Source organism: Sebastes fasciatus, chromosome 4 (assembly GCF_043250625.1).
Source record: "Sebastes fasciatus isolate fSebFas1 chromosome 4, fSebFas1.pri, whole genome shotgun sequence".
Lineage (NCBI taxonomy): Eukaryota > Metazoa > Chordata > Actinopteri > Perciformes > Sebastidae > Sebastes > Sebastes fasciatus.
Window position 1 is genome coordinate 23196186 of NC_133798.1, and position 113321 is coordinate 23309506.

A 113321-nucleotide genomic window follows, 5' to 3' on the forward strand; every position below is an offset into this window, starting at 1 on the left:
ACGGTTGTCTGTGGCCAGCTGATTCTGCAGCCACATTAACACACCAAAAGGCTGTAAATCATCATATTAACATGTTTGTATTTGTTTATAAGCAATTAGAAGGTGGGGATTCAAGCATTGAATTCTGAAAGTGCATATGGAGGAGAAACTCTTTTTATAGACACAGTTTATGATATGAAACTAGTCTTATTTTGAAATGTATTAAAGACAAACAACCTCAGTGTTTTTCCATAATTTAATCATTATAAAATTATACAATACAAAAATGAAAATAAATAATTCGATACTTAAATAAACAGTTAAGGAAGTACTTAGGTTTATGATGTCACAATGCTAGAAAGAGGCAAATCACAGTCGCCAAGGAGATAGTCTCTTTTCAGGGTCGACATTTTGTTCACCACTTTAAAGCGCAGGGACCGCTGGCTGATGTCTTCCTCTGAGATGCTATCAAAGAAGAAATCCTCATTAAAGATGGGATTACGGCTCTTTCTGATGACCGTGCTGCGCTGCTTCTGGACTTTTCCGGGCACCAGAGAGAGGCTGACGCTGCAGTTGATAATCTTGGGGTCTACAGAGAGCGGATAGAGGCCCTCGGCGCTGATTAGTCGAACCCGTAGTCTTTGGTTATCCGGGCAGTACTCTGCTGACAGTCTCAGGCTGCCATCTTTCCCTATGGGTGCCATTCTCTCCTTCATTACCCTCTCTCTGTGCAGAGTCAGGTCCATGGGGAAGATGTTGGGTGGCGCCAGGCTGTAGCTGCTCGGCAGGCCTTCGGCTAACCCGTCTGACGCCCTCCTCATGACATTGGGGCTGTTGTCTGTGGAGCTGCCTTCATCTGTGGACAGGGAATTGTTCCTGGACACCATTGCTTTCCTCATGTTCCTTGACAACAGCAGTTCATGGCTCAGTGCTTTGAAGAGGGAAGACTTGGCAGGGCACCTGGTCAGCAGTGGCGAGCTGAAAGGAGAGGATTCAGTAGAGGAAGTGGTATCGCTGTCCAGAGTGGCCTGCCAGCTCAGGGCGTATCCTCTCGGGGAAAGCCTGGAGGTCAGGGCGTTGAGGCTGAATGAGGATGGAGAGGAGGAGGGCGAGGTGGAGGGGGAGACTTTGGAGCACACGCTGGATCGACTCCTGGGCAGCAGCAGGGGAGAGGAGCCAGGGTCGGAGTGGAAGAGAGACTCCTTTCTTCTGGTGTGGGGGCTCTCCAATAAGGTGCAAAAGCCATAGCAGGTTTGAGCTTTGGCCATGTGTGGAAGGGACAAAGCAGCCTGGCTCTGGGGATCGGCGTTGGTGGTTTCCTCATCGCTGCAGCCGTCATAGGGGCTGTCATCCACACTCTCCACCTGGATGATGTGCGAGTTCATGGGCTCATAATGTGTCACCTCTATTTCAGGGCTCACCCTCTCACAGGGCACCTTGGTAACACGAGCAGCTCGGCTCTGCTCCATGTTCTTTATCTCATGCAGGGATGGGATCGTCGGCGGGATGCAGAACTCTGGGATGTTGTCGGGGGTGATGACGTTAGGACAGAGGGAAATTCTTTTGGGTTTGTCACCTTTTTCTCCAAACATGATGTCGCTGATTTTAAAGCTGAGTTCTGCTGACGGGACAGGCAGGTTAGATCTCTCCACTGACACACGGATCTTCTCCACCACCCACATGGGTCCTCAGGTAGAAATTAGGAAACTCTGTAAAACCAAACAGATGTGTTTATAAGTTGTGTTCCACGATCAAACACACGTAAAAAAAAAAACGTCATCATATGAAAAAATCATCTACAATCATAAACTTTGCAGGAAGGTTTTCTTACCTTATTTTCTGAAGATAACCCACAAGTCTTTCCTGAGCAGGATTGGCGGAAAGCTCCAGCTAAAAGTTCAGGCTGTTGTGAGAAATCTCCGAGGCTCTCTTGACAGCAGATAGAGGTTCTTCTCTCTTGTCAGGACCAACACATCTGTGGCTGTTTGAGAGGTGAAGACAGTTTAAATGAAGCAGAAAACCAGTGGATGTAACACACGCCCCCCTGTGCTGCTCGAACAGGATCCTCCCTCTCTCCTTGGCCGCTGGTTCCCATGGAAATATCCAAGCCACAACAGAGCTCAGTGCCCCTGTAGTAACCGCTGTACTGTGTAGTGAGATAAGCTTACTACTTTGAAAGTGAACAACTGGTTAAAAGCAAATGGCAGGCTTTTCATTCACGTGTTTGTTTTCCATTCATTTAAATTAGACAGTGTGTTTGACCTTGTTCTGTGAACTTAAACAAGGTAATCTGATAAGATAATAACTCTAAACAATTTAAGAACTTTTGAAGGGCCATTACATTTTTAAAGGCGAAAGTTCAATAGATATAGCTGGTCTTGCTTTACTGTATTTAGGAGAGCTACAGGTTTATCTCTTAATAATTTCCTACTGACATCTTTGCTGTATTTAAATAAATGTGACATGTGCTATTGGTTGAACCATCTGGTATTAGTATTTTGTATATCTGCTTATTCCAGTGCTTCATTGATGGTATATCAAACTAAATTTTAATAGAAATTTTAAAGGTATAGTGTGTGCGATTTGGCGTGGATTTGTGGAGGCTAATAATAACTCATCATGAGGCCTTGTGTAACACACCAGTTGTGTGTGTTAATTTCTCAGTTGACCCCACTGATATGTCTGATCACACTTGTGAACAGATGAGATGGTTAAATGCATTAGGACAATCAGGACAGGGCTTGCACAATGTTGTCTGAATAGTCACTAAACAGTAAGGCAAGCAGTCTGCCACGGCATAGGTCATGTGACAGGTGGACTGGACTCAGGAAAAGCTAGATTTGTTTGATTATTACTAACTTTAAACCATCTTCACAAATGTTAAAAGGTACAGTGTGTAGGATATGGTGACATCTAGTGGTGTGGTTGCAGATTGCAACCAACGGAGTGCCCCTCCGCTCACTCCTCCCTTTCCAAGACTGCGGTAACGTGAGCCGCCGAGTGCAAAACAGCAGTAACGCTGTTTGCCTCACTGAGAGCCCATCTTTACCATAATAACACTACAAATACACAATGATTCTTAGTTTCAGGGCATTATACACTAATGAAAACATAGTTATGAAAATGATATTCCATTTCTGCTTATAGATCCCCCGAAATGTTAAACACTATTCGTTTAAGATGCCGGGCACATTTCTACTACTGCATCATCACTTCACTTGGAAAATTCTTGTTAGAATTTGCATATGAATGTCCCCGTCATTCAGCCTGATATTTGGATCTTGGACTTAAAATTTAAAATGACATCTTGTAGAGGTGAATAATGAATGTCATATTTACTGTATGTGTATACTATATATATACAGTAGAGTGTAATCATTCATCATCCAACACTTCCCCATTAGCAAAGAACTCCAGTGTTTGTAGGGCAGATATCATAACTCCTCGTTATCAGAGATGTCGTTTCTGAAAAGTCAACATCCGTGTTAAAAAGGACACTGAGAACATTGATTTATACACAGACACAAAGCACATTGTTCCTTCAACCTTCTTTGAAACATTGTCATGTCAGTGCTACCCTCTTGTGGTGGCACCTGAAGCAGCTGTATTATGAATGATCACCTAAATGCATGACAGAAAGCTGTACTTATGGTTGGTCTTCTATTCACTGGAACTGCTTTAATTTGGCGGTTAATGTATACTATATGTCCCCCCAAAAAACTTCTTGACACAAACTTAAGCAGTGCAGCTGAGAAATCAAACAAACCAGTGTCACTTCTGCTCGTTTTTGTCTGTTCACAGTAAGATGCTAAGAGAGATGATGTCACAAAGCTCCTCTCCGTCCTGGCCAAGGTTCAAGTGGAGCAACTTGGTTACCATGTGTTACCAGGCACTAAAGGACAGACTGATGTCAGTACTAACAATATACCAGGAAAGTGTCCTAAATGGGGGAACTTCCCAGAAATATTGTTTCCAATATGTTCAAGACACGTCAGTAATTCAAGTGTACCTCTCAAACATCTTGTACCTCTCAAACCAAGTGTGAGAATATAATGAATTGATAGTCAATTACAAAGATACTATGAATATTATACCTGCAGTAGTCAGAATGTTTTTGCCATCATTGGGCAAACATTCCGTAATAACCTTTCAGCATATTGTAATTCAAGTGTTCTGAGAGATGACTAGACTTCTGCACCTCCTCATGGCTCTGTTTACAGGCTTTAAAAAATCTCGCCTGTGACAGGAGACTTTGGCCAATCACAGGTCATTTCAGAGAGAGAGAGAGTGTTCCTATTGGCTGTACTCTACTCGCGAACCCCAATCAAACAGTCAAACTAGGCAGCGCTGATCAAATTTTATTATTAATATTCTGTTACTATAATTCCTATTTCTTGCCTCAAATATTTTTTAGAAACATCTTGTAGTGTACTGTTTAGCTGTACAATTAGAAAGTTTGCTCCGGCTGGTGGGCGGTGCTTGGTATTTCCTCAACTGATCTCAACATGGTTGCCGGGTCACAAACTTTCTCATTTTACAGCTAAACGATACACTACGAGATGTTTCTAAAATTTGAGGCGAGAAATAGGCATTACAGTAACAGAATATTGATTCATATTTGATCAGCGCTGCCTAGTTTGACCGTTTGATCGGAGTTCGTGAGTGATTGACAGCTGCTCAGAGACGGCAGACTCCAGCTCGGCTCTGATTGGTTTTTTTCCTCCAGTCTGTGAAATCTTGCAGATACTGTTAGAAGCACCAGAGGACACAGAGGCACATGATTTTTTTTCAGATTACCTGTTTCATGCACTACTGACACTTTTATAAAATCACTTTTTTTAATCACATTCGCTCCATTTCTACCGACTGCTGCTTTAACTCTGAAAATAGTATCTAAACTGATCAGAACACACACATGCACAGACATATAATGTGGGTCTGTGTGAGTGTCTGCTCTATGTTTGTTGCATGATAACTGCAATTATTACACTTTTACCTAATTTAACACAACATGCATAATTGGCAGGAGGCAAAAATTTTTAATGTCAAAGTTGTCATTGTTGTCTGGTTGCCATCAACAATAGATTTGAGGAAGTATAGCTCAGCATTTTATGAGATTCAGAAGAAGGGAAGTATGCAAGCAAACAATACCCATGCCAACCAGGGAGACAGATGATCAATCATCTTGTGATGTTTTAATATATGAATAATGTTAATGTAGTTGATAAATATTGACTGCCTTTTTTCCAAGTGTCTGATGAGTTGATCTTTGCATGGATGTTTGAACATCTCCATTAGGGGGCAGTCTATGCTCAGATTAAAAAAAAAACACCAGTACACCCATTGAGATGATAAACCAGAGAGGGAGATGCTAGTCTGACTGATGCATTAAATACTCTCTAGTTATCTCAAAATTTGATCATCAAAATACTGAATTAAAGCAAGATTTATGAATTCATCATTCAACTTGCAAACCTCCATTACAGCCATTTTTTTTCAATAATCCTATAACAGGTTACATGTTCTTTTTCTGGATGCCATTAATTTGTGTTATTTGTTTTTTCTGTATAGATCCCAGTTATAACATCATCTATGTGTGTCTTGTGTCAAAGTGTATGGATGGACTGTCCTACACACTGATGGTTTGGTCTGCTGACAGACAGCAGGTGTACTTCCCTGCACAAATCCAAAGCATTTTCAAAATAAAAGTCCTTCAAAATCTCTCATCTTTACGCGCGGATGCATCGCACGATTATCAGGTCTATTTTATCTCAATCAGCCTCATCTTGAGCCTTTTTTAAACCCATCTCGATCTGGCCATACATCTCTCTCTTGATCATCAGGATGACTGTGTGACGCCGCTTCCTTTTTCTCTTCGGCGCATAGATATGAGATGCGGTCGTTTCTCTTTTTTCCTCCTCTCCACTGTACTCCCGATCAACGAGGAGGGGCTTGATGCCGAGGAGGAGGCAGAGAGGAGGCAGGCAGGCTGAGCTGCTGCTGACCCGCTTGTGTCGCCTTTTAGCCTACATCAACCCAAACCAGGTCGCATGCATTAGCGAGTGACAGACATCAGGTAGGATTTCACCTTCATTTTTGTAATCATCTTGTTGTTCAAAGTGCTGTTCCTCCCACTATATACAGGGAGGCGGACTGCTCGATGTTGGCTCAGCAAGAAGCGCTGGAAAACCTTTTCATATTAACAACCCTATTTTTGCACATGATTAGATGTGTTCCACTTCATCTCCTCCTTGCTCTTCTTTTGGATTTAACACCAGTCGTGTTTTGCTTCATCCGATGCGTTATTATAAGCCTGTGTGACATGACTGCTTTTGACATTGACAGATAATAAGATGAATATTTCATTGACCTACTTGTTTGTTGCTGCATGTTTTAAAGATTTAGCCCAATTTGGTGCGTATAGAAGTGGGCTAAATAATATGCAACTAATGCTGCTCCAGCTCCAGCTCCATGGAGCATCCTTTTCTGCTCTGCAAAAGAAAATGTGCCTGTACAGTAACTTGGACTTGACCTGAATGTTATCTGGATCGGCTCAGCATCAAAGCTGTGTGTGTGAGGCTGTAGTAGTGCATGCAGGGATGTAACCACTGATGATGTACTGTATCGGCTGGCAGAAAATGTGGGCAGAATATAGGCAGGGGAATACTTTATAATAATGGTCTGTTTGGTCAAGTTTGTGAAGCTTGCCAGCCCACTAATCCTCTGTCCCTGTGATAAAAATCTGCTATTTCATGGATCCCTTTAAGAAAAATCCTTTTTTTTTTACTGCTTGACACCTGCCTGCTTACAGAGGTCAGATTACTTGCTATATACAGACACCAGCAGGGAGGACGTGCATCCCTGGATCGAAGGACATGACTCCTTAACTGCTGGGCCGCCCTGCTGCCTCATACAGATGTGTATGTGCTGCACTTGTGTCTAGAGATATTTTAAGAGCTGTGATGTGGTTGTTTCACACAGATACAGAGCATTACATGTTGGTGTAGGGCCACGCAGTACACCCCTACATATCTTTCCATGGTTGTTTTTTACATACAGATAGTACATTAGTTTGTGGAACAGATGTATGAGTGTTGGGCTTACCACATTAGCTACACGTCAGCCCCCTTCTGATATTCTCATTTACCGAAGAAGCTTTTGGCTGCTATACAACCACCCCGCCCCTCTACAGTATAGAGCAGCTGAGCATTCTCTACGAGAGGCATCTTGGATTATTAAGGGTCAATTCAAGGATACTCAAGCCGTGAGGGGGGTTTCAAAGCGATATTGTAGAGTGACATGTTTTGCCCGAGTGATGTAACTAGAAGAGTCGAGTTGTATCAGCAGACAGCTGTGATTCTGGATGGCTTTATACAGTAAGGCACCGCTGAGGGTGCTACAATAGGGGCTTAATTCCAACTGGGAGTAGCCATACTAGAAATGTACTCCCTGGTGGTACTGTTAGGCACCAGTTAGTGGAGGATAAAAGCATCCACCAACCACGCTGTAGGGAATGGTTGGTATGGGCTCCTCAGTAGCGGCAGCATTGTTGCATGTTGCTTATTGAATTTGTGCAATTTCCACATAGGATCTCTGTGTGTGTTAAGTATCAATTAAATGCTAGAGGGCTGGATTCTGGTTAGACATGTTCTGGTTTGAAGAAACACCATCTGCATGTTGATCGTGCGGCTTGGACACATCATAAGTGGTGAACCCAGGGTCATCAGGTGTTTCAGGTCTTTGATCATCAGACACCCTCACCTGGGCGACCCAGGCGACCTGGAAAGTATACAGTGTGCATATAGTGTGTCAAAACCAAATAGGTTGGAGGTTGACTATTGATGGTGTCAGACCAATTTTGCTTTGGCGCTGAAGTCTGCTTCAGGTGTGATGGAATAGAGATCTTAGCAAATTAGGGCTGCAACTACCGATTATTTTCATTGTTGATTAATCTGTCGATTATATTTTCTTGATTAATTGATTAGTTGTTTGGTCTATAAAATGGTGAAAAATGCAGATCAGTGTTTCCCAAAGCCCAGCATGACGTCCTCAAATGTCTTGTTTAGTCCACAACTCAAAGATATTCAGCTTACTGTCATAGAGGAGTAAAGAAACAGAAAACATTCACATTTAAGAAGCTGGAATTTTTCTCTTAAAAAGTTACTCAAATCTAGCGATTATCAAAATAGTTGGCGATTAATTTAATAGTTGACAACAAATCAATTAATCGTTGCAGCTTGCGAATTGCTTTACATTTAAGGAACAGTTTGTAAGATCTGGCGGTATCTAGCGATGAGGTTGCAGATTACAACTTCTCCCTTGTGCCAAGGGTGTAGGATTTCTAAGGTGGCCGACGCAAAAACGCGAATGGCCCTCTCTAGAGCCAGTTGCTGCAAGAGTAAAGTGTTTACAGTGTGTGTACATGGGAAGTGAGTGATGAAGCAAGAGAGAGAGCATCAGCAATGATGGGAGTGAGTAACCTTATCGACTCCGGCCCAGGCAGGAAAAATTAGGTGTTTGGTTTGTCCATTCTGGGCTACTGTTGAAACATGGTGGTGCAACACGGCGGACTCCGTGATGAGGACCCGCTCCCTATATATGATATGAACGGCTTAATCTAAGGTAACAAAAACACAACGGTTCTTATTTTCAGGTGATTATACACTAAAGAAAACATACTTATTCATATTATATTCAATTTCTGCCAATATATCCCCCTAATTGTTACACACTGGTCCTTTACTAGAAGCCATGAAATGTTTCTGTTGAAATGATTTATATAATGATAAAGATGACGACATACACATTTTCACAGTTATATTTTTGTCAACATATTAAGTGATAGGATCATGTGTGCATCTCTCATAGTGTCTAGAAAAAAGATTTGTTGAATGGCAGATTGGTTAAATGTGCCAATAGAGAATAATCTGCAGATTACATAGTGCTGTGAAGGCTTTATGAGTCGTAAATACCTTTCCCCTTATAATGGAATTGAGCTGGATTGTCTATAGGATTAATGTGTTTATGTTTAGACTAGCCACAACATATTTGCTCATTGTGTTTGCATATAGCATCATGCGTTCAGATATCTCACTTTGTGGACATACTGAAGCTATGTAAATCTCAGTGCACCTGTTGGTTCACAACGAGCCCCTTTGCTTGCCCATGTTTCATACAGAAGCGGAGACCTTCCCAATCTGAGCATCTGCAACGAACACTGCACACTTTCCCACCACACGGTACGCAGATATAATTAGATCACAGCACCAACAATGTCACAAGTTCATATGCAGCATGCATCTGCCAGCGGCAACTGATAAAAGCCTACTGTTCCATCAAACACAACACTAGATACTATTCACAAGACCCAAGGTTATAAAAGCAGGGTTTGTAAGCTTGTGCCAAAAGAAATCAGAAAAGTTTTAAAACATAAAAAGTAGCACAAACTCGTAGATATCGTCAACATTTCCTCCTGCCTAATCCTTTGAAATATTAGATACTGCAATTTGGCTTTGCAGTGGTAATTAAAACCAAGCTCTATTTAAACGCTGCCGTTTTTCCCACTCATTGCCAGCTATTGAAGAGGCCATTACCACAGTGATTCCGTATTATGGGAAGCTATTAAGGGTATCTCTGCTACAACAACTTTAGTTCACTCTTTCAACTCTGCGCCCAATTTACTGGGAATCACAGTCTCAAACATGGTCTTTAAATGCACCGCGTGCTCTCATGAAGTGCTTTTACTCAGCGTTCTTGCAAATTGTGCAACCCAGGGAGAAACACGAAATCCTTAAACTGCTCCATAAATAACTATAACAAGGTCATGCATTCACATGTAAGCATTTTGATCCACAAAGTGTTGAGAACATGCGATTGTTAAAGACAAAGCCTCGACTGTGTTTCCGTGCTGTTCATTAGAAAGTGATTTTCCTCTCAGCTGTTGCAGTTGCTCCATCATCAAGAATACATTCCTGGTCGGAATTCCCCAGGAAATGTTCAGCTCGGGGTGGGGGGGTATGGAGTTTAAGAGTCATTGGAGAGTGTGATTGTTGAACCATATTTAATGCAAGAGTGTGTAGGAGGTGGAAACTAAAACACACCCCATGCTGTCGCTGTGACCCAGCCTTTGTGTTTGGTGTTTAGCGGCGAAATAGATCTCTCCTATGTATTTTCTCTCTGCTGTCTCTCTGTGATCGCAGCCTCTTTAGGGCTTGGCTCGCCTCCAGGTCTGATTCTATAGAACAAGAGGTAGATGTATAAGCTGGCTGCCATCCCCGCTCCTCCACTAGTACTGTACATCAATCTGAATTCATAATTTCCTGTATTTTTCCCCAGCAGATGACTGTGGCAGGCAGTCAATATGTGAGAGAGCTGTAATGCAGATGGGACATTTTTTTCATTAGCAAGCACTTGACCACATTCCCAATGTGCTTTCACATTTAAAGTAAGGTTGGTCTCACATCAGATTAAATTGGTTGCATGCTTGATTAATAATTGTTGGCCATTATATCTATGCGTATCAATATTAGTACATCCACAGGTCACTCAGTTAATGATCCTGAACCAGCAGTTTAATGTTCTGCAGTTTTATTTTATTGTTTTTAGAGGTGCTCTATACATTATCCAAAGCATTAATATAGCAGCAAACAACTATTAGCTATGTAAAGATTTAGAGGAGTAATGTCTACCTGAGCAGAGAATGAAGTCACTCTCCCTCCGTGTGTGATGTAATCTGAGCCTCCTCCTTGCTTTGTTGACATAGCCGTGCCGGCCGCACGTGCCTTTTAATGCATGTGAGCGTGCCCCACTGGCTATAGCTCATGGCCGCCGCTCTGCACTACTGTCATACGGCGGTTACAGCTGAAAACACTGTCGCGACTGATGGCGTCATTGTAGAAGTGTAGCACCTACCCACCGGTTCTGTTGCCTTCGTTGTCATTGTTGTGCTTTTAGCACCGTTAGCTACGAACCGACAGTTCAGCCGTCGCCATGTTGAGAACCGTGCAGAGGCAATAGAAATGCCCCCAATCTTGCATTTAGCACCTTTAACTTGCAGAATTGTCAATAATATCTACAACAATCTAGTTTTTTTTAGTTTTTTTAATTGAAGGTAGAAAGGAAGTAGGGCTGGGTGATATGACCAAAATATTCTATCCCGACATAGGTCATTTCCTATCTCGATAACAATATACGTATATCATGATATTGCATGTTTTCTGGTAATTCAATAAATAAATAGTCTATATGAAATAACCACATGGTAAAGCCTATTTTGGTATACTTCTGTGTCAATGAAATACTTGACAAATGAAAAGTAGTTTCTCATTTTAAGAACTTGAGTGCAAAATGAACATAACAGTTTTAGTAAATAAATAAATATAGGCCTAGCCTATATCGCAATAGAAACAATATATAAAAGTATATATGATTGACATTTTTATATTGTTTTGACGTCATATTGCCCAGCCCTAAAAGAAAGAAAGCAGTTAATTGTTTCATCTTTCCATTTGTGATCAGGTCAGCTGATCGTGTTTGCAGCACATGACATCATTTGTTATGATTGAGCATAATGTGAAGAACAACCAATAGGTCAAGTGGTACTATATTGAACACAATCCTCACAGAGCTGGCAGTCGTGGCAGATACAGTTCTTTTCCCGAAGTATTTACTGTACATGTGGTCTGAAGTGACGCGGCTGTGCTAGTGATGCGTAAGCAGCAGACTCAGAAGTAGGTCAGTGGATGCCGGCGAGTTGTGCTTTAGGTCAGAAGCAGTGGTATGGCCGCTGGCACGTCTCATCAGCAGGTCACATGAGATGCCAGTTTGAAGTAGCAGACGACAGGTCTGTCATGCACACAGTACATGGTACCAATTTTGGTTAGTGGCATAAAAGAAAAGAGGTGTGATCTGAGGGTTCCCTGAGCACCAGCTGTCAGCTTAAGTAAATAGCTGTCTACTTACCTTTGGCTGCTTTAATATATGAATTGTAGTAAATGTAGGTACTTTTTTCAATTATGATTAATTTAATTAATATTCTTTCACCTAATCCTGTGTGTGTGCGTGTGTGCGTGCGTGTGTGCGTGCAAGCTTTGAGGTAGAGCTAATTTAGCCTTGAGCGAGCATCTGCCAAAAGCTTGAGCATTTTTGCTGAAATTTTAAATAGTTTGCTCTTGTGTAAATTGCGTAAATGACTTCATTAACATTCAGTTTCACTTGTGAAGTGTCAGAGAGAGTAAGTGTGCAATTGACAGTAGTAATTTTGTTACGTCTCTGTTTTGGTGTTACAGAGGAACACTGGAATGATTTCGGAACATGAGCCACTCTGCCTGAGGCAAACTGATTATCAGTGCTAGTAAAGACCATGTGATACCTGTGCTAAAGATCATGTGATATACAGCCTCCTCTGAAAAAGGGGAGAGTGGCTCCACTAATGCTTTCTTGTCTCTGACATGTTTCTCTGTAGAACAAGTCTGAGTGAATACAATTAGGAATCCATTTTGCATTGCATTGCATTGCATTGCAGGAGCTGATGTACATTATTCTGTTCAAGTCAATATTTTGCCTTCTATTCTTCTTACAGTGCAAAACGCTGCTTTGGGTTTTAATGGTCACAGGATCCATAGAACACAGTTTATCACCTGGTAGTCTTTGTTCAGTTATAATGGCTGCTTGTGTCCCCTCGTTTTAACAAGCCCAGCTTATTTTCAGTGCTCGGAGCATCTAGCGGTCTCTTTGCTGAGAAGTACATTTTAAGGTACACTCAAAAAAGGATTGAGAACGAAGTGTTCTTGTGCATTCACAGTGTCTTTTTTGGCTGTGTGTTGCATAATCAAAGAAATGTAAGTTCTCTTCTACACTTTACTAGGGATGTCATGATACCAGAAATGTAGTAGTCGATACCAATACCAATGAAATTCCACGATTCTGGATACCCAATTTGATACCGAGGTAAAAAATGAAACAATAAACTCCTTTATTACCGTTTGCATACTGATTTTTGCGAATATATTATTTCACCCTGATGATCTGCCTCAAACTACATTTTACAAGATTACATCTGAACACATTATGATAACATTATAATTTACCTTCGCCCAGTTCGTTTTTACTGAATATATCTTGAATGCATCATAATGCAACTCAATGCAACCATGGATGTATAAAGAGAACTCAGTGGCGCATGAAGTTTGACTTCCGAGTATAAAATTACCCGGATCTTCTGGCGATCTTCCACATCCATTGGGCCCATAGAGCAAGCGCAGTAGCGTTTTCCTTTAACCCCGCCTCCCAGTCCTTGGTCCAGCCACGGTGTGGGGCTCATTCACATAAACGGAGGAAGGGAAATAAATCTGGATTCGGCTATTAGTGCATTTTACAACTTTTAGGACCTAATGATTTAAATAAAGGTTATTCAAGTGTTTGTACTGGGAAGTTGATTTACCTCAACAAAAAAAATTAGCCGCTGATTTACACACGTCTGTTTCCCAATGTAAGTCTATGAGAAAAAGTTTTTTTGGGTCTAATGGCATCACGTGACGGACACGGAAGTTGTAATTCCACTGTTTGGTCAATATGTTAAATTTGTTTCAAAGCCCGGCACACGTCCTGGCGGCTTGAATGCAGCCCTCCGTACATTAGCTGTTAGTTCCGTTATTTAGCCAAGCAGGACTATGCTGCCCTGCTAACGTTACTAGCTCTCCTCCTGCCAATTTAAACATGGATTTGTTGTTCACAATGCAGTATTATCAAGGAAATAATCTATCATTTCCGGGACGACGGGGCGCCGTTAGTCTCGAGCCCTGATCCCCGGTACCTACGGTACTGTAGAAAAATGAGTACCGTCAGGGTTTCGTAATTTTGGCTTCGACTTGATACCGAAGTATCGGTTCTTGTGACATTCCTACACTATACAGTCTATGTTGAGAGCTTTTGTATTAGTATACATTATCATTTAGGTGTAATTATATGCTCTGCCTTTGGTTGCGTTTGTTGTGGCCAGTATCACAAAGAAAGACATTAGACATGCGCTCTTAAAGGCTCTGATGGTTTTGCCTCCTACATCATCATGCTGGGAGTGTTTTTCACTGACGGGGGTGGGGGGTCTCCCAGGAACGCCACAGGAGCTAGAGGTCAATGACAGTGGGGCAGAAATCCTAGTGAGCGAGGCACTTGCCATCGATCCGCATCAATGATGCATCACAGCCAAATACAGCTGAGTGGTAGGGGGTCCTGCACCACAGCACAGTAAGACAATAATCACTTGATGACACGCAGATTTTTTACACCCTTTTACACCAAAGAGCAGCGTATGAAGTAATCCCAGTATTTGCTCGTGATGGGAGATGTCCAGAGGTTGAGATGCTTACACAATTTTTCGGACAGAGGGAGCAAAGGCTAGCTGCACCGGGACAGAGGCGAGATGGAATAACAGACAGATAAAGTAAACAAAATGATATTGCTGTTGAATGGCGCCGTTCATCTTGTTTTAGGGAGAGTTGACAAGCCAGTAGCTTCACATCAAGGTTAATTGAGGGCCGTCAGGTCCTTTTGTGTGTACAGCAGCTGTCAGGCTGTTTTTGTGAGTGCCTGGGGGGAAGGACTCTCCTGTCTGAAGAGCAGCACTGAAATTACTGCTATCCTCTGCTCTGATCCTCTGCAGGCTGCGAGGGTTGCTGACCGAGCAAGAACTCTCTCTCTCTCTCTCTCTCTCTCTCTCCTTCCCTCTCTACTCAGGGCTATGTAGTGTCAGCACCTCGAGTCTCAAAGAAGAACTGTAGACCGCTCTGACACACTCTTGTCGAAATCCTTTCACATTGGCCTGGCGGAAGTGCATCTAGCAGCTGGATGCTGTACTGTATAAGTGATTGTGTTTCTTTAGCCTTGTATATTCAGCTCATCAGCAGTGCAGTGACCTTGTGTTAAGGGCAGAGGGACTCTCTGGTTACCCTCAGTGGAAGGCAATAGCTAGGATTACATTCGTTGCTCTGTTTTTGGAGATGGAATGATAAAGTTGATTCAGGAGACCGTGGCTTGATTTGTATTGGTTCTCTCCATAAAGCTTTTATTTTACAGTGACCATTTTGAACTTGGACCACATTTTGTATGAGAAGAGTGAACCTTGAAGAGCTAGTACAGCACACATATTCTCTAGTACTGTGTTGCACAAAGGTGTAGGCTTCTCCGCTACCAAAGAAATCTCAAGTTAACCAGTAGTCATGGAATTTCTTCGCCTAATTGAAGAGTTGATTTAACTGAAAAATCTATCAAATTGTCTCTCCACAGATGTAGTCATGCAGATGGATCTCTCAAAACCTAGTGCTAATTAAGAACAAAACCTTTGTCATTTTTCTCTAATGACTAATGATTATTAGCTCATTCTCCTTAAATCTGCACTAATACATTTTTATATGAACAATAGATGAAATGTGGATGTGAAAGGGATCACTCATAATGCCAAACTTAAGCGGTTTCTGGTGGCGGCAGACACTTGTTCTCAATATCAAAGCTCTAAAAGACACTGTACACTTCCTGCCCAGCACCACAGACTTAGTGACTAGCTGGTGAACAGAGCAGAGCATTTAGCCACTAAAGAGACAGATTTATTAGGGTTGCATGCACCGCTATCGATATCAGACATCAGGCCGGTACTGATTCAAACATCTGGATCGGGTATCGTGACAATGGAGCCAATCTGTTCTATTTAATTCTATGTTTATATACTATACATATTATATACTGGAATTTGAATCCCTGTTTAAGTTTTGGCCAATTTGTTGCTGCATTAAAAAGGTTTACATTTGAAATGTAAATCCTGTTCATTTTTAAGATTTATTTACCAAGTTGCTGGTTTACGATTTATTATTTTAATAATAAATAACAATTAGATAATTTATATCTATGCATTTATTTGTTACATTTTGGTTTTACAGAGTTAAGAAAGCAATGTTTAAGACAAACCTGCTGTTGCCTTACACATAAAGGAATGATCCAGTCACTTCCACACAGTGAGGCATACAGCTTAGTAATTAAACACTGGTAACGTATTGGTACTCAGTGTTGACCGATACCCAAAGCCCAGGTATCTCTATCAGTATCGGGACTGACAAGTTATATCAGTGCATCCCTAACATTTATTAACAAATACAATATATAGGAGCTGGTGGGGACTAAAAAAGGGCTAAAAGACAAAGAAGTTTGGACATTCGCCAGGTGGTCAGAAACACAAAAAACAAATATTAATGCTAATGCAGCTCTGTGTCTCCTAGATGTGTACAGTCAAATAGGCAACTGTTTGCTAACGTGTTAGCCTTAACAACTTTATAAGATGATAACATGTCAGTGTTATGGCTTGTTGCACTGACCCCAGGTTGCAAAAAAATTTAAAAATAAATTAATGTTTCTTTTTAAAAAATTGCCAAAACCTAAGTGACAAAAAATGTCCCTAATGACCAATAGGGTCGAATCAATACCTTCTTAGTTATGACCGAAATGTGTCTGTATCGCTGACTCATCCACAATGAATGTCAGGTCAGATTTGTTATTTTGTTTATTTGTTCTTTGGTCAGATAAATTCTGATTCAAATCATAATTCTCAAATTTTTTATTATTTGTTTATTAAGGCTGCTGGCGTTCTAGACAGCATTTAACATACGAGAACTTTGGCTTCTTTTGTGAAAATGAAGTGAAAAGAGGGGATTATAGAAAAAAAATGTCAGGTTTGACAGTAAGGTATCGAAAAAAATTATGGTTTTGGTGTCAGTACCATACTCAGATATACCGTGAGCACGATTGTCAAAAGACTGCAAACAATACTCAGCCCTGGTGACCAATTACTTTACTGTTTCAGGCTGCAGCTCTACTAAGACGCAGCACAAAGCACCGGGAACACTTGGAATTAGACAACTATTTCAAAATGCTTCCTTAGTGAGCAATAGCTCATTAGTACAGTATCCAACATCTTTTCTAATATCTAATTTTATTAACTTAACTTTTAACTGTTACATCCATCTGCCCTCAGGAGTGCGTTGACTCAACCTTAGTTGTTATGCTGCTCCTCTGGGTCGAGTGCAACACAACTTCTAAATGGTCGCTGTGGGAATAAGGTCCCCTGGCCTGATGGCACAAAATCATTAGCAAAGGAGGACGTTTTGATTCATGTCAGGAATTAATTATACGAAATCCTGATGTTTCATACCGTAACCTTGTTTATCAGTACGCTGTTGTTCTTAGAGCGGAACGAGAGCTGAATATAAATGTTGACTTTCCTCAGAACATGCATTTTCTGGCAAATCAGAGCCGATGAGCTGACCTGAGTTTGTCTTCAATTTCCTGCGACTGTGTCAGCATCCACTGAAGTGAGGGAGATATCAACATCCTCCGAAAGCTGATTCTAATATAATCTCTCGTCTCTCAGTGTTTTGTTTTTTTCACTTGTATCTATGCATCTTGGCCTGTTAGTGATGCTGGGTTACTTTAACATGCTGAGAAGCTGGATTGAAGCTTTGTTTCTCAGGAACGCCTCCTGGATGTTGTGTGATTTTGTGCATAATTACACTGAAAAGAAATCAGCGTAGCATTTACAGAACAGAAATAGAAGCCAGCGTTCATTCATCTCCTGTAAAGTGTACCATGGGAGTCACATCACATCATGTGGCTTTTACGGCGGAGGAAAGAAAGAGGCTCCAGGCTATAGGAGCTGATGGCACAGTCAACACTAATAGCCTATCATATCATGTGTACATTACCTATTTGATTGTTTCCCTTCCATTGTGCTCTCTAACACATTCCCCGTGGCTATTCTGCTGTGACACTGGTTCAACCTGCTTATGAACATGTGCAGTACAATAATAGTAATACAGTTACCCAGTAGAATAATCACGTTATTTATAGAAGCGTTGTTAAATTCAATCTACAGCTCTGAATCATGTTGTCAAAGTCAGTGAGCCATCAAAGCGAGCGGTCATTGTCCCGATGATGCCCCGCCTGTTCAATGCAGCACAACATTAATGGACAGTGTTTTATGTAAGATGAGACATCTTGAAAATTCCCTAAATAGAGCAACCATTATATGCCTGCTTCATGCATGTGCTTGCATGTTGTCACAGACGGCTTCTCTGGCACTCAAGCTGTAAGAATTGCTTCTTTTGATTTTGTGAAAGCATAATATCCGGACTGCTAATAACTGTATGCAGTATTAATTGGATAAAATGGAGGCTACTTGGACAAAGTAACGGTTTAATGGCTTTGATTTCAAACCCTTAATGTGCTTTGCTGTATGCACGGCGAGAAAAGCAGCCCTGTGTGCTACCGATACAGTTGATGTTAAATCTATAAGGAATATTCTGTCCCCAGTGGGAAAGGGATATTTCATGCATATTAAAGGTTAATCATGAAATTAAGAGTTATATAAGCATAAGTTAACTTTAGCACCAAGTATAATGTGGGCATCTCAAGGCACCTTGAATTTTTTTTCTCCAAATTTGACCACTTTCTTCAGGGAAGAAGTTGAACATTTTCAGTTTTGAGTGCAGCAGCGGGCAGTAGAGGTTTTTTTTTTTAACATCCCCATGAAATACTGAAGCATTTGTCATATTTCTGTCAATGCAGTTGGCACAGGTGAAGTGGATGCTGCTGATTTGGATTACTGAGGACACTGTGCAGCAGTCACATACTGTGGTACCTAATTCCATGGCATTAGAGGATGACTTGCAGGCTTAGCACACATGGATCATTTTTATCTCTCCTTCTGCACAAACACACGGTGCATATACATACAAACTCTCTTCCCATCTTTTATTCATTCTGTGAATGCAATATAAGGAATATATTAAAGCGTGACTAATGTTACTGTATATAGGGCTGTCAAAGTTAATGGGATAACTAAAATTGGTTTTAACGCCACTGATTTCTTTAACGCATTAACACATCTTTAATCGAAGGAGGCTAAATAACGCTCCAAACTTGTGGTAATTTTCGGTGAGTGAAACTGGCACTGACAACTGTTTGCCCTGTTATGATTTGAGCATATTGTTTATTCTAAATGCGGTACCTGTGAGGGTTTCTGGACAATATTTGTCATTGTTTTGTGTTGTTAATTGATTTCCAATGATAAATATATACATACATTACATACATACATTTACATGCATACATATTTACCCACTCCGATGTTGATACGAGTATTAAATACTTGACAAATCTATTTTTAAGGTACATTTTGAACAGATAAAAAATGTGTGATTAATTTGCGATTAGTTTGCGATTAACTAGGGACAATCATGCGATTAATCGTGCTTAAATATTTTAATCGATTGACAGCCCTATTATATATATGGTTTAGGACAAGAAATGCTGCAACACTATGCAACTAACACTCCTGTGTCGTCTCACTGTGCAACATTCATCATGACAAACGTGCATCACTGAATTAGAATGGTCTTGTCTGAGCCGTTGTCATTACTAAAAGGCTCTAGTACAATAAGCAGAATTCATTTTCATCAAGAAAACATCAAAACCTTTTCTCCTGATCGTTGTGAACAAATAGATGTGAGCTAGGAGCACATGCAGTGTGCTGTTCCAAATATTTCTAAAAGAATATATAATACAAAAAAATCATTCAACAATACATGGCACAGCCTGAGAAGTACAGTTTTTAAGATCTAATATTAGAAAGTTGCAGACATCCTTTCTTTGCCCAAATGGAGATAGTGTATAAGTTTAAAATGATACGGTGTTAATTTCTCGCCACTATTACCATCTGTTCAGTCCACTATATGGCAGCTGTTTGCTTCTCTCTCTGTCGAGTCTTCAGTTTCCTCTTCGGAGATTGATGGACCTGCAGCCAATAGAGGGTAGCTGCCCACCCGCAGTGGACATGCTACCCCGGCGAGATTATACCCACGAGATGACACCGTTTCACTCCAGTCTGGCTAGGACGGGGTCATATAACATAGCCAGGTGTGTGTGCCAGCCTGAAGTCAAAGGTCATTCTAGTGCTAATGATCACAGCTGGGGATCCTCCCTTTGAAAACACTATAAAGTGGCTGATCTGGGGTTTTCTGATAATTACCTCTGATTTGTTTCTGCCGTGTTTTATTCATTCTCCATGCATTCTGCCCTTTTCATAATCCAAAATCAAATGTAGTGCTGTCACAAGTGGGATTATTGATGTGGTTGTTTAATGACTGTCAGGATCTTTGGCATTTATTTGTGATTTACGGCCTATGTGAGGAGCTCATACTGGGGAAACATGCACTATATTTACAGTTTGATTTGATTTCTCTCTGCCTGGGAAAAGGCTGTCATAAATTACAGGAATCTCACGGAGCGAGGCACTGTGAAGCTTTATAAATTCCCCACTGGGAGGTGGGACAAAGAGACGGCGGAGGAGGCTGTGCTCTGAAAGGGCGATCTGTGTGCGACTTCAGTGGGAGACGGCATCCTCGACACATGGCACGAGCTCAGAGGCATTGCTTAGATTGTGGCTGGCTTGTCATGTAAGGCGGCTCACTCTGCACTCTGTTAGCTCCAGCCTGCGAGCCCTTCTCATTCAGCCATTCTTTGTGCAGATAAGGATTGCTATGGGTATTTTAGGAGGAACTGCTTGGTGATGCTAGTGCAGCAGAGATTCCTGGGTTTATTTATTCCCATGCAGTCTTTTAGTGAGTGAGACTATTGTTAACTCCGACCAACAGCACTAATGATGCGCTGCCAATATCTTCTGTGCATACACCAGGCCTGCACATCCTGGATGTCTCAATGAGATGAATCTGTCTGCCTCCCTTTGGTGCAGAACTGTGGGACTAATTGAATTACACATCCCCCCTCCTTAGCTTCTCGCTCCCATGGGAGCGCACAACTAATCATTTGGAATCTCTGTTTTTCAGAAATGGGGATGGGCGGGTGTATCAATGCTTCTCCTATGAGCAGCCAACTGTATAGCCACTTTCGTTAATTTTCCAAAACATCTCCATAGCTACCGTGGGATAAGATGTCATCACCCCCAGAGGGTTCCAAACCTTTTGACCTCTAAAGGACGCGGTCCCGCCACAGCTGGCGCCCAGATGTACCCCACAAAGTTGCTCGCTAATGAAAGAAGAGTTCAATTTAGGAAGTTGGCTGATGAGTTTTCCCCGGAGCACAATATTTAAAGTTGATGAAGTATAACAATATATGTGACCTCACTCCAGACATTTACTTTATTTGGATGGTGTATAGATTATATTCTACATTTTGAGGATTGGCTGATGTGTTGTTTTGGTCTTAGTCGACTAAGATTTCTTTGGCGCTATCAATCGATTAAAATATTGAATTGCTATTAATCGCATGATGTCTATGATTAATCGTGATTAATCACGCATTTTTTATCTGTGTCTATATCTATGATGATGTGATTATCATAAAGTGGGCATGTCTGTAAAAGGGGAGACTTGTGGGTACCCATAGAACCCATTTTCATTCACATATCTTGTGGTCAGAGGTCAAGGGACCCCTTTGAAAATGACCATGACAGTTTTTCCTTGCGGAAATTTAGTGCAAGTTTAAAGCGTTATTTAGCCTTCTTCGTGACAAGATGACATGGTTGGTACCAATGGATTCTTTAGGTTTCCTAGTTTCATATGATGCATCTATGTTGTTGCATTAATGCGTTAAAGACATTAGTGGTGTTGAGAACAAATTTGCGTTAACGCATTATTATCGCATTAACATTGATAGACAAGATGAGCTAATATGACCAATGGATTCCTTACAGTATGTTTTTTAATTTCATATGATGCCAGTATCTTCACTTAATCTTTAAAACCGAGCCAGCTACAACTTCTGGAAGATCGATTGCGTTAATGCGTTAAAGAAAATAGTGGCATGAAAACAAATTTGCATTAACGTGTTATTATTGCATTAACTTTGACAGCCTTAATTTCTTTAGTCGTTTTTATGCTTTTTTCAGGCTAAATGACTTCATTCCAAGAAACTTCTGAGCACATCTCTGCTGAACACAAGATTTAAAGTGGTACTTTTGTTTGAGAAAGTTCATATTTACAGATCTGTTGATTAAATCAACTAATAGTGTAGTCGACAAAATTGTATAAGTTTTAGTTAACTAAGAAATTCTTTGATCGAGAACAGCCCGACTACTATAACTGAAATATTGCAATAAGTAATTAGGATAACGGACCTTTCCCTGCCCTGTGCTGTGAAGCAGAGGTGTGCGCTAAAGCACAACACTGTAAAATGTCAAACCTGCCTGAAGTCCTAAACTCACAGCTTAACATTGTAACGAAGGATGTCGTGAAGATTAACACTGAGCCCAATTAAACCCAGTTTACTTAACTGTTTCTGGCTAGCATGAAGCCTTGTTACCAACATCCACAGTGCAATTTACAGCCAGTATAATGAAACGGATGTATCGTGTATAGAGAGGGAAAACAACACATACAGGGGAAATTACAATAGATTTTTGTGTCATGTATGTTTTGTGATTATCACTGGAGGTCATACTTTACCTGCCTTTTCTGTTTACAGTAAATAGATTATTTAGTCATGTTATTCAAGCAATGAAAATCAGTTATAAGCTTAGATAATCAGACTCTAATAGCATTTCATACATGACTGCATCTAAATGCTAAACTGCAACAACAAGTAAAGTATGCTGTATACGTTTGCCCTCTGCCAAACATTGGTAAAGCAGTGGTGAAACATTGGGTGTCCCTCTCATCTGTTATTATTAATCCCTGTGTCTGTCTGTGGCGCTTTGGTTTTCGCCCCTTTCATAAATCAGATTTACTGCTACATCTGTAGTGCCCATGCTAATGAAGTAACACCCAGTGCAGACACAGCATTGATTTCATTTCCTGCCTCTCTGGCTGCTCCCAGGGTAGCTAGATGGAGATTACATGGCGATGTCATATAAAAGGAGAGATTAAAGAATCTGTATCCAACTGGAGTGTCACAGCTGTGTGCTCAGCCTCACAATTAGATGCAGAAGTTTAAGAGAGAGCAGCGGAGATGGCGCTCGGTCGTACCACGGGCTTCCTCTCTTTTCCTACAGATCTTTGGAGCGTAACTTTTTGTCTTGTTAACCCGAGCTGGATGTGGAGGTTGGCAGGATCTTTTCTCTCCCACACATCTCTGCCAATGAATCGGATGATGCTACTCCCTGTCAGAGATGTGCGGAGAGGCAACAATGAAATGGATGGGTTGTCCAGTTATTATAGAACAGAGGAGGGCACAATTCGTTGCCTGCCTGCCTGCATGCTTGCCTGCCTTCATGCCCATGTGCTCACCCAGTGCCTGCAGTCTGTCTGCCTGTCTCTCTTATTAGCGGTAGAATCAATGACTGGATGTTAATGAAGGATTTCAACCAAATGTATTTCTTTTATCTCATTCTTAACTGTTAAACAAAACATTTTGTTGGTAGATGCTTATCTCATTAGGGCTGAAATGTCTTCATGTTTACTGCATTGTAAAATCTACCTGCATTAACTGCAGTTTTCAATATGACGACTGTCAAGAAATGGTGAGTTACATGACACAGGGACACCGTGTGGTTCAATGAGCGCAGTGTGTTAAACCTCCTTAATACTTTCCGTAAGGACAGTTGCACAGACATGAGCTGACGTGGAATCGTGCCGAGGAAACGTTTGCACACTGACAGCTGTTGTTGCCTGTTGGGTTTGAGTTTACCATGTTATGATTTGAGCATTTTTTTTATGCTAAATGCAGTACCTGTGAGGGTTTCTGGACAACATTTGTCATTGTTTGTTGTTAATTGATTTCCAATAATAAATATATACATACATTTACATAAAGCAAGCATATTTGACCACTCCCATGTTGATTAGAGTAAATCTCCCTTTAAGGTACAATTTGAACAGATACAAAATGTGTGATTAATTTGCGATTAATCGCGATTAACTATGAACAATCATGCAATCAATCGTGATTAAATATTTTAATTGATTGACAGCCCTAGTTGCAACTCTATTACAATCAAACAGCAACATTGTGTGAAAGGACCAGTGTGTAACAGTTAAGGGGATCTATTGGCAGAAATGGAATATTATATTAACAAGTATGTCTTTACTGTATAATCACCTGAAAATAAGAATCGTGTTTTCGGTACCTTAGAATGAGCTGTTCATATCTACAAACGGAGCGGGTCCTCTTCACAGAGCTGGCTGCCATGTTTCTACAGTAGCCTTGAAAGGACAAACCAAGCACTGTTAACTTTTCCTGCCTGGGCCGGAGTCGATAACGTTACTCGCTGCCGTCTTCGCCGCTCACTTCCCACCTCTGCTCCAAATGACCTACACTACTTCTACAACAACTGGCTCTAGGGAGGGCCATTCACGTTTTCGCGTCGGCCACCGTAGTTCTTCTACACGCTTGGCACACGGGAGAAGTTTCAGTTGGTTGCAATCTGCAACCTCACTGCTAGATACCGCCAAATCCTACACACTGCTCCTATAAAAGCCCCTGTTAAGTCGCTTCATGCAGGCATGTGCACCATAGTGTCGTAGAGCACATTCTGACTATCAATACATTGTATTGTCTGCAACACTGTTCACATGAAATATTGCCACACACAATCTCACAAATCTGTTTTGGGGCTTTATCAGTTGAAACAGCTTTCTTCACTTTGTATTTCCCCTCCAGGTACTATAATGTTAAAGTGTTTGAAGACCAAATGCCCTGGTGGACATCATTTTTGACGCACATAATTTGATACGCGTCTGTGGCACACTGCAGGCGGGACATGGAAAGCATCACTTCTGACTCATTCATCCAATCACGTTTGGAGCAGATGCACTGAAGTGCCTTGAGTGTATTTCTATGTTAAGGCACTGAAGACAATTGGGGCATTTGAAAACTCTGCACTCTCGTGCTTCTAGCACATTACTGGGTTCAAGCATTGCAAATGCTTTAAGGTTTTTTAGTGAGAGATTCCATTATTCCTGTCTGGAAATCATGTGCTGCTCAATTTGGGACTTGCACTGTGTTTACTTGTGTACTTTCAACCTTTAGCCCACTAAATTGTTTTAGAGTCTGCCTCCTGACTTACTATACAACAAGAATGTCCTCATGATGCCCACCAGGGCTGTCCCCATTAAAACAAAAACAAGTTAGATTGAATTAACTGACAGTGAGTAGCCTCTAATCCTAAACTGCACTGTTGCTGTAGAACTGATGCTTCATCTGCTGCCTCACTTTGGTTACAAGCTAAGAGCTGACTCCTCAGATTTGTTGTCTTAATGTTACTGTAAGGCAATTGCATTTTACATTCACCGTTATTGTGATTTATAATGGTGGAGAATCCAAAATGCTTACTTCTCATTTGGCCCGTTTGACACGACATGCTAATGTCCTCCATTTTGTGTCAGAGAGGAGAACAGCAAAAGCCTAATTTACAGCATGCAATAGATCAAAGTGACAGTGCACTTTACAAACTTCCCCCAGCTGGAATACGAAGAATGGCCTGTTGCATTTATGAATTTTGAATTCAGACAGATCATTACAGACCAAATATTAAATGCTTCCCCGTGTTGTCAGCCCTATTAGCCACTGTTCCTCTTTTTGTTCCTGCCTCTCCTGAGCACATTTTCTGCCCTTCAATGAAGATACAAGTTTGTAAATCATATTTTGGACAAAGGATCCAATTAAATCCATGCTGGAGCCTAGTTCATTCTGTCATTTTTTTACTTTATTGATCCCCAAGGGGTAAAAATTTAAATACATGTAGTGATAGTTTGATGATTCCCAGATGTTCTTCTGAATAGATCAAGAGACGAGCAGTTGTTGGGCTTTTTAATGAGGACATTAACTGATATGAGGATAAATAGTAAGTACAGGAGAAGCTGGTGTACAACGCGGGTAGATTATCACCTCTTTGATGTCCTGATTCTTTGTTTTCACCTGGTCTTTACTTGAAATTCACATCCACACACTCTCTGCAGCAGATGATTGCCAATGTTCTAATGTGTGCTATCACTCCTCAATTAACGATGAATTGCCGTGGAAATAACATTTATTCCTAATAGGCTGTTGATGTAGGTGTTGTGTTTAGTACAGATAATGAACTGTTGTTATAGTTACTCAAAAAGCAGAAATAATAAGAATCCAAGTTATCAGCTGGCTGAATGCCTCCACTTAACTAATTAGGAGTCTGTGTCAGCATTAATGAGTTGTGTGCTATGGTGGCAGAATTCATTGAGGCAATTAGCGAATCTCAGAAAGCATGACACGCCGCGGCAAATTGCTGAGCTACACAGTAGCTGGGTCACTCATAGCTGACAGCAATCAGGAATACGCTGCCCCGGGAATGCCCCTGGTGTCCACAATGTGACAATCAGCCGCACGAAAATGTTAAATTCACCATTACGCTGAGGCATCGTGTTGCCGTGCTGTATAATGATATTATGATGTGTAAAGTCTGTTTTTGTTGTGCGTGTGGTGGGAAAATCTGCTCAGCTGAGAGAGCAATTAACTTGTCGTAGCCAGAAATCAGCAGATGATGAGAATATGCTATGAAAGAGACTTTTGTAGGCCTCAACATCAAAGTAATTCAGTTATCTGAAGTAGTGAATGAGCTGTTCAAAACATAAAACCAAAGTTGTCTATGAAGCAATATTATAGAAAATTTATTTTATCAAATAGTTGGTTTTATGATGTATTGTCCCAAAATATGTAACTACTGCAATGTTAGCAGCTCTGTGAGAATGCACTAAGGCACAGCGGAGCTTTGAGCAAAATGCTAATGTCGACATGTTAAAGAGGACATGAAACACGTTTTGTCACTTGTAGTGCCCAAATATATTAGAAAAAACACCTTTTGGCAGTTAATATGGAAAATAAATTGCAGGAAAATATAGTTTTACTTTGTGATGGTGGTTTTGGTATGCTAATGTTGAGCCGGTAGCTAGCTATTGGAAGCTACCGGCAAGTTCCATTTCAATAAATGCTATAACACTGGCTTCATTCGTCACGTTTGTTGTATAATTGTTGTTTAGAGTGAAAATCCATTTAGTAAATCAGATTAAAATGGTTGACTGCTTCATGTCCACTTTAACATAACTCTCAATGTCGATGCTAACATGCTGATGTTTAGCAGGTATACAGTTGACCATGGTCACCGTCTTAATTTAGTGTGTTAGCATGCTAACATTTGCTAATTAGCACTAAACACAAAGTAGGCCTACATCTGAGGCTGATGGGAATGCCGTTAATTTTGCAGGTATTTGGTCATAAACCAATCTATTGGACAAATTAAAATTTGACCTAATGATAGCGCTTCAGTAGATGGGCATCACCAAATTTATTTATTTATTTATTTATTTATTTTCTCATTTATTTTCTTATTTATTTTTGTTTATTGGTGAGTGACATGACAAAATAAAAATTACACAGTGACATATGTACATAGAGTAGAAGACAGGCGTAATGGACAGACAGACAATAACATAAAGCAGGTATGATGATTTATCCAGTCAAGTCAGACTTTATTATCCCACCAGGGGAAATTTGGTTGCAGCCAAGTATATAAACACATTCATCATGAAATCACATAATACAACAATAGATACAAACAGTGGAACAATAACACAAAAGCATCATCGCATAAAATGAAGACAGTGCAAAAAAACAGCTGAATGCAAAAAATGTGATGATATGATAAGGAGCAAAGATTAGATTGTATTAAGAAGGGTATGTTTGGGTATGTGTGTGTGCATGTTTGGATATTAGTATGAGAGGCAGTGACATGTATCTGGCAGTTGTTAGGATTCATCATCTGGGGACCATGAATAATAGTCCAATAGTTGTGGAGATATTTCAATCTGGACCAACGTGGTGGACCAACCGACCTACAATGCCGTCCCCAGGGTCATGCTGCTAGCATGTCTAAAAATAGACTAGAATATATTCTTTCACAGTACACCCTCTGTATCGTAAATGCCATCCGTCAAATTCTGTAATACAGGATTTTCTTTGTATGCTACATTTTCTCTGTCTGCATGTACGGAGCCTGACGGTCACATTGGTTCAAAATTGGTTCTCAGACAGAAGTGATAAGACTGTCTTCTCCTGCAGTTCCATTTCAGTTTGTCTGAGTAGCATTAGTCAGAGAAAGCTAACAGACTTGTACAGAACGACATGAGGCTTCAAGTGATTCTGCAAAGCTGCAGTATCTTACAAATGAGCCTGTTCTCCTGTGGACAGGACACGATGAAAGAAACTGAGATTAGCATGACAATTGTGGAAGGTAGATGTGTTGTTTTTGTGCTATTACAGTAAGACATATCTCCAACACAGAGGATAATAACTACACATCTTTGCAGAAACTTGACTTTGTGGTATTTTGTAGTGAGTTGTATTCACTACAGATGCAAGTTTGATCATTTAGGAAACACTATGGTATAAGTGGACATTGTGATGCAAAGGGTAATTTAACGACATCTCAGAGGTAGAATGTCTTTTTCTGTAAACATCGCTGCTTTGTGGAGTCTGCATCGTGCACCAGGGATCCTTCTCACTCTCTCAGGATATGTGTGCTTTACCAATCACTGAGTGGACTTCAGGTAAATCAACACAGTGAATAGCTTTCTTTTTTTGTAATGGGCTTGAGTTTCATTAACCTCAAGATGCCACATGCTGGCTCCGGGCTCAATTCTGTATTGCAGTTTATACATCCGGCAAACCACCACACAAACCCTAAATGGATAGTGTCTTTGTGCCACTTAAGGAAATCCTGTTCCTCTTTTGGAGGATGAAGGAGAATAAACTTGCAGAGCTGTGAGATAGTAAGTGGTGTGATTCAAGGGACGCAGCGTACCCAGAAACTGATGAGATTTTTTTTCCAAGTGGTAGTCAGTCAGTAACAAACTCTCTTTTTGCTTGTTAGCATTGATCAAACCCCATCTTCATCTGACAGCCCCTCAGAAAGTACCATGTGTATCTTTATACAGCCCAGTGGGCTACCTCTGGGTCTGAAAAGTGAAGCCAATGCTGAAGTGCCTTCAACTTGCATTCTTTCTAACAGCCAGCAGGGGGCGACTCCTCTGGTTGCAAAAAGAAGTCTGATTGTATAGAAGTCTATGAGAAAATGACCCTACTTCTCACTTCATTTATTTCCTCAGTAAACATTGTAAACATGAGTTTATGGTCTCAATCACTAGTTTCAAGTCTTTTTCAATACAGCATGATGTTCATTTAATAAATTATGGTCCCATTTAAAGTAGAATAGACCATAAAGCAGGGGATGCTTTAGGGCATGGACTGGGCAATATGACAATATATGATATCAAAATGTCAATTGTATATATTTCTCTCTATTGCTTCTGTCGCAATAGGTCTGTATATATATTTATTTTTTTCTCTATAAATCCACTTACCACTGTTATGTTCATTTTGCACTCAAGTTCTTAAAATGAGAAAATACTCAGTACTTTTCATTTGTCAAGTATTTGATTCACACAGGAATATACTGTACAAAAACAGGCTTTACCATGTGGTTATTTCATATAGACTATTTATTTATTGAATTACCAGAAAACATGCTATATCACCATGTATATCGTTATCGAGATACCTTGTGATTGACAGGTCGCTGCCACGGTGTTGTTCGGTCTGGGAGTCATCCGTGTTTTCGACCATACAGTCTGTGACACAGCCCATACCAAGGCTGGCTGAATTGTTGCAGTTGCATGTATTTTTAATCAGCACAGTGTAAGCCATACAAAAATATTTTCTTCAAGGACAGAATAATCTCACATTTTCAGTCAATTTGAGAACTGTTCTTACATTCACTGTGTCCTTCACCAAATGTTCTGTCTTGACAGGCAGGGTAACAGACTTAATTACACTCGGATTGCAGGGAGGAAAATAACCTGCCCTTGTAAAGTACACTAAACCATGTAAACACCTTTAGACCCAGGTTTCCAGAGGGTTGTTATTTGCTGTTTATTTGTTAATCTTCTAAACAAATTGGGTAAACCGGTTGGTACGAAGGTTACTTAGTACTTATATTGTGAAAAATCTCTATGTCATAAAATGTGAGTAAGAATATTATGAAAGTTATGTCTAAATGCAGTGATTGTAGACAAGAGGACCTCCCACACTGCTGTTTAAATCTACCCTCACTTCTGCAAAGTTGTTATGCACAGCAACTCTGAAAATGACTAGTAGTGCCTTAAGCTTGCACTCTTTCCTTTCTCGGTATACAGTAGTATGTCCATGTTTTTTTGCCGAAGCATTGCAATTAAATATGTACACTTTTAATTTCTTGGAACGACTGCGTGATTATCCAATTTGCTAGAGGCTCTTTGGACATTAATTATACAAATGCAATAATAAACCCAAAATTTGAAACTATTTAGCCTGTAAGAAATCACTAAATGTTTTTATATATAATTATAATATATAATATTATATATTTTTTTGTCACTTAATACATCTGGACTTTGCATACTTTGCTAAATTTGCATAACGTAGTGTTTATGGAGTTTTATTTCCCTGTTTCTTTAAAGCTGTTTTGTGCAGCCTGATAACGTGGCGGCTATCATAACATTCGGTAAGTCTGCAACTAGAGAGAATCTGTTCATTACTGTGCATTTGTACACTGGTGTTTAGTCAACATACACAACTGTGATGGGTCTATTAATCATAATTTAGAGCTGCACCTGGCAGCAAGAGGCAGATATATTACAACAACTTCACACATGGTGTCTGGCAGAGTTACTCCCATGTAAATGCAGCAAACATGCACCTTCTTGATACTCTTGATTGAACTAGCAACACGTACAACAGCCTGGCAGAATGTCCATAGATGTTTTGGGATTTATCAAACCTTTGTGTCCCAAAGTCCCATCCATGATGAAGTACTATAGTTAGATGCAGGACTTATCCCAAACTCAGTGTTATTGGTATCCTCCATGTGTGCTAAAAACGTTCTCCTCTGTAGACGTTAACTTATGTCCTAAGAACATGATTGGTTCGGTCCATCTTGGTGTCTTTCTTTGTTGTTGGTTTGTCAGCTTGGCACAACTAAAATCATTACTTTTGAGTTTTTATGACTCAGATGATCTAATAACCTATCCTTAACATGTATTAGTGTGCAGACACAGAGTCAGAATCTATCTGTTTATAGTGACTAAAGGTGGACACACCTTGATTTAAGCATGTCTCACCTGTTTGCAGGAGGCACAGTATGAATCGAGTTGGCTGTAGGGTGTGTAGTGCCTAAAGGTTCGCTATACAACATTCAGAGCATTAATATAGCATTAAACAACTAGATGTAGAGGAGTAATGTCTACCTGAGCAGAGAATGAAATCACTCTCCCTCTGTGTGTATTGTTATCCAGCTGTGCATGCTTTTTAATGCATGTTAGTGCATGTGAGCGTGCCCCACTGGCTAGCTCACGGCCGCCGCTCTGAACTGCTCTCATATTGCGATTACAGCTGATAGCGCCGTACCGACCGACGGCGCTGTCACAGAAGTGTAGCACCTACCCTCCGGTTCCCCCCCAGGGTAACACCGTTACTAGCTCTGTCAGCTACAAACTGCCGGCTCAGTTGTCGCCATGTTGAGAGCCGTGCAGAGGCAATAGAAATGCTCCCAATCTCACATTTAGCAACTTAAAATCAAGGTCTGAGGGTCAAAATGATTTACTTTAAGAGAAGTGCTAAGTAACCGTGAGCTTCTTCACGCACAATTCTCACCATTTAGATTCAAATTTATTTGGCTGGCATCATTTCCTTGGCATTTGAACACCTTTTTCTCTGAGCTGCCCTTAAAACCTGCTTCACCTTTGACCAAATTGAAATTTTCCTGTTCTCATCCATTACCCATAACGGTTTCTATGGTCTATGAGCCATCTAGCTATTCTGGGTTTGAGTCTGATGATGGGCTTCGCACTTAGCTGCCAGTGAGAGTGCAGAGAGTGAGTGAGTGCAGTGTGTTGTGTGTCCACATCCACATAAGATGTTGTGCATCCACCAGTCTCTAAGCTCATTACAGTAATCAGGTTAAAGAGAGGGGAACTGGGGAGCGCTTGGCCGGCGGCATGTTTCCTCTGGACTTCCCCGGTGAGATGGGGGAACCTCTCACACAGGCTCTGGCTGAGCTACTGGAACCCGGCCCTGCAGACGCCTGCTCCTAATGATCGACTCCCGCTGCTTCTGTTTGTATGAAACCCACACTGGGGCATTCAACTGCACCCATGCTGTCATAATGACCAGCTTGTAATTGTAAAGCCCTTCTGATATACACCCATTCTTTTCAAAGTTTCTGATCCATTTATCGTGGTTCACGCTAACACATGTAGTAAATAGCAAATCCCTGCTTTCTGCAATTTACTGTGGTTTTGCACGTAGGAAGCATAAACGATGCAGCGCCGATGAAAAACAGATGAGTTTTTTAGTTTAGTTTATCTTCACAAAAGTGCAGAGACAGCACAGTGGGACTGCTAAAATAGTGACTGTGTTTACAAATGTAGCATGACTGTGTATAGGAGAGGTCTTTGTTTGCTTTTGTTGCTTTCAGTTTTCTAGCTCGTGTTTTGCTGAGTCACAAAAGCTATGATTCAGCAGTAATAATAGTGTCTGTCTCGCATAATGCCCCTCCTGTTTGTGCCTTGGTTTTATTTAGTTTTTCCAGTTGTAGAATATCTACTGAAATCCTTGAAGATTTACAGCCGAGTCTTTTTATCTAGCCTCGTGAGAAACTGCAGAGCAAGTTCCGCAGAAGTGACAGTTGATGTGCAGCAGTGACAGCTTGTCTCTTTAAACACTGTGTGTGTAACCATTGAAGAAACTTCAGTGACCATCTTAAGAACCACTAATGAAAGTCAGAGCCTTTTATCATTCATTGGTTTCTTTTGTAAACTGCACTGCGTAGAAGAGGCCCCACTTTTTTTCCCTTTCAGAGCTGACAGAAGCCACCTGACCTGGGAATTGCCCCAAAAAAACGGGGTTGCTATGGTAACCAGCAGATGTGGAGCATGAAATAGTGAGCCTGTGAGTCCTTAACTAAGCATGGCAGCATCCCTTACATGCTCCACTCCGTATCGTGTGGCTGCTCTATCTCAGTATGGGTCCAACCGCAAGATGTGTCCAGAGGTGCATCGCTGTGTTTTCCCATCCGTCCACTCGGCTCTGAAGAATTTAAAGTAGTCAGCGTGGTTCTCATCAGTTGACCCTGTTGCACAATATGCTGAGGATATCCATGCTGAGTGTGGGTGGGTGGTTAGTTGACCAGATGTTTATGAGGAGGATTTAAGCCAGAGATGTTTGTTTCTAGTAATCAGGAACATTTGGGCGTAGTTTAGGGGTTGAAATGGAGAGGGGGGTTTCTGTGTCCTTGTTGTGACATTTTAGTTTATCTCACTTGGTGCTGCATTATATCTTTCACATGTCCTAAGCTGATCCCAGGGGTGGAAATTAACAGATTACAAGAGCTGTTGTTACTGTGATTGCAAAATTCTGTCACTTTATCATGCACTTTTCAAGCACAGAGTATACTCTGTAGTAAATATTCATATTATGTTTCTCTCAACTTCTTTTGGAAATGCAAGAATAACAGAGTGGTCTACACTTGTGCTCCTATGGCAAAATCAGGAGGATGTATTTATGTTTTCTTTGAACGATTTTTCCTCCCTTTTCAATATTTGAGAAATCTTTCTTGCAAAGAAAAGATGCTTTGAAGAAAGATACTTTGGAGAGCATGTGTGAGAGCAAGTTTTTGCCATTATGAATGTTTCTATTGAATTTAAATTAACCTGAAATTTACTTTTTTGTCAATCGCATATTCAAATATGCAAGCACAAATGTAGTGCTGTCCTCAACCAAAGAAATTCTAAAGGCCCAGACACACCAAACCGACATCAGAGAACTAGCAGCGACAAAGGCCGTCTGTTGCATCGCCTCACGTCGCCTGTGTTTCACTCGGACACACTGCAAAGACTATACCTGACGGCCAGCTAGAACGTATGTCCTGCGCCTGCATGAGAGGAAATAACTTTCCCTACCAGCAGGTAGTGGTAGCCTGTATTCATCATTCAAAACTTGAAACTGTAAGGCAGAGGACTGCGGATATACAAGCCGTTGTTATGAATGAATGAAACAAAGCAGCGTTTGCCATTTTCACACCACTCTCACTCACCACTTTTCGTCACTCCAGATGGCCATGTCGTTGTGAAAATATCTGTGTATTGGAACGATCAGATGAGATGAAGATGGAAATGAAAAGAGCCTTCTGTGTGTGCCCTCTTGACTTCATTTGTTTTCTTGCTTTCGTCACGTTTCTCTTCTTATGCACTGATTCGTTTAAGATGAACAGCCAATCAGCCGAATCAACATGCTGAATCAGTGAAAAAACCTCCGACTCAAGCAGACTAGAGCCAATGGTGCGGCACACACCGCAAAAACTAGGCTGACAGACGCTCACCGACGACCCCAAACTTGGTGTGTCAGGGCCTTTAGTCGACTAACACTCAACTAATCGAACATTGTCAAAGCTCCCTCTTAATCGATTTAATCGACCGATCTGTGAAACTGAGTTTTTCCACAAAGAATGACACAAAAGCACCACTTTAAATCTTGTGTTTACCAGAGATGTGCTCAGAAGTTTCTTGGAAATAAATCATTCAGCATGAAAAAAGCATAAAAGAATGACTTATTGACTAAAAAAATCTTAATTGACTAAGACCAAAAAAAACGATTAGTCAAATGATCCAGCAACAGCCTGGCAGGATGTCCATGGATGTTTTGGGAATTTATCAAACCTCTGTGTCCCAAAGTCTCATCCATGACGAAGTACTGCACTTATTTTATATAGCATCCTCACTTTCATCCTCTCCTCACTTTGGGATTGTTCCAGTAGAATATACCAGTAAAACTATCTTGTTAAAAATACGTTTGTCTTGAAGCATTCTTCAGAAAAGACTTCCAATTTGTCGGCCGGCCTCCGCTTGAAGAACTCTCTGAAGTGTACAGTCTGAGGGAAAGTTGTTGTATACGCCTTCTTCAGCCAATTTAAACATTTGACTCTCCAGTGCTTTTAGTCCTCGCTGAGAGAAAAACAAAGCTGCGAGGAGTCGCACAACGATACCGCGCTTGGAATGTAACTCCCAAGTTAACTGAATAATGGGCTTTTTCGTTTGCTTTGGCCTCACACAGTTTGCTTTCAACTTTTATTGTTCGCTCTAGATGTTGACTAATCATCCATCATCTTGGGAGGGAACCCTCTGGAAAGCTGTTTGGCTAATTGCGTGGAGGGAAAAGGTTCTTGCTTAAGTGTTCTCTCTGTACATTCTGTCTGTCTTTTGTACGCGTACGTCTTCTTCACTACACTGTGGGGATCAATGTGCCGGTAGACGATATCACAGACATTTTCTTATTCTCAAAGTGCAGCATGTTACATTATGTTTCTCTGTAGAACCTCCTACAAAGCAGTTAAACTGAAGTGACACTCTCACATAAAGGTTTTTTCATTTTTCAGACACGCGCTATCAAAGCGAATCAAAGTCAACTCCCTCAATCTCTTTTTCTGCTCAACATTTCCATGTACTTATGACAGGATAGCTGAGAGGCCTTCTGGATGAAAACTGGGATTGTAAAGTACAGTCATGTACACCGATAAAGCAGTCTTTAACATTGTCAAAGCTTCCTCTTTGACCTTGTCTGCTTGACATTTAAAAGCTGACTTCAGTTGAAATCACTTGCGGAGCGTGCCCTAAAGTACACCAAGATGACCCTGGAAGTAGTTGCAGCCGTGAACCTGAGGGCAGAGTGGCTGATGCTGCTGTCCAGCCTTATATGTCCAGGAAAAGGTGGGCACAGCAGCAGCCATGGCAACTGTGGGCAGAGTTGCTGATCTGGAAACAATGGGCCAACAACATGGCCTCTCCCTGAACCTCGTCTCCTGCAACAGCATGGTTTCACTCACCATCAACTGGGGATTTTATTGTTACCGAGACCTCTTTGATGCAGTTATACATTACCATCTTGGTAAGTGGGAGGTCTAATGCTTCACTAGTACGGGATAATAACACAAAACATTGTGCAGGAGAATAGAAACAGCAACGTCACGATTAAACTGATGTATGTCTGCTTCTTATGGCGTTCTTAGTTAAATGTTTGCTTTTGCTTAAAGAGCCAGAAGAGTGAATCTCCGCCTTTGTGTGTCTTCCTTTACAGCATGCCAGAGGATATAAAATGCTGATAGAGTCCCTCTGTGTATCACACTTTGGAGAGAAGCCAGTGTATGTTCCGTTCCACTGCTCTTGATACTGTAATCAGCATGCGAGTGGTAGAAGGCAGTCAGCTACTGAAGTATGAGAGAGAGAGAGAGAGAGGCTCAGTGCTGGGGAGGCAGCACAGACCGGAGATTGGAGTCGCCTGATTTACAGGACATGACACTTGAGGCAGAATGTACTGATGAGAGCCAGAGGTGTGTTGTCTAATACTCACAGCCCACTGCATGTTGAATACTTAAGTGAATGAAGCCTGTTTGGTTTGTGTGTGTGCTGTTATGCACGCAAACTCCCACATTCCCCTCACCTTCTACCTATTGTACTGTATTTACTTGTGCTACAAGCTCGGGCATTAACTCCCACACAATTTGTTACACAGTTCATAAGATATTGTGCTTGTTTTTTTTCACACGTTTCGTCTGACTCCGTTGTATAATAACGTAAATGTGTGGCAGGCAGCTCTCACAAGCCACTGCTTCACACAAGGAGAGGGCTGCATCAGTTTGATTTTGTTGCATGGTGTACTAGAGAGACAGATTGACGTTGAGATACAAAGAGCGGGGTTGGCATCTTAATTGTGACCTTTTTGTAGTTGTGATGCAATGATTTCATGAGCCTTCTCTTCGTCTGCCTTGTACTTACATATTCTTGCACTAATTACTGTCACATCTGCATAGTCTTTTCTTGATACTCCTTTATCTTCCTGCGCCTGTCTGTCGACATTTGATAAAATAGCATTTCAATTATGTCATACTATATTGCTGGCACATAGTCCCACTTGTATCACTTTGTGTAGTGTAGCAGAGAGGAGAAACAGAAGGCTTATTACTGGAAGTCTCCCTATTGGTTTGAGTGACCCGGCTGAAGGAATATATATAGGAGGACACTGTCTTTGATTTGGTTTGAATTTGCAATCTACTGAAATATTTTCTTTTTGGGGTAGGCTGTGTCAATCACAAATAGAAATTTGGGTCAAGGGTCCATGAGGATGTAGTGATGCTGAATTAGAAATAGTCATTAACCATTAGAGACCCACTTAGACCCGATTTAGTCTTTTTTTTAGGGGGGTACAGGGTGTCTTTAGGAGGGAGAAAGCAGGTCGACAGTAGATGTCACATAGAAGTGGTGTACATCATCTGAAAGCTGTGAACCTGAAGATTAATATGAGATGCAGCTCAGCACTGTGTGTCAAATTGTTTTATGGTCATAAATCAGAAATAATCGAATTAATTATGAAAGTGTAAAAGGGTTCAGAACATTATAATGGAAGTTTGTGATGGTCATTCCCGTGCTCTATTATGTTTCATAAGTTGTTGCAGCAGTTTTTGGGTTGATACCATTTGTTACACAGATTTGGTGCTAAATTTGACCATTTTTTACCACTCGAGAATTTATAAAAATGAATAAGCCCTCTAAAATACCACATGAAGACCTTGAGGAACACAATAAAAAAGCCATGCTGTGATTTGGTTTAAAAAACTTTTGACATTTGGAGATTGGATGGTGAGAACTTCTGTTCTTGAAACTGCTCAGAAACCCCCTTATTTTGAATACAACTACGACAGCCATCCATCCTCTGAATTCCCTAGGTCTTTAGTTTGTGGTTGTAAAGTTTCATGGGGCTGTGATTATCCTAGAGGTTACCACAAGTCATTTTATACAATGAGGTCAAATTTTAAAAAATGATCTCATTATATGAAATGGCTACTATGGGGACTAACATCATCACACATGAATACAGTTGGGCTCATTGGATCCACAAGAGTCTCAGCTTTCCAGTTATACCCAATTTATGTAATTTCAAGACTGTTTAGGGACATCAGTATGCAGAAATATTAAAATACACCATTTTAGAATAGGCGAAAATATCACAATTACACTGCATGCAAAGAAAACTGCATGTGATTATTATAAAGTGGGCATGTAAAGGGGAGACTCATGGGTATCCATTGAGGATGGAAGGATAATTTATGAAAAAATACAAGCGGTAGAAATGTAAATGTCTTCATCACAAATAGCGTCATCACCTCAGTAAATAAAGCAGAATGTGCAGTCACCACACTTCATCATACTTCCTCCTGTGATCGGTGTGATCCGTGCATAAAGGAGCTGATTACACTTCACTGATTGCTCACAGGTCGCATCTCAGACGACAGGCAAACTTGAGCTTCTCGGTCGGTTTGTCGTTTGACGTACAACGCACAGGCACGTCTATAGATACAAAAATGAATAAATCATGTCCAGAGTGCCAAAACACTCAATCAGCCCAGCTGTCCTTTTGTTTGTTTCTTTGAGCAACAACTGAAAATACTGATGTGTTAGTTGAGCTGGAAAACATACATGTAACAGTAATATCAAGGTGGCTGTTATCTACTGTATTTTGGTTCAGGTTTATGTTGCAGTGTGAGCACTGATATACTGTATTTGACAAAGGTGAAGTTGCTTTTTGTATTACTTTATTAAAAGAGTTTTGCATTATATAAACATATACACACATATACAAACATACCAAATTTGTACAGACATTACCCCACATTGTACCCACCGCTTATCCCTCCCTACCTTCCCTGGAACCAAGAGCGCAATCAGAAGGAAAGAACTATGACATTAAGCAAATTGCCAAAATTAAAATTTAGGGGAAAATATAGATGTAAATAGTAAATAAAAGTACATAGATAAATAAAAGAAAATACAATAAAATGAAAACAAAAATAATAATAAAAAGGTATCAAATACATAAACGTTAGCTGCCTTTTTGCCTTTTAAACTGCAGTAAGTGCATACTGTGTATAGGTATTATACTGTATGTGAGACATTTTATAATTAATGAACAAAGAAGTGATATGTGTTGCATTTTTGCTGGAAGGAAATTATATTCTGGATGTAATTGTGGGGAATAAATGCCTCCCACCTTGAACATACTGCGCAGTATGTTGAGATGAAACCAGCCGTATGGTATGCAGTGAACAGTGTGAAATAGGCAAACCTGTGTGGATCGAGTGGTTAAGGCCACTTAACAAGCTGTTCAGTAGACATAAATACAGCAATTATATATATACCCACATATTATCTGTGGAGTGAGATACATATTTAAAGGAATTCACAATGTTAATAAAAGAGAAATTAACCCATAGTAAGTTTAATTTGTGTGATCTACCCTTATACATAAAGAAGTGCACTTTACTAATACTGAGAGTATTTGATTGTAGTTTTTACATTTTACTTTTTTTAAAGAAATAAATTGAGTCTAAACTATTCTTTAGACTCAAATTACTTTTAACTTCAAACAGGTTCCCTGTTTGATATCATTACATCATTTTGTCTGGCATAGTTAACAGTCAAAAACCAGATGTACGCCAGTGGACCAGAGGCCGCATACTGTAAATGCTCTTAAAGAGATTTATGGTTAAAAATGCTGTTAATAATGATAATTAAATCATTGTGGGCTGAGTCCTTTGTTGTTTCGGGCCGATCTGCATCCATCAGAGGATGTACTGAAAGAAAAATGTTTGGGCAACATCTGTCTGAGCCACCAGTAACAACTCCCACTGAGCGACTGGTCTGACGACTGGGTTGACTGACTGCAGCTGCTGGGCGGAGCTCTCCTCCTCTAGTAGCTGTTTCTGTCTTCATCTATTAGGAAGCTCATTCTTCACATCTCTAAATGAGGGATGGTACATATTGAATCACTCCGTGTGTTGTGAGACTTTGTGAGGCTGTTCGGCAGTCTAAACCAATAATATCTCAACAGTAATGTAACCGAGCCAAGCGCATTCGATACCCACTCTTATCATTTATCAATTTACTGAAGGATTTCGCCATCTAATCTTCAAGAATTACAATTTAAGAATTTTAATCTGCAGCTATCGTAGGTATTAGTGAACGGCCGTTGTCTTTTAACGAGCAGGAAGAAACTGTTCGGTTCATTCTTCTGCTCTGGATCCTTTTGAAACGGTGCTGCCGGAGGACGCTCTACTTCGCTGGATATTTTTAGCGTAAGAGGAGCTGCTCCCTCCCTCCCTCCCCGCGACAAGGGCAAGATTCATAATTTCTGTCAGCATCCATACCCTCAAATTGCATTACAGCAGAGCAGAGTGTGTCGCCCAGGAGCAAAGCCTGCAGTCCAAAGACTGGGTCACGGCGGCAAGGTTCATTTTTGAATGCAACTGAAAACAGTGTAACTGAGTGGCTCTAAATTTAGAGCCTTTTTTTTTTTTATCTGGATCGACAACCGCTGCTTGACTAACGCTCTATTAAGTGAAATAAAACCATGCAAGCCACTTATAATATGACAGCTTGTTTATAGTAATCCTGGTGAACTTTGAATGTCGAGGGTCGGCTCTGCTTCATAACGCTGTCCGGTGATTGCTGTGTTCTGCCGGAGCAATGATTAATTCATTTATGAAACGTATGGAGGAAGTGATAAGGGTGGAGGTGAAAGCTTTTGACTTATTAATTATTTGAATTGCACTCAGGTAGACCCCCGATTCAGTGGGTGTTCTTTGCAAGGAAATGAGCACAAGGACATCTTGATAAAGAAACGAATATGGTCTCTGCAGGGCGTAAGAAAGTGGTCATTTGGAAATATAACGAAGGGCATGGTTGATTTTATATCTTCCATCTGAAAAGTACTGTAATAAATGTATTTTTACAGCCTCCACACCTTGTAAAAGAATACACCTGCTCCATCAATCATTCTTTTGGCAGAATATTTTTACTTTTGGCCCCGATGTACCATAATCATATTCTCCTCCTCCGTGTTATTAATGTGGTGACAGAATGACGTCTCCGTGGCCCCATGTTGCTACTTAGATTACAGCCCTGGGCTATTAAAGAGATGTATAATAATTTGCTATACGTTAGTTGTAAATCTAGTATGCCTCACATCTCATAATAAAGATCTATTTATAGTGATTGATTAATGCATACCTCTTGTGTGCTTTTAGGAGCTCTGATTCACCAAATTCAAACAAGGATGTTAAGCACTCAAAGTGATATCCAAGCAGTTATTAAATTTAGAAACAGCTTTCACATCTGGTGGAAATAACCCACCTGACCTTGACACATTTCTCTCCATTGTGGAGTCGAACAGAAATGTGTGTAGTTCCTGGGTTGCAGGATTATTGGATTTGAATACACAGATGATCCAAACAACAATCCTTGTTTGACGTTATGTGACCCGCCATTGTCTGAGTTCCAGGAAGACGTAACGGTCTCCAGGGACATACTACGGTCCTGCAGGAAGCTGACCTTGCTTTCAATCAGACGGGGATAAAAGGCTGATGTTGTGCTCGGAGAAAAGGAGGTGTGGTGTGGAGCAGTTTAGCCAATTCGCATTTTCTCAACGCACACGTGCTTTAATCCTGCTGCTCAACGGTCCTGAGAACTGCTGAGGTCGGAGTTACTCTCAGCCCTCCATTCGATGCCATTGACATGCTACATGCTTAATTTAAACAATAAAAACAGTCCACCAGGCTGGAGATGATATGGTGTTTGTAAATGCCGATTCAGTGAAGGCAGCAGCACAGTATTCTCTCGCTTTGTTGTCGGCTATTTGTTTTTTTTTCCAATTAAAATCTAAACATCATCCTTTACAATAATCCTGCTTGCTTTAGAGTGGCCACACCAGTCTACCTTTTAAGTGGCTGTTTGTGTAAGTAAGACAAGAGGTGTTTGCATCTGCATCTCTATTTCTGCTAAAGCAAAAAGCGTGTACAAAGCCTTGTTTACCAGGGAATCATTACTGTTCCTCCCGTGATCTCAGTTTAATGGGCTGACCTTGAAAATCCTGTAGCAATGTGGGGGGATGGTTTAGATCTGGTGCTTTAAGAATAAGGGATTATATGCATTATGATTGTGTTATTATTTTTCATTCTAATTTAACTCAAGTTGCTTTTCCTCTCAATTTTCTACAAGTCATTCCTACACTTATTAATAGAGGTGTAAGAAAATATTGAGTATCACAATATTATGTTTTGTGATACTCTATTGATTCTCAAAAACATGGTATCGATACTTCATTAATAGTATTCATGCAAAGATTAACTCAGTCAATACTTTATTTCATTTGCAAAGATATGCACCATCTCAGTAAATGTGCTATGATGTTGGATGTTAAAGGAACTGTGATAAATGCAAATGCAGATCCCACTGTTCTGATTGCATTGCATGAATATGGTGTATTCTTTATACAATGACAGTTTTCCTAAAATTAGATAAAACAAATTGCAATGTATCGCCTTGCTTACATTATCGCAATATATTGAATAACCCCTCTATCATGATACATATCGTATCGCCAGATTCTTGTCAATACACAGTCCTACTAGTAATAAGTAGTTAACTCAGAGCATGTCAGATGTTTGCACTGTGACCTCCTGGATCTCCAGCTTTTTGTTTAACGAACATAATTGTGGGGCTGTCTGTTCATAGTCGATTAGTCGACTAATAGGTCGTTTTGGTTTTAGTCAAATAAGATTTCTTTAGTCGATTAGTCATATTTTTTATATACGTTTTTCATGCTGAATGACTTATTTCCAAGAAACTTATGAGCACATCTTTGGTAAACACAAGAATGCTTTTGCGTGATTCTTTGTGGAGAAACTCAGTTTTACAGATCTGTCGATTAAATCAACTAATAGAAGTGTCGACTAAGATTTTTTTTGGTCGAGGACAGTCCTACTTTCTTGTGGTTCAGCATAAATTGATTCCATAGACAACAGCACCCTGACATCTGATGTAAATTGCAGGGGACAATCCTGCGCAGTATGGATGACACATACAGTAGAGTAATAGCCATATGATTTTTGCATTGAACACGTTCAAAGCGGATGTAAAGAGCTTGTCTGCTTCACAGTTGGAAATCATGGCCGTGGCTCCGAGTAGCCCGGACGTATCTCTTTCAGAAGAACAATTGATCTCGGCTTTTGTTTTGCTCCGCACGTCCCACATCTTCACGTCCACGCTGCGTGAGAAACAACCAGGCGTTTACTCTGGTATTGATGAAATAGAAACCACGAAATTGAAGCACCCCTGTACAGCATTGTTTGCATGGTGTCCTTTAAGGAATGCTATTCATTCTCATCCACACCTTGTTACTGTGCGTTGTTCTATTAGAAGCATTTGGACGACAGGTCCGAACAAACCAACACTCTTTTAAGTAACCTCCTTGGTTGCTGTGTGACAGACTGGACAGACTGGTGCAGCGGTGGCAGCAGTTGTTTCTCTCGGGCTCTGCGCCGCCGGTGCTGGTATTGCAGTCAATCATTAGAGCTGTATCCTCTCCAGATGGCTCCTGCCTCCCTTAGTCTCTATTGAATTGTCCGTGTTTAGACTCCCCAGCAAGCTGCTCTTTGGCCGTTTTCATGTCTTAATATTTAGAGTAGAGGCAGCTAATTCAAAGCAGGACTCTTTTCTGATGCACTTACGGGAGATAGTGTTTTGAAATTACATTTTTAGGTCTACCTAGTGATCTAGAAAAAGGTAATAAAATAGATAAGTGAGTTGTTACTCATTGCTCCTCTCTCAGACGTGGAGCCATCCGTGCTTTAAAGCAGAGCTAATGAGGAGTTGGCTGCGTTGGAGTGTTTGCACGAGAATCGTAGTGAAAAATGTGCTCTCGCACTACTGTAAGCTCAGGGATTATCATTATCCTCCCGGGTTTCATCATGTGGTTTCTGCAGTGCTTACTCGCTGAAGTGACTGATGCTACTCACAGCAGATACTAAAGTGACTGTTGCTTTAGCAGTAGACCGACAGCAATCTTTAGCAAATGCCCGTCGTCAGAGTGAGGTTACACTGGCTTTTTTAGCAGAGATGGACCTGTCTGAAAATTGTGCAAAACTTCCACAAAAATACAAACATTTCACAATCTATATTTTTGGTATGTGTGTGTGCGTGGGTGTTGTTATTCGTGAGTCTACATTGTGAGCGCATATGGGGCCTGTCGTGTTGTCAGTCTGGGGTTTGCTGAAGCTGCTTGTCTAGAAGAAAGTGTCTGAGGAAGAGCTGGATGACAAAAACTCGGTGGGGCTCCTCTGCCAGCCTGTAGAGAGGAGAGCTCACGCAGCGCCATTACCCCTTCTTCCATGTGCTTGTCTTTCTCACTTTGTATGAAGAAAATCTCAGGGATGGAAAGGAACCCATGGCCATGATAGAGCCACAGTCACAGGTGGGCTCATTCACAACTCCATCATTATAGAAAATTTACCTCTCAGACTTTCTCTGCTGCGGCTCAAAGGGGGTCTGTGGATGAGCTGCGAATCCGGAGCACAAAAAAACTCTTTGTTTCCAAGTGCGGCTGAGATCTGAATCATGTCAGTGTGAATACTTGAACTTTAGTCGTGGAGAGAAATACTAAATTCTTTGAGTGTTGAAGTAGGATATGTAGTACAGTAAAGCTGAAAGGATTAGTTGAGCGCCAGGAAAATAATCTGCAACTATTTTGATAATCGATTTAAAGCTAGGGTTGGTAATCTTCTTCAAAAACATTTCTTTGTTATTTTTGTGCAAATTCTCATTACATCCCCGACAGCAATCAATAAATCAAATGCTCTGACAAAAAAAGAAAAAAAATCCAGTACCTGTTGCTGTCGCAGGACTGTGATCTGGCTCAAATGAAATGATTGGACGGGCTACCTGCCTGCCTGCACATACTCCTCCCATGTCTTCCAAAAGGCTGCTAGTTTGACAGCTGTGAGTACTAACAATAGCCATGTTCATGTTTATGTTCATTATGATATGTTTACGTTCATAATGATAATTTTTGGGGTGTGGCTTTGGAACGGATGAACTGTCAGTGTTGCCGACTTGACGACTTTCTCTTTAGATTTAGTGACTTTTGGAGCTATCGCTGCTAGCATTAGAAAAGAGTTGGCAACACTGGGCTTGGTTTTTCAGCTGGGTCATTTTGAAAAATCTAGTGTACTGTACTCTTGCTAGTTTCTTAAGATTACCAAACTTTACTTTTATTGTTTCAGTATATCTTCTAAAGGCAAAATACCCCCAAAAAATCCATTCCCTCAAGTTTCTCAAATGTGAATATTTGCTGTTTTTTCTAATCTTCTATGATATTAATATAAATATCTAACAAAAAAAGCAGTTTGAATATGCCAACTTTGGTTTTGGAAAATTGTGAAGGGCATTTTTCACCATTCCGGATGTTTTATGGATCAAATGATTAATCAATTAATGGAGAAAATAACAGAACCAGAGAGAAAAACAAATGAATTTATAATGAAAATCAGTAGTTGGCGATGTCACCTCACAGCAATAGGGTATCAGGTTCGATTCCAGCTTGGGGCCCTTCTGTGTGGAGTATGCACATGGACATCATACAAGTTAGGTTAATTGTTGACTCTAAATTGCCCATAGGTGTGAATGTGAGTGTGAATGGTTGTCTGTCTCTATGTGTCAGCCATGTGATACTCCGGTGACCTGTCCAAGGTGTACCCCGCCTTCGCCCAACATCAGCTGGGATCGGCTCCAGTCGATCAATTGAACAATTGATTAGTTGTTTGGTCTATAAAATGTCAGAAACGGTGAAAAATGTTGATCTGTGTTTCCCAAAGCCCAAGATGACGTCCTCAAATGTCTTGTTTTGTCCACAACTCAAAGATATTCAGTTTACCTTCATAGAGGAGTAAAGAAATAAGAAAATATTCACATTTAAGAAGCTGGTATTACTTGAGAAATTACTCAAACCGATTAATTGATTATCAAAATAGTTGTCGATAATTTGATAGTTGACAACTAATCGCTTAGTCGTTGCCGGTGTAAAGATAACCATTAGTTGCTGTGCTAGAATATAGTAACATCAGTACTTGGGAACTTGTATCTATGCTAATATGATATACCCATCTTCTCTAGAAGAGATGGGTTGGCTTTGAATGTGTCACAGACTCATTTTTGTTCATGAAAATGTAATAACTAGATTTTAGGTCTATAATGTGGTTAAGAATGAGGCAGAGAGCCTTGCGAGTATAGATGGCCCTATTTATCATGTTCATCCCTCTCCCTGTTGAAGCCAAGGTCAAGGAAGAGGAGAAACGCTCTGCAGTATCAGTCTCTCTCTTTCCTTTTTTGCGCATACGAGTCTCAGAATATCTGAATTGATTCACCCTAATTGCAGTATGTGACAAAACACCCACTGATTTGTCTCACAGTGAAGTCGGCTTCTGGGCGAGAGTGCGAGCCAGGAGAAGAGCGAATAATGATGCAGCGGCGGAATGTCACTTTCTGTGTTTTGACTCGGCTCCTGTTATTGCTGACGATTAGAGAGATTTGCACTCGTTTCTCTTTTATCTGCTGAAAGGTTATGTCGCTTGCCTTGGTTCAGATAATACTACACACACAGCAATCAGGCAGAAGCTCCCCATGCACTTAACCCTTTAATATCAGCAGAACAGCAGGGGAGAATGAGGAGCTGCTGAGGCAGGGCTACACATTCAATTTCACAGGTGAAAATGTCCCCACGGAGATAATTGTGATGATTTGTTCTGTGCTTTGTGATGTTGTGGTCTGCAGCTGAGACTTTCTCTTCACACATTCATGCAGGAGTGTTTTATGAGAGGAGGACATTTTAATATTTGCTTGTGATACCAGCCATAGCACAGGCCGTCTATTTGGGATTACATACTTGACATATCTATATTTAAGGGACATAAAAATGTGCATTAATTTGCGATTAATCCCAATTAACTATGGACAATCATGTGATTATTTGCGATTAAATACTTGAATGGATTGTCAGCCCTACTTTATAATAACATATACATGTCTGTACTTCTGTATTGTCCAGGTGTGTAGGTCGGTGAGGCCATTATACTACCCACCAAGATGGTGGCTTTGTCACTAAAGATCTGCGTGCGCCAGTGCAACGTGGTGAAGACGATGCAGTTTGAACCGTCCACGCCCGTCTATGACGCCTGCAGGATCATCAGAGAGAGAGTCCCAGAAGCCCAGACAGGACAAGGTGGGTGGATGACTCATTAAAATGTAATTTACATAATCAAAATCTATAGGCGCGTTTACATTTGCATGTTTCACTTTGTGTTTCAGCGTCAGATTACGGCCTCTTCCTGTCTGACGATGATCCCCGGAAAGGAATCTGGCTCGAGTCTGGAAGAACCTTGGATTACTACATGCTGCGAAACGGAGTAAGATTAAGTCATATAGTTTGGGGTGGAGAACTGTCAGTGTCACTTATCGTCTCTTAAAGCGATTTACATTTTCCAGAGGGACCTTATGCCTAGCTGCTCGCTAGGAGCGACTGCATTTCCCCGCCGAGAACTATCAGCGGGGTTGCGGATGTCATTGTGCTTGTCTCCTGTTTCCTCAGGACGTTTTGGAGTATAAGAAGAAACAAAGGCCGCAAAAGATCAAAATGCTGGATGGTGCAGTTAAAACCATCATGGTGGACGACTCCAAAACGGTCGGGGAGCTGCTCGTCACCATATGCAGCAGAATAGGTTAGTGATAGTCTCCAAGTGCTGCTAATATGAATCTTGTCAAGCCATCGTCCAAGGATTGAATTATTCATCCTCTATTTTATTTTTAGTCCCAGTCACACCACTTGACTTCATACTGAGTTGCATTATGTTACTGTGTTATTACATTAATTCATATTTAAAGCCTTGGTACATGGGGTGCCTGCTCTACCAGGTGTGCTACCGGGGCACCCTGATGCGTATACCGTATATATATATATATATAAAACTAATCAACCCTCACCCACGAATGGGGCGTGGTTTCATGGCCACCAATGGACACGCTTCCAGTCAGTGTTTCTGAGCAGAGAATACTGCTTATTTTTTCATGATTTTGAAACCTAATTTTATATTCTTGGTGTTTTTTAATAATACAAATGTGGCTGAGTGGTTAATAACACATTTTTCTGTGGTGTGACAAACTCAGAACACATATTTATTTTTGCTTTACCCAGACTTAAGCAGCAGCATTTGTTAAGTACTTCGGAGCATTCATGTATGCTTGATAAAGTCCTAATCACTTTTTGTTCCGAGCACGATGAGCATGATTTATCAAGCTCAAACAAGCTTGTTTCTAATAAATGCTAAAGTGTTTTTCCCAAGGCCCAAACCGTGCCATCCCTGCCTGTCACAGAGGTGTTCCCTAAGCTGTATATTTCAATTATAATGGAGCTGCCATCAAGCTCAATTGGGTGAGGAGGAGAGGGATGTGTGCCTGGCAGATAGCTTTATTGGAAAATGTTTGTTTAGAGTAGGTCTTTCTGCTTGGCTTCTCCTCCTCCCCTGCTCCCATTTTAGTTTTCTGGCTCTGTACCAGCTTTCCTTCACTTCTGTTTCAAAGCAGAGAGAAAGAGATTAAAAAAAAAAAAACTGAGTGCGAGAGAATTGCAGAGGCGCTTTCTCTATCACGGTGCTGGTTATCGTGCCTCTCCTCCTCTGAGAATCCCCTGGCTAACTTGCCCTCTTTTCAGGAATCACCAACTATGAGGAGTACTCCCTCATTCAGGAGGTGACGGAGGAGAAGAAGGAGGAAGGAATGGGGACGTTGAAGAGAGACAGAACGCTGCAGCTACGAGACGAGAGGAAGATGGAAAAGCTCAAAGCCAAACTCCACACGGATGATGAGCGTGAGTGCGAGCTCGTTGATATCTTGATGGCTTTTTATGGCCGTTTTTTTATTTTCACATTAGTGAATCTGACTCAACACCATCATGTGGACATGTGCTTCATCACTCAAGTTTAATTTATTGCATTGACATATCAAAATTTAATGGAATTACAAGTGTTATCTTTTTCCCAAAGGACACCAATTAAATTTTGAAACATGCAAATACATAAATCACCCTTTCACTTTGGATGGAAACTAGCTTTCGTCTCCACAGAAAATAATGCAAATGACTCTGTTCAAGATTTTCACTTCCCCGTGATTCATTTGGTTGATTGTCTGTCTCACGTTAGTTCAGTATCCTCCTCTGGTAACATCTGTGTAAAGTGAGTGTCTATTCATTTCAGTGCGTGTGCTAACAGAGTGTGTGTATTGATTGGGCAGTGAACTGGCTGGACCACAGCAGGACGTTCAGAGAGCAGGGAGTGGAGGAAAGTGAGACTCTGCTGCTCAGGCGCAAGTTCTTCTATTCGGACCAGAACGTGGACTCGCGGGACCCTGTCCAGCTAAACCTGCTCTATGTTCAGGTAAAACAATTACACTCACCTTTATGCTGCTGTAGCAAAAACAAAACAGAGGCGAGAGAGGGTGACCTACTGTACACACATTTTTTGCTGTTACAGCCCAACCTGAAAAATGAGTCCCAAGCAGAGGGGGCGGGGGGATTCAATGTTTTTCAGAAGGCACAACGAGACAGTGTAATTACGCTCAATCACTATGTTGTTGCATCTAACTGTTGGCCAGGTCTGGACAGACAGATGTGGGAACCTCAGATGTGGTCCAGACAGGTTTGACTTGTTTCTTACTGTACAGGGGCACAACAATATGAATCCTTGAAGGAAAAGCTTTAGTTCCAGGTAGAACAGCTGCACTTTGTCTGAATCATAGACTGTATAAAATAATGGACATAGGCTGCCATTGTGGCAGTGACAACACATCCGACTAATCCAAAAAATGGGCAGAGAGGTGGATCGCCTGTGGAGCTGAGGCGAGCCGAGTGATGCAGCAGAGCGACCTGGTACGGCATCCGCCTGTCACTTAACGCAGCCACACCCTAAATTATGCCTAACTTTAAGTCTTCGTATAATTGAAAGGGGTGAGTTATATTAAAATCCACCCCCTGTGCAGTTGTCATGGACGGGGATACTAGCTATAGAGACCAAAACCGTTTTTTGTACCGGGCTGTAAACATGTTTTCTTCTGCTGTAAAGTTGGGCATTTTAACATGGAGCTTTATGTGGATTGACTTGCTTTTGGAGGCCTGCATGGTGGTGCAGTGGTTAGCACTGCTAGAGGCAGCTAGAGTGTCGCAGGTTCGAATCCGGCTAGGGGTCCTCCTGTGTGGAGTTTGCATGTTCTCCCCACGTGGGTTTTCTCCGGGTTCTCCGGTTTCCTCCCACAGTCCAAAGACATGCAGGTTACGTTAATTGTTGACTCTAAATTGCCCGTAGGTGTGAATGTGAGCGTGAATGGTTGTGTGTCTCTATGTGTCAGCCCTGTGATAGGCTGGCGACCTGTCCAGGGTGTACCACGCCTTTGCCCAATGTCAGCTGGGATCGGCTCCAGACCCCCCGCGACCCCGAATGGGATAAGCGGTTACGGATAATGGATGGATTCGCTTTCAGAGCCAGCCTAAAGTGGCCATTTGAAGAACTGCAGTTTTTGGCACTTCCGTGTTGGCTTCATTTCTCAGCACCAGAGGTTGCTGCTTGGTCTGAGCACAGAAGAACAAACTGTAAACAAAACACTGACATATTATCATCTTATAAAGTTGACAACATGTGAACAATCTGTGGATTTGTCACTACAAGCGACCCCTTTTCCATTACATATGCTCATTTGATCCATTGTTAATATAGAAATATTGATTAGTGCACCTTAAAGTTCCTCTGTGATTCCCACCATCACATTACCTTTGTTACTTGCTCTCCCGTCTTCTCCATACATACAAACATGTAGTTATCAGCACTACTGCTGTTTGCATTGCCATTGTTGGGCTCTAACCTTGAGATGTCCAGATGTTTTAATGTTGCTGGATTATCTTTGTAACACCGTCCCACCGTTCTTTGTGTTTTGGCAAGCTAAGTAAGATTTACCTTGAGCAGCATGGTTGACAATCTCTTTCTACACATGACTGAATGAATGCACTACTCAGTGGGACGGCATTGGTCTGGCCTCTGATTTTCAACTTCAAAAAACATGGCTACAGTTTTGGAAGAGTCCAGTTTCTTATAATCTTTGCAGTGAGAAATAAGCTATCCAGTTGCTGAAACGTGTTTCATTTTATCACCATAAAATACAGTTTTCCCTTTAAGTAGCTTTAAGGTCATAATGATAAGGGTGGGAATCACCAGAGACCCCACGATACAATATTATCACGATACAATCTTATTGCGATTTGCTGGGTATTGCGATAAGATATACCTTTTTTTAACTGCAAAATATGCAGTTTGTCAACATCAGTTTTATCTAATAAGATACAGTTTTCACTCTGTTCATCTCAGAGTTTTCATTCACATATCTTGAGGTCAGAGGTCAAAGGACCCCTTTGAAAAGGACCATGCCAGTTTTTCCCGACACGCTAACATGACATGATTGGTACCAATCGATCCCTTCGGTTTTCTGGCTTCATATGATACCAGTATCTTCACTCTAGCTATAACACTGAGCCCGCCGGCAGGCCGTCAGATTGTTAAGAGGTTAATAGTTTATATAATGAAAGATCGATACTTGACGTCCATATATCGATACAATATTGACACTCAAAATATCCCAATACTATGCTGTATCAATTTTTTCCCACACCCCTAATAATCATCTTAATCCACACTATATTGTATCCACTTATTCCAACTCTTTAATTCACAATGTGTGGACTGAAATATTCAGTGTTTTTTATGGCTCCACCATTCCTCAAATGGAAATATTCTATTCTTCTAATAGTCTTCTTGTGCATTTCCCCAAAATTCAGCCTGACATATTTGGTGTCCTTGGAAACATTAGGAGCAACAAAAGCTCTGTGGGTTTTAACAATGACTGACTGACTGCACAGCACACATTTGTAGTGGCTAACCAACCAGTGATTCAGTGGGGTTGAAGAGGTTATATCTATAATAGTATAATAGATGTTCATAAGGTTCAGGAGATTTCAGGGGCAGTGAGTCACATAAGTACCTTAACACTCCCTGTTGTTTGCAGATTTGTCCAACACGCAGCATATATCTGGCTTTTTGGAGTTTACGTCTGGATGAGGCGGTGTGTGTTTATTAAATTAGTTTCTCTCGCTCTCTCTGTGAGTGTGTGCCTGCATGTGTTGGTTCTACCAGTTGTTTAAACCGAGGGAGCCCTGCTGGCACCGGGGGGGGTTCCCTGAGGGGGGTCAGCTGAGCCTGGTACCGCACTAGTCAGGGTTTGCTCACTGCACACATCATTGCATGCACATTAACCCCTCCTGGAAACAGCAGTGTTTTGGACACACACACCCACACATACAGATGTATCTTGTGAAATAGAGGGAGAGTTTGGGAGAGAGTTAATACACTCACAGAAGCGGATACTAAAACATAAGATTGCTCTCCCACACAGAATCTCTGCAAAAAACAGCACTCACTTAGATATATATATATATATATCTAAGTGAGTGCTGTTTTTTGCATATATATATATATATATATATATATACCATGTCTGAAATGTGTGGAGTCGTTGGAATTTGACTCTCTTCATCTTCTCGATCCCCGCTGCGTTCCTGAATATGTTCATAAAAAGCATCCAGCCACCCTCTCTGCCTGCTCCTGCTGCTCTCCTCCCTTCTATCTGTCTGTTCCTGTTTCTGCCTCTATTTTTCTTACCCTCCAGTTTCCTTCCCTTCCCGTTCGTCTGTCTCCACTCCCTCTCCATCTCCTACACATTCTGACATAATCGCACACATCCCCACCCTGTTACTCTGGCACACATCACAGCGCCGTGCATATCATGCTCTCCTCTCAACACAGACTCATATTTCCTCTCGCAATAACAACCCCGCCTCTCGCCCCCGCCTCCTTTTTGCCTCTCCGTTACCCTTCCCCATCTATCTTTCCCTCTCGCTCTCTCTCTCTCTCTGACACACACACACTCGGATTGTTACACAGGCAGATCACAGAGACTCTTCACATGGCCGCGGCTCTAATTTGTCACTGTGTTAAAAAGGCCAAACGGAGCCAGAAGAGTGGAACATACCCCCGGCTTCTCTTTCGCTTCTTGTCTTTTTTTTTGCACAGCTTTTTTACTCTCCCTCCATTTTCTTCCTCTTTAACATCCTCCGTCATTCACAGTTCCTGTAATTCTCAGAAACTCAGCAGGATGGAGTAATTGAATTCAGATTGTGCGGATGATGACATTATCGCTGGCATTATTTGACAGAGCATCCCCGCGAATCGGCGATGATGTCAAATGTTTACTAATGATTTGAAGCTTCAATGATTTCAAACCCACCCACACAAACACACACACACACACATAATGGAAGCTCTGCCAGTAACAGACTAATCTACTTTACTACTCGACCACTCCCTTTCTGTCATGTATTTGTGCTAAGACCAGGATAAACCTCCGTAGCAATAGCATCACCCTGTGTGTCCTCTGCTCTTTTGCTTTTGCTCTTTTATTCTTAAATTGTGCTATTTGTACCACGGGAGTCCAAAACAGGGACAAATGAATTTGTCAAAATGAAATATACCCTGCTGCCAGCTGCCATTTCATCATATTTTTTTTTTCCATCAATTGTTCTGTAAGAGTTTGTGACAGCATTTTAAAAGCTTATGAAGCATTTCTACTTTATTGGAAAACGAACAGAGAAAATAGAAGAATCAAAGGTTGGATTTCGGTCAGTTCAGGTTCAGTGCTGTAGCTTAGTGAGACACCAGAACGCCCCCCCGAATCATGTTTTCATTTAGGATATGTCTCCAGAATAGAACTGTGTTGTCCAGGTTATGAAACTATTAAATATTCCTTTACCCACTTATTTATACCGTCCCGATGGAGCACCGTGTGTGCATTTAGCCACTTTAGTGTATCCCTATGTCAGCATTTATTTTTAAGGCTGCATTATACTGTGTGCGCTCTGTTGGGCCGCGGTTGGACCCGTTGACCTCAGTGTTTGAGCCTCAGGCTGTATGTGTCACGGCTTCTGATGTCTTGTGCTTCACTTCCACTCATGCAGCTCTGTTAAAAATGTCCCAGAACCAGCGCCTGTATCATTTGCCATATCCGCTTTGAGGAAAGTCGGGGTCTGTCCTCGCTGTCTCGTCTGGTGACAATCATGACAGAATAATCTGGCCAGTCGTTTGACCAAATACAGTACCTGTATAGTTGGCTGCTTAATCTGATGTTTGCTTATTGATTTGAAACCAGCCGGCCCATGATTCATTCAGTGTTCAGAGTAACCTTTACTGTGTGTGGCAACTGAATATTATATATTATATCCTGTATTGTAAGCAAAGCAACGAGTATATTGAAATGCCAACTAGGGGTGTCAAAAAATATCGAGTATCGCAATATTATGTTTTGTGATACTGTATCGATTTTTAATTAATAGTTTCCATGCAAAGATTAACTCAGTCAATGCTTTATTTGCAAAGATATGCACCATCTTGGTGTATGTGCCCTCTGTGATAAATGCAAACCAAGATCCCACTGTTCTGATTGCATAAAATATTGTATGCATCTGTTGGTGTGTTCTTTACTATGACAGGTTTCCTAAAACTATTATTTTTTTTTATCACAATATATCGCCTTGTTTACCATATCACAATATATCTCACTTGCTGATCAACTGTGTGTCAAACCGTCATTTCCCGACTGACTGACGCAGCAATTTAGGAAGAACCCACTTTGGTTTCTGGCTGCTTGGCCACTGTTGCATTTACCTCTCTGCAGGATGTTGGCTCCCTTATCTTTTCCCCAGTAATGGAAGATGAGAGCAACAACCGATAAAATGTAATCATTGCAATAAACTTTCGCTTTTATTTTAAGGTGTAGAGCATCATATGCAGTATATTTATTTTACTGGCAAATGGGAACTGGAGTTGAGGATGCATCTATGAAACCTGGTTAAAGTGTTTACATCCAGCCGCATCCTAGTTTCTGTCAGTGCTCCAGCTAGCACATCTGAGTTTCTCAAATCGAGGGAAGGCATGACCTGGTTTCTGAAACCATATTTACATATGCGAAACGCATAACCAGGTTACTCCAAAAACATGATAATAACATGCTAGGTTATCAAGTAGATACGGGATACATGAGAAAATGTGGTGTTTGGTTTCTTCAAAAAAAACAAGAAAAGAAGAAATTTTTTTTTAATAAATTTGATAATGATGTTGGCAAAATATTTTAATCATAATATACTGTAAATTTAACAATAAAAAAATATATGTTTTGTTGTTTCCTTGAAGGATGTTGAGCAATATGTAAAACCACTTTCTAATTCAACTAACAAAAAGGCTATCAAGACACTTAAAGGTCCAGTGTGTAACAATTAGGGGGATCTATTTGCAGAAATGGAATATAATATTAATAAGTATGTTTTCATTAGCGTATAATCACCTGAAAATAAGGATTGTTGTGTTTTTGTTACCTTAGAATGAGCCATTTATACAGTATCTACATAGGAAGCAGGTCCTCTCCACTGAGTCCGCCATGTTGCACCACTATGTAGCCCAGAATGGACAAACCAAACTCTGTTAACTTTTCCTTCCTGGGCTGGACAATCACATTACTCGCTCCCGTCGCTGCTGCTCTCTCTCTCTCTCTCTCTCTTACTTCACCACTCACTTCCCAAGTACACACACTTTATGCACTGGCTCTGCTCCATATGGCTCTAGAGAGGGATATTCGCGTATTTGCTTCGGTCACCGTAGCTCTCCAACACGCTTGGCACACAGGAGAAGCTTCAGTTGGTTGCAATCTCCTCACCTGACCGTTAGATACCGCCAGATCCTACACACTGGACCTTTGAATATCTGTATAATATTTCTGTCTAATGTCATATACCCCTGGCTCTTTTTTTATTGTTCTATTTGGCTAATATCCCCTGTTTACTTAATCTGTATTATTTTCTTTTGTTTAATAAAAAAGAAAGTAGAGATAAGTAGACAACTAGTGTAAAATGACATGATGCTGTGGGTTGGTTTTCCTCCTGTCCTCCCCAATTTTGCTGCCACTGGTATATCTACAGTTGCCACTGGTATCTACAGTTGCTGTGCTACACCCTACGTCTCTGTGTGTCTAAACCCACACTGAGGCTCTTGCAACCTAAGTTATTTTTTTTTCTAAATAACTGGGGCCTTTTAACCAATCTGCGTCCACCAAGCAATACTTAGTTTAAAATGTAAAAATGTACATTTAGTTCACCCATTATACCCAAAATCTTACTTCACGGTAATACCTCCCAGTGAACAGTGTGTTTCAGAGTGAATGGCATATGTGAGGGCTAATTTTAGAGTGTCTTCTTGTGTTTAGTAAGAGCTTTACTCTATGTACTCCACTGTGGATTGCACTGGGGAGAGGACTTGATTGTGAGTGGAGGAGATTGTTGTCCTCATTACAGCAGTAAGCTGCTGCTTAGTTTTTCATTGATGTAATGGGACGTAAGAATGAGTCGGGTACACGCTGTGTGCTGATATGCTAATGCTAAAAAGCACTGATGGAGGCTCTCACACTGGCAGCGAGGCCTCTCAGCTTTTGGAGCCATTAATTTTGCAGCAGAGAACTAGAAAGAGGGGTAGAGAGAGAGATAGGCAGAACTGACTGCCCCCTGGAGAAAACAGCACACACTGACAACCATTTGAAATATGTCAACAAAGGCTTCTCCCTTTCCATCTACCTAAATGGTGAAGATAATGTAGACAGCCTGGCTGCAGAAGCATTGAAACATAAGTGATGTCCCAACAGCACCAAACAAGCCTTCTTCTTCTTTTTTTCCCCCTCCAGTCATTAGATTTCTTAGCAACATATTGAGGGCCGTTCTGTAATGCAGATGGGATATCGTGAAAGACTGATGCATTTCAGTAATGTGTTTTCCTTTTTAATAACACTTAATGGGCTGTGATGACAAATTGTTGGAGCTGTTACATTTGAAAGCCAGCAGAATGGCTTTTATTGTCACAAACAAATCGTGTTTGGCTCCCCTGTGTGGGTGAGTCTCGGCGATGATGTCCCTGCTCTGGAAATACACTTAGTCATTCACTTAGAAGACATCCTCTCTCTGAAGCCACAGTGCATTCAAAGCACACAATGAAGTGCTCATTACAGGAGCTCTGTTGGGTGAATTTTGGATAATTCTCATGTCTTTGTAGTTCCTGGACGTGTGTTTTTGCCTCTCACTTACCCTCTCTCTCTCTCATCATGTCTCCTTCAGGCTAGGGATGATATATTGAATGGATCCCACCCCGTTTCCTTTGATAAAGCCTGTGAGTTTTCGGGCATCCAGTGTCAGATCCAGTTTGGACCCCACGTGGAGCACAAACACAAGCCCGGATTCCTGGAGTAAGCTTTCTTTATCATTAAGATGCATTAACACCAACATTCACAATGACTCTGCATGGCGTGTTGTACTTTTATATGTTCGTTTCACAGCTGTGCATACATAGTGGTTATCTCTTGCTTCAGGGATTTCCTTCCAGTGGAAAGCTCAGGGATGATGTCAGCTGTTACAACTGTTTTCTGATATGTAGGCAGTAGGGCAAGAATGACCTCATATGTAGAGGTATGTTAACAGAAAAGGAAATGCCTGTAAAAGAGTAACCGTGCAAAAATGTAATTTATCTCCGTAGCCTGAAGGAGTTCCTACCTAAAGAGTACATCAAGGCGAGAGGATCGGAGAAGAAAATATTCCAAGTATGTACATTACGTTGCTCGAATGCTGCATTTAAAAAGAAAAAAAAAACATGTTTGAAACTGTGTGCGGCCCATGGGAATTATAGTAATTTGTTCTCTGTTGAGGCATAAATTGACAAAATTCAAAACATGTTGAACATAACACATAACATATGTAATGTTGAGTCAATCGTGGGAGTGGGGATGTAACTTCTATTGTTTGTCCAGGACCATCAAAAATGTGGAGAGATGACGGAGATTGAGGCAAAAGTGAAGTATGTGAAACTCGCAAGGTCCCTGATGACATATGGAGTGTCCTTCTTCCTGGTGAAGGTAAGAACTAAAACCATGCTACTTTACACCAGCAGAGAGGTCATTGGATTCATAAGCACAGCAGACAATATTAGAGCTGAAACAATTAATCGATTAGTTGTCATCTATTAAATTAATTGCCAACAATTTTTTGAGTAACTTTTAACTTTTAAAGGAAAAAAAAATCAAAATTCTCTGATTCCAGCTTCTTAAATGTGAATATTTTCTGGTTTCTTTACTCCTCTATGACAGTAAACTGAATATCTTTGAGTTGAGGACAAAAGAAGGACGTCATCTTGAGCTTTTGGGAAACACTGATCAACATTTTTCACCATTTTCTGACATTTTATAGACCAAACAACTAATCAATTACTACAGATTAATTGACAATGAAAATAATCGTTAGTTGCAGCCCTAGACAATATGCTTGCATTCCCACCAAAAAAGCCATTGAAGGATAATTACAATCTTATTCTCCTATCAACATTTCTATTAGTTATAAGTTTATTGCGTAAGATCTTGAAAGTCAGCGGCATTGCTAAAAAGAATTTAGACGAGAGAAGAGACGCAAGCAGTCAGATGATCCTACAGGTCGTAAACAAACTTATTTGGAAGAGAAAACAAAGGGGGAATGGTTAAACCAAACCCTCCATAGAGACAGAGCGCGACGTCTCCTACTGGAGGGGAAAACAATCAGCGCTGCAATATGCAACCAAGGGATGAAACGCTAAGAAAATGCCTGTAGCTAACTAAAAACATCAGATTTCAGCATGTCAAGGGATTATTTTAGCACCCTATGTCTACCAGGGGTGCAGTTGATAACTAAAATGATGATGGATGATGAGTAAGATGATGAAGTTAGCTGTTAGCAAGCTACTGTAGTTGGCTAAGGCACTTGCAAACATAATACTGCATAGCTTTCTGATCCACATTCCACTATAACTATAACTATATAAGTTGCACACTGTCAAAGTGCTTTAGCTTCACTATAGCCTAAAACTGACATTTGGACAAAATGCTTGCTGCACATGTCGGCATACTGAGTCTCAGGATCCCACAGTTTCCCCATTCTTCCTGCTGATGCCTCAGTTTTTTGGTTCGGCAGCTTATAAAAACTTAGCTCTGGGTTCTTTACCCTGTTGGTAGTGCAGCCCAGCACACAGCAGCTTTTAGGCATTTTTCCATTTTTCTGTTGTTTGTAAGCAGATGGAATTGAGGCACCTTGATGCAATACAAAGTCAATGGAGAGCGATGAATTGTTTTCCCCTCCGGGGTGAGCGGGACTTAATTGCGCTCTGTTTTTATTGTTAACATTCATCAGAATTTACAGACAGACTTCCTGGTTCAGCTTTGCTCTGCCATGCTTGTTGTTTTACCTCCAAAAAAAGTGGTAGATTGGCTTGCTTACAAGTATTTTTCTTGCATGTTTAACGTTGTTGCAGTAATGTGCCACAGTAGCAGACCTCAGTTAACCTACAGTACTTACAGTCCAGTGTTACCATAACTGATACTTGAGGGCCAAAGATATGAAAATAAAACCAGGGATTTCCCTTTAGTAATTGCTGAGCAATATCAATTTAATGAACACCTGGTTATATAAAACAGGCACATAATGTCTCTGTGCTATTGAGTGGCAGCTGCTCCAATATGCACCGTGCAGTCAAACAGGTATGAAACCTTGTTGAAAACACCACAAAACCCCATTATCACAACCAATGAGAAGCTCCAGTTTGCTGTTCAGCAGCACACTCAACGCTGTGAAACACTTGTGACAATAGCAATTCTGTTCTGTTCTGGTTTGGCGAGCACAAAAGTGGAGTGGAAGTGCAGCATGCGAATGGGATGAAGTCGCCCCAGCAGGTATTATAAAAGCTCTCTGACAGCAACCCATTTGGCTACAAAGTTGCAGGAAAGAGGAAGAAAAGAGGAAGCGGTGCCGTTGTCTGCTGGGGTCTTAATGGACGATAAATGGAATGTTTGGCCCTGTAGTTAAAGCAGACTGCAGGGCTCAGATTATCCTGTATGGAAGAGTGCATCGACATGTACGAGCGCTGCCTGTCTGCGTTCGATGAGGAGATGTAGTGATGGAGATTTCAAGACTCTGTTAAATAATTCACTCCAGCTGCACTCTGCTCTTGATGTGAGCAGAGGCAGAAAGCACAGACCTGGCTTTGTCGAAAGCATATCTGAGAGTTTATTGTAACCTTCCATTTCTCATCTGTCAGTCTTTAATCGCTGCAGGTTCCGGGTTGGCGAGCCCTCTGTTGCTGTTATCTTCACAGAAATACTGTACATGGGAAGTTAATGAGCCTGTAACACTTTATAATATCCATCATTAATGAATGGTAAATTGATAGCTAATTAAACTTTAGATAATAGTTATTTTACTGTTAATAAACAATGAAAAAATAATTAATAATGTTTACTAATTATTAGTCATGCTATAATTTCTGTTATTTTATCATTTTATATACTACATTAAGTATTTGTTAATGATAACCAAATGATTTTAAACCTTTAAAAAAATCATTTTTTAAAACATCTATAAACATTACGTAGATTGATGGACCAGAAACAAATTATTAACCATTGACAAACTATTAACTATCTATCTAATTAATGTTAATAGATGCGTCACAAAGTATTTATCAACCATTTAACAAGGTATTATAATCATCAGTTAAAACTTTATAATAGCCATCCAAATAATGTTTATAGGTGGTTTATTATTATTATTATTATTAACCATTAGTCATTATTAACCATTGAACAAAGTGTTACAAATATCTATGTAATGTTTATATATGTTTTAAACAAGCAATTTCTTAACAAATCCTTTCGTAATCATTAAAAGATGCTTAATATAGTATACAAAATGTTATAATGTTTGCAACAATAAACTATTAAAATAAAGTAAATTATGACAATATTAATAATTAGAAAACATTATTAATTGTCATTTCATTGTTTGTTAACAGTAAAATAACTATTAACATTAATTTAATAAACTAATTTTCTATTTATTAATGATGGTTATTATAAAGTGTTACCGAGATTTCTTGCAGATTTCCCCCAACAATAATCAAGGTCAGGCTATTTAAAATAGTATAATACCTCAGCTACCCACTTCAGATTAGAAAATCAAACTTCCTGCTTGAACGCAGCCTTGATCATGTCGTTCAAGCAACGTGACCTCAAACAATGGAAGTTTTTAATAAACCTTTGTGCGAAGATATTGCAGGATAATGTTATCTGTCCTTGTGTTGAGGAGCCCTGAACCTAGAAGCCGCTCTACTTATTGGCCTTTGTGCGATCAGTGATAAAAAAAAACAAAAAAACAATAGCCCGGAGACATAAAATGGAACGTATTCTGAACTCCCCCGTCTCTACAAACCCGCTAATTTTTGTGTCGTCCTCTGCACCCCTGGAGGGGAGCCAAGTGTAGGCTCCGTCTCTGGAGTGAGCCGTAATAGATTTTCAGTGGGCAGAGAGTGGAGGACACCAGAGCTTCTCAGGCAGAGAGCTGGTGGAAGCACCATGCTGGTGTGCTGACAGCGACTAAACCCTGTGGAGACCCTGCTCAATAAAGCAGCAGTTAAACAAGGCCTGACTCCGCTGGGTCACTTCACAGCTGCCCTCCTCCTCCTTCTCCTCTATTCGGGGCTTTAAGCCACGGACACAGCATGCGTATTACGACAGCACCAGTAGAAAGGCACAATGATTTTTTGCGTTCGCGCCTTGAATGAATCATTTGTGTAGGTGTTTAAATGTTGTCTGATGTTTGTTTTCCTATCTGACAGGAAAAGATGAAGGGTAAAAATAAGCTAGTCCCGCGGCTGCTTGGGATAACCAAAGAGTCGGTGATGCGAGTGGATGAGAAGACGAAGGAAGTGGTGCAGGAGTGGCCTCTGACAACAGTCAAGAGATGGGCCGCCTCCCCCAAAAGCTTCACCCTGGTACTGTGTGACTCTCTGCATCAACATTACTCACATATGCAGTTGTTATAGACTCTTTATCCTGTGCACATATTCAGTTATTCTGTGAACACTGATTTACACGGCTCCACATCACACATTCAATCTTTTCCCCCAGTTCTCATTTCCCAATACAAACAAAAAATTGTTGGGACCTCAGACTCCAATATTGAATGATTTCAGCATGCTAGCCAGCTATTTCATCTGCGTTAACAATAGATGCCCGGGGAAGAATGTGCAGAATTTAGATGTATTATTTATCTGAAAGCTTTTCTAATTTTCTTTACCAGCTGTTGGCAACAGTACTGTCTGTTTTCCTCCCATATTGGAAAGGAGCTCTCCATTTAAAGATTAATAGATTATGCTAATTGTAAAAAGAAATACTCTAAGGTATATTTGCCAACATTGATTTAAAAATATTCACCCTTGCGTTTCTTTAAAAATGCTTTGAAGTGAGCAGTTTTGGGATTCACTACGTCTCGTTTTTAATCAGGTCTTTGGATAAATGGGATGCGCCATAGAAGCTTATTAAGTATAGGATGTTTTAGCAGTGCCAGATGGATGTTGAAATACTGCCCTGAATCTCTGCTGCTTTCAATGTATTACAAAGGATTTCGGAGAGTACCAGGAGAGTTACTACTCTGTCCAGACTACAGAGGGAGAGCAGATATCCCAGCTTATTGCTGGGTACATTGACATCATTCTTAAGAAGGCAAGTAATTAAACATTTAATATGAAAAAAAATCATCTCATTCTCCATATATTCAGCCTACATTGTTGACAGTGATGTCTTCTTTCTACAGAAGCAGAGTAAGGATCGTTTTGGCCTTGAGGGAGATGAGGAATCCACCATGCTGGAGGAATCGGTGTCCCCTAAGAAGTGAGCAGTGCTCATGTATTATCTGACCATTCTGATTCAGCGAGCACAGTCTAGTTATTCCTCATGAATGTAAACCTCACTGTTTAATTGTGCATGTAATTACATTTCTGCCAGCCCAGCATAGTTCCCCCAAGAGAGGTAATGTTAGAATTAAGCACAAAAACAGCAGTTTGAATTTTAAAATAACACTAACGCCGCTCTCGATATTCCTGAATACAATTTTCTAAATTGCTTCCTTGTTTGTGCAAACCTAAACACAAAACCTGCCTCAGGGTGAAGAAAAATGATCATCTTATTGCACAAAAGAAAGCTGCGTCATCCTGGAAGTTAAGATACCACGCAGGTTAAGATATCATCTCGTTGGAAGCTGTTTTATTCAGTAATTTTGATCTCCCAGTTGGGAGCCATCTCTCCTGATTTTCCCATGTAGCTTAGTAACTGATGAGGAATGAAGGTATAACGCTGATGGACCGGGGCTCTATCACGCAGAGCTTGGAAATTTGTTGTCACTGGAAATCCACACGGCTCTTAGTGAAACCGCTCTCTGGCAGAATGGGGCGTCATATTCCTGCTGCTTATGAGCCAATTGACTCATGTTGTGGTTCTCAGCACAAAAACATAATTGCTGCCTCTCAAAACAAGCCATAATTAACCAATGGAGTCAGGAGCATCTGTTGAGCTGGGCAGGAAAACAGACATTTCTCCCATACAATATTTTTTTCCGACAATGCCTACTCACCGTGATAATTGTTTTAATTATAATTTTGTAATTTTCATCGTCTAAATTAGAAACAGTTGCGTTGTCATCTGGGACAATTATCTGAATATAAAGATACACTCACTAGTAACACAAAGGAAAATGAGTACACCCTATTCAAGTAGGTTGAACATACATACTAGGGCTGACCCGAATGCTTCAACGCTTTGACTGTTGCCATGGTAATTGACATCCAAATCAGTATTTAAATGCTTCGTTGATATATATGTAAGGGATAATGTGCAGCGAGCCGGTCATTATTGTGAAATAAACCCTGACGCAAAGTGGAGGGGTCTTCCATCATGCTGAAGGGGGTTATTTCACAACAATGACCTGCTAGCTGTACATTATCCCGCTTATTACACGGCTACTTACTTAAGAAATCCGACATCAGAACTGGATCCATAGCAACGATCTGTTATACATAGCAATGGTCTGCTATAAAGAAATAACAGACTGTAGAACGCCGTAATTGACCATCAGAATTGAGTATTCAACAGAGCCATGTAATAAATATAATGTATAAACCCCAAAGTAGCCCATGAAATAAGGAATAATACAACATTTTTTCATTATTCATATTCAACATAAACTATTATTAATTATTGTATTGTAAGTATTGATGGGAGATGGAGACCGACAGACAGAAGAACATGTCAGCGTGCTGCACCGTACAGCAAAGCTTCAAATACCTTTGAATATTTCTCACTGAAGCTTCGAAGCCCAAAGAATGGTATTCGGGACAGCCCTAATAGATACTGTACATATATATTATGAAAGTCATCATGCACTTCCCATCTCTTTTCTTCCTGTATAAGGTCAACAATTTTGCAGCAGCAGTTCAATCGAGTGGGTCGTGTGGAGCACGGCTCGGTAGCACTTCCAGGTATAATTCGGTCCGGGTCTATTGGCGGCCCTGACACCTTCAACATGGGTACAATGCCTTCTGCCCAGCAGCAAATCACCACAGGGCAGATGCACAGAGGACACATGCCCCCACTGGTGAGTAGGAGAATTTGCACTTGCAAGCAAACATGGACTTCATTCCAAATCGCATTTGTCTTTACTTTTAGTACATACTGCAGCTGCCCTTACAAAGTGCGTACTGTTGCATGCAGTATGCATACAATTGGGACATACAGTACTACTTCATCAAAACATTGCACCTTGAACTTTGACCACATTTTGACATGACATGGTAGCATCCAACCTTGGGCCAATCTGTGTAATTAAAATACTGTGTGTGAACCAAAAATACTGAACCGAGGGAATGAGAAAATGATGTAGCAGCACACCGCCGCTCTGCTCAGTTCTCTATTTATTTTAAATATCAGAACACAGTGTCGAGGTACATCATGTAACATCATGTAAATGTGATCTGCGGCGTTTGATATATTGCTTTTAGTCCCGGCTGTCAACAATGAACCACAATGAACAATATGAAGAGAGTGTGATAGGGAATGAAACGTACCTCATAGTCACACTAAAAGCCTATCTGCGTTTATAGACATAGACTGCAAGACCGAGAGTTTCACAGCTTTGCACAAACACAGTACTATACATATTGTGTATTTAGATCACTTTTGTCATTTGCACTCTGTGTCTGTTGTTTGTTGTTGTCAGAGTCTGGCCCAGCAGGCCCTGATGGGGACCATAAACAGCAGTATGCAGGCTGTGCAGCAGGCTCAGGCTGACCTGGGATATGTAGAAAATCTGCCTCCACTCGGCCATGATTTGGTGAGTCTCCTTCCCACTTACTACACAGTGTTGAGAAATATTTTAGAATAGATGCAGCATGGATATATTTACCGTACTACGACTCCTCCACATCCCATCATTCACAGCAACTCCTTAAGTTCCACTTCTCTGACTCTCATGAATGTGTGCTTTCTGATATCGCAGCTTCTGTTTTTTTTGCAAAGCAAAGACAGATTAGATAGAATTAAGCATTTGCATCACATCAAAGTCCATCACATTTCTCAAATATAATTAGGATACAGAACTGACTGTAAATATGGAGGCTGCATTTAATGCTCGAGTGTTTCCGAAGCCGTAGGTGTTGTAGAGCTCTAGTCCTTTAATCCTACACGAGAAAGTTTATTTGAGCTGAAAATCACCCACTGTGATGAAAGCCAACAGCTCTGCTTTTTCCTCCTCCACCGAAAGGCATCCAGGGTTTGGGTTCAGAACAAAGTGGACGAATCCAAACATGAAATCCACTCTCAGGTTGATGCCATCACCGCTGGAACGGCATCTGTGGTCAATCTCACAGCAGGTGAGTGCCCAGGAGAATACTAAACAGCTTCAGTATTCATGTATTTACACACCACAATTCTGGTTTATGGAGTAATTTTTTCCTGATAGATATTCTACTGATAAATAAATCTTGAACTTGTTGTGCTGAAGCTCAACATACTGGCAATGTCTCTCTCTGCTCCCCTTGCTGCTTGGCTCAACGCCAGTCAAGTTCCTGCCAGTCTTTTGTGGAGTTTTAATCTTACCTCGCCATCTGTTTGGTTGCACTTACACTCCCTCCACTAGCTATTAAAAAAAATGTTCTTCGTCACGGCCACTTGCTTCATCAACGTGCTCATCTCTGTGGAACCATCTGAAATAGGCTCTAATGATGACACTGACGCTGATGTGTGTGTTACAGCATATGACACGCATGCTGCCCTGTGAATTAGCTAAATCAATGTGGCAGCAGCATCACGACAAATTGAGATGCGCAGCACAGGTGTAGTTTGTAAATGACGGCGATCCATCCTTCACAGGTGAGCCGACAGAAACCGACTACACGGCGGTGGGCTGCGCCATCACCACCATCTCCTCCAACCTCACGGAAATGTCCAGGGGTGTCAAGCTGCTTGCGGCATTGATGGACGACGAGGTGGGCAGCGGACACAAGCTCATGGGCGCTGCCAGGATGCTGGCAGGAGCTGTGTCGGATCTGCTCAGATCTGTCGAACCTGCGTCTGCTGAGGTGAGACGCCCACTGGTTATTATACTGACTTGGATTTCATTCTCCACTTTAATCCTGGTAGCCACAAAGCCACATACAGTGTTGAATGTTTTGATTTTTATCAGTGAACATGAAGGTATTCTGGGATGACTTTTGATCCAGAAGTCTGTTTTAGATAGGCCAGAGTAATGAATGTGGTGATGTCATTGTTGTACAGCCCAGACAGACGGTGTTGACTGCAGCAGGAAGCATCGGACAGGCCAGCGGGGACCTGCTCCGTCACATGGGGGAGGGCGAGACCGATGAGAAGTTCCAGGTTGGACGCCACCCACTCACTGTTCCTATGACACTGCCGGCCAAACAGGAAGACACATACATTATTCTCTGGCCCCACTTTAAAAAAGTCAATACACACTCAAGTAATCACCTCAGACTTTATTATTAGACTGTTACTTTATAGGGAGTTTATAACAAAGTGTCAGAAGGAGAGCTTTGGAACTTTTTATTTCAGTTTCAGCAACTTATACAATCATATTCACAATCTTGCCTACTGTTTTTTCTAGTTTTTTTTCCAGCTGTTTCTATATGGTTTATGGTAGGGCTGTCAACCAATTAAAATAATTAATCTCGATTAATCGCATGATTGTCCATAGTTAATCGTGATTAATCGCAAATTAATTTCACATTTTGTATCTGTTTAACATGTACCTTAAAGGGAGATTTGTCAAGTATTTAACACTGTTATCATAATGGGAGTGGGCAAATGTGCTTGCTTTATGCAGAAACCCTCACAGGTACTGCATTTAGCATAAGGAATATGCTCAAATCATAACATGGCAAACTCAAGACCTACAGGCAACAACAGCTGTCAGTGTGTCAGTGTGCTGACTTGACTATGACTTGCCCCAAAACTGCATGTGATTATCATAAAGTTGGCATGTCTGTAAAGGGGAGACTTGTGGGTACCCATAAAACCCATTTTCATTCACATATCTTGAGGTCAGAGGTCAAGGGACTCCTTTGAACATGGCAAGGCCAGTTTTTTCTCACCGAAATGTAGCATACATTTAGAGCGTTATTTAGCTTTTACAACCTAAAAATCGCAAGTTGCGTTAATGCGTTATCGCGATACCTTTGACAGCTCTAGTTTATAGATAATTTGCCTTAATAATTCAAAATATAAATTCAAAAAATAAATAAAATCACTTCAGATTGAAGTATTAAATTGTAGTTAAAGTAGAACAGAGGTACAAATTAGAAAGAAAGGATGAATAATAATACAAAAAATAGGGAGGGGGGAGTTCAGGGAAGGGAGTTGTGTGTGAATGTGTGTATATTCATAAGGAGATAAAATGAGAGATGATTCAGAAGGCTATATAAGGATTCACTGTATTAATATAGCCATGGCAGGGCTCCACCATTTAATGAATATATCTTTTTGGAGTCTCAAAATGTCAAAAATGTTATTTGTTCCCTCTGGTAAATCTCCCATAACTTCTCAGTCCATATATTGTATGTTAGGAAGGTCAGGTTTCAACCACATAATTGTGATGCATTTAATTGCTGCTGTTAGCAATATTTGTAAAATGTATTTTTAAGCTCTTCCATCAATGCCTTCTGGTGTCAGAAGGTAGCTTTTAGTAGTAAACAATAACACAAGGTTTTCTATAGCCTTTGAGATCTGCCTCATCTATGCTTTTACACTTCATTTACCTACAAATACACATTTTAGTTCCTAGATGTCTTCTTGTGGCCTTGATACCACTTGTGATCAAATGTCTTTACTATATAACAGATATAATTTATTATTCGCCTCCTAATATTAACATCTGTCTCTTGCTTAAGGTATTTTTACTATTATTAGTTATTCTTTGTGCATGAGATGTCCAGTATTCGTGCTATTTCAACTGAACAAGATGAGTTAAAAACATTTACTTTCCCGGTCCCTTCACTCACATGTGCGCAGCTGTGCTGTGTTTCAGTGAAGGACATTGATTAATATGTTGCAGGACACCCTGATGAATCTGGCCAAAGCAGTGGCCAATGCAGCTGCTATGTTGGTCCTGAAGGCCAAGAACGTGGCCCAGGTGGCCGAGGACACCATATTGCAGAACCGGGTGATCGCAGCTGCCACTCAGTGTGCCCTGTCCACCTCACAGCTGGTAGCCTGCACCAAGGTACTGATCTAAAACTTGGTGATCTCAGTAGCCAAGTAGGTAGAGGACATACCAACAGTCATCCAAGTAGCATGTATGACACTGGTTATCACAGCGTTGTTACAGTTTACTATGGAGATGTGCAATATTTAACTTTTAAAACAGGTCTTTGTGCCGTATCTTGACCAAAATAAGTTACTTTTTTTATCAGAAACCAATGAATAACGATGGAATGTTTCATTTTAAAGGCCTGAATTCTTGTACTTGATCAGTCTTATATCATAAAAGTCTTCAGCTCTTGTAACTCGTCTGAGTTTCTGTTAACAACTGTGTGCGGTGCAGGTGGTGAGCCCAACCATCAGCTCCCCAGTGTGTCAGGAGCAGCTTGTCGAGGCCGGGAAGCTGGTGGACCGCTCCGTGGAAACCTGTGTCAAGGCTTGCCGTTCGGCCAGCGACGACGGCGAGCTGCTGAAGCAAGTCGGTGCAGCAGCCGGCGTGGTGAGCCAGGCCCTCAGCGACCTGCTGCAGCACGTCCGCCACTACGCCAGCTGCGGAGAGCCCATCGGGCGCTACGACCAGGCCACTGACACAATCATGAACGTGACAGAAAACATTTTCACTTCCATGGGCGATGCTGGTGAGTACAAACAGAAATACTGGAGGCCAGAAAATATAGTGGCATGAATACCTGCTTTCACTTGACTCATTCTTGTGTTTTGAGTGCATAAGAGGGCCTTAAGATATCGTCCATATTTGTGTCCATGTTAAGTGACCTAAAAAATCCTGTGGCAACATTGTCAAAGTTCAAGATATTTGTTATGTTTTGAGCCACGATGCTGAAGAATTTCCAAACCCAGCCAATTCTCAAGGGGTTGTAGAAAGCATGTCATCCAAAACCACTACAGAGCTCTCAATCTGGTCTCAATCAGCATCAGGGAGGCTTTGAAACTTAAAAGAAAACACATGACCAGGGCATTTTTAGCAGGGCAAACTTTTTACCTTTTATAAATCAACAAGGGGGGAAAAAAGAGAAAATAGTAGACATAGATTCAGTGATTGGAGTCCAGTCTACAGATAGTGGATCAGTTGATTCCCAAGGCCATTGGATGTAGATTTTAAAGCACCTAGATGGGTTGTCTTTCACAGACTTCTCTCGGTGAGTTATTTCAAGCTGGAGGTGGGCGTTTGGGAAACACAGCTTTTTATAGCGAGAGTGTGGGGAGATGTTACATATATATTCCAAAGACTTTGATTTGTGTGAGCGGATGACTCACCAGAAACCTTCAGCTATACAAGTTCATGAAGGTGAAAACAATGATGCGACTAAGCAACAGACAGAAATGTCTTAGTGATGCACAAGAGTTGGGTGATATGATAATATATAGCATGAGATGATGCTAATTTGTCTGTCACACAGTTTCTACAAAAATAGTTGTCCCTTTAGTATATCAGCTTGTATTACGCTTAGTGTGCAGGATCTTTATTTTTTTTATTCAAGTCAAAGGATTAGTCAAAAATAGATATTTCCTTTGGTTATTTTATCTCTACAGTCTCAACTGAATATTCAGAAAATATAATGGCTAAATGGATGATGACAAGTCTGAAACGTAAATATCACTTTCAAAAGGTTCTGGCTGTCGAAATGGATACAAATCTACAACAATCTGCACGACAAACAGAAATAAATAGAAAAATCAGCTTTGCAGCACAAACTGAATTTCAGCTGTTTGTGTGTCTTTGTGCTGCTATTCTACAGTAGTTGTCTGGGACATCTGCCTTCATGTGCTTACTTACTTTTTGTCTGTATGTGTGAACAGGTGAGATGGTGCGTCAGGCCAGGGTGTTAGCCCAGGCCACCTCCGACCTGGTCAACGCCATGAGATCTGACGCAGAGGCAGAAATTGATGTGGACAACTCAAAGAAACTGCTGGCTGCAGCCAAACTCCTGGCTGATGCCACAGCTCGGATGGTGGAGGCAGCTAAGGTGAGAGTGTAACAGGTTTACTGTCACAATGTAATGCAATAGATATAATTGAGCATTTAACTAGTAATATCATTTAGTTAAAGGACCAGTGTGTTGCATTTATGGGGATCTATTGGCAGAAATGTAATATAATATTAATAAGTATGTTTTCTGTAGTGCATAATCACCTGATAATAAGAATCGTCGTGTTTTTGTTAGCTGAGAATGAGCCGTTATATCTACATAGGGAGCGGATCCTCCTCACGGAGTCCGCCATGCTGCACCGCCTTGTTTCTACGGTAGCCCAGAACGGACAAACCAAACTCTGTTTACTGTTCCTGCTTGGGCCGGAGTCAATAACGTTACTCGCTCCTGTCGTCCCCGCCGCCGCTCGCTCTCTCTTGCTCACTCACTCTACACACTCTGCTTCAGATGGCTCTAGAGAGGGCCATTCGCGTTTTCGCATTGGCAACCGTAGCTTTCCAACACGCTTGGCACACGGGAGAGGCTACAGTTGCTTGCAATCTCCTCACCTCACCGCTAGATACCGCCAGATCCTACCCACTGGACCTTTAAATACCTCAACTTAATATAATCTAATTGCTTTCTGTCATTATTACATTACCTTTTCTGTAGCTCAATTAGTACTTTATTCTAAATGAATACAGAAGAATTAGTAGTTAGTTCAAAGAGGACCTATTATGCTTATTTTGGGTTTCTACTAGAACACAGCTTTAATGTTCAAAAAACACTTTATGCGGCTGTGCTGCAGCATCTCCTTTCACCCTCTGTTTGCCCATCCAAATAAGCCCAGTCTGCTCTGATTGGTCAGCTGGCCCACTCTGTTGTGATTGGTCAACTGAACCAAACTCTTCAGACTCCGCTCAAGCTCCGCTCTAACTAGCTTTGTTTGAGGGCGTGCCAAACTAGCTGCTAGGCAGGTATTATGCAAACTTGGTGACATCACCACGTTACGGAAGAAAAGGCGGGACTTCAAGCGAGGCGTTTCAGGCAGTTCAGGAGCAGTGTTTCTGTGGGGGAGAGTAACTCCCTTTGGCGTGGACTTTAGGCTTTGTAACTTTGCCTTGCAGACATTTTACATACACAAAAACTATATAACACACTAAAGGAAAGGGAAAAGCAAGAAAGCATAATAGGTCCTCTTTAAACCCATTACAAACAATCAGATTGATCTACAACTGGGGATATTGTTTCTCTTTTTCTATCAGCACTGTCCTGGTGTTCTTGCATGTCTAATGTCATACTGAATGCGTGCAAAGATGAACTGAACTGAATTGCTTTCATTTGATAGAATACCTATTTTGGCATCACTGTACTGTATGCACTAGCTACCAGCGTCATTTCACATCCAAAAATAAAAGGGTGCAGCATCCGTGGGTCTTAATAAGCCCCTGGCACTGGGGAGCAGGATACCATCAGTGTGAAATACCCAGGCGTTGTGAAACGCTGCCTATGGCACATTAGATGTTTTTGATCTGTGACACATTAATCACCGCATCACTGCCATTATCAAAGAGGAAGTGGGAATCTGGCACTGACGGTTTCCTTGGAAACTGCCAGAAACGCAGACAGAGCTAAACGCCTATTTGCATCTATTGCACAATGTGTGTTACCGGAGTTGTTAAACTATCATTGCTGAGGTCTGAATAGCTATTGTTATGTACTGTATGTATGTGTCATGGTCATGTGTGTCTCTCAGGGGGCGGCTGCTTACCCAGAGAACGAGGACCAGCAGCAGAGGCTCAGAGAGGCAGCTGAGGGGCTACGTGTAGCCACTAACGCTGCAGCTCAAAACGCCATAAAGAAAAAACTGGTCAACCGGCTGGAGGTGAGTCATCGGAGTCAACATGCTCTCATCTATGTGTTGTTTGACCTCGAATCAAAACGCAACACTCTCCGTTGTTTCCCTGCCAGCAGTGATGTCACGTAAATAGCTCTTTCCCATATGTTTTCATCCTTTTATTATAAACATAGTAGAAATAAATGTAGAGTTTATACATTAGGCTAAAGGAAACATATACCAGAATGCGAATAATGAAGTGCCTCAGCAGTCATTTGTACAAATGCGACCCGTTTAGTATATTTGTGTTGTGGGTTATTTCTCTTTTCCTGTAGCAAAGTGCTATAAATCCCATTAGTGTTGTGAATGAGCTATCTGAGTGTAAAGATCTGTGTTTAGCCTTTGGTATCAGTTTGCCCCTAATGACTACCCCCCCCCTCAGCTCCAGAGCGCCCAATGTTCAATTTCCGAGGCACATAAACTATGCATTACCCAGGGCTTGGATCAGCCTGCTATCAGACATATATCTCAGTCGGCCTGCTTGCATCAGATGGTCACAGTAATGGTGCTAATGGTCACCTCCATCAGGGAAATGTGTGAGCTATTGAAAACCAAAGTGTCATGAATCCGCAAGTGTGCATGTAACAATCATCACAGTCACCCTTTAAGACCCCATTAATCATACCTGTTGTCTCCTGTCATCCAGCTGCTGTGCAGATGTGCATATGCTTTTATTCAGAATAAAATATAGAGAACATGCTACACCAAAGGTAGAAAATGCTACTCCGACCTCTCATGTCAATTCTACATGCAGTTCAGTCTTTTTTTTCTCTCTCTCAGTATAATGATATCATGTTTTCTGGTTCTCTTTTATCATCCTCCTCGCCTCCTCATCCACTCAACAAGGAATGTCTTCTCCCTCTGTTTTCAATCTTGTCATCACTTCAAAGCTAGTCTTGTGTCTATGAATTAATGTGAGCTAAGCAGTATGTTTTCAGTGCTTTAGTTTGGGGGAAACAATGCTGATCATCCCCTGAAATGAAGATTGAGCACTGCAATCTCTTTTCTTATAAAAAGGTTTGGTCTGTGGCCCCTCTTAGTTTGATTAGAACAACTCTCTCTGAGTACAGATCATGACAGCGTAATACTGCACAGAGCAAAAGTGAATGTTACTCTCGGCCCGGCGCCACTCTCTTACTTTAGCTTAAACGATTTCCATTTGTATCCTCTGAACAGATAGCTGCTAAGCAGGCAGCGGCTGCTGCTACTCAGACCATCGCAGCTGCCCAAAATGCTGCTGCTTCCAACAAAAATACCGTCTCACACCAACACCTAGTACACAGCTGCAAGGTATGATCATGTGCTATCTTTACTGATGTATTGAGGGGAGACAGCCAAGGTAATTAGGGTCAAAATCTTTAATAATAGATACCACCATGAAACTTCCCCAGTTGATTACTTACATTAGGGAAATTAACTTTTGTATTACAAGTTTTCTGAAATTTTATGTTTAAATATGGAAATTAGGTATTATTTTATCAAATATGTGCTAATTTGTATACATTTCCAGAACACAAATCTGAACATTGGATAAAGTTTCAAAATTCTTGTTTCATTTTGTTGACATATCACACCTCCTCCCAACCTCCTCCCAACAAGTGAACATCAGATTGTTTCAGTTTTTCCCAATAAATATGTCCTATCCTGCTCTGTGCTTCAGCGAACAGGCAAAGCGTTGTGTCACTTATTTGAAAAACCGCTCGCCCTGGCTCTATTCATGCAACGTTTCACACACCTCCAACCTATTTTCACTGGTCAAAATCGACGCTGACAGTAACTGCCAGTTAATTAATATCATTCTCTCTATGTAGTAGAGTGACGATGCTTGTAGTGTATCCGAACAATTTTTCGCACTCCATCCGCCAGAGTTTACTCGATTGCTGTAGGTTAGGAAGAGGTGTTAGAGGTTAGAGGTTTTTACAGACATAATTTTGGATATCTCTTTATATAACTCCATAAATCAGAAAATACGTAAATAAAATATAAAATAATAAAATCTATTTAAAAAATCCTTTTCGACATGTTTTTATGAATAAAATGTTCTATAAATCAGGCTATGAATAATATATATGAACAAAACCTTCTGTAAGAACTTTCAGAATATAGATAGGAATGAAACTGGAAAGTTTAGTGTGTGTGTGTAAGTGCTACTGAAGTGGAGATAATGTGGAAATAATAATTGAGAAAACGGCCTTTTAAAGATATGGATTGTACAATTCCATATATTTTGAAAACACAAGAGGTGAATAGGGTAAAACATTTTATAATAGATATCACCATGAAACTTCCCCAGTTTCCCAAGTTTTCTGAAATGTTATGTTTGAATATGGAAATGAAGCATTATCTAATGCTAACTTTTGGTAAATTTAGGAGCAATCTACAGACCCAAATAGACAAAGTAGTAAAATAAACACCTAAATGTGTATTTTGGATGTTTTCTTTCCACTAGTCTGAAAGAAGACATGTTATGGAAGCAAAATAGCCCAAAATTGACCATAGCATGAAAAACGATGTTTCTGCCTGGGGTGTCTCGCCTAAAAAAAAAAAAATAATAATGTCAAATAGTGTACTAAAAAACTCAATCCTTATAATGTATATTTTATGCAGCACCTTTCTCTTTCAGTCGTGATGATGTGGATATGAAGCATACATTATTGTTGTGTTTCAATGCAGGGGGTAGCAGATAGCATCCCCCAGTTGGTGCAGGGGATGAGGAGCAGCCAGGCTCAGCCCGAGGAGCTCGGTGCCCAGCTTGCCCTCATCATGGCCAGCCAGAGCTTCTTACAGGTCAGACCTTTTTGCCACGACACAGTCAGCAACTATCAAACTCTCTGTCATCACACAAAAACTGCTTCTTTAGTGCTTATGAAATTGTTGTTTTTTCTGTCACCGTCGCTCAGCCTGGGAGTAAGATGGTGACGTCTGCAAAGTCAGCAGTTCCGACGGTGGCTGACCAGGCCGCTGGTATGCAACTGGGCCAGTGTGCCAAGAACTTGGCTACCTGCCTGGCCGAGCTCAGGACGGCCACCTTGAAGGTATTTATACATCACACTGTTAGAGACCGCAGCAGTCATCTCACTGATGCAGGGAATTTGTTGCTATCAGTTGTTTATTGTAAGACTGCTTTTAGGTAAGCCCTATTCTTTGATCTCATTTAGAGATACAAAGCACAGGATATAGGCTGGTATCCTGTCTGTACTGCATATTGGATGTAAGTAACATATACTGTATGTGTGTGTGTGTGTGTGTGTGTGTGTGTGTCGCTTGAAGGCCCATGAAGCCTGTGGTCCACTGGAGATTGATTCAGCCCTCAAAACCGTACAGACACTGAAGAGTGAGCTTCAGGATGCGAAGATGTCCGTCATTGATGGCCAACTCAAACCTCTTCCTGGCGAGTCGGTCAGTACATCTGCTCTGAAGTTCAATTGAAACATTATACTTTAGATATCCAACTGTACACATACTAACATGATGACATCACGACTATGAATCAAATGGTTTATTTGTGTGCTCTGTTGCTCCCACAGCTGGAGAAGTGCGCTCAGGATTTAGGAAGTACGTCGAAGGCTGTGGGCTCCTTCATGGCCCAGCTGTTGACATGTGCTGCACAGGGAAATGAACATTATACAGGTAAGAGAAGTGTATTCTACACAGAAAGCAGGTCTCAGAAGCTCAAGTAGCCACTTGGTTACATCATTTACTTCCGTCTATAGCGTAGACTGTGTATATAGGTGGATGACGTGTCTCCAGAATATCCCAGGAGCTGCCATCTTGAGATTTTGACGTCTTTTGGAGCCAGAGTCTGCGCAGTAGTGATCAGGGGGCTGGAGCCACGGTATCGAGGTCCCGCCCACACACCCACCTAAGCCAATAACATGCCGAGCACGGCCGCAGCCTGCTAGTGTGAGCCACGTAGCTGCTACGTTAGTACCACGGTAGCTGTTAGGCTAGAAAGACACAATCATAGTATCTCTATAAATACATTTATGATCACATTGACACATGTTGTATTACACAGACTTGTGATGGTTATGGAAAGTTAAAGTTACATCTCGACTACTTCATTCAGAGCAGCTGTCAATCATGACGTTTCACCTCCTTTTTATAGCATCAAATAACTAATTAAAACCAAACAGAAAAATGAACACTTAAACATACATCAGCGTGATAAGAGCTACCGACAATGACAGAAACCATCTTTGGGAATAACTTATGTGACGTGTACTTTTACTTTTTTAGTCTGGCACGTGTTTCATCCGCTAACATGGAGGGGGCGGGGCTTATGACCTATACTGCAGCCAGCCACCGGGGGGCAATCGAGGTGTTTTGGCTTCACTTTTGGGGAGCTGTCATGTCGTTCGTCTTTATATACAGTCTATGGTCTAGAATAGTTACATTGCCAGATAGAATAGATTTAATAAACATATGTGGATCGCTGACTGTAACTTTGAATATTTCTTTCAACTGTGCTGAGTGTGAGGATGCAGCAGGCAGAGACAATGATGACTCTTTATGTGTGCCATCACTATTGCTTTAAAACTGAACCCTTTGCATGGCTTGGCTGTTTCGCTGTCAATTTTGGCCCAATTGAGGATCTCAGGGGAGGAGAGATGAAGACAGATAGAGAGAAGCATTTCTAACAATGAACGCTTCCAGGCAGCACTCCATGCTGTGGCACACGGTGCCGCTCGCTACTCATTAATCTTATTTTCACTAGATTTAACATTCCATCAGCAAATGGCTCCACTTGGCTGGTTAATGCAATTTGATGCAATTTGCTGCTTTTCTTCTCGGCTCTGTGTATAATAAGTTAAGGGCACCTCCCATGTGGAGCCATATTTATTGTATTAACTCATTTATTTAAACAATGAGGGCATTTCAGTATCACAGTTTGTTCTCTGTGTGGTGCGGCTAGCCCCTGCCAGCTGATATTCACAATGCAATTACAATTATAGTAAAGATAGGAAATACACACATACCTCTCAGTTTGGATTGCTTAAACAGGACTGCTGCAAAGTGAAACTAATGAGATCGAAATGAATGTTTAGTAAAATGTCACATTCAATTTCTACAGGAACATGGTTACTTACTCTCACTACATAACAATGTTCAATACAGGAGAACGTGAGCATCATATTTCCTTTACACCTGTGTAACATACAATGCACATGAAACGCTCTGTAGCTTCCCTTTCTAGTAGTGACGATACTGTTGTTATGCTTCATGATATTCTCTCCATCTTTGCCCCTATGATCAAAATGATTCACTGTCATTTCATCATGGTTGTTCCAGAGACATGCCCTGACCATGCCCACTTAGGAGACAGGAAGTGTATACCATTTCAAACCACTGGCCAAGCTTGTAATGGTTCATCTTTGTCATAGAGCACATTTTTGTTGTTCGCAGGTGTGGCTGCCAGAGAAACGGCACAGGCTTTAAGGACGTTGGCTCAATCAGCGAGAGGTGTGGCGGCCAGCACCAAGGAGCCGCAGGCTTCAGCTGCGATGCTGGACTCAGCCCAGTGTGTCATGGAGGGCTCGGCCATGCTCATCCACGAAGCCCATCAGGCCCTGGTTCATCCAGGAGACGCCGAGAGTCAGCAGAGACTGGCACAGGTAGCATAGCTCCCAGTGATATATATGATATTCATCACATTGTTCCTCTCGCTCTCCTCTACTGATTTGTAAACATTTCTTCCTCCCATAACAATCATCCCCTCTAAGCGTTGCTATTTCCTCTCTGCTGTGTCGCTCGCCTGGTATTCCTCTCTCAGGAGCTCCAGAGTAAAACTGCTCATTCTCCTGCAGCCCTTCAGGGGATAAACATATTGTTTGGCATATATCTGTGACAGCAGCATAAATTAGTGACAGGGATTACTGTGCACCGCTGTGAGCCTAATTTGCATTTTCCCCTTATAGTTTTGTTCTGGGACATTGCATTGTGTATCACATTGTTAGAATGACTAATGGCAGTCCATTGATGGTGTTGCACTGTGTTTCAGGTGGCCAAAGCAGTTTCGCACTCCCTGAATAATTGTGTGAATTGCCTGCCAGGCCAGAAGGATGTTGACATGGCCCTCAGGAGCATCGGCGAGGCCAGCAAGAAGCTGCTGGTGGACATTGTGAGTCCCATATGTACTTTGGGATTTCTTGACATTTGGTGTATTTGCACTTTCACAAAAACATCTGTACCGAACAAAATAAATAAAATACCACCCCATAACTGAGCAGGTTATTTCCATTTGACTTTGACTACTACAGTATGCCCTAATTGATGCGTGTCTTTGTCTTTGAAGCTCCCTCCCTGCAGTAAGACATTCCAGGAGGCCCAGAGTGATCTGAACCACACAGCAGCTGAACTCAACCACTCTGCAGGCGAGGTCGTCCACTCCTCTCGTGGAACGAGCAGCCAGCTGGCTGCAGCCTCAGGGAAGTTCAGCCAAGACTTTGATGAGTTTCTGGATGCTGGCGTTGAGATGGCAGGACACACCCAAGTAGGTTTCATGATCACTCAACCCCCCCTCCACACTCCATTGAAACAGTTCAATGGTAATACACTGTCACCAGTATTTTAACACACAGAGAGGAGCGTTCAAACCTTTGATGGACAAACTCAGAAGTCTTAAATGGCTGTCTATTCCTCATGTGGATAGACAGGCAGACAAGCGACCCGCGAGTAAATGCCTGGTGCTATGCGTGGCAACCATGAAAACGGCTGTATGTATCCCTGCCGGTACAACTGTGTGGAGTATCAAATATCCATAATTGCAGCTCGATTTGTTGACACGACTAGTCTTTGATGCCAACCACAGACTGTTATTGTTGATAGCTAGTTAGCTAAATTAGCATTGTCGTTTAAACTACACGGAACGTTACCTGACACATCACATTATAAGTGTCTGACAACATTATGGAAAGGAACCTTCAGAGAAATAGAATGTTTTCCTTACCTTTCGCTTGATCCGGTCTGTTTGTTATTGTGTCCAAGTCCCGCTCAAAGAGAAGTCTCGTTGTGAAATCTGCATATCCATATACTCTGGTTAAAATAAATCAAATTTAAAGACTCCATTCAAGATTTCCAATTGAAAATCTCTGCCAAACAAACAAACTCTGCCCGGCTGGCTAGCGTTTCCACCATGGATGTATTCCCAAGGGTGAAAGTAGATTGAAGTTCTTGTCGGTACTACTAGGCTACCCCAACCTTCATCGCTTGATATGTTTTCCTCCCACCCTCAGCTTCATGTATCCATGAACACGCGATTCAATGCCTGTTTGGTGTAGAAAGAAATTCGAAACACTTATTATGTATAGCAAATGATTTATTTAAATGGTTAAAGTGCTGCAGAATAATTTATAAATGTTGACAAAAGTTTTGAGCTGTTGTCCCAACTTAAGGGGGTATTCACGGGAATTTTACCAGTCGGGAACTCGTATTTCTGATTATTCCGACACCACTTGAACCAGAAAGCAGCACAAATGCCTTATCTCGCAATGTTAATGAAAGGGAAACAGCATTACCCTATGTGTCAACAAATTGAGCTGTGATAAGGGATATTTGATACACCACACAGTTGTACCGGCAGGGATACATAGCCTACAGTAGTGCACATATCCCGTTTCCATGGTTGCGTACCGGTACTGAATCTTAGCACTGGACCGTACCGACCTACTTTCACCCTTATGTATTCCATTATTCCACCGTTGTCTTCCGGTAACACATCACTTCACCAAATTCAGAACGAGACTTCACCTTGAGCGAGACTCTTTCCATAATGCCAAACAATTATAATAACAATCAGAGCCTGTCATGGCAAAAACAAGCACATTTAGTGGACATAAATGACGATGTCAACTTGCCCCAGTTTCAGAAATTATTGTCCCTAGTCAGCTAGACACAAAAACAAGGGAAATAAGGTAGACAAATACCAAAGTTACCCTTTAAATGCTGAGTGGTCGAGCTCATAGTTTTGTGTGACTTTATTACCTAAGCTATTTAAGTCATTTGTTAATTAGACCTCTTCATCTAATTCACTTTGTCACATGATTGTCCCCAAGAGCACTAACACAGTCAGATGTAATGAGATCTTGTGATGTTCTTGTTCTGGTTATTTTGCTCATTAATTTGGAAAGATAGTCTGGGATTGGAATTGATGTAGCATGACACCCGAGCTTTAATCAGGCTCGAAGAGGCCTGCTGAGTGAGGAAAGCGGATATGGGTGGTGGGGAGTCTTAAATGTATTCGTTACAATACTTTATCCCTTGACAGCTGTCGGCGACAGTTAATACTCTAAATCCATCTTAAAAATCACCTGTATTTTTCTCTTTCCTTGACTGTGCAGAGCATGGACGACCAGATCCAAGTCATTGGTAACCTGAAGAACATCTCCATGGCGTCCAGTAAGCTGCTGCTGGCTGCCAAGTCTCTGTCTGTGGATCCAGGGGCAGCCAATGCTAAGAATCTTCTAGCTGTGGCAGCAAGGTGCGATAAGATGATCTGATATGTATCTCTGTTCTCAGTATTTGCTAGTAAAACTGAACCATTTTGTCCTAAATATGACAAGTCTGCATCAAGTTATGAACAATTCCAATGTTATACTTAAATGTCACAAAACGTCTCCCTGCCGCATCTGTATGCCACTCCCAAGCCTGTGTCTGTTCGGCGATGCTGGAGGGAGTACGTACTGTAGTGAGAAGCCAACAGCTGGTCCCGCAGGGCTTTGGGCCTGACTGACTTCTCTCTGTCTAATTAGGAAGATGGAAGCCTTGGCTAGGGCCTGTCTGTGCTCAGCAAGGCTGAACACAAACTCAAGACAATCTCGGTACTCCTATGCGCGCCGTGTTAGCCCATCGCAGCGAGAGGCTTGAATAGGGGGGAAGCTTAAAGCATCATGTGTGAGTGAAGCCAGGCTGTGCGTGCAGGCGGTGGACACATGTGAGAGCTAAAAAAGCCTGTGCGGCTGCCTGTGTGTGTGTTTCAGGGCAGTGACGGAGAGTATTAACCAGCTGATCACGCTCTGTACCCAGCAAGCAGCAGGACAAAAGGAGTGTGACAACGCCTTGAGGGAGTTGGAGGTAGCCGTCCTCACACACACTGGACCACACACACTCTCTCTCGTCAGGCCTTTTTTCTGTTGCCTGTACATGCCTGTGTGTTTTTAATCTAGGTGCATTTGTTCCCCCTTTCCTTCCATCTATTTTGCATTTGATTACTCCCACTGACATTAATTGTAGATGGACATTAAATTCAGAACTATAATAAGTGCATTAGTGACACTGGTTGAACCAGAGCATTTTTGCATACTGAAGCCTGCATTCACTTATGCTCAAGTAACTGAAAATGACAATAAGGCTGCATTTTAAAAGCTTGATTACCATGATTTATCAAGGCAGTATGTTCTCATCAGCTTGATTTACATTTATAGTGTTTCCTTTCTCTAAATGAAGTGGCTAATAAAAGTGTAAAATCATAACAGGAATGTTCAGTGTCCATTGTAGATTATCATCTCTGTCTGTGTACAGGCTGTCAGAGGGCTCCTAGAAAATCCCAACGAGCCTGTCAACGAACTCTCCTACTTTGACTGCATCGAGAGCGTCATGGAGAATTCAAAGGTACAGGCTTTCAAAATAATGGTGTGAACTATATACTTTAACTGTCAGGGATATTTAACGTACTGTATTAGGCAGCTGAAGATCTGATTTGTAAATGTTTTCTTTCCATGTCCGCACGCCTCAGGTCCTGGGAGAGTCAATGGCAGGTATTTCACAGCACTGTAAGACAGGTGATGTGCTGGCCTTCGGGGAGAGCGTGGGTGTGGCGTCCAAAGCTTTGTGTGGGCTGACGGAGGCTGGAGGACAGGTGAGATCACAGCATGGTACTAACTACTCACTCTGAGTTACCATGCTTCTGCTTTCATCTGAGCTCTTCTGTACTCGTTTTTGCTCACCTTGTTTTTTATGCCTCCTCACCAACAACAGCCGTGGCCGAAGGCTTTATGTTTTTCGGGTTGTCTCTCCGTCCGTACCATTCTTGCGAACGCGATATCTCAGGAATGACCGGAGGAAATGGCTTCAAATTTGGCACAAACGTCCACTTGGACTCAAGGATGAACTGATTAGATTTTGGTTTGCAAAGAGCACTGTGACCGCACGTCTGTCCATTTCTCATGAAAGTATATCTCCGGAACGCCTTGAGGGAATTTCATTACATCTGACACAAACATCCACTTGAATTTGGTGGTCAAAGTCATTGTGACCTCACAAAACACATTTTTGGCCATAACTCAAGAACTTATATGCTAATTGTGACAATTTCACACAAATGTCTAACAGGATAAGATGATGAAGTGATGACATTTTGGACAGATATGGATGTAACTGCAACTTGACTGGTTGGTGGAGGCAAACAACCGCAAGGCGGTAATTCTAGTTTAATATATGCTTAGAATTAATCATGTTACATTTCAATTAAGAAGGTGTTTGTTTAAGGTTGATGCAGCCCTCAAAACCAATGATTCTCAAAGTGGGGTCCAGGGACCCCCAGGGGTCTGTGGCACTCTGTCAGGGGGTCCGTGAAATAGTAGCTTTAAATTATAAGAATTGTGCTGCATCATTATAAATGTATATTTACAGATGGGGACCATTTGCACCAATAAAACAAGCATATTGTGTCCATTACTCCCACCAACATTAGCTTTGGGCCAATAGAAACTCTCATATGATTGTGACAAAAAGCATTAAGTTCATTATTTTTAAGTTGAAGCACTTACTGACAGTCATCTTTAGACTGGTAAGTTTAAACGTCTGGATTTATTAGGACTAGGCCAGTCTAGCTGTTCATTTTCTGAAAGCTTTTAAGAGCAGTTACTTGAAAAGTATGAATGCTGTCAAGTTGAGTCCAAATGCAATTTGAATAAAATCACCCTCTGTTTAAAAGTAAAAGTATGTAAGTGGTATTAAAATGATTCAAATTGAGATGTGATTCTGTTTATCACTATGAAACAGGTCTAAGAGTACAAACTGTTGTAATCATATGCCTGGTCGGTGTTATGATTAAGAGGGGGTCCTTGGAAAATTCTCTCTTGAGTAAGGGGTCCCTGGCCTCAAACATTTTGAGAACCCCTGCTCTAAACAATACATGTAAAGGTGGAATCCATTCATAAATGGCATTTAGACCTTAGCGGCAAACTTGGCCGTGACAGTGAGCCAGGTTTCATTGGAGGTTTTACAGACTTCCAACCCTGAAGCTGTAAAATAACATCCTCGCCTCCATGCAACATTCAGTTGCCTTGTCTGCAAAAGGGCACCCTCTGACAGATCTTTTGTTGCTTCTGCAGAAAGCTCTCCTGTTATTCACAATATATACGTCTATGTTTGTATCTATTCATGTGCTTATGTCAGAGAATGTGGACTGCTACCATTAACTGCTACATTAATATAACTCTGTTTTTGTTCTTCGCCCTGTAGGCCTCTTATCTTGTAGGTGTGTCTGATCCCAACAGTCAGTCAGGCCATGAGGGGCTGGTGGATCCCATCCAGTTTGCGAGGGCCCACCAGGCCATACAGATGGCTTGTCAGAACTTAGTGGACCCAGCCAGTAGTCCGTCACAGGTAAGGAGGTCCATGTGGGGCTTGAAAACATTACAGGACCATTTCCTGGCATATGGACTTGGGACAGTAGTGTATATAGATCTCTTGTGACTGCGATTAAATGGCTCATTAAGTTTGAAAAACTTCAACTCGACCTGAACGTCGTAAATAATTTAGTCTACACAGCTCACCGGCATGCCTCATTTCATACAGCTCTGCTTCCTGTTTGTTGGTGCTTCTTTTGTTCGTCAGATCTTGTCTGCAGCAACTATCGTAGCCAAGCACACCTCGGCTCTCTGTAACGCCTGCCGCCTGGCGTCTTCTAAAACCTCCAACCCCGTGGCGAGGAGACAGTTTGTCCAGTCGGCCAAAGAGGTGGCCAACACCACAGCCAACCTTGTCAAAACCATCAAGGTCAACTCTCCAACTGATCAAAACGTTGAGTGTAAATTTGGTACAGAATTCTTTCGTCGTGTGAGAAGCTGTAAATGTGTGTATAATTCAGCCGCTTACAAAAACATGAATGGTCAAATATTCATATGGCGTTGTCTTGTTTCAGTGCTCAGATGGGGATTTTTCGGAAGACAACAGAAACAGATGCCGTGTTGCTACGACCCCACTCCTCGAGGCTGTGGAAAACCTGTCAACTTTTGCCAACAACCCTGAGTTTGCGAGCATCCCAGCGCAAATCAGCCATGAGGTATTCATCCGTTTCGAGGCTTGTTTGTCATAAGGCTGCACAATTAATAGAATTTCTTTTCAAAATCGCAATATGGCCTCTTGCAATTTTCAAATTGCAAGAGGCGCAATATTTGTCAAAATACAATTTTAATTTAAATATTGTCATGCGGCAGGGATGTCCTGGCCTACACATCATATTCTACAGACTTAAAAAAACGTCTTTGTTTGGAACAGGTCTCCACAAAAATCACACCATAATCATGTTAATATGTTTTTCAATGAAAATGGGAATAATGATGTAAAAATAATCATTCCCTCTAAGATATTTTTTCGAAATCGTGCAACCCTAGTTTGTAATGCCCCTTTTAGGACGTTCATTTTCATTTCTTTCCGCAATTCCTTATGATTTAGCTGAATACAAAATAAATGGAAATCTTTCTTTTCGGTACGAAGGTTGTCGGAAACATCCAATTAGTCGTTTTTTCTTCTTGAAGCTATTCTTCAGAGAGATTTCATGAATATGTTTGTGACTTCTGCACTCAATCTCCTTCAAACAGACACTTTTATATGAGCCAACACAGAAAGGTTTGTACCGCGAACATGAGGATGAATTGAATTGAGGCCCAATTTTCCCTTTTCTTTTAATGTCAAGAAAAGACTCAGGGAAAAAGATGGATTTCTATTTTTCAATCTGAGCGGAACAGTTCCCTCACAGTCCTCTCGAAGCTTTATGGCTGTAATCTGTTGGAGGGCAGTGTTTAACGGCACTCTTTCTCAGCACAGCTGCTCTAATCTTCAGCTTGTTAATCTAATTGTCGAGGGAGGCTTTGGCTCGGATCATAAAGACTGAAGGTGTTTCCTCCTGCATCTGTGTAAAGCTGCCTTTCTAATCTCATCCCTCCCTTTGATTGCACCTTTGATCTCTTCAAGGTAGTCAAGGAATATTAACAACTCTGTCGTACCAGTGTGGCTCTTTGCTCTTTGCTGTTGAGCTGCTACCTGGGCTGTTGTTTCACCTGCACTGATCTCTTCATTTCCGCAGGGCTCAGCAGCTCAGGAGCCGATTGTGCGCTCAGCCCGCTCCATGCTCGACAGCTCCTCTTACCTTTTAGAAACAGCCCGCTCTCTGGTCCTCAACCCCAAAGATCCTCCCACGTGGTCCATACTGGCCGGCCACTCCAGGACAGTCTCTGACTCCATCAAGAGTCTCATCACCTCCATCAGGTTGGTTATTAATCCCACCTACTGCCACATCTGTCTCTGCAGGATTATCCTGAATCTAAGTGTATAACGGTTTGCTCACAGTTAGAGGAAAAAAAATGTTTCAGAAGCCAGAGGGCTTATCCTGTGATATCTGCTCAGCTAAGCAATAAATTGCCACATTAGTATATATCTGCTGAGATTCCTGCTGCCTTGTAATAGATTAGTAGAGCAGCGGTGAGATGATGAGCCATTTTATCAAAGGTAGTTCCCCACCCACTTCTGTCTTCGTCATCATCCTCCAATCAGATGCATGCACTATTCTCACAGCAGCAAAAGTATGTTTACTTTAAAGGAATACAAGAAAATGTGTATTTATTTATTCACTCTCTTGCCAAGAGTTGGATGAGAGGATAGATACTAATCTCATGTCTGTCTGCAAAATATGCAGCCAACAGCTGATTAGCTGGGTTTAGCAGTGTCTGCTGGTTGCTTGGCAACCTCATGGGGATGTCAAGACCAGGGGTATTATAGTAAACCAAAGCTGAAACTAAAATGAAAATAAACTGAAAAAAAAATTCCTGGGTAAAATAAATAAATAAAAATAAAGTAAAAATTAACAAATTAATTTCAGTTTTAGTTTTTTAGCTGTAATATATATCACTATCTGAAAAAAAGGACACAGCATGAAGTTCCGTCAATTCTCGTGACATTGAACCACAGAAACTGAACGGACTTGACATTCCAGGAGATGGCGCTATGCCGCAATTTCGAAGCGCATAATTATATCCAGGAAGTCACTGCTCCCGGCCAAAAAATAGTCCTGCACAAAACCACAACTAGTTGATTTTATGTTCCAGTTTTTCCACAGATTCAACAAACAAGATTATAACATGTTAATCAGTGAGCTTTAGATGTGCTTTACCTTTTTGACAGAGCCAGGCTAGCCGTTTCTCCCTGCTTCCAGTCTTTATACGAAGCTAGGCTAATCGGCTGCTGGCTGTAGCGTCATATTTAGCGTACAGATATAAAAGTGGTGTCAATCTTCTCATCCAAGTCTTGTCAGAAAAGTGGGGGAAAAAAGTATTTCTCAAAATGTCAAACAATTCCTTTAAATTGAATGTGGATTTTTGTACCATATTTTTTGCATTATTTATACTGTTAATATAATGTAGAACTGCATTTATGTATTTTTCAACATTTCTGCTGGCAGGGACAAGGCTCCAGGACAGAGGGAGTGTGATTACTCCATTGATAACATCAATAAGTGTATCCGGGACATTGAGCAAGCTTCCCTAGCTGCAGTTGGGCAGACGTTGCCCTGCAGAGATGATATCTCCATGGAAGTGAGTTCAAGTACCCCATCAGCTCTATCTTGTCCGAGAGAACGAACTTAATGGGATCTGTAGTCTTTCTGTTGTGACTTATACCGTTATTCTCTGCCGTTGTAACTCACCAGGCGCTGCAGGATCAGCTGACATCCTCTGTGCAGGAGATTGGCCATCTGATTGATCCCGTCTCCACAGCCGCCCGAGGCGAAGCTGCCCAACTAGGACACAAGGTGCCGGTCTGACCATATATCCCTTCATCCCCTCTGGATTTAGAAAGAAAAACCCATTCTGTCTGTTTTCTATCTTGTGATCCAATCCTTCCTCAGACGGCTCTCTTACACTCGTTTTCCCAGGTGACCCAGCTGGCAAGTTACTTCGATCCGCTCATTGTGGCGTCGGTGGGCCTGGCCTCTAAGCTGCACGACCACCAGCAGCAGATGAACATTCTGGACCAGACCAAGACCCTGTCTGAGTCGGCCCTGCAGATGCTCTATGCTGCCAAGGAAGGCGGGGGAAACCCAAAGGTACTAAGCAGTTCATATAGCTACAGTGTGTTTAGCCTACCGTGAAGGGTTTCAAGGGTCACCTGAGATATTAAGCAACGGAGTCCAAAGAGTTTGGTTCGGTTGACCAATCACAACAGAGCGAGCCATTTGACCAATTAGAACAGACTGGGCTTTTCAGGCTGGGGAGTGGTGGGGGTGGGAATGTAGTACTGCAGTAGTCATTTCAAATATTTAATCACGATTAATCACGTGATTGTCCAATGTTAATTGCAATTAATCGCAAATGAATCACGTACATTTTTATCTGTTCAAAATGTACCTTAAAGGGAGATTTGTCAAGTATTTAATACTCTTATTAATATATGAGAGGACAAATATGCTTGCTTTATGCCAATGTATGTATATGTTTCTTATTGGACAAACATGACAAACTCAAGCCCAACAGGCAACAACAGCTGTCAGTGTGTCAGTATGCTGACTTGACTATGACTTGCCCAAAACTGCATGTGATTATCATAAAGTGGGCATGTCTGTCAAGGGGGAGATTCGTGGATACCCATAGAACCCATTTTCAGGTCAAGGGACCCCTTCGAAAAAAAAAAAATGTAGCGTAAGTTTGGAGCGTTATTTAGCCTGACAAGCTAGTATGACATGGTTGGTCCAAATGGATTCCCTAGGTTTTTTAGTTTCATATCATGCCAGTATCTCCGCTCTAGCTTTAAAACTGAGCGTTTATGCGTTAAAGAAATGAGTGGCGTTAAAACGAATGTGTGTTAACGCTTTATTATCGTGACCTTGTGAGGAACTTCTGTTTGCCTATCTAGTATCTACCCCTGCCTACATTCTGATATTACTGTTGTCTAGCATGTTAACAGTGTTACAATTTGAACTTGGAGTTTGAATTATTAGAAAATAAGGTAGAACAAGTCCTTAAAGCAGCAAGAATGCAGCCTGTTGAAGTGTCCTCTAGGGAGACGCTGCGTACTGATGGGACACTCTGGAGCTGTTGTCAAGCTGATAAATGTCCCTCTGGCTCGGCCAAGACAGTGTCACAGAGACGTTAATCAGCTGACTGTGTCCCCAGGCGTCCCACACCCACGATGCCATCTCTGAAGCAGCCCAGCTGATGAAGGAGGCCGTGGACGACATCATGGTGACTTTGAACGAGGCGGCCAGCGAAGGGGGCATGGTCGGGGGCATGGTGGAGTCCATCGCCGAGGCCATGGGCAGGGTGAGTACGGTTTTTGTTTGTTTTGATAGAGAATGCATGTATGTGTGTTAATAACACCTCATGAGAAGTCTGCTCAGGTGGTTTTAAATGGATTTCAGGTTGACACTTACTCCCCATCTCATTTGTCTGAAGGCGAAATGAGCTTTCCCTCTAAGAGTAATTCCACGGTGAGTGTGTCCTTGTCAGTGACTCTCATTAGTCCAGTAGATGACAAGTTTTAAATCCACAGGCCCACTGGTGATGTTAGCCGTCACTCATCCTGCTGGGGGACATGTCACTGTGTCGACAGCACAGTTGATAATTGACAATGATCTGCTCGCGCTCACGCATATACACTTGGCTCAGATCTTATCCTTCATTTTTATTTTTCTATCTTTCTGTCTATTTTTAATTTTACCCTCAGCTTAAACATAGGAGAGCAACCATCATTAAAACTCCATTAGCATATATAAAGTGGAACCATTTTACAAGAATGCATACATAAGAAAGGTTTATATGTTCTCACTAATGGCTTTTTAATTGTTAAGAAATTAAATATCAATTAACATGTTGTACTATAAAAAAAAAAACTTGGGTTGCCAAATGGTGTGCATCCAATACTGGTATTAATAACGTAGCCCGATTTATCTTTGTAGCGGCCTCTTAAATTAATCACCCTAAATTTGGATTATCCCCTACAATAATACACTCTCTAGATGAAGCCTACATAGCGTCAAGGTCAATTTATTAATGACTTACTAAAATTTGCAGTTGCAGACAAAAGTTTATTGTAATTTAGAAAATCCAAAACTCTTTCATCAACATCCATCAAGTTTGCCGTCATAATGTGCTAAACTGTACAACTGTACTAAGACCGATTCTTGATTTTGATACCGATATTGATATTTGAGAGTTCAAAAATCGGATAAGTTTAATGTATTTATTTATTTTTTCAACATAAACATGCATTTTGATAAGGATTTCTAAAATTTGGTTATCAAAGAATTGTGACCAAGATAGTTACTTTTTAGTTGAAAAATACAATTGTCAGTGCTCTCTGTTGGACAAACTGTATAATGGAGACACTGTTAATAAATCATATCTTTGGCATTTCTGAACTGCAATTTCTTGCTACTTATCAGCCAACACACATGATATAGATAGCTTTACGATAGTTAATATTGCACCATATATTGTTCCAACAGATTTAATGTTTTGGCTGTAGTTTGGTCTGTAGCCATCTTCCAAAAATTAGAGGGATCAAAAAGTCCATGCGAGGGGTCCAGTAGTAATACCTGCTGCATTGGAAGGTGATCAATCAATGTGATCCTTCACTTTTTTGTACGCTGATACAATCTAACAAAAGCTCCTCATATTTAACATTTTAATATCTTAATACGAATCCATAAAACATTCATAATAAATACAGAATGTAGAATAATATAATGCAGGAATTCACAGCTTCTTACTGAAGCTTTAACTAAGCTATTAGACCAGGCCTTTAAAGGTGCAGTGTGTAGTTTTATTGTAAAATGGTACCAACCTAAATTAAAAGTCTCATACAGTAAATTGGAGTATATAGTGTAAAAACACATAGGACAGCTATGTACTATGGATATATTCGTACTAAAGGGTTGTTGTTCACAGCTGGATGAAGGAACACCTCCTGAACCTGAGGGCTCGTTTGTGGACTACCAGACCACCATGGTGAAGTTCTCCAAGGCCATCGCTATCACTGCGCAGGAGATGGTAAGTTATTCATGCCTGACTCTGTGTGTTTTCCATTACATTTCCAATCTACAATGACAATATTTGTCAGTAGAACCAGAGAAACATTAATCTGCCGCTGCTGATGATGTATGTTCTCTCTGTCGACAGATGACTAAGTCGGTAACCTGCCCTGAAGAGCTCGGCGGCCTTGCTTCTCAGGTGACGGTGGACTATGGGCAGCTAGCGCACCAAGGACGCCTCGCTGCAGCCACTGCAGAGCCAGAGGAGGTGAGAAGCCACGCTCTCTGTCCTATGGAGTACGTGGGGAAAATGACATATGAAAAATTTAACACATCAAGCCGTATATCTTTTTGCAATCCCGCCCCTGAAATGTCAGACTGAAATATCAGCTTACTGTAGTTCTGCATTTTACACCAAAAATGCTTTCGGCTGTATTCACTCACACACTGATCAGAGCAGATGTGTGCTGTTCTTTGAAATGACGCCCCTTCCTCAAGGCTGCTCCCGACTTTGTGAGATCAAACAGAAATATACCCCTCCTGAATCCATCGCTCTCAGCACCCACATAGTCTTTTTTTTTCTTAAAGCTTGTCTGTGTAGTCCAGAAGACAGCAATGTGTGGAAACATTGCACTAATAAGCACACAGCTCTTATCAATATCTTGTATATAACAGGCTGCTAAGATCCCTGCTGGTTACCATAGCGACATTGTGTCTCTACAAGTCTAAAAGCCTATAGTGATGCTCATAATGAAGTACCACCCACCCGTGAATCTCTGTCTGTAAATTAAAGGTGTAGTGCCAGCGTTCCCTCTCTGAGGGTGCTTGAAATCATTTTTCATCCACTCCGTTCGATAAGAGACATGCCAGTTTAGGATATGATCGTAATTATGTAGCACAGTGACACAAATGAGAAGATGGATGCAAGTCAATGCCTGGTTATGCTTTACAGGTTGGGTACCAGATAAAGACACGGGTGCAAGAGTTGGGCCACGGCTGCATCTACATGGTCCAGAAGGCTGGAGCCCTGCAGCTCAGCCCCACTGACAGCTTCTCCAAGAGGGAGCTCATCGAGTGTGCCCGCGCAGTCACCGAGAAGGTAAGCTTTGTGGATGGGAACTGGTGCAGCATCTTTAACTCCTGCAGTAGGAAGCTTTATATATATCTTGACTTTTTAAAGGAAGTCTATTTCCCATCTCTGCTGTTAGAAGTTTGGAAGTAGCATTTGCATTTTTATTGAAATATTTTTCATGCATCTCTCAGTACAGTTGCTGTATATATATACCTATTTAAATAAAGTGATAGAGAACATATAGGTGTGTGCTGTACTGCAGGATTTAAAAAGAAGCAGTTCAGGTGTGAATAATTGATTACTATACTGTAGCTGACAGGTATGCTTTGTATTTTAATTATTATTCATTAGGTGTTAGGAGAGGGAATCACCAGAGGCTGCACGATTCGATATTATCACGATACTTAAGACAGGATGCAATGTTATTGGGATTTAAAAAAGTTTGCGCTATGCTGAGTATTTCAATAAGATATATCGCGATTTATTACCTTTTTTCAACTGCAAATTATTCATCTGTTTTATTATTATATAGAGGCAGTTTTCACTTTGTTCATCTCAGAGTTTTCAATCACATACCTTGAGGTCAGAGGTCAAGGGTCCCCTTTGAAAATGACCACATTTTTCCTCACCAAAATTGAGCGCAACTTTGGAGCGTTATTTAGCCTCCTTCCCAATTATCTAACATGACATGGTTGGTACCAATCGATTCTTTAGCTGTAAGACTGACCCCACTACAACCTCTGAAAGACAGAATAGCGGTCGGATCCACCAGCAGGCCATCTGATTGTTAAGACGTTAATAGTTTATATAATAAAAGATCGATACTTGACATCCATGTATTGATAAAATATTGCCAAATATATCACAGTACTTTGCTGTATCGTGTTTTTCCCTCACCCCTATTATAGTAGTTATTAATAAGGTTCAGCTTTAGCCTTAATGTTGAACTAGTATAGAGTCAGAATAAGAATATAAGGTTAATGTGTGTTACTATAGGTCGTAATAACTTGTGCTTTACTGTATTATTTTACCAGTCATGCAGGTCATGAGAGCATGCTCTCCTGATCACCCTCATACTGTGCAGGTAATGATAATACTAATGTCTCCCCGCTGCGACCCTGGCAGCAGCTAGCCACGCTGCTCACACATTAGCATTCCTTTCCACTCCGAGGCTATGATTTGATTCAGGGCTCATACCAAACTTGAATAATTTGCGGTCTCACGTTTGCTGATACGTGAAGCCTGTGCCTCGTTGAAATGTACCTCTCAGGGCTTTCCATTTGTTTAGGAGGGATGGGCAGACGGCAGTCTTCAAGGGAGATGCGTGATTTGCAGAGTCAGCCTCATTGGCTTAATGTGATTGTGCAGCAGACTCTGATTTGATGCATGTTTAACCCTGCTGTCTCCCAGCTCATCCAGATCTTTCACTCTAAACATTTACAACCTCACTCACCTGATTTATAAAGGCTCCGTCAACATCCTACAGAGAGCAAAAGCTGCTGGTTAATCATTAAAAATATGCACGGCTGACAGAAACTAGGGTTATTTTTAGCTGTTTTTTTACACCTCTGAAAACAGCATGTTTGAAGGACCTCTCTGCATATCTAATGCTATTCTTCACATGTTCTAGGTGTCCTTGGTGCTGTCAGCACTGCAGGCGGGGAACAAAGGCACCCAGGCCTGTATCACGGCAGCCAGCGCTGTTTCTGGCATCATCGCTGACCTGGACACCACCATCATGTTCGCCTCGGCTGGAACACTCAGCCCTGAGAATGAAGAGTCATTTGCTGACCACAGGTGCAATGACCTTGACCAAGACATGATGTGAAACCTCAGAACATGGGGGTTGCAGGTCTATCGCAGCCTCGATCGGTTGGTTTGTTTGTGCTATTGTGTGACTTTGGTGAATCCGAACTAACCAAAGCGCGAGGTAGATTACAGTTTTTTTCAATGGAGTCTGGTTGCTTTGGCGAGAGCATAGATAACGGCTTCAGTTCCTCATCGGAAACATAGACTGTATAGCTGTCTCACAGCAAGGTAAACCGGCGAAAATATTCTAAATATAGCATACACTTAAACTGATAATACATAGTACATTGCTTTGTTTCTGTGCGGTAACTCCTGTCTGTTTCTCCAAACTGGGGGCATGACGACTTTCATCTACTGTAGGTAATACACTGACTATGGATACCTCATACAACCCCACTTCAAAACACCTGAACTATCCCTTAAACGTGTGCTATGAGTTAACTTACTGAGATTACAGTTGTTTTTACACTGCGACATCAGAGCTCCCTTTTTCTTTTGATGACTCACTCAGCAGAAGTGCAGTTTGCCAATAAATCTCAATATTCAGATGTATTTCACATAAGGAATGCAAATTGAAAATTGTCCTTACTAAACACACATTCTGTCAGAAAAGCAACAGCTTCCTTTCATATTGCCGGTGTTTGCTTGTGTGTGTGACTGTGGAGCAGATTGTGACACAATGTGTCCAATGCGTCCCTCAGGGAGAGCATCTTGAAGACAGCCAAGGCGCTGGTGGAGGACACCAAGCTGCTGGTTGCTGGAGCCGCATCCAGCCAGGAGAAACTGGCCCAGGCTGCCCAGTCCTCAGCCAAGACCATCACTCAGCTCACTGAGGTGGTCAAACTGGGAGCGACGAGCATGGGCTCTGAGGATCCCGAGACACAGGTGATGAAAACACATTTACACTAAAGATTGTGTAATACAAACACAGATGTTTCAGCCATATGTAGTCACATTCGTACGCCGTTATTTTCTAGCAAAGCTCTGTTATTACTTTTTAATTCAGCTGCACAGAGCTGTAACCATCTATTATAACCCATTATCATGATAATATTCTGTAATATTAGTCATCTAAAATGAATGTCTTCTATCTTTCTGTACACCCAGCATCTGTGTAATTGCAGTTTCATCTGATACACATTGTGCCTCCTCTGTGTGTACGCCTCTATCTCTGCCCTTCACTAAGTCTGAAGTATCATGACTAGGTGGGAGTGATAAGGGCTGCAGTGTTAAATCCTCTCCCCAGGGTGCTACTGATAAACCTATACTCTGACCATTGTGCCGTATTGATTCCAGCTCTATCTCCTCAGGTGGTTCTGATAAACGCGGTGCGGGATGTGGCCAAGGCTCTGGCCGAGCTCATCGGTGCCACCAAATGTGCCGCGGGGAAACCAGCCGACGACCCGTCCATGTATCAGCTGAAGAGCGCCGCCAAGGTAAAGGAATACACCATACCTGTCATATCTTGTTTAACTGTGTATTGATTTCAGTTACGCGAGTCTACAATTTATTATTCCGCTTCTGCTTCCTCACTGAGAGGACACTGCTTGTAGATATGCATTCTACAAATGCTCTCTTTGTATTATTGCTATGTTTGGTTTGACATATCTGGTACCACAACATGAGGCTTTTTCTAAAGAATGATATGACAGTCCTTATCAGGGTTTGCAAGGTATTTGCTTTTTCTGTCATATCTGTATGTGGGACCAGACCCATCACTAAGATGTACATTGTGTGCATGCATTTGTGTGTGTGAGAGAGAGGGTTAGTATGCTTTATCTGTAACCACAGGACTCCCTCTATTGTGACTGTTGAGACTAGAGTAGTTTTTGAATCAGCTTGTCTGTCAAGAGCTGATCTAAGTGAAGCTTCAAGTAAAGCTCATGTCAAGGCAGTTTTATTATTCATATAGCTCAAAAACACGAGTTTGTGCTTTACAATCTGTGCAAGACAGCCTCTGTTATTAGTAGAGCTGTCCTCGCACCAAAGAAATTCTTAGTCTAACTCTGTAAAACTGAGTTTCTCCACAAAGAATCACACAAAAGCACCACTTTAAATCTTGTGTTAACCAGAGATGTGCTCTTAAGTTTCTTGGAAATAAGTCATTCAGAAAGCATGAAAAAAGCATGAAAAATGACTAATCAACTAAAGAAATCTTAGTCGACTGAGACCAAATCGAACGTTTAGTCGACTAATCGACTAAGAGAGGGCAGCCCTAATTATTAGATCTCACATAAAATACTTCAAAGTAGGGCTGTCAAAGTTAATCTAATATATATAATAACACATCAACGCAAATTCGTTTTACCACCACTAATTTCTTTAACGTAACTTGTGATTTTTAGCTTGTTGCGAAGGAGGCTAAATAACGCTCCTAACTTGCGCTAAATTTTGGTGAGGGAAAAACTGGCATGGCCATTTTCAAAGGGGTCCCTTGACCTCTGACCTCCAGATATGTGAATGAAAATGGGTTCTATGGGTACCCACGAGTCTCCCCTTTACAGACATGCCCACTTTATGATAATCACATGCAGTTTGGGGCAAGTCATAGTCAAGTCAGCACACTGACACAACATATTTTTTATGCTAAATGCAGTACCTGCTTTGTGTTGTTAATTGATTTCCAATAATAAATATATACATACCTTTGAATAAAGCAAGCATATTTTCCCACTCCCATGTTGATAAGAGTATTAAATACTTAATAAATCTCCCTTTAAGGTACATTCTGAACAGATACAAAATGTGTGATTAATTTAACCATGGACAATCATGCAATTCAATATTTTAATTGATTGACAGCCCTAATTATAACGTGAAACAAATGGGTGAAACCTCCAAACAAAAGAAACATACAGAAGAAGAACATACAGACATGCAGTAGGTGGCGTATGTACAGTACAGAGTAGACAGAAATAGCAGTCGTAGAATTACATCCTGCAGAAACAAAGTTACAACATGAAATCAATATAAAAGTTATAATATGAGGTGTAATATACACTAAAGCAAATGCAGTATAATATAAAGTAAAAATTAGGTTTTAGAGCTTCAGACAAAATGTACGTTTATCTTTGGTTCTTATGGAGACTGAATCAGAGACAAGATGTTGAGCAACTTCCAGGTGCCGCCGAGGGCTGGGAGAATCTGGACGATACATACACAAGTTGTCATTTTACTCTCGATCGTCATGACGACTGTCACACTGCTGAAGAATAAAAACTGGACATAAGACCGTTTGCATCTAACTTCAGTGCTGCTGCGTTCATTTGAATAGAGAGTGTCAGAGACTCAGATACCTCTGAAACAAAGATCTCCTAGTCTTCTCCTCAATTTATGTATTTATTGTTCTCACAACTATCATCCCAGGCACAGCTTGTAACTCTAACTGTTGCGTGGGGTTTCTTATGTTTTCTCATCTAAATGGAATTAGGGCCACCCATGGACCTAGTTATGTTGACAGATTGTTTCTGTTCCTCCAACATATGGTGACCTCCAAATGGGACCCCTCTCAAAATCCTGGCGATCATGTTGCTCGAATTCCTAACCTAATAATGTAAACTTTGCTGAATGACAGAGCAGAATGTGTCACCATGAATAAAACTTGATTTTCTTCCAGCCTAGGTGTCAGTGCATATACTGTAGTACAAGCAGTAAATCATCCACTTTTAATTTGAAATGCATCCCTCATTCTTTCATCAGCAGCTGATGTCTTTCATTTTCATTAGAGAAGCACCTTCAACACATGTAACCATTATTCACTGTAATGGAATCAGTGAAGGAGGAGGCTGAAATAATTGTGTAATGTTTTACAGCTGAGGAGAAAGAGCTCCACCTCCTGGTATGACTCTAAGCCTCATCTTGCCTCCCTTTTATTTGACAGGTCATGGTGACCAACGTGACGTCTCTTCTAAAAACAGTGAAGGCAGTGGAGGATGAAGCAACTCGCGGGACGAGGGCACTGGAGGCCACCATTGAGTGCATCAAGCAGGAGCTGACAGTAAGAGGCCCAACCTCTTCTCTGTGGTCTTTTGAGAGTCAACCGATGCGACACGGCCTCTTTGCAAAGCTGGCTCAAAGAGGGTCAGGGATATCTATGTCTATTATTCTGAGCATAACAGGGGAGCTATTTGTTCTTTTTCCTTTATTATCTGTCCAGCTCCTTCCCTCTCAGCCCCTGCAGGTTTTCTCACAGCTCTTATCAGCCTCTGGGTAGCAAGCGCAGGCAGAGTGAGAAAGATGAAGATTTCAGGAGCTTGTATTTTTGTAATTTACTGCTAATCCTTATCAGAGGACCCCCAGCCCGAGAGGAGGCTTTACCAAGAGCTTTCAGCCAAATTCAACACAGTCTACCTATTATACAGCTCAAGATGTCCTGTGCGCCTCACTTGTTTACGTGTGCACTTCCTAATTTCTTCTCTTAAGGCCCAGACACACCAAACCGACATCAAAGAACTAGCGGCGACGAGGGCGACAATTGCGTCGCCTCACATCACCTGTATCTTTGCTAAACAGATGCACTCGAACACACCGCAAAGACTACAGCCAACGGCCGACTACCACATACGTTCTGCGCCTGCGTGAGAGAAAATAACTCTCCACACAGGCAGGTAGCGTCAGTCTGTATTCGTCATTGAAAAAGGGAAATCAGAAGACCGAGAACTGCAGATATACAAGCCGTTGTTATGAATGAATGGACCAAAGCAGCGTTTGCCGACCGTTTTCACACCTCTCTCACTCACCACTTAGCTTCATTCCAGATGGCCGTGTCGTTGTGAAAATATCTGTGTATTTGAATGATCCGATGAGATGAAGATGAAAAATTAGCTGTGTGCGCTCTTTACGTGTTTGCTTGCTTTCCTCACTTCCGTTTCTCTTCTCGTGCACCGATTCAACATGCTGAATCAGCCTGGTGTGTCAGGGCCTTTAGAATATTCCCATGTATATTAACATCCCTGAGCCCCTGTTATGTCTATAATCCAACTACCTGTGTCTGTGGGTCTTCATCACGTCAGGTGTTCCAGTCCAAGGACGTCCCAGACAGGTCCACCACACCCGAGGAGTTCATCCGCATGACAAAGGGCATCACCATAGCAACGGCCAAGGCAGTAGCCGCAGGCAACTCTGCTCAGCAGGAGGACGTGATCGCCACCGCCAACCTGAGCCGCAAAGCCATCTCCGATATGCTGGCGACCTGCAAGGTGCTAATCCACACCGCCCTGCCAGAGCAGGCCTCACACAGACATCACAGGGCTGCCAGGGAACATGTGAGCTCGGCCTGCTGGGAGCAGATAGGACTGGAGAGTCTAGTCTGCTTTATGGCTGCTCCCGCTGGTCGTGACTCAGTCACTTTTCAAAGTCATGCAGCAGAGCATCGGGCAGGATGTCCTTCAGTGACTGTAGAGAAAAACCGAAGGAATACGGTGCAATAGCATCGTAGGCTATGCATTTGAAATTAGTGAATAATTTGAGTTTTTATTAGCCATGATTGTGATTTGTGACTAGATAATCTACATATCAGAGACCTCTCATGCACATTTTCACTTAAATCTTAACATTGAAATGTAATTTTTGTGTCCTCTTTTTAAATTCACCATGCAACATTGTTTTCTCACCCCCCCCAGCAAGCAGCGTGCCACCCAGAAGTGGGCGAGGATGTGAGGAGCAAGGCCCTGCAGTACGGCTCTGAGTGCACAACCGGATACATCAACCTTCTGGAGCAAGTCCTGCAGGTTAGAGTGAGACAGTCACATGTCTCATGAATAAAGCATGGAGGTGACTTGCATTTGTATGTGAATTTGTGTGTAGCAACAGTGCGGAAGAGTGGATCCTGGTATTTACTATTACCAGTCACAGGTCTTATCTGCAGGATTAAATCCTCTGATGCTTGAAAATTCTTTCCTGACTTCCTGTCAGTCATGCTGGAGTTTACTGTAGCATCACTTCAACTAAAAGAATAAGGCTGCTGATATTCTAATGTGTTTCTTATTGTCAACAAATCCCACAAAAATACCAAAACCAACAACAAATTGATCTTACAAACAAGTATTATCTGTGTAGCCAAAGCCTGATGTATGAACACTCTCTGAACACACCCACATTCTGTACACAGTCCTGGTGCTCTAAATGCTGAGGGACAAGACTTAAAACAGTCCCGAACAAATGCACTGTTCACTCCTGTTTGAGTAATGTTTACTCAAAATTTCATTGCCCAGCTGTCTTAGGAAATTACTCAGCCTTTTGTTGACCTGACGGAATAAATAGGCTTAGGGTTGAGTGCCACAGTCAGGGGAGGGAAGTCTAATACGCTGTTAGTTTAGTTCTTTTCTTGAGGCTTGTTATCAATAAGAAAACTGTAGAATAATGTCGCCTCATCTCATGAATGATTACCAGTCTTCACCAATGAATGACAAAACTGAAGACTTGAAATTTGCATTATGCCCACATCACACATATGCCTGTAATCACAATCATCTTAGAAATTATATAAGATATAACATTTGTATATCTTATCCCACTGTGTACCCCTACAGAATATCAAGGTTATAATAGTTTAGAATTTTCAATTAGTTTTTATTTTATTTTAGTTTTGACTTTTTGATTTAATTTTTGCTTTATTTAGTTTTGTTAGTTATGTGTTTGCTAGTTTTTAAATTAGTTTCAGTTTTCATAAAGGTTTAGTTTTAGTTTTTATATATTTAGTTTTTGTTTTACAGTAGTTTTTTGTTTGTTTTTTCTCCTGGAATGTCAAGTCCATTCAGTTTATGCGGTTCAATGTCACAAGAGTTGATGGAAATTTGGGTTGTCTCCATTTTTTTCGGTTGTGATATATTATAGCTAAAAAAAATAAAACTGAAATTAATTTACTTTCATTTTTATTTTATTTCTATGCATGTTTTTTTTTTTTGTAACCTTGGCAATATCATGTCAGTATAGTTTCAGTTTTTCTTAAAGGATATGGTTTTTATTTAGTTTTGGTTAATACAAAAAAAATGTCACTTCTTATTTTTTTTTTTAGTTTCAGTTTTTGTTTACTGTAATAACCTTGCAGAGGATTTGATTTAATTTCTGAGCATATTGTTGCATAAATCTGCATATTAATCAGCTAAACTTATTTTCATTAAATTCCTTAGTTCAAAACATTCCCCATGCGTCATGTCAAGACAAGTGTATTTCCAGGGCAACAGTTGCTAATTGATGAACTTAATTAATTATCCCACTTACATAATTAGTTTAGAGTACATCGTGTTGATTCTGGCAGGACATTAGCCACTAAAAGTACCTTGTGTTGTAATTTGTGGTCCTGTATAAAGAGTGTGCTGTCGCTACATTGCCAAGTCCATTATTAGTGTTGCCAAGTTCTTTTTTGTTGAAAAGTTACAGAACAGATATAAACGATTTTCACTGGCAGCCGTGCGGATGTTAGAAGTAGAGTTGCACTCTCGTTCATCTTTACATCACATTTACTCGTGCCTCTTCTCTTGTTCGTGTGTCTGTGTGCGTGTTGGTGGGCTCTTGTATTCTCAGGTGCTGCACAGGCCCATCCCCGAGCAGAAGCAGCAGCTGGCCTTACACTCCAAGCATGTGGCGGCGTGTGTGACGGAGCTCGTCCAGGCAGCTGAGGCCATGAAAGGTGAGGCCACACACACTCTGTCACACATTCTTACACAACGCTCACAAACAAAAGACAACCTTTAGTTACCGGTGACCCCATTCTGACTGCTTATACAGACCAATGGGCTCACGAAAGCTATGTATGTTTAGTATTCCAAGTGTTTATGGTGACTTATAAAACATTACGGTGTTATTTTATTAGGAGACAGAAGCTTGTGTGCTGTCCAAAAATTGTTGGCAGCAGATTTAGATTATAAATTGACTGTGAGACATTATAGCCACCGCAGTGTAAAACTGGGAACGCTGAAATTGCAAAATTACAGTCAGTTTGAAGCAAAGGGATTTCCATGAGGAGAGGAGCCAACTCAATTTCATAAAATGTAAAAAAAGAAAAAAAAACATGACAGGATTGTGGAGATGTTAGAGATTAGTCAAAGGAGTCCTAATCCCCTTGTGCATGAATGATATTATGGTGTTATTGAGTCAAGCCACCAAACCTGTCTGCATCCGTAATAAAGATAGGTCATGAAAATCACTTCAGAATATTGAAATCGTACCGTAGAGTGACTGCCGTGCAAATTGCTCCAAATTAAGCTCTGTAGGTTGGTTATGACAGCGAGTGTTTCCTATAGAAGCTGCACCGCTGCATTTGACAGCAGTAATAGATTGTGTTTGGATGAGAATTAGATTTCAGCGTATAGCCCGAGACCCAGCGGGGCTATCCACTTCACCTCTCTAATGCCCCATGTGCTCTCTCCCTCTCTCTCCCCCTCCCTCCCCCTCCCTATCTTCCCTCGCTGCCTCAGATGGAGGTAAGTGAGATATGGTGTGTTTTGTTCCTCCGGATCACCTTTCATAGAGTCAGAAGGGGGGTAGCGGAGTGGACGGCTTGGGGTGGGGGTGGTGGGGGTGCAGAACAGATTTCCCCAGAGCTCAAACGTAATCTATGAAAACATCGCTCCATCTGCTTTACCAAGCTGTTCCCAAACAGCTCCGTTTTATGGGCACTTAAAAACCTATAAAAAGACAATGATCCATCAAATGTGCATTTCTTCTAACTTTTAGTTTATCTTATTTAACTTTGAGGCATTACCGTCACACTGCAAACAATTCGTTGTGAGTGTGTAGAGCTCATGGGCTTTGCTGCAGCTGAAGAAGATGGAGATTTAGCATCTCTGTGAAGAGTAATTTTCACATAAAATAAAATGTTATCACTAGGGGTGTAACGATACATCGATCTTGATCAACATATTAACTCAATGCTTAACGATCATCTTTAAGATACGCCTTTATTTTGACCTTCACATGGCACGTCTGTGTCACCATTTCCGTCCAAGCGCACCTCCTTCCTACAGAGCCCAGTAATAAAATTGTCAAATCATAATCTAGCTGTTTTTTGTGAGTTGATATAAATGTAACCGATTGTGTTAAATGGTCATATAATATTGTCTCGTATCGATCACAGGCCCTTGAATTGAATCAAATTAAAATCGTATCATGGCAGACTTTGTGATATTGTCGATTATTACACAGCTTTGTTGAATACTCATTTCTGATTGCTCAATCACGGCGTTCTACGGTCTGTTATTTCTTTATAGCAGAGCGTTGCTATGTATAACAGACCGTTGCTATGGGCGCAGTTCTGACCTCGGACTCTGAAGGACCGTTTTTGTGTCAAATTATTGATTTCTTAAGTAAGTAGCCGTGTAATAAGTTGGATAATGTACAGCTAGCGGGTCATTGTTGTGAAATAAACCACTTCAGTGTCCACCGCCACATTGTCCTGTCAGGGTTTATTTCATAACAATGACCGGCTCGCTGTACATTATCCCTTACATATTACATTGTTGTCCAAAGACTCAATATAATATCATATTGTGATGAAGCTTGTGATTTACACCCCTAGTTATCACCAGAATTATTGTACCGGTGTTTACTTTGTGATAACCTACGTCTATGTGTTGGTCCCTTTCAGGCTCAGAGTGCGTGGACCCCGAGGACCCCACTGTCATCGCCGAGACCGAGCTCCTCGGAGCAGCAGCGTCCATTGAAGCTGCAGCCAAGAAACTAGAGCAGCTGAAACCCAGAGCCAAGCCCAAGGTATAAGTGCCCCCTCTCAACCCTTCCCACCCACACAAACCCACACGCAGCCTTGCTGCCATTAATCAGCAGGGAGGCGATGTGGGCCGAACGTAGGAAAAAGGTGACACTGACTTTGATGTGGAGTCATCTTTTTTCAGTGACTGAGCTGCTATCTCGTTGTCATTAACGGAGAAAAAGCGTTTCTTCCTCACACATACCGTGTTGACTCAGACAGCTGGTCCGGTGAGCTAACATATGATGCTCGGAAAACTTTCTTCAAAGGCACTTTCGGACATTATTTTGAGTTGGGTTGCCAGGAGACGCAATTACACTGCTGGGTGCTCAAGCTTATGTTGGAAAGAGTTCAAATGTGTGATGAACTGTTGTGACCCTTTCCGAAAGAGAGGGCCTCTGTCTTATTGAACTTATTTGCTTTTGTTTTATTGCAGTGTTCCTCATTTCTAAACTAAACTGAGGGAGGTTTTTTCAGCCTGTTATTCGTCTCCCCCACCCCACCCCACACACACACACACACTGTGGTGTTGCCTAAACAACTTTACCACATAATAGGCAAAAAAATGGGAGATGGTAGTCATAGTGCTTTTGGGAAGTGAAATGACTTTTCTGTTGTGTTTGTGGTGTGCTACTGCATGATTGTGTTGTTTGTTTTTCTGTCTCTGGAGACTGGATAGTTGGATCTGAGTCCTTTTCCTCCTGTGCCTGTAGTGCTTTCCCCCTTTTCTATACCTCTTTATTGTACACACAGTGATCGTCAGTTCACCCCTCGGCCTGTATGATATAAATGAAAATATATTTAGGTTACCCCACTTTAAATAAAGCCCACATAATGCTCTGTCTCATACTGTAATTCCACAGCTACAGACTGCATTTATGAGAACCTTTGTGTTCATGAAAGGGGATTAGTGAGCGAAAGGCTTTACCTCTTTTCAGACGTCAGTGTCTCCCTCTAGTGATCTAATAGGAAACAAGCTTTACCAAATAGCTTTTAACGGGGGTAGTACCACTGAATCCTACTACGTTTATTCCCTCATATGAGGACAGTTCAATTGTTATTCATGAACATGCCTTACTATCGCCTATTGTATATTCAGAAACTACCTAAAATATTTCTCCATCCATAATCTGTGTTCATATTCTGTGCACACATGATTATTGCTCAGAGCGATTATTCATTCCTGCCTGAAAGCAAGTATTGTAGTCCACAAAGTAGTCTGAAACGTTTCAGAGCACCATATATGATCTTTTTGAAATTATGATAATGTTCTACCCTTAGTTTTTTTTTTATTCTTAGAGGCATTAAAGGGATAGTTCGGGTGTTTTGAAGTGGGGTTGTATGAGGTATTATCCATAGTTAGTGTATTACCTACAGTACAGTAGATGACGGTCGGCACGCCCCCAGTTTAGAGGAACCAACAGGAGTCAAAAATCAATTAGTTTAAGTGTAAGCTATATTTGGATTATTTTCACTGCTTTACCTTGCTGTCAGACAGCCCTTTCTTGCGGGGAACTGAAGCCATTACATCCATCTATGCTCTTACCAAAGCCACCAGACTCCATTGAAAAAAACTGTAATTTTACTTCACAGAACACAGTGGCTGCTGGTCTACCGCTGCCTCAATTGGTTAGTTTGTTTGTGTTATTGTGTGACCTTGGTGAATCCGAACTAACCAAAGTAACACAATAGCACAAACAAACTAACCGATCGAGGCAGTGGTAGACCAGCAGCCCCTGTGTTTTGCGAGGTAAAATTACAGTTTTTCTCAATGGAGTCTGGTTGCTTTGGCAAGAGCATAGATAGCAGCTTCAGTTTCCCGTCAGAAACATAGACTGCATAGCTGCAAGGTAAACTGGCGGAAATATTCTAAATATAGTGTACACTTGGGGGGTGGGCCTTTCTTTTAAGTGGCTAAAATACATTTTGCTGCTGCCCCCGTCCACAACACCCCACTTCAAAACACCCGAACTATCCCTTTAAGTCTTTAAAATAGCCCATCTGAAACAGGTGTTATTTGTCTGAGACAGCTGGGATTCTCCTTCGTCCTCCTCTTTACTCCCTCTCTTCTGTGCTCCTTCTTCGTCCCTCCCGCCCTATAAGGAGGGAGAGCTCCTCTGCTCCCAGCATGCTCCCTTGCCCTGCCTCAACCCTCCCTCCCTCCCTCTCTGAGCCGTTGTAGACCTGGAAGCCTTCTCTGCAGGGCTCTGTCTGATATGTTTGATATATTAGGTTGTTATTCAGTCCAACTATATATCAAACATATTCCTACAGTGTCCCGCCCTGTCTCCAGCCACGTGTGCCTTATGTGTTTATGGAGCTCTGTGGTCAATCACATGCTGTTGACTGCTGACGCTGTTAACGGTCTCTGAACTGATGCACTGGAATCTTTATAACGGTGTTTGGGAAATGGGACATCATGTTGTGCTTTTTGTGAAAGATAAAGTCGAACATTATACTCGAGGTAGTAGCTTGAAAGCACTGAGGTCATGCACTCAGTAAGTTGCGAGTTTTAGGAAGCTGTAGGGGGTTACATGCTACAATAAAAATGTAATACTTGGTGGGTATTTTATAGGCTCTGTTTTATGTTCTCTGTATGCAAATTCTACCTCTGTTAGGCCTATTAATAAATAATATAAAATATTCAATATTTCCCCACCAGAAGTTTATTCCTGGCAGTGTACTGTAGTGTTTAGGGTGTGTTTGAAACAGCACTAAGAGCAAGTATTCTCATCCTCTTGTAACTTAAGGCCCACGTCTGGTTGTTAAAAAAATTCCGAGGACCACCTTCCCAAATAAATGAGAAAAAAAAGCCATAAAATGACCAAAATAAATATTCTGCTTACCCTCAACCATCACTGCCTGCCATTATGAATCTATATTTAATGTATTCAGTCATTTCCCCACCACACGCTTTGGAGCTTTTACTGGCGCAAGGTCGCCTCCAATGTCACTTTTTATTCCTCCTACACTGGTATTATGTTTTTGGTTTGACCGCCCGTACCAACGTGATATCTCATTTCTTATAAATTTGACATAAAAACGTCCACTTGAACTCAAGGATGAACTGATTAGAATTTGGCGGTCAAAGGTCAAGGTAACTGTGACCTCATGTCCATCCCATTCTTGTAAAAGCAATATCTCAGGGACGCCTGGAGGGAATTGTATTACATCTGGCACAAACATCCACTTGGACTCAAAGATAAACTGATCACAATCACATTTTTGGCCTTAAATCAAGAATTTATATGCTAATTATGATCATTTAACATGAATGTCTAATGGGATAAAATGATAAAGTGATGACATTTTGGACGGACATGCATGTAAACTGCAACTTGACTGGTTGGCAGAGGCATACAACCGCGAGGCGGTAATTCTAGTTCATTTCAAAAATCAATTGTCACTGCATCCGAGGGAACTTTAGCTAGCTAACAGTTGCAAAACACGTTTGTATCTAACGCAAACCTGATAATGTGTCGTGATTGGCGTGGTGATATTGAAACGTAACTGGTGATTGTAATTATGCTCTGTTTGAATTACTACGGTTTTTATTCATGTGAATTCTTGAGTATTTAGATATAAAAATAACTAGCTTTTTAAATTACCCATAAAATATATATTTTTAATGTAATCTAACCATTTGGTAGTACCTCCACAGCCCACTAAATGGAGCTCTGAGGCCCACCAGTGGTTGAGAATAGCTTATTCAGACCATCACGTTGGGGAGTCAAATTTACAGAGAATACAGTTGAACATTTATGACAAACTCCACATACGTTAATACAATTTGAATCTTTTTTCATGATCTTAGTATTTATAAAGTCCTGGTTACGGCCCTATTGATCTGGTGATACAGTGATAAATATCTTTATTTATTGTAGGATATTATGGTAGTAAGTCTAAATTAATATGTGGTTTTACTTTCAGCAGGCGGATGAGACGCTGGATTTTGAGGAGCAGATCTTAGAAGCAGCAAAGTCCATCGCTGCAGCGACTAGCGCTCTTGTTAAATCTGCATCAGCAGCTCAGAGAGAACTAGTGGCTCAAGGCAAGGTCAGTCAACGCACCTACTCTGACATGCAAGATTCTGTACATTACTAATAATATAAAGCAACATGCACATTATGTTTTTTACCCAATGTCAACCTCAGGTGGGATCCAATCTAGCCAATGCAGTGGATGACGGCCAGTGGTCGCAAGGTCTCATATCGGCCGTAAGTTCCCTTCAGCACGTTTACAAATATAAACTTTTTTAATGTGACCCAGATTAAAACAAAATCTTGCTGTAGGCGCGTTTGGTAGCCGCGGCCACCAGTAGCCTGTGTGAGGCAGCCAATGCCTCAGTGCAGGGCCACGCCAGCGAGGAGAAGCTCATCTCTTCAGCCAAACAGGTCGCGGCCTCCACGGCTCAGCTGCTGGTGGCCTGCAAGGTGAAGGCTGACCAGGACTCTGAAGCTATGAGGAGACTACAGGTAACATAGTTTTAACTCGTCCATGGAAACTGTGTGCATATACAGATTATGTGCTAACTTTGAGATGATCTGTTTGAAGGTTGCCGGGAACGCAGTGAAGCGCGCGTCAGACAACCTGGTGAAGGCGGCTCAGAAAGCAGCATTTGACAAGAGTGAAGATGACAGCGTGGTGGTGAAGACCAAATTCGTTGGCGGCATAGCTCAGGTGAGACAAACTCCTGAGAAATGTTTATGCGAGACCTGGAGCATAAATCATTGCTATTGTGTGGTTTGCCCTTTTCACTGTGTTTTTGCACCTCTCGCTGATGTGTTGAAATGCCACAGTCGTTCCTCTGAAATCGTGATGAGTTGCTGTGATAAACATCCCATCAGCCTCATTTCAAAGCTGTTTACCAGGTTTACCAGACAGCCACAGCTGCAAAACATCACACACATTTTGAAGACTTGAGAACTGGCTTCCTTTTCATCTTTGCGAAGATTTTTAAAGTAATTGATGAGTGAGTGTCTCTTTTTCTAAACTCCAGGGTGCCACAGGAAGCTTTACTTTTTATCTTGATTGATTGAGTTCCAGTTTCAGTCGGTGGTGCACCCCAGCTGGGCGTCAGTGAGGCTCACTGTCTCATTGATGTCTGATCGTTGTCGCTCTGAGGGGAGCTTTGGACGACGACGTCTCTTTAACCACTTTAGACTGTGATTTAACCAGTTTTTTGTTTTTAAATGATAACAGTATTATCCTTACTATTATTATTCATTTTTATTCTAAAATCAGTTTATAAAATATTTAAATTTGTTTGATGAACTTCTAGTGGTTGACAGCTAATACAACAATATAGTACATGCAGAGCAAAAGTTGTCATGAAATTACCTTTTCAAGTTTTTGCTGTAGTGATTAAACTAGGGCTGTCACTCAATTAAAATATTTTATCGCATAATGGTTCATAGTTAATCATGATTAATTGCAAATGAATCACACATTTTTTTTTCTGTTCAAAATGTACCCTAAAAGGAGAGTATTTAATACTCTTATCAACATGGTAGTGGACAAATATGCTTGCTTTATGTATATGTATGTATTTATTTATTATTGGAAATCAATTAACAACACAAAACAATGACAAATATTGTCCAGAAACCCTCACAGGTACATTTAGCATAAAAAATATGACTATGACTTGCCCCAAACTGCATGTGATTATCATAAAGTGGTCATGTCTGTAAAGGGGAGACTTGTGGGTACCCATAGAACCCATTTTCATTCACATATCTTGATGTCAGAGATCAAGGGACCCCTTTAAAAATGGCCATGCCAGTTTTTCCACGCCAAAATTGTATGTATTTTTATGTCTCCACGCTGGCGTGGCCGGATGCATTACGTTGTCGGTTTGTCTGTCCGTCCGGTCCATTCTTGTAAATGAGATATCTCAGGAACGCCTTTAGGGGAATTTCTTCAAATTTGGCACAATCGTCCATTTGGACTCAATGATGAACTGATTAGATTTTGGTGGTCAAAGGTCACTGTGACCTCACAAAACACATTTTTGGCAATAACTCAAGAGTTCATATGCTAATTCTAACAATTTCACACAAATGTCTAAAAGGATAAAGTAATGAAGTGATGACAGTTTGGACAGACATGGATGTAAACTTCAACTTGGAGTTAACAGCCTGTGCAGTGTGAGCTACTGTGCAGCTATTGGTTTTCCATATCAAGCTATCCACAGGAACGGGATTATGACGAATAGAAGGCACATTTCTCTGTCAGCTGTTCCCGTTCTCCTCAGATCATCGCGGCTCAGGAGGAGATGCTGAGGAAGGAGCGAGAGCTGGAAGAGGCCCGGAAGAAGCTGGCTCAGATCCGACAGCAGCAGTACAAGTTCCTGCCCAGCGAGCTGAGGGAGGATGAAGGCTGATTGGCAGACGGGGCCGTGAGCCGCGATGATGACACCCTCTTCTTATGGGGAGATGTTGCCGACGTACGATCGGCTGCTTTGCTCTCATATAACCGAGGAATATACAGCACTTGAAACAGGCCTGTTTGGTGAGAAAAACAAGTGCCTGTGCTCTGTAGTGTATTTGTGTGCGTGTATGTGCGTGTGTGTGTGACGTGTGTATGTATTTGTCAGTGAACGGCATTCAGAGGTCAATATGGAGGAGGTTGTTACAGTTGCCACTATAAGCAAGTCGACACAGTATGGTAAAGTTGTATGATAAACCTATCATTGCTTTGTGAGTGTTACTGCATCATGAGCATTACCGACTGTTACAATCACGATTCGAAGATGTTAACGAATGCAGAAATCCTCTATAATCACTGAATGTTCTATAATTGTTGAAGGTTTTAGAGCAAATAGAAATGAACTGATGATATCTCTGCAACTGTGCAGAACAAACCTAAGGGTCCATAGCTTGTATTCTAAATGTAAAAAACCTGAAGGGGGTTATAAAAAAGGCAGCAGGGGGATGCCTCATATCACCACTGGCTTGCATGCACCATAATGTCTATACATATCAACGAAGCTACTAACCAATAGAGTAGTATAGCGTGGAAAGGCACTTGTATTTTACTAATAAAAATGTGAATTTGGGGTTTGCTGTTAAACTAGCAAATCTTTAGAAATCAAGGATTAAACTATGTCATCCCATAGACTGTATATAAAGATGGATGGCATGACAGCTCCCCAAAAGTGAAGCCAAAACATCTGGATCGCCCCCTAGTGGCTGGCTGCAGTATAGGTCTTAAATCCCGCCCCCTCCATAAAAAGTCAAAGTACATATCAAATAAATTTTTCCCAAAGATGGTTTCTGTCATTTTAGGTAGTTCTTATCACGCTGATGTATGTTCAAGTGTTAATTTTCTGATAAGTTTGGTTTTAATTAGTTATTTAATTCTATAAAAAGGGGGTGAGACATCATGATTGACAGCTGTGAGTCTCTCGCTGACAAGCTGCGTCCGTGCTCGGCTCGCGATTGGTTCAGGCGGGTGACCTCGATACCGCGGCTCCATCGCCCGATCACTGCTGTGCAAACTCTGGCTCCAAATGACGTCAAAATCTCACGATGGCAGCTCCCGTATCCGGGATATTTTGTGGAAATGGAGACGCGTCGTCCATCTTTATATACAGTCTATGTGTTGTCAAGCTTGACGCCAAACAACGAGGGGGTTCTGATTAGAGTAAATAAAAAAATAACAGGCCGACACTAGATATAAAGATATTTATTCTTGGTGGATCTTTTTCTTAAAGAGCAAACAGGTGTTATTCAGAGACTATATGTGACCAAATATGTCATGCTGCTTGTACATCATGTCGTCAGTTCTTCCCTCACATACACGGAGCTGTGTAAGGAATCTATGTTTACATTATTTGTTCTCTCTTGTCGTCATGTTTTAGTTCCTCTCCCATTAACACTGGCCAGATTGTGTTCAGGTACCCACTGTACTGTACACACACTTACACACACAGATAGTTATATTCTCCACCACTAGTCACTGCCCTGTCACGGTAAAGGCATTTTCACTTTAGACTGACTGTCTATAGCAATACATTACACTGAATATCCTGGCAAGGTAATAATAACGAGAGTCTGCGCTGTTATTGGTTGTAAGATTGGTTTTGTGCAATGATGTTTGGCTTTGGGCTCTTGAATGAAACGAGCATACGTTATGCACTGAAGTTGCTCATAAACATACGCACTGAAGACGGCAATTTAAAGCTTCCATTAATATTAAATGTAGGACGTTCTCCTTACAAACTAGAAGGAAATAGCTTCAAACTCTGATTGAGGAAACTAATTCAACGCTTTTTTTCCCCTTTCTTTAGTATATTAATGTATAATATATTGGAAGCAGTTCATCTCCTCAGTCTGTCCATGCCAGTGTCTGGACTGCATTGTGTACTAGTGCCTTATGAGTCTGCCCTGCGAGCAGCTGAAGATCGGGCTAAGTGGGAGCCTGAGCCTTGTCCTCTCTGGATCAGAACATTATGCCAGTCTAATCCCCATCGGGGTCTTTATAAACTGTCACCTAGTCCTTTGCCATACAATACAATGCCTTGGCTGGTGGCCTACTTGCCTACAATATTATAATGCTGATATAAAAGGGCATCTGTGGATACCTTAGGATATAGAGACGATGTTGGGAGACTAACACTAGACTGCATTCCATGAGCATGTGGCAATTTATGTTTGAAGTAAAAAAAAGAAAATGTTGAAATCATTATGCCAAGTCTCTCTTAAATGTTGGACTTAATTACTTCCTTGTTTCATTGTCTAACCACTATTAAAAAATATATGTTTTTATCAGTAAATGTAAGAATTACCCTGAAATATATTGTCTTACTGATTTGTCCGAGTATTAACGGAATTTAGGAACAGTTACTAGCTCTGTTATGAATAGGTGTTGTGCTTTCTTTAACAGACTGCATTATGATTTGATGCTGTATGTATTATATTTATCTGGTCACAAAAGTATTTTTTGTATTCACCAAAAAATAAAGAGTTTCAAACAACCAGTACCGTTAAGATTATTTTGTCCTTTTTCACAGTCAGTGAATGACTAACAAAAAAAACAAAGAAGTCATCCTGCATTCTTTCCAGCAGATGTCAGTATTATCCTTCATAGTTCAGTCAGAGGGATCAGTGGATGTTTGGAGAAATACAGTATGCACTAGTGGAAGAAGGATTGGCAAAGTTAGCCTGACCAAATATGGACATAGTGGATGTGCTTTTTTTTCTCCTGGGTCACAGACCAGACGTTGAAGTATGCACTGATTCCCATTTAGATGTTTTGGTCAAGAATGAGAGTTCACATTCATTTTGCACTCTGGGTTTCACAGTTACACTGCGAAAAAACATGTATTTGGCTGTTTAGAAGTAGCCTGATGTTGACATGTTATTAGTCTGCTTCTGGCGATAACTCAGATATGAGCTTGGCCCTTTTGTCCTCAGCTGATTCATTTCACTCTGAAGCTGCTCCTCTTTCTGTGTCAGCAGCATGTGAGGGCAGAGTGTGTAAAGGATGGTTAGAGGTGGCCAGCACAATACACTGAGTTGTCCTAATGAACACCATATTTGGTTGTTTGAGTGTTTTGGTCTCATGCAAGGCCAGGCCACACAGTGGAGAGGGGAAACTGAAGCCATGTGTTTAACTGGGAGTGCCCATCCATTTACTTCTCACCCTCTCTCTCCCTCCAGTCCTGAAGACTATAGGAGGATGTTTGTCTGGTTAACTTTGGCATTTGTGCAAAGCAATCAAAACCTCAACAGATGAATGATGTAAAGCAGAGACGTGGGGTGGTTGAGTTTTTCCTCTTATTGTCCTGAACTCTGATTTCAGACAGATTAGTAAACCACTCTGTTATAGCTATAATCAAGTTTTCCACAAAGGTCCTGCATTTATAGCCATTTTCTGCAAAAATGCCATTTA

The 113321-nt window shown here is 41.3% G+C and overlaps 2 protein-coding genes across 4 annotated transcripts; one reads left to right on the forward strand and one right to left on the reverse strand.

The window, feature by feature from the left end:
- Nucleotides 1–228: 228 nt before the first annotated feature.
- c2cd4a (C2 calcium dependent domain containing 4A) lies at nucleotides 229–2185 on the reverse strand. The gene is made up of 2 exons (XM_074634328.1): nucleotides 1811–2185; nucleotides 229–1688 (listed from the first exon to the last, which is right to left on the reverse strand). Exon 2 carries the CDS (start codon nucleotides 1659–1661, stop codon nucleotides 318–320), a length of 1344 nt encoding a protein of 447 aa, XP_074490429.1. The 5' UTR covers nucleotides 1662–1688; nucleotides 1811–2185; the 3' UTR covers nucleotides 229–317.
- Nucleotides 2186–5849: 3664 nt separating this feature from the next.
- On the forward strand, nucleotides 5850–112404 carry tln2b (talin 2b). Of its 3 annotated transcripts, none has more exons than XM_074632926.1 (57): nucleotides 5850–6055; nucleotides 47020–47193; nucleotides 47280–47377; nucleotides 47560–47689; nucleotides 48679–48834; nucleotides 49257–49399; nucleotides 57271–57398; nucleotides 57686–57749; nucleotides 57957–58061; nucleotides 61841–61996; nucleotides 62625–62726; nucleotides 62818–62894; nucleotides 64470–64653; nucleotides 65275–65388; nucleotides 65818–65926; nucleotides 66426–66634; nucleotides 66831–66929; nucleotides 68623–68790; nucleotides 69112–69406; nucleotides 70587–70753; nucleotides 72453–72581; nucleotides 73770–73883; nucleotides 75267–75380; nucleotides 75494–75628; nucleotides 75864–75992; nucleotides 76121–76223; nucleotides 78000–78208; nucleotides 78595–78714; nucleotides 78889–79086; nucleotides 80933–81072; nucleotides 81572–81665; nucleotides 82113–82202; nucleotides 82327–82449; nucleotides 84057–84200; nucleotides 84432–84593; nucleotides 84739–84879; nucleotides 85903–86084; nucleotides 87274–87406; nucleotides 87520–87621; nucleotides 87745–87915; nucleotides 88982–89128; nucleotides 90755–90856; nucleotides 90986–91105; nucleotides 91790–91936; nucleotides 93540–93706; nucleotides 94420–94603; nucleotides 95029–95154; nucleotides 97599–97715; nucleotides 98731–98916; nucleotides 99340–99447; nucleotides 101243–101348; nucleotides 103305–103429; nucleotides 107355–107480; nucleotides 107579–107641; nucleotides 107717–107899; nucleotides 107979–108104; nucleotides 109681–112404. In XM_074632926.1, exons 2-57 carry the CDS (start codon nucleotides 47058–47060, stop codon nucleotides 109807–109809), a joined length of 7635 nt encoding a protein of 2544 aa, XP_074489027.1. In that variant the 5' UTR covers nucleotides 5850–6055; nucleotides 47020–47057; the 3' UTR covers nucleotides 109810–112404. The 3 variants fall into 3 exon arrangements, with proteins under 3 accessions (XP_074489027.1, XP_074489025.1, XP_074489026.1); XM_074632924.1 differs by having other exon boundaries at nucleotides 5852–6055; nucleotides 84432–84617; XM_074632925.1 differs by lacking the exon at nucleotides 5850–6055 and adding an exon at nucleotides 35830–35976 and having other exon boundaries at nucleotides 84432–84617.
- The last annotated feature ends 917 nt before the right edge of the window (nucleotides 112405–113321 follow it).

What these genes read in the sequence shown, in the direction of transcription:
- c2cd4a (XM_074634328.1), bottom strand. Translation starts at nt 1,661, where the DNA reads ATGTGGGTGGTGGAGAAGATCCGTGTGTCAGTGGAGAGATCTAACCTG.
- tln2b (XM_074632924.1), top strand. Translation starts at nt 47,058, where the DNA reads ATGGTGGCTTTGTCACTAAAGATCTGCGTGCGCCAGTGCAACGTGGTG. An exon ending in TGTCCTTCTTCCTGGTGAAG is followed by an intron (nt 58,062 to 61,840) that starts GTAAGAACTAAA and finishes CCTATCTGACAG; the next exon opens with GAAAAGATGAAGGGTAAAAA. An exon ending in CTATCACTGCGCAGGAGATG is followed by an intron (nt 90,857 to 90,985) that starts GTAAGTTATTCA and finishes CTCTGTCGACAG; the next exon opens with ATGACTAAGTCGGTAACCTG.